This window comes from Capra hircus, chromosome 5 (genome assembly GCF_001704415.2).
Source record: "Capra hircus breed San Clemente chromosome 5, ASM170441v1, whole genome shotgun sequence".
Taxonomy (NCBI): Eukaryota; Metazoa; Chordata; class Mammalia; order Artiodactyla; family Bovidae; genus Capra; species Capra hircus.
Window position 1 is genome coordinate 68,133,390 of NC_030812.1, and position 144,179 is coordinate 68,277,568.

The following is a 144,179-nucleotide window of genomic DNA, read 5'->3' on the forward strand; positions in this document are numbered from 1 at the left end:
TGGAGGTAATTAAGGCAAATGAGGTTATAAGGTGGGTCCCTGATCCAGTGGGGTTAGTGTCCTTATAAGAAAAGATAGCTACCAGACAGTTCTCCAGGTGAGGACACAGGGAAAGGGCCCTTTTAAATGTCTTTTGTTTAAGCCACTCCAAGCACTATCTAGGGACTGCCAGTCTTCCCAATCCCATCTCCAGCTACGGGGGTGGGCCAGCAATCCAAGATAGCCAACCAGAACACTTTATCTCTGCAGCCACAGGAACTGGACAAGAAGTGGACACGTGACCTGAGTCAGGTTAATCAGTCTTCACTGAGACTTTTCTGTTAAAGCTATCTGGGAGGACAACTTCCTGTTACGGGGGTTCTTGGGAGGATGGGTAGTTACAGCTTGCAGGTAATCTTCCTCTATCACAGGGAGTTAACCTGTCTATAGGAGGAGAAAATAAGGTCAATGCAGAGAAGGAAAAAGAGCAAAGAGATGAAGAAAAATAGAGCACTCTGAAACTGAGTGAGGCTTTGATCCAACTATGCCTGAAACCTACCTTGGACTTGCCAGTTACATTTTATATTTTCCTTAAGCCAATTTGGCTTGGGTGGTTGTGGATTGTTGTTGTTGTTGTTGTAACTTTTGTCAAAGAGAGTCCTAATACACTTCATAAGATACACAACCTGACCAAATATTTTTGGCTTCATTCGGTCAGATGGGTCACCGTTGGGCAGCATTCTCCCACATTACTCCATACTCAAAAGTTGCCATTCTTCCTTGTCATCCAGTCCTTAGCCACCAAGTGGCATCGGTGGTATCATGCCTACAGGCCTCTGCAAAGCACATGACCCACACCACAGCATTTAAAGCGGGAAAAACCAAGTCAGGGCTGCTCTGCTTAAGTCTATCCCAGGCACCTTTAAAACTTGCAAAGGCACTTACCTGAGGGAAAGTTGGTGGAGTCTGCCAGCCCAACAGGTTCAGCCTGAGGGAGGGGTCAAAGTTTTTTCTATGGCTCCCACAGCTGGCTTCCAAAGCTGCGACCACAGGTCCAACGTCTGCTCCGGAGAGAGATGCAGTTTGTCTGTCTCGGCTCCTCTGCGCTGAGGAGGAGCCAGCACTTCTATCCACAGGACACAGAGAAGTGAAGCCAGCTTGATCTGAAGAGTGGCCAAACCACCTGACGCGGGGCTGGGGGGCACCAGCTCCTGGGAAAAGCACATCCCGCGTGTTTGGTTGACAGCCCAGTGCAAGCGAAACAGAGCCATTGCTGGGCTGCCACGTCACCGCCCCAGACTCGCTGGTGACAACACATCTGGGAAACAAGAAATCAGAGCTTCATAGCATTTCTTCCCCTTTAACCTGTGAGAGGCTTTCACAGACGGCAGCTCCATTCGAGTCTCCCCCAAGCCCAAGGATGGGAGGAGGGGACCAGGCAGAAGGGACTCTCTTCCATGTACTACGTAGGGACACTGAGGTTAAAAGAGACTAAATTGGTTTTTCAAAGCCACACTGCCATTTCCGTGCCTCAATTTCCCTGCCTCAGCCCTTTCCAAGTGTGCCTTATCTTGGCCCCCTGACCCATCGGTCCCCAAAACCCGGAAGTGATCCCTGCAGTGTCCTGTCTGAGCATCTTGGAATGAGGCAGAAATTTCTTCAATACACAGACAAACAGTTCCACACAAGCACATCTTCTTACACAGGTACACACACACGCGTACTTACACTCATTCATATGTTCACAGGCATGTCATGCCCCCAGGCTTATCACGAACACATACACAAATACCTATGCAGGATACACAACAAAAAGACACATTCACCTCTGGTAGAGTTTAGCACCTGGCACCCCTTTAGGCAGGGGTTTCTCCGGTAGTTCTGTCAGTAAAGAATCTACCTGTAATGCAGGAAACTCAGGTTCAATTCCCAGGTCAGGAAGATCCCCTGGAGAAGGAAATAGCAACCCACTCCAGCATTCTCGCCTGGAGAATTCCATGGACAGAGGAGCCTGGCAGGCGACAGTCCATGGGGTTGGAAAGGGTCGGACTTGACTTAGTGACTAAACCACTACTACCCCTCAGGCAGCTTCACAGCACAGACCCTTAGAACTGATGCCTGCTTTCCTCTGTTGAACTGAGTCTTCCAGCCTGTGACCCCCTCCCTTACACACCCAGAGCCTAGTGATTTCATCCAGAACCAAGACCTGAGTTTTTCTTTATTCAAAACTTCTTACTGATGCTCCAGGAATATAGGTCTGTCACAATAGCTGGAACAAAATGTGTCACTAACATATGTAGAAATGCAATGAAGAAGAGGTGTGATCCAGTGGAAAAACCAGCAGTGGTTCACTTGTGCCAAAACTAAACATGGAGAAAATGCAAATAAAAAATCATAGTCCATATTCACTAAAATAGATGATAAATTCCAAATAAATATTAACATCAGATTTAGCACTGTAATAAAAGAAACACAGTCATGGAAAGAGTCATGAAGTAAGACATCTATGATTGTAACGTATTACATTAACTCATTCAAAAATACTTATCGTGTTGTTTGAACACTTACTCTCTGCCAATGTAGGACTGGCTCAAGTACAGAGCAATAGAACAAAATAGATGGATGACCATGATTAAGGCTAAATATATAACTGGAACAGGAGATCCCAGAGACAGACTGATATCTAGAGACATACCATACTTTTTCGAAAAGGGTGGCAATATAACTCAGAAAGGAAAAAGACTATTCAATACATGATATTGACACAATAGCTCAATTACAAAGGGAAAAAATCAAATTAGATCCTACTCAATGCTATTCAAAATAATATATCCCAGATGCTTTAGATTTCAATATAAAACCCCAAACTACAGAGTATGTCCCATAACAAATGAATTCAGATAAAGCACCAGTGATTGGCAATTAATTCTCATCTTCAGGGCCTGAACACCAGCCCCACCTCTTAAGTGACAATATTTTGGGCCCCGCTTCTAGGAACATGACGGGGTTTTAGTATACCTAAAGAGAGCATGGGAGAATATTTTTACAATCTTGATCTGGGGAGAAGTCCATTGTAACTAAGACACAAATTCAGAATCTGTAAAGAAAAGATTGACAGATACAACTACACTACAGTTGGAAGTCCGACAGGGCCTCCCTGGTGGCTCAGTGGTAAAGAATCTGCCTGTCAATGCAGGGGATGCAAGTTCCATCCTGGATCAGGGAAGATCCTTCATGCAGCAGAGCAGCTAAGCCTTGTGCCATGCCTGCTGAGCCTGTGCTCTAGAACCTATGTGCCGCAACTACTGAAGCCTGCATGTCCAGAACCTGTGTTCTGCAACAAGAGAAGCCACTGCAATGAGAAGCCTGCACACCACAACTAGAAAGTAGCCCCCACTCTCAGCCAGTAGAGAAATCCCACACAGCAACAAGGACCCAGCACAGCCAAAAATAAATAAATAATGTTTTACAGATAAATGAAAAACTGAAAAAATATTTTTTTTAAAGAGAAGGCCCTGCTACATTAACAGCAAGTGAAGTTCCAAGGCGAAGCACTAAAGTAACCACTAATAAATGTAATAACATAATTTACCATCCAGTCTTTTGATGCAATCTTAGTTCAGTTCAGATCAGTTCAGTCACTCAGTTGTGTCTGACTCTTTGCAACCCCATGGACCAAAGCCTTACGTATGGAATCTTATACGGAATCTTAGTACTGGTTACCAAAAGTAATGCAAAGTTATATGTATACAGGTGGAGAAAATTTCCTAAGACATAGAGCTGTGTCAAAAACGAGTCACAGAACTAATGGGATAGATGTGAGATGATAAATCTCACTCACATTTAAGGAGCAGCGTGAAAATTATCAGTGAACTCCATAGAAAATGAGTAACACTCATCCATGATGAAACATTAATAAGAGCTATCGCTGAAAGTAGGCCAATAGGTAAGGGGAAATTTTCACTTTTCACTCTATATGCCTCTGAATTTTTGAATTTTTACAGAAAGAGTGCAGTTGTATATTCCATGTAAGAGACAAAGAAAATAACATGTGAAATCAGTCAAGCTGTCATCCTAGCTCCAACTTAGATCATCTTTCTGAGCTCTGGCAATTGACTCTGTCAAAATGAAGCAATAACACCCTCCTCATAATAATGTCCTGAGCACTGCATATATTATAACTACTGTTTATTGAGTACATACCTCATACCTTACATGCACTATGTGCTAAATCACTTCTGTCGTGTCCAACTCTCTACATCTCTATGGGCTGTAATCCACCAGGTTCCTCTGTCCATGGGATTCTTCAGGCAAGAATACTGGAGTGGGTTGCCATGGCCTTCTCCAGGGGATCTTCCCAACCCAGGGATTAAAACCGTGTCTCCTACATATCCTGCATTGGCAGGCAGGTTCTTTACCACTAGCAGCACCACATTACCTTTTAAACTATTATCATGCTGAACTGTACTAGCAGCCTTGTCACTATTGTGTTTTGCTTGTAAGGAAACTGAGACCCAGAGGGGTGAAGTGATTTGCCCAGGATCACAGAGCTGGTAAAGAGCAGAGCTGCAGAAAAACGTGGATCTTTTTTTTTTTTTTTTTTTTTGCCTTTTTTTTTTAATTTAGTTTTTTATTTTTTTAATTTTAAAATCTTTAATTATTACATGCGTTCCCAAACATGAACCCCCCTCCTACCTCCCTCCCCATAACATCTCTCTGGGTCATCCCCATGCACCAGCCCCAAGCATGCTGTATCCTGCATCAGACATAGACTGGCGATTCAATTCTTACATGATAGTATACATGTTAGAATGCCATTCTCCCAAGTCATCCCACCCTCTCCCTCTCCCTCTGAGTCCAAAAGTCCGTTATACACATCTGTGTCTTTTTTCCTGTCTTGCATACAGGGTCGTCATTGCCATCTTCCTAAATTCCATATATATGTGTTAGTATACTGTATTGGTGTTTTTCTTTCTGGCTTACTTCACTCTGTATAATCGGCTCCAGTTTCATCCATCTCATCAGAACTGATTCAAATGAATTCTTTTTAACAGCTGAGTAATACTCCATTGTGTATATGTACCACAGCTTTCTTATCCATTCATCTGCTGACGGACATCTAGGTTGTTTCCATGTCCTGGCTATTATAAACAGTGCTGCGATGAACATTGGGGTACATGTGTCTCTTTCAATTCTGGTTTCCTCAGTGTGTATGCCCAGCAGTGGGATTGCTGGGTCATAAGGTAGTTCTATTTGCAATTTTTTAAGGAATCTCCACACTGTTCTCCATAGTGGCTGTACTAGTTTACATTCCCACCAACAGTATAGGAGGGTTCCCTTTTCTCCACACCCTCTCCAGCATTTATTGCTTGCAGATTTTTGGATCACAGACATTCTGACTGGTGTGAAGTGGTACCTCATTGTGGTTTTGATTTGCATTTCTCTAATAGTGAGTGATGTTGAGCATCTTTTCATGTGTAAAAACGTGGATCTTTTTGACTCCAAGATCCTCTCAGGGTCCTTTCATCTTCTCTCAGAGGGGTGATGCTTGCCCTGGGCTGAAGCAACAGTCCAGAATAAATCTTCGATCAGCTCCAGGACAGCCCCCAGCCTAGACCCTGCAGAAAGGGGACCAGGAATTCCTGACTCACAGCCGCAGCCGATTGCTCACAGACAGTGTCTGGAGGCGCCTATCTCCCACTTCCTCTGAAAGAGATAACAATGGCTATTTTAGCCTGAAATGCCCCTGGTGTAGACACACAAAGAGCGATAAATCTCGGTCTGAAAAAAACACTCTTTGTAAGATAGTTAAGGATAGGGAAGCCTGGCGTGCTGCAGTCCACAGGTTTGCAGAGTCAGACATGACTTAGCCACTGCACAATAACAGTAACAAAGTGACAGTCAGGGACTTGCAATTTAAATCCTCTCACCCTGCTACAGCCTGTCGAAACTCCCACTCTGGGGACTTCCTGCCAAAGAAAGGAGAGAAAGACCAGGGGACCGACAAAACAGTAGCAGGCTAATTAGAACTTTTAGTGGCAGAAGCTGAACAGATGTAATTAGCCAAGAATGGCTAATCGGCTATTGAATTTTTTATGACAGGGTACAGATTTCCCTTGGTGAATCCGAAATGTTCAATATACCTACAAATATTAGCCAACCCCTTTTAAAACTTTTTATGTACCAGGAAGTGTCCTAGGAATTTTCACAAATTGACCCACTTAATCTCCACAGACGAGGAAACAGAGGCATAGAGAAAGTAGGTAAATTGTCCAAGGTCCCAAAGCTTGTGACAGGCCCAGGAAGTCTGACTTCAGGATCCCTGCCCTTCACTGCCACGCCACACTGCCTCTCAAACCTTTGAGGGAGAGGGGGTGCTTTGCATTGAAATCAAAGTAGGAGCTGAAAGTTAGGTTTGGGTTGATGTAGCTCAGAGAGGTTCATCTCAAGGCCAAAAATGGCCTAGAGAAAGTCAGGAATATTCAGAATTCTGGAGAAGAGAGTTGGACTACCTAGAGAATGGGATTAGTTTTCAAACCAATCTTATCTGGATCTCAAGGGTTCCAGAAACCCAGCTGTTGTCTGAGTTATGTTTCTGAAAGACTTGACCACTTTTTCTGCCCCAGATCTCTTGGGAGGTCAAGAATTCCTAATGTGTGTTGGTCCTTGGCAGCTGGGTCTCTCCCTTCTAGTCCCCCTCTCATTCCTCAGTCCAGTTTCTGGACTGTTTTACCCTTGTCCTTGCTTGGCTGAGTTGGGATTTGAAGGGATCCATTCTCCTCTGCCATGAAGCCAGGCTTCAACAGTATGTGAACTGTGAAATTCCAGATGTTTAAGCTGGATTCAGAAAAGGCAGAGGAACCAGAGATCAAACTGCCAACATCCACTGGATCATCGAAAAAGCAAGAGAGTTCCAGAAAAACATCTATTTCTGCTTTATTGACTATACCAAAGCCTTTGACTGTGGATCACAACAAACTATGGAAAATTCTGAAAAAGATGGGGATACCAGACCACCTGACCTGCCTCCTGAAAAATCTGTATGCAGGTCAAGAAGCAAGAGTCAGAACTGCACATGGAACAACAGACTGGTACCAAATTGGGAAAGGAGTACATGAAGGCTGTATATTGTCACCCTGCTTATTTAACTTTATGCATAGTACATCACGTGAAATGCTGGACTGGATGAAGCACAAGCTGGAATCAAGATTTCCAGGAGAAATATCGATAACCTCAGATATGCAGAAGACACCACCCTTATGGCAGAAAGTGAAGAAGAACTAAAAGCCTCTTGATGACAGTGAAAGAGGAGAGTGAAAAAAACTGGCTTAAAACTCAACATTCAGAAAACTAAGATCATGGCATCTGATCCCATGACTTCATAGCATAAGGAAACAATGGAAGCCGTGCGAGACTTTATTTGTGGGGGCTTCAAAATCACTGCAGATAGTGACTGCAGCCTTGAAATTAAAAGATGTTCACTCCTTGGAAGAAAAGTTATGACCAATCTAGACAGTATATTAAAAGCAGAGACGTTACTTCACCAACAACAGTCCGTCTAGTCAAAGCTATGGTTTTTCCAGTGGTCATGTATGGATGTTTAAGAGTTGGACTATAAAGAAAACTGCGCACCAAAGAATTGATGCTTTTGAGGTGTGGTTGGAGAGGACTCTTGAGAGTCCCTTGGACTGCAAGGAGATCCACTTAGTCTATCCTAAAGGAAATCAGTCCTGAATATTCATTGAAAGAACTGATGCTGAAGCTAAAACTCCAATACTTTGGCCACCTGATGTGAAGAATTGACTCATTTGAAAAGACCCTGATTCTGAGAAAGATTGAGGGCAGGAGGAGAAGGGGGTGACAGAAGATGAGATGGTTGGATAGCATCACTGACTTTATGAACTTGAGTTTGAGTAAGCTCCAGGAGTTGATGATGGACAGGGAAGCCTGGCGTGCTGCAGTCCATGGGGTCGCAAAGAGTTGGACCCGACTGAGTGACAGAACCAATTTGCCTCTGCTCCCTGCCCCCAGGGCAAAATACCTCTAGCACTATAAACACAGAAGTCAGGTGGAGGGTAAAGTGCTTATTTTGTATTGTCTGGCTGGAGAACACAGCTAATAGCTCCTGGCTAATGGGGTTCTTATGACTTTCCCCAAATGTCCAGCCCAGTGCCATCCAATCGAACTTTCTATGATGATGAATATGTCCTGTACCTGCACTGTCCAATAGGTAGTCATAAGCCATGTAAGGCTCTTGAGCAGTTGAAATGTGACTAGTACAATAGAGGAAGTGAATTTTAAATTTGTATTTAATTTTAATATCTACATATGGCTAGTTACTGGGTTTCCTTGGTGGCTCAATTCCTGAAAAATCTGCCTGCAATGCAGAAGACCCAAGTTCAATCCCTGGGTCAGGAAGATCCCCTGGAAAAGGAAATGACAACCTACTCCAGTAATCTTGCCTGGGAAATCCCATGGACAGAGAAGCTTGGTGGGTTACAGTCCATGTGGTCTTAGGAGTCGAACACAACTTAGTGACTAAATCACCACCAATGGCTAGTGGCTACTGATGTGAACAACACAGCTCTAGACCTTGGAACACAGCCCATGAAGATGAGCCAGACACCACACAGCAAGAAGGGGAATTGCTGCCTAATAGCAATTGAGTCTGTATTAGTATCTTACTGCTGCTGTAACAAATTACCCAAACTTCATGGCTAAAAGCAACACAAACTTATTATCTTATAGTCCTGAATGTCACAAACACATGTATTAATTTCACTGGGCTAAAACCCTATTGTCAATGGGCTGTGTTCCTTTCTGGTGGCTCTAGGGGAGAATCTTTCCTGCATTCCTTGGCTCACAGCCCCATCCTCAATCTTCAGAGACACCAGCACAGCATCTTCAAGACTCTTTCTTTATCACATCACCTTCTGTCTATAATGACTCTGTGATTTAACTGGACCCACCCAGATAAATCAGAATAAGCATCTCAAGAAGACTCTTGAGAGTACCTTGGACAGCAAGGAGAACAGACCAGTAAAATCCTAAAGGATATCATTCCTGAATATTCATTTGAAGGACTGATGCTGAAGCTGAAGCTCCAATACTTTGGCCCTGTAATGTGAAGAGCTGATTCATTGGAAAAGACCCTGATGCTGGAAAAGATTGAAGGCAGGAGTAGAAGTGGATGACAGAGGATGAGCTGGTTGGATGGCATCACCAACTCATGGACATGAGTTTGAGAAAGCTCCAGGATATGGTGAAGGACAGGGAAGCCTGATGTGCTGCAGTCCATGGGATCACAAAGAGTTGGACATGATTTACCCACTGAGCAACTCAAGATCCTTAACCTAATCACATCTGCAAAGTTCCTTTTGCCACGTAAGGTAACATATTTGGAGGTTTGGGGGTTTAGGATGTGGATATCTTTGGGAGTGAGATGGCACTATTTTGACCACAAACAGCCTAAATGAGGAGAGCAAGAGATGCACTTGCAGACCTGCCTCTAAAAACTCTCTAAGCCCTGATCCAGAGGTGTTTTCCACTGGAGGCTGGAGTTGGAGAAGAATGAAGGGCTAGCACCCTGCTCAACTCTAGGGAGTGCCATTGTCCCTTTATGCAGAGGACTGCGAGGTGTTTTGCAGTGCACAACATGAGCAGCTATATGTGGGATCCCTGGGAGAAAGGTTTCGCCCTACAGACAGGTCATAATGAAGGAAGAAAGAGAGAAAGAGGTGGGCATATATGTTCATTCTTTCTCCAGGTTTGGCCAATCAGATTAGATCCTCTTCATCCCTTAAGGGAAGATTCAGTGAGCAAAGGTGGAAAATGCATTATTTCCAAATACTTTCACCTCCTGGAAACATGAGGAAAGAGGGAAAATTTCTCCTGAAGGGCTTCTTGGTTCAAAGCATCCAGCTACTAGTTAGCCAGAGTAAAGATTCCTCCCCACATCGCAACACAACCCAAAACCTCCCCACCTCAAATGCTCCATGGACTGACGCAGCTGGAAGGCCAATAAACCCCAAAGTCCCTCACAACCGAGATCACTAGATACAACTGGCCCACAAAAATGTCCTGTGGGGTTGACTTTTTCCCACTGCAGAGGACCAAGTGAAATCAGCATTCCTTACCCCGCTCTCAGTCTCAGTCCCATTCACCATACCCCACCTCCCTTCAAGAAGAGGATTTGTCATTTAGCCACAGTTTTCCCCTCTACTCAGTACCAGTAACAAACAGAATTTCTCTGGCTCCAACCCCACACATCTCTCAGGGGAGATCCAACAACCATCAGATTCCCCACAGTGAGCTGTGTGGGCCCCAGGTGGGGCTCAAGTGTGCTCACCAATGTCCCCTCCCAGAGAACAAAGGCCACTCTTCCATCCTGCTCCCACAATGACATGTCTTGGCCCCTGATGTCTGGGCCATCACGTCCTCTCTCTTCTCTGACTGCACTATAGGCTGGGATAGGTCATAGCCTGACTTGCTCTCTGTTTCACAAAGGCTACAGTGCTGAGCCTGGAGACAGCAGGGACTAGCCATCAGGAGACTGGACACTTGGGATAGTCTGCCCACTAAGAAAGATGATTTGAGCAGAGTTTCTCAATGTCCACCTCAATGTCCCTCTAGAAGTGGCCAGATAGCATTCTGGCTGCAAAAAAAAAAAAAAGAAAGAAACCCACAGATGCAGTAATAAATGAAATGCTCACTCACTTCATTAACAGTAGCTCCTCAGTCAGTCAGCAAACGAACTACATCCGAAATATTAAATCGGTCACACCTTAAGTTGGCTGCTCTTATGCTAACACTGAAAATCTTCTAATGGTCTCTTATGCACTTTAAAAAAAATCATCCTTATCCAGATGTTAAGGCAGCACTAGCAGCTGTATCAAGGCCAAATCTCAGTGGCCAAACCCAATAGAAATTTAATTCTTACATCTGTGTTGTGGACTGAATGTTTGTGTCCACCCCCTCTCCAGCCCTGACCCACCCAAATTCATATGTTGAAACCCTAATCATCAATGTCATGGTATTTGGGGATGGGGCCTTTGGGAGGTAATTAGCTATAGATGAGATCATGATGGTAGAGCCCCCAGGATGGAATTGCTGTCCTCTTAAGAAGAGGAAGAGACTACAGCCATCTCTCTCTCCCTCCCTCTGTGTGTGTGTGTTTGAGCCATGAGCATACAGGAAGAAGGCAACCATCTGCAAGAGAGACACCTGATCCTGGACTTTGCAGCCTGCAGAACTGTGAGAAATAAGCGTCTGTTGTTAAAGCCACCCGGTCTGTGCTGTTCTGTTATGGCAGCCAAAGCTGGCCATGACATGGATAAAGTCCAGACAGGTGCTCCTGAATGAAGAGTACCTGGCCTCTAAATAATGACTCAGGATTCAGGCTCTTTCCATCTTATGGTTCCACCATCTTAAAATGTGGTTTCTAATGTTATCATATTGAAGAAAGAGCATCAAGTACGGGGCTAATGGAGGTGCCATTGCCTAGAACTCAGTCATGTGACCACACCTAACTTCAAGGAAGGCTGGAAATGGTAGTCTGTGTGCCCAGGAGGATGAGGAGGACATCTAATAGGCTTGCCCTCCAGGTTTACAATGTTCCTCACAATCTGGCTTTTGTCTACATCTCCAACTTTCTCCCAGGATCCTCCTGTTACCTGCTATCCTCAGTCTTCTTTCCATTTTTGAATACCAAACCCCAAACCTCCCAAGCTTTTCCTGCTATGAAACTAGCTGTTCATCTGCCCAGAAACTGTTCATCTTCACCTGATCCCTCATTGACTAAATTCTTCTCATCAGGCTCATCTTTATTCAAAGGACATCTTTGACTTAGAAATTCCACTGTAAGTGACTTTCACATATATTATCTAATTTTCAAGTCCTCAATGGATGTCATATTTTTTTTTGCACAGCAGGCTACAACAGCAAAACTTCCAGGAAGATATGTACGGACAACTGTCCTTATGGTGGTGATTGGGAACTGGTAGGGGTTGAATTGTGTCCTCTCCCCAAAATTATGAAACATGTGAAAACCCCAGAACCTCAGAATGTTATATTATTTGGAGACAGAGTGTGAACTGAACAACAATACACACACATATACAAACACACACGTATATTTGTTGTTGTTTAATCCTAAGTGATATCAGTCCTGAGTGTTCGTTGGAAGGACTGATGTTGAAGCTGAAACTCCAATACTTTGGCCACCTGATGTGAAGAACTGACTCATTGGAAAAGACCCTGATGCTGGGAAAAATTGAGGGGAGGAGAAGAAGGGGATGGCAGAGGATGAGATGGTTGGATGGCATCACCGACTCAATGGACATGAGTTTGGGTGGACTCTGGGAGTTGGTGATGGACAGAGAGGCCTGGCGTGCTGCAGTCTATGGGGTCACAAAGAGTTGGACATGACTGAGGGACTGAACTGAATTGAATCACTAAGTCATGTCTGACTCTTTTGCGACCCTATGGATTATAGCCTGTAGGTTCCTTTGTCAATGGAATTTCCCATGCAGAAATACTGGAGTGGGTTGCCATTTCCTTCTCCATACACACACACACACACACACACACACACACACACACACGTAAAATTTACAGGTGTATTTATAGGTATTTATTTATTTACTGATTTATTCATTTATCTATAAATATTTTTAAATCCTTGATAAATAGCAGTAATTAGTTCTGGATGGTAGGCTTATGGGTGATTTCTGGGTGTTTTTCCCTTTATTAAGTATTCTATAAGAGACATGTGTTACTTACATAACATGTTTTGAAGTTTTTTTATTATTTTAAGAGTCTTTGAGATTCTGAAAATTATATTGGAACACAGTGATATACAAGTTGATCAACAGCCCGTTAACAAAAGATATTTTCATCCCTGAGACCTGGGCTTGGGTTGTTAGTGTCAGGGAGAAAAAGACCTGCAAATTTGCCATTGGCAGGATTAAGCTCTTCTTCCTGTTCCTGGATTGGTCAGCATGGGGAGGAAGAATGTGGGTACAAAGAAGGGCCCACAGGACACAGTCCAGGAACAGAGGGTAAAGCTAAACCTTGCAGGCAGGGGATCTGGCTTTTGATGATCACTCCCTCCAATCATGATGTGTGTCTATACCATAAAGGTCTCAATTATTTATTAACTTACGTTCATTCCATTTATTGCATTCAAGAAACATTTACTAACTACCTACTACACATCAGATCTTGTATTGAGAATAAAAAGATGATTCAGATGTAGTTCCTACCTTCAAAAAGCTCACATTGTCCTTGACATTTTCTTCTTTTATATTTACACAACCAGCTGAAAAGATGAAGTCAGACATCTGAGAAAGAAAAGTATTCCAGTCCCATAAAATGCAAGCATTCCAATTTTTGACACAGGAAACCCCTGCCAGGTTAATAATAGGCAATAAAACATGTGTACAAAGCTCTCTGCAAATCTGATAATAAGGCATTGTAAAAGATCCTGGACAATGTGAAGAGATATATAGATGATAACAACAACAAGCAGTAATAAGGGGATGAGATGGTCAGATGGCATCATCGACTTGATAGACATAAGTCTGATCAAACTCCAAGAGATAGTGAAGGACAGGGAAGAGTGTGCTGTAGTTCGTGGGGTTGCAAAGAGTCAGACAACTTAGTGACTGAGCAGCAAAAATATCTGGATAGCATTCTGTAAACTCTCTCCAGAATCTCAAGTCTCAGACCAAGAGAACCCAACTGCTTCATTTCATTATCTCCCAAAGGCTGAGTTGCCTCCTTCTGAACTGTTACCCCTTGGGTTGTGTGTTTTTCTACCTACACTGCCTGTTATCCTTAAGACTCCTGCAAGACACAGAGAGAGGCTCTGAAACTGAGGGAGGTCAGAAAAGAATAGAATTTGTGAAGCCTGGGAAGGAGGAGATTAGCAAGCCCTCATCACCTCCATCATCACCGTCATCATTCTCTCCTCCAGGAGATTTTATTGAGCACAAGCTATGTGTTCAACACAACTGCGGCTACAGCATGAGCAACACAGAGGAGACTTCTGCCCTCATGGAGCTCCCGTCCTCATCAAAGAGTGACAATGAGACAATTTCAGAAAACACCAGATAATGATAAATGTTTTGAAAGAGATAAGACAGGGTGACGTGGTAGGGAGAAGCTTGGGTGCTCAAGCGGGGAGAAAGTTTAGATAAGGAGATGGGAGGAAGCATCCTTGGAGGTAAGAATCTAGGGATAAGAAGGAGCCATGAAGCTGAAAGTTTGCGAGGACCATTCTCCGTGCATGCACCTTCCCTGGAGACCCAAGTTCGATTCCTAGGTTGGTAAGATCCCCTGGAGAAGGAAATGGCAACCCACTCCAGTTTTCTTGCCTGGGAAATCTTATGGACAGAGGAGGCTGGCAGGCTACAGTCCATGGGGTCGCAAGAGTAGGACTTGACTTGGCAACTAAACCACCACCGCCGTTCTCCATGCAGAGGGAATAGCACAGGCAAAGGCTCTGAGCTGGGAACAGGCTTGGCATGTTGGAAAAGGCAGAGGAAGAGTGGTGTTTGCAACAGTGTGTAATCAACAGCAGGGAGGGGACAGGATACAGGGTGGGAGAGATATGAGGGACCAGAGCATGTGGGGCTTGTAGACCATGTCAGGGAGGTTGAATTGTGTTCATAGTTTTACTGACCGTCTATTACCTTCCAGGCATTTTACAGATACTCTCTCTTTAAATCTCAGAGTAACCACCTAAAGTTGATGCCATGATTGCCATGTTATAGATGATGACGATACAATGCAGGGAGTTTACAGGATGTGCCCTATGTCCCACAGTAAAGGGCAGAGCTGGAATAAATCCACATTGTTGGGCTGCACACCCTGTGCAGCTAACCACTGCACCACGCTGGGTAAAAGGATAGGATTTTAGTGGTTACAGTACCACTGTGTTTTCCCCCTCCTCCCTCCTCATCAGCACCCCGCCCCCCGCCCCCGCCAACTCTTTCCCTCAAATATCTGTGGTATGTGAACAATTTGAGGGCCAGTGCAAGACAGCCTCCCTAGAACCTTCCACAAATCTCAGAGCCCAGGACTCTGTATCAGTAAGCACTTCTCACCGTTGAAAGGGAAACTTTCTTTCCCTCCCCTGGAGTAACATTTCTAGCTTCTCTGATTAATACGCACTTAAAAGACTGGGGCTCAAATCCTGGCTCTTACTGGTGAACTTTATGACAAGCCCCCACCCACTATCTAGGCCTCACTGCCGTATCTGTAAAATGAGTAAATTTAAAAAGTAAAAACTCTATGCCCTGTTGGTGGAAAGGTAAATGATTATAGACATTTCCAAAAGCAATCTATCAGCCCTGAGTTAAATTAAATGCAACTATGTCCTCCTGGGTACATATATCCCAGAGAAATTCTGGTTCACAGTAAGGGTTTATGGTAATAGATGTTGCCAGGGGAAATAAAGTTAAATGTAATGAAAGTGGTCCATGGAACATAGTGTTACAAGGAGGTGACAAATTACACATCCCTAGAGCAGAGTGGTGGAGAAGGCAATGGCACCCCACTCCAGTACTCTTGCCTAGAAAATCCCATGGATGGAGGAGCCTGGTAGGCTGCAGTCCATGGGGTCGCGAAGAGTCGGACATGACTGAGCGACTTCACTTTGACTTTTCACTTTCATGCATTGGAGAAGGAAATGGCAACCCACTCCAGTGTTCTTGCCTAGAGAATCCCAGGGATGGGGGAGCCTGGTGAGCTGCCATCTATGGGGTCGCACAGAGTCGGACACGACTGAAGCGACTTAGCAGCAGCAGCAGCAGAGCAGAGTGGATAGATTTCAAAGGGATGGTATTAATATGCAAAATAAGCAAGCAGCCAGAAACACATGAAAAGACCTACAACCTTTACTCATAATAACAAAAAAATGCCAATTAAATCCATGGTAAGATACCCTTCTCCCCTATTGTGTTGTTTAGTCGCTAAGTCATGTCTGCCTCTTTTGCAACCCCATGGACTGTAGCCCGCCAGGCTCCTCTGTCCATGGGTTTTCCAGAGCAAGAGTACTGGAGTGGGTTGCCATTTTCATCTCCAAGATACCACTTTTCACCAATCAGATTACTCCAAATAGACGGGTGTGACTTCACTCTATTGGTCACTAGGAACAGGGCATCTGTCTTCCTGTTCCACTGACCTCATCTGATGGCTTTGGCCTCAAGGTCATTTCATGATCCAATACGAATGCCAGAATGCCACAGATGCATTTACATTACAGGCCAGATAAAGGCGAAGTGTGAAAGACCAAAGGGAAGAAAAAGCACTTTGTCCCCTCCCTTTTAAACTTTCCAGAAGCACCAAAAAACAGTATACTGTGACTACATTTCATTTGATATAACTTAGACACTTGGGCACACCTAGATATTAGGGCCCAGTAAGGGAACCCAGGAAATACCATCCTTCATTCTGGAGGATGCACCCAACTGGAAATGATGGTTTGTTAGCGAAGAGAGAGAGTCAACAGGAGTTTGGGTAGGCAATAGCAGCGTCTGCCAAAGGAGAAGGGAAATGGGCTTTTTGAGCACAGATTATGTGCTAGGTATTTTAGCAGACTTAGCACACCTATTCATAGGTTGACCAAAAATCTTTGTTTGAATTTTTCCATAAGATCATATGGAAATTTTTGGCCAACCCAATATATGACCATAGAGCATGGGATACACTTATACTAAAAATTTATTTGCGGCTAAGCTGAAATTTGAATTGAATTGTGCATGCTATATTTTTGTTAGTGAAAACTGGCACTCTTACACCCTCAGGTGATAAAGGCTAGCAATTAGCCAGGAAACTGTATGGTCTAGCAGCAAAGCAAGCCAACTCCAGGGTCTGAGTACAAAGGTTCAAATCCCCACAGGTGATGGGACCTTGAATAATTACTTGGTGTTTTTAGTCTCTTCCTATGCTTCACATTCTTTGATTGTAAAATGAAGATAATAATAGGCTCTATTTCTTAGGGATAGTCGTTAGGACTGGATGAGCTATGTGAACAAAGCACTTGGACAGGGTGTGTCTAAATACATATAGGAAGTCAGTTTTGGATAAAGGACCCAGTCCACTATCTTGTCCTTGCTGTCTTGTCCTCCTGTCAGCCTAACAGGCTGCGGTCCAGAGAGCATGTAAAACCATTGACTTTCTATATTTCATAGTCAGTACTATTGCTAATTAAATGATTGATCATAATAGCAGGAATTCTAATCATCTATCCTCTGTGCTTTATGAGGTATGAAAACAATCTCCCTCATACTAACTCATGCTCTCAGCCTCCATTTCCTCATCTGTAAAATAGCAGTGATGAGACCACCTCTGGGGCTGCAGTAACTAGTGAGTGAGGTCATGTGTGTTGCATGCTTGGCACATAGTAGGTGTTCAACAATCATGTGCTTCATTCCTGTGCTCTACTGTGTAACCCTATTTTGTGTGCACCAAATAGCAAGTGTTTATATATTGAACATTTGTTTCATGTATATTTGAATATTGAATGTGTATTTATATCTTTATTGAATATATAGGTTGCTATTGTTCAGTCACTAAGTTGTGTCCAACTCTTTGAGACCCCACAGACTGCAGGACTCTAGGCTCCTCTGTCCTTCACAGTCTTCCAGAGTTTGCTCAAATTCATGTCCATTGAGTCAGTGATGCTATCTAACCATCTCATCCTCTGCCGCGCCTTCTTCTTTTGCCTTCAATCTTTCCCAGAATCAAGGTCTTTCCCAAAGCATTGGCTCTTCGCATCAGGTGGCCAAAGTATTAGAGCTTCAGCTTCAGCATCAGTCCTTTCAATGAATATGCAGGGTTGATTTCCTTTAGGATAGACTGGTTTGAATATATAGGTATATATTGATTATTTATCATAAATAAATGCCTCCATGAACCAATTCTTGTCAGTGCCACTAGTCATCCTCAAAGATAACTTATTGGGGAGTCACCCGAGGCAGCTTTGAATTGGGGTTTCCCCCTCTGGGGGTCTGAGCTTAGCTGTTTCCATTTAGCTCGGCCTTCACACCAGCATAGTGACTTAAACCTCATAATCACTGGCCAGTGCCTCTTCTGCTCCAAAAATCTTGAGTAGAAAATGGGCTCCAAACGACAGTGGGTTTTGCTGTTGTTCTTTCTGGTGCTGGCCTGGCTCAGAGCTAAGAGGATATATGGTAGAAGAAGAAAGGATGCCGTAAGGATGCTAGGTAGTACCTGCAGTGCTGAAAGCACCAGGTAGGTCCCAAGACCCAAGGAATGCTGTGACTGCTGGCTATTCCTGGGTGAGTGGGATTCTGAGGACTCCATCCCATTTCCTGGCAATGCCAGGTGGAGAAAGACAGCCAGGGGGACAGGAGAGCTGGTATCTGGTGTGAGTAGATAGGAGAGACAGAAGGGTGAGGCTTCCTCATGCAGGGGGAGTCTCACCAGGAGGGCTCAGACATCCCTTGTCTGAGTCTAACATAATCACATCTATGAAGTCCCTTTGCCATTAAGACTGAAGTCTTATAGGGGTTGTAATTCTGCCCACCACACCTTTCTCTCCTAACCTACTCTGCCAAGCCTTAAATTTTTCTCCTTGCTCATTGATCAGCTTAAACCAGGTTCTGAAAGAAAGAAAAAAGTGGAAGCAAGTGAAGTCATTCAGTCGTGTCTGACTCTTTGCGACCCCATGAACTGTAGCCTGCCAGTCTCCTCTGTCCATGGAATTTTCCAGGCAAGAATACTGGAGTGGGTTGCCATTTCCTTCTCCAGGGGATCTTCCTGACCCCGGAACTGAACTCGGGTCTCCCACATTACAGGCAGACTACTTACCATGTAAGCCACCAGGGAAGAGGTTTGCCTCCCTTAAACAGATGGATTGAGTTATTTCACAGACAGCACTGCATCTGTTCAAGTTGGGACTCCAAGTCTCCAGGATGACCCGGAACCCAGAACCTTCAGTCTACAGAGCTCAAAGAATAGAAATGCTGCCACCAGAGCCCTTTACAAAGCGAGGAGTGCTGCAGTAAGGAAAATCTGGTCTCCAGCAGCCCGAGTAGCTAATACGGACTGATTGGAGACTAGCCAATCAGCTTCCAAGTTTTAAATTCCCTGAACCCTTTAAATTTCACCCTAGATTCTGGATCAGGGAAACAGGCTTGTGAGCTTGGCCTCCTGTCTCCTTGCCAATCGACCTCCCAATACAGCTCTTCTTTTCTCAAAAGCCAGTGCCGTAATATTGGCTTCTTTGTGCGTCACATAGTGAGCCCCTGCTCAGTAACACTAAGACTGTGGATCTGTCCTAGAAAATGTTTTACAAGCGCGATCCAATCTGTGTTTTAGAGAGACACCTGTGGTGGCAGTGTGCAGGAGGGAATGAGGAAAGAAGAAGGCAGTATGCAGAAGGGAGTGGGGAAGGAAGGAAGAAAGATGAGCTGGTGTGGGAGAGGATAAGGGTGAAAACCAGGACGCTGGAGGTGGGAGCAGACATGGCATGGAGGGTGATGGAGAAACCGACTGGAGACGGAGGTGGAGAGCCAGCTTTTCCTAGGTTCCGTCCTCATCTGATGCCTTCGAGCAAAGCGGGAAACTAGAGGAAGAAAAGCAGGTTTGCTGGGTGGGGAAAAAGTGGCTTTTATTCTAATGCGTTGCATGGGAGAGGCCTGAAAAATATCACAGTGAGCATGTATCCCCAGGTCCCAGGAGAAGGCAGAGGGACTTGAGAAAACAAAAGTTATAGCCAAAAACAGCGAAAGGAAAGGGAGGGAGGAGGGAGTGGGAGGGAGAATTCAAGAGCGTCTCAGACACGTGAGAGTGCTGTGGAGGACTCAGATCCTGCCGGCTGGGCTCTGTCCGACATGTGACTTCAAGTTCCCATCTGCTGCCTAATCATCCACGCCAGCCACTGCTCCCAAAGCACAAGGCTCTTAGGCTTCCCAGCAAAGCTGCAGCTTGGCACCGGCCGGCTGGCCTGATTTTGCAGAGATAAAGGCTGCTTGCGGGGACTTCATGGAACTCCAGATGGCACTCTGGGACGCCTGCCTGCACGCCTTATGCTTCCCAGTTCAGTTCATTTGCTCAGTCGTGTCCAAGTCTTTGCGACCCCATGGACTGCAGCACACCATTCCTCCCTGTCCGTCACCAATTCCTGAAGCTTGCTCAAACTCATGTCCACCGAGTCAGTGATGCCATCCAAGCATCTCATCCTATGTCGTCCCCTTCGCCTCCTGCCTTCAGTCTTTCCCAGCAACAGGGTCTTTTCCAATGAGTCAGTTCTGGGAAGTCAGTTATACTTCCCAGGCCCCTGAATTCTCCTCTTTTCCTGCTTCCCATCCCCAAACGGCCTACGCAGCAGCCCCTTATCTGTCTCCTTCCTCCTGCCTCTGCCCCGTGAAGCAGTGGAAAGATCATGGACTCAGGAACCCAACAGACTTAGGTTAGTACCTTCACCAGCTGTACAGTCTCAAGCAAGCTTCTTAACCTCTCTGAGGCTCAGATTCTTCACACAGAGAAAGAAATCAGCAATACCGGTGTCAACAGGCCTGTTGAGAGTAAATTGTCTAATACAGTGCAAAGTAGAAACCCAATCAGGGTCAGTCCCCATGTCCTGCCTGACACACAGCCTGTGGCTCTCTTTTCAGAAGCAGTAAAGCTACAACCACAAGCTCCAGGGCCAGAGTGACAGCGATGAGCACAAGCTTTACAGTGAGAAGGAAGGAATATGTAATTGTGGGCTCATCGTCTATCTAACCTCTCTGAGCTTTGTCTTCCTCGTCCAGGAAATAGAGGCAGTAATAGCTCATGCCTATGCTGAGGATCTACCATGTGTCCCTCCAGAAGTACTCCCCACCTTTTGCCATGTGCTCTGAGCCCTTAGAAGGTGTCGATCACATCAGAAGATGTCCCTGCCCTGTGGGTACCATTGAAGTTCAGCTGAGGGCGGGGTCGGGGGGAGGGGTAGCTACTGGCAGATCAGGGGAAGGGAGAAGAGTGCTGGCTCGGTCAGTGCCAAGCTCCCTCCCTTCAGGGTCACTGTGGAGCAGTATGGTGCCCAGGTCGCCAGTCCCAGGGGAAGATTCTAGATACTTCTACCCCCTCTGCATCTTGTTACCAGTCTTCGAGAACACAGTGCTGTCAAATACGGGATGGAGCAAAGCTTTACTTTCACAGAGAAGAGATGGGACAAGGTCAGCTTCCAACAGTGGGTGTGGGTCCCCCCTGGCCATCAGGTCTCTCTCGGTGGTGGATACAGGGCAACTGGCCTATGTGGACTCCTCTGTGCTACCGTGGGAGGAACCTGTTCCCTCCCCGAGGACAGGTCCAACAGTGCTGCTGGCCAGGTGCCATGTGACACACACGCTTTAGAAAAAGCACCCATCGCACCTGAAGCAGGGAAAGATAATCCCACACAGAGTGGGAGGCCCAGCGCAGGTGGGGTGGGCCCTTTCTCATGAAGGAAGCCATCATTAGGCAGCTGAGCGGAGGTTGAAAGACGGCCGGCCGGAGACCAACTTTCCCAACAGTCCCCCCAGCTGCTGCTTCCCTTGATGACAGCTCCTGTCCTTCCAGAGTTCAGCATCTGCCCCCTTCATCACACCGACCTCACTACCCTTGGGGGCTTCGGAAATTGTCCTTTAATTAAAATATCATCCTGTTTCATGCCAGGACCCTGCCTAAAGCTGATAAGGGATGAATTGATTAAAAGATGCCAAGGGCTTAAAAAATTTTCTGGTATAAACACTAAATGTCAGCTCTTAGGTTACTTCATAGGGATTTTGTGAAAATTTAATGAGATTATTTTTGTAAAGTGCTTGGTAATGTGTTTGACACAGAGGAAGTCCCCAGCTAATGGCAGTACTAGGAAAGTATTTATTCTTCCTGCTTTGACAAAAGGGAGGGAACTACTTTCCTACTTAACAGAGGGAATAGCAGGAATGTTTTATCCTTCTCTTCACCCCTCTTTCCTATGGGACAGAGTGATCAGCTAGTGAGAACAGAAGAAGGGCACAGAGCAAGGTCATCTAAGGACACTTTGGGTCACTCTCTTGCTCAGCATCCACCCACAGAAGCCTCGGGTTCTTCCCTTGGTCCCAGGTGAGGCATCCTGTGTGGAGGAAGCTATGTTCAGCAGTTTCTCTGCCTCTCACTGCTTCACGTTCACCTGAAGAGAAGATGCAAAAAGGCTCCATATGGTCTAAGGGCTAAGCTGTAGTCTCTAATTTTGCTTGATCATCAATATAGCTAATGATAAAGCTAATACCTGGGGCAGTTTTCAGAAAAAATGAAATTGTTACCCTATCTTAAACTAGAAGTTGATTTGGTATCATCATCACCATCATCATTATTATTGTTGTTATTCTACTAAAAAATAACTTGCAAACAAAAGAGAAGCAGCATCCATTGCTTGGCTTTTTGAGGAAATATGCCATATGAACCTATTTTGCAAAACTTGTCAAATCTTAGTCTTCCTCTAAAGTATACACCAAGTTCTGAGGGCCAAAGATGCTATAAGTTCAAACTTAACCTTCCCTAACATGGTAAACACTGTGGATATTTGTCATCCACCTAGCTGCCTAATATCTCTGGACTCTCACCCTTTGTCCAAAGAAGTTCTCATCTTACGAGGCTTAGTGCAAGGTAAAGGTTATTATAGAAACCAGATAGTCACATCCCTTGCTGCTAGGGTACAGGCATGTGACCCAGTTCCCATGAGTTAGACAAACCCATGCCCAGTTTTGACCCACAGGCAGACCCCACATGGAGTCTATATTCTGGAAATGGAGGTGGCTGCTACCTCCAATTTTCAGTGGCATCTGTGACAAATATTGTATCATTAGTGTCCTGTCCCCAGCATCACCTTGTCAGATGTCGGCAGAGCAAGGGGCAATGTCTGGAACTGGCTGGGGAATCTCTACCTAATAAAATCTACAGCAGAACTATTTCTATACCTGCAGTCTTAACGTCTGGCCGTCCCAAAGTTTCTATGTTTACAAAATAGCCTTTAATAATTTCCATTTCTACATAAAAGACCCAGAATTTGATTCTAATGTTTGAAGCTAAGAACTCTGACTGATACAGCCATTGAAATGACAGCCTCTTGGACCATGAACAACGTGAGGGCAGAGGCCAAGTCTGTCTTGATCACCACTGTACCACTAAGAGTTCTCGTCGGCTTTTTCTTCCAGATTATGCTCAGAAACTGTATCAGGCAAGAATTCTCTGGTCACAAGTGACAGAAATCCAAATCAAATTAATTAAGCCTGCCCCCAAAGAGACTAACTCTTATAACTGAAGCCTTGAGTTACTGTCCAACTCTTTGTGACCCCATGGACTGCAGCCCGCCAGGTTCTTCTTTCCATGGAATTTTTCAGGCAAGATACTGGAGTGGGTTACCGTTTCCTCCTCCAGGGGATCTTCCTGACCCAGGGATTCAACCCAAGTCTCCCGTGTCTCCTGCATCGGCAGGTGGATTCTTTACAACTAGCACCACCTGCTAAGCCCACTGTTTGCTTTAGGGACAGCCGAACCCAGAAGTTCAAACAATGCTGCAGCACACATTTCATTCACTTTCTTGGTTCTTTTTTTATCTCACTTGCCTTCATTCTCAGGTCATCTTTCTTATCACTTGGTTATAAAACTGCCACCCTACTTATCTCTAGGTTTACCTCATTCTTACCATAATTCCAGAAAGAAAAGGAAAAAACACAAACCCTTTCTCCCAATGTTCACACCTGATTACCCAAATGACACTGACTCACCTTGTTTGGGTTTTGGAGTAAATCTGGGACCCATCATTGGGTCCAGGAGAAGGAGAATTCCAACTCATTAGAGTGGGTAAAGCACTCACTTGTGCAGTGTAGAAGGTAATTACAGCTGGTGGTGCCTCACAGGAGTCACGTTGCTTTAGGAGGGACTATTCCCCAAAGGAAAGTGACAGAGAACATGAAGAAATGACAAAAGGGGCAGATTTCCACTTGGAAACCATAAGTGGCACAGAGTTGATAGTCAATAAAAGCCAGTAGAAAGGAAACAAAAAGTCTTCTCCTAAAACCAGTAAATTTTTCTCTCTCTCCTATCTCACTGGCCCATACATTCGCATACAAGGAAGTGGATTCAAACAGTCCTGGGATCCTTGGAAAGTGGAGGAAGATCACCCCACTATTACTTAGGCAACAAAGCTGAAGTCTCTTGTTACATCAGGTGGAAAAGACAAACCATGAACTGAAGCATAAACTTCCTAATTGTGAGGCCCATACTGGCAGACAGTGAATACCTCATCATTCTCAAATAGATCATAAGCTTCAGGAAGCCTTCAGTATATATTCTTTTATGTTGACATGAATAAAGTTGATAAGGTGTGGGCTATGTTTGAGGTAGTAGAGACTGAAAAGAGAAAAGAAAAAAGTCTGGGTTTCTAATATCCCTTTGCATCTCACTCATTTCCAGATACTGACATTGAACCACCACAACGAGCCAAGTATCATATTCCCAAAATATCTGCCAGACATTCTTGCCATTTCAGCCTTATTGAATTACAATGTGGTGCAGCCTTAGAAATATAAATCATGGAGAAGCAGGAAATGCATTTATTTCATTAACCCATGTAGCCTTCATTTAAGGCCTGCTTAAGCCTCTGTTAGGAACAGCTCTGCAACCTCACCCTGCAAATACATTACATTTTGCTTTCCAGCTGTGGCAGACCTAGTGATAGACCATCATTTAAGTCCTGCCTCTCCTCAAAAGTCCTTTCTTTCCAATGCAGTTGCCCAGATGGAGTGCAGAGCTTTAAGATGAGAACATCTTTGTATGTTTTTGTTTGTCATTTCTTGGTCTCCTGGGCAGTTGTTGGCCAGACTTGCTTTTCGCTTCCATTCCAATCAACCAGCCACATAGGGGAAGAACTCATTCCTAAGTTTGGCAACAAACATCTGGATGACATGCAAGAGCCCTGATGACCTTTGGCACAGAGCTTGGTGCTCTGCGGAGGGGCTGCATAAGCAAGATGCTCAATTGATTGCACGAGTAATGAAGATGGATGATTCGGTTACAGCAAGCCACTTTGCATGCTTAGATGACAGAGCAGATTTTAGGATTGGAGTCTCTGGAGTTACATGGCCTGAGTTCAGATTCAGGCCTTGCACTTACCAGCTGAATGACTTGAGTCCATGACTTCCCTTCTCCAAGCATCCATTTTCTCAGTGGGATTAATGCTTACCTCCAGGGCCTGTTGAGAGGCAGCTTCAAGGAAAAAGATAGTACGGAGGGAACCTGGAACCCAGGGGTCTCCAACCTCTAAGATCTAATGCCTGATCCTCTAAGGTAGAGCCGATGTAATGATAACAGAAATAAAGTGCACAATAAACGAAATGTGTTTGAATCATCCTGAAACCATCCCCCACTCCTTCCAATCCATGGGAAAATTATCTTCTATGAAACTAGTCCCTGGTACCAAAATGTTGGGTACTGTTGCTGTAACCTATAGTTACTTGCTTTGTTATTGTGACACCCAGACCAAAAAAGGCAAGAAACATATGCTTGCCTCAAGGGGCTCAGCTTGAGGCAAATTTCAGAGTGTATCCTTGCCACCTTTCCTGTGAGAATTTCTTTGTTTTTTCATCCAGTCCCATTTCCCAAGGAGTCATGTTGGTCTGCATTCTTATTCTCAGTTAGCCCTTAATACATTTCTCCTAAAGCACTGATGGCTGGCTCGTGTTCAGTGGCTTGATATGTGATTCCTCCTGGGGGTTATGGTGCTTAATCAGAAGGAGACCCTAACTCCTCTCCTAACCACTAGAGACCTCACCAGAGTCCAGGGAGACATTCTGAAAATGTCACCATCTGGGTGTTTCCCACATGATCACATTAAGGTTTTGGGAGAATGAATAAGGAGAGGAAGAAGAAAGCAAAAGAGAACCTGACGGGAGTTACTTCTTGTCCCCCAGCATGAAGAAAAGCCCAGTGTCTGGACTGTGGTAGTTATTCCATAATCTTGAATGGATAAATAATGATAGAGTGAATGAATGAGCAAATTAAGCGAAGAGCCACCCCGCATATTCTCCAGTCACAAGTGAAAATAATAAATGAAAGCTCACTTTGGCAGGGCACCTATGAGAAGTAGCCAACTACAACGGCAAGCTCCTGGACTAATCCTCTCTACTGGAATTACCAGGAAGCAGAATAATCAACGTGCCCTTCACGGACAGGATTTTTACCTGCCTGCTTTCTGGAGTGTGTTTGTAAAAAGAGGATGGGGATGGTGAAGAGGAACATGATCTTAGTAACAGTGAAAGCCACAGGCTCTAAGTTTTGTCATATCTGAGTCTAAGATCCAGTTCTGCCATGAATTATTTCTATGTTTGGACAAATGACTAAACTTCAACTTCTATCTGTGAAGGAGAAACTCCTGTGGGATACACCTTGCCCCACTCTTTTTTGTTTTGTTTACATTTTTTTCTTTTACAAAAAAAAAACCCTGCAAGACAGAGCAAATATATTAAACAGTTGTTTGCAGACATTAGACGATAAGCAACCTAGGACTATAACCGCCAATAGCAAGGAAAAAATGAGGTAAGAATTTAACCAGAGGGCAATCACCAGGAGAGGAACACCTGGTGAGAATCACCAGGAAGGGGAACCCAAACAGAGAAAGTGACGGTACTCAGGAAGACCAGGAAGACTAAGGCAACTAGATCTGGGGACGCAGAGTGCTGGACAGGAGGGCACTATGCAAAGAAAGAGCTTCAGAAATCTGCACAGGGACACTTTGAGTCTTTAAATACTAATCTGCTAATGTGTAGGGGGAAAGTGAGCAAAGAAAAATAACATGAAAAAGAACTTTCTCGGGAGCAGCAAACCAAACAACTTCTGAGCTCACCCGGGCTGGAAATAACTCAAATTCCCACCAGCCAGAGTACAGAGACATTGATGAATTCATGTAAGTAGCCAAAAGTACTTTTAGAGATGAAAGTAACAATATCTGAAAATCACACATCTGAAAATTTCACTAGATGAAATTGACAGCAGATTAAATGCTGTCAAAGAAAAGTGAACTTGAAGACATACTCCCCCTCCACCTGAAAAAAAAAAAAAAATCCAAAACAAAGCACAGAAAAACTAAAAAATAGGCCAAAAACACCTCATTGTTTGAAAGAATAAAATGTGTGAACAATATCAAGCCGTATAACATATGTAACTGGAGTTCTGGAAAGAGAATAAATATAAAGAGTATCTGAATATATAATGGCAATTTTAAAATTTAAATTTTAGCAAAAACAATAAACTTATAAGTGTAAGTAGCTCAATGAACCCAAAGGATAAACACAAAGAAAAGCATACCAAGAGAAATCACAATCAAATTGCTTAAGAAAAAGTGATAACTAGAAAATACGAACTGTTGTTCAGAAAAAAAAGACATGCTAGACACAGAGAACAAAAAGGAAAATGTTCACAGACTTCTCATCAGAAACTATGGACACCAAAAGACAGAGGCATATCTTTAAAGAACAAAAAATAAAAACTGTCACCTAAAATGTTATAACTGGAGAATATCTTTCCAAACTAAAGTTGACGTTTTTTTTTTTTTTTCAGACAGAAGCTCAGAGAAGTTGTTACCAGCTAATCATTACTAGAAGAAATATTAATGAAAGTTTCTCATAAAGAAGGAAAATGATACCAGAAAGAGAAACTTAGCTCACAACAAAGGAGTAAAAAACACAGCAAACATGAAATCAGGAGTAAACGTAAATTATATGGTCTGATTCTTTAATTAAGATAATTCTATTTTAAACATAATATTAAGATAATTTAAAACAAACAGTAATGTACTGTGAGGTTTCATACATGTGAAAGTAAAATGTGTAAAAACAGTAGGGGAAGTGAAAGTTTTTACATTATCAAGTGGCATAATATTATTTGAAGGTAGACTGTGATTAAAGTTGGATGCAGTAAATTGTAGAGCCATCAGTTTACCAAAAAAAGATCTGTCCTCACTCTGATACGTAGTTGCGAAGATCTGGGGGATTTCTAGCCATCCTTGGGCCATCTCTTTGCAAGTTTCAGGAAAATAATCTCTCCATATATTCCATGTGGGCTTCTGTGGCTTGGGATGACACAGCCGTCTACCTCCTTGGTATCATCTCCAGTCATTTTCCTAATACTTCCTCTGCTCCAGTTACCCTGGTCCTTCTTTTTTCTTGAGTTCCTCAAATGTACTCCTTACTCAAGGCCTTTGCACTTGATGCTTCCTCTGGCTGAATACTTTCTCAGGACACAGCTGCAGGGCTTACTGCGTAACTGTCACCTAATCAATAAAGCTTTCTCTGACAACTATACCAAAAATACTGTTCCTCATCCCATCCCCATCTCCTTGTTCTGCTTTATTTCTTCCATTGACTCATCATCATCTGTCATATTGTGCGTTTGTTTGTTTGTTGCCTGTCTCCTCCGACCCACCACGATTCTGGATCCCAAAAGGACTGGGCATGTGATTATGAGTTGTTTCTCTCAAAGGGGAAGCATTTTCCCCAAGTGTCTTAGTTCATTATCATGATGCCCCATATGGTGTTTATGAGAAGTCAGCCTAAAGCAGCACCCACTACCTGGGACCATCTGTACTTCATAGGGATTAAAGCCACAGCCATGGCCTCTTTGGAGCTAACCAGCAGGCTTGGTTCAGAGGTCCACATCTGGCTTTCTGCTTTGCATGCATCTTTTGTCTGGTCTCCAAAGTCTGATGGCTGATGCTTCTGGAATGCCCTAGGCACTGCTGAATCAGATGTTTTTTAGCTTCAATGAGTCACAAATTCCAATTTGCAGGACTTTCTCAGGGTGGCCATTTTGGGGAGCTTCTTTTCTCCATTGCCTCTTAAATGAATTGTTTCCACCCTGAGTTTCACCTAACCGCAAGGAGTTCCTCTGGATGTCCAACTGGAACCATGCCTGTACAATGGCCCTGCTCTAGGCTTTGAAGACATGGTGATGCTCTGCGTCTTGTGTGATTGAAGTTGCTGTTGCCGTGCATGACCCCAAGCACATCCATGCAGCCCAGACTGACATCCTGTGTTTCCATATGTTTCCAAGAAGTTGCTTTGTGCTCTCAGTTCTCTAGGAGCAGGGTTGTGTTAGGCACACTAGCACAAGAAAGAATGTGTGGAGCTCTCTTTGGGGGCATATGTAATTTCATAGCTTTGGACAGAAGGGACCTGGCCACTGAAGGCCTATGTCCTGTCTACTGAGTTCTAAGGCCCAGCAGGTTCTCAGGATGGGAAAGACTCACTGTTTATCCCGTGCCACTCTAGCATAAACAACTCTGAGTCAACTACATTAACTCCATCTACTGATATCAGGTCTTCTAGAATCTGATACCAATGGGGTGTTGGGGGACTATTGCTCTCCTATCTGTGTTTGTTGGGAGAATGCACAGACTTGGGCCAGCATCTTCATTTCTGATGGTATCTACTTAGCTTCTGCAGGAAAATGCCATTTCCATGAACAGGAGCGGTGACAGGATGGGGCATGTGATCAAGGAGCCTGACTTGAAGGATCATCCCAGGTGCACAACAGAGCAATTAAAGTCTTGGACTCAGAAGCTGGTCAGTCTGGTTTGTATTTGAACCCAGCTCCACATTTAACCACTGGATGACCTGGACAAGCTACTGTATGTTTCCAAGACTGCTTCCCTATCGTTGAAGTGTTAGTTGTTCAGTTATGTCCAACTCTCTGAGATCCCATGAACTGTAGCCCACCAGGCTCCTCTGTCGATGGAATTCTCCAGGCAAGAATACTGGAGTGGGTAAGACATTCACTTCTCCAGGGCATCTTTCTGGTCCAGGGATCAAACCCGGGTCTCCTGCATTGCAAGCAGATTCTTTACTCTCAGCCACCAAGGAAGCCCTTCATCTTTAAAAACCAGAGATAAGGAAACACAAGGAACATTAAAGGTGAAGCATTAAAGGGAAGACTCAATGCCTGCAGCTCAGTAGGTACCTGGTTGCTATTAACAATACTGATTTTTGTTTATGCTGCCCGCTCACCCATGGTAAACAGGTGGAAGTTATGACAGAGCCACTGTTATGGGTCCATCTGATTTTATTTTACTTTTCACTTTAAGTACTATAAACTTGAAGACTGTGTAGGAAGTTAGCTTGGGGTCAGGTGACTGATCTCTAATGATGAACACCACATCCAGTCCTGATCATTAAGAAGTCCTGACTTGTGCTCTCTCTTGCCCTCATTGGAATAGATTGAAAAGGACCCCAAGATGACAGAACCACAGGATGAAAGAAGCTCAGATCCTGGAGTGCCCACGTGGAGATGGCATGCTAGGAAGAGCTGCCCAAGTTATATTGCACTTGGTGAGACTAAGGGTCACTGAGTTACCCACATTTCAGGGTTGGTTACTTTAATATAACATAGCCCATCCAGACTTATTAAAAAATGAAAACTAGCACAGGGCGTGGACAGAGGAGCCAGTTGGTCAAGATAGAGTTGCTATTCCCAGTCAGGTAGGGACAGGAAGTGTAATTTTTTAATCACTAAGAAAATAACTGTCAGTTTTAAAGGAAAATGGATTGCTAATTTTCTACAATTCCTTACTGGAACTACACAGTTGTGATAGAATGGGGCATGTTTTATGATATGAAAACTTTAGTCTGCATTTTTCTGGTCTTTATAGAACATCACTGCTCCGCTTCCATGCCCCAAACTTCACATGGTTCTGTGGATTAAAAAAAACCCTCTCCATAAATGTCAATACACTGGCAGCGAATTTCTGCAGTGGAAACATATTCTCCTTGAAAATTGCATGTCCTGGCATATGTCTCGTCTGGGGACCACCTGTCAGAGGAAGCAGCCATTTGTAATTAAGGATACACAGAATCATAAATGATCACAGCCAGTTCACATTAGAACGTGGCCACATATGTTTAGCAAAACACCAGACTTCCTGGATCATGATTGTGCTATACAAATGGACCTGAATTTAACCCTATAAAGCTCTGTTTAAAGACACCAAGGCCTTTGCATACATTGTTCCCTCTGCCTGGAATGATCACTCTTCGTATAGTTAGTTCTTCATCTTCAGACCTCTCCCCAAGAGTCATCTCTTCAGGGATGCTCTCCCTGCCTACTCTTTCTACAAGAGGTAGCCCTCCCTTAATTCTCTGATTCTGGGCCCTGTCCATTTAATTTATAGCTCTTATTACAATCTAATTTGGGGTGGTGTTTGTGTGTGTGGGGGTGTTTGTTTACTATCCATTTTTGGTGTTTGTTATTTACTATCCATTTTTCCCACTAGACCTAAGTAACCATGATATCCACCCTATCTAAAATTCCAAATATATGAACTACTAAAGCCCCTGTAGTATTTAAACCAGTTTCAACTGAATTTTCTGATGTTATACCTGATTTTACAGCTAAAAATCTTCCTAAAAATATATATATCTCCTTTCTATATTATTACCTTTCCTGATTTCGTTTATAAATTAAAAATCTTCTGTGTCAGATTCTGTATTAAGTGATTTATTTCATTTAATCTTTACAATAACTCTGAAAGTTAGGATCGTTTAATGCTATTTTATAGATGAGGAAATTAATGTCCAAAAGTTGCAACTAATACTGGTCACTTTTTGTCAGGTTTACATCCCTTCTTTTCGGACAGTGGCCCTCCCCAGCTCTGTGATTCTGAAGGAGCTGTCACTCAAGTATACCACAAAGGTGGACACATGATCCAGGCTAGAGCAGTCAGAGCATCTCTCCACGCGGACTCTGTGATTGGGTCAGAGTGAGACACCTGACCCCAGAAAGCCAATCACGGTCCTTTCTTGGCACATAAAAGCTAGTATATTAAACATCTCTCTTGACTCTAGGATCAAACACTAAGAGGACTACATAACTCTGTGACTACCTGGAGCTCTCTTGCTGCCATGCAGAAAGAACCTGCCCCAAAATAAAGCTTACATCCGGCAACAGTGAGTAAAAAAGAGACCGAGGAATCACTTGAACTCCTGGATCAGCTGTGCCTGAGACATACATCTTGGACCTCTCAGTTGCGTGAAGCAGTAAATATGTCTTGTTAGGTAACAGGGTCTGCATGTGTGCATGCCAAGTCGCTTCAATTGTGTCTGACTCTTCCCAACCCTATGGACTGTAGCCCACCAGGCTCGTTCTATCCATGGGAGTCTCCAGGCAGGAATACTGGAGTGGGTTGCCATATCCTCCTCGAGGGGATCTTCCTGACTCTGGAATCGAACGAAAGTCGCTTATGACTCCTGTATTGCAGGCAGATTCTCCACTGCTGAGCTACCTGGGAAGCCCTGACATGGTCTAAATTGGGTTTATACCACTTGCCACTGAATGGGATGAAGCAAGCACCCATGTAGAAGCTCAATAAATAGTAATTATCTTGATTTTCCTGAAAGTTACCACTTTACATTAACCTCACATAACCTCAATGACATAGCTGACAATGTTAGCTGTGGCAATCCAGCCAGTTCTGTTTTCTGGCTACCCCTTACATGTCACATTTGATTCAGCCTCTACAACAGGTTTCCCAGGTGGCACAGTGGTAAAGAATCCACCTGCCAATGCAGAAGACACAAATTCAACCCCTGGGTCAGGAAGATCCTCTGAAGAAGGAAATGGTAACCCAGTCCAGTATTCTTGCTTGGGAAATTCCATGGACAGAAGGAGCCTGGTGGTCTACAGTACACAGGGTCACAAAAGAGTCCAACACTTCTTTGTAACTAGACAACACCTGCCCAGATGAAGAGAACCCTGGCAGGGGGCAGGCAGGGGAGGCTGACATGGGAAGCAAGTGTGGCTGAGTTAACCTTTGATGCTATCTCTAGTACAGGTTGCAGGAACCTGGTCAACTCTTTGGAAACTAGAACTGAGAACATGTGAATTTGTAAGCTATCAGGTAAGCCAAGGTGGGTCATTAAAACCTGGGAGGAGAAAGTAAGGCTATAGAAACAGAATAATAAAATCGGACTGTGAGAAGGAGCAGAAAAGAGGGCCTGGATCCTACTTTTTCAATTCCTGGTTCCAACTGCACTGCCAGCTACATTTCCTTTTCTGAGAACTTTGACCCTTTTGTGCTTAAGCTAATGGGTGGGTTTCTGTTACTTAATACCCAATCTATCTCTTAACTAAGAGAAAAACAACCAAATAAAGATGCAAGTTTCCAGTTCAGTTCATGGCAATTTATTTAATTTAAAAATAAAAACAAACAAAAACAAAATCAGTTTCCAATGAAAATACAAACACTTTGGGTGGTTATCCAGCTTTTTTTTTAATCCCCTATAGGTTGCCCTGGGCTCAAACCAATCAAATGAATGAAAACCAATTTTGACTGGAGCCATAAAGCATGTTGCACCAATTAAATTACACCAATATATTATTATAATACCTTTGAAATGCCTTTCAGACCAATAAATAAAAAAAGACAAATTCAAATAAAAAAGTCAACTTTTTATTACCAAAAAAAAAATAGAAATTAAATAAAAGTCACAACATGGATTAAAAAAAAATGTGCAGTCAAGTTTCTCTTTTTTTTTTTTTCTTCTAGGAATGATACCATGCCAGTAAATCCCTACAGAACATTTCCAGTTTGGCAATAAGCAGTCAGTCAGTCATTCACATTTGTACTCAAGACAACAGGCTTGGCCAACACTCACCTGAGTTTCACCCCAAAAGGTACTATTTGCCATCTGCAGAAGCAGCACCTTATAACAGGGATGGAAATTCAGAGAGCACTTGGCATTTTCATTTCACCTGGGGTCTTGAAGCACTTCCTGAAAACTGATCATGCCTTGAAATTTACCTGTAAAAAGAAGTATTAACTCTACTCCTTTGGCAGATGTGTAAACTAAGACACTGAAAGGCCCACAGAGACAAGGAAAGGACCAGGAGAGCTGACTTCGAACCTCCTGCTTGGTCCACCAGGTCATCAAAGTGTCTCTCACTTGTAATTCCATGGAAATAAATCAAGCATGATTTCCTTGGCTGGAAGGGATGAGAGGACTTACTTAAGAAGGAAGGGAGCTGCTTTGTGGTCTTTTCCCTCTATTCCAAGTTTTTTCTTTCTTTTTTGAAAGGACAGAGTCAACATCATATCCAGAATCAGAGGATGTTAGCAGATTGTCAGAACTAGGCAGGGACTTGAGAGACCAGCTAATCCAGTCCTCGCTGAAGAGAAAACTCAGCCCCTGAAATACTGCAGGTGCCTAAGATCACCAGCAGACTAGGACTCAATGCAGTCTCTGCCTCTGAATGGAGAACTGTCTTTGCCACAATCCACTGTCTGGGTCTACTGAGAAAGAGAAAATAAATGTTTTCTCTTTTGGAGGCTAGGGATAGAATGACTTTCCTTAATAGTGTCACTTTTACTTAGAGATTATAAGGATGGAAAATACCGAACAGACACAATCACTTGGGCAAAAGGAAACTACATCAACCAGTAGGTAGATGTTATACCTAAGTCACACTGACAGCTACCAACTAGACAGGCTGCCATGCATGAGGGACCAGCAATGTGGCAGTATAGGCTGTCCAGAAAAGGTTGCATAAAGTGATACAAGGAAGAAGGAGCTTTAGAGGTTGGAGAATGCCAACCGCGCACCCACATACCCCACATACAATTTGCTAGCTATAGGCTTTTTTCCCTTTGAACCTATATTGGAGTTCAGGAAGAAGGTGGAATTGAATGAAAGGAAACCCACAAAGCTTCCCATATTACACTACTCAGCTCAACCCGAAGGGATGCACAAGCTAAAACCCCAGAGCTGGTGACAAGGAGAGAACTGGAGCCATCTCCTTTGGCAAAGGGCAGTTTCATTCTAATCAATGTTCTTAGTGTCTGAAGGTAAATTCCTTCTCATCTCCCATGTTGGTTCTCCCCCAAACACCCCCCAAGACTAGTTCTCCTTAAATATCCAGGTGGCTTTCAGAAGTTGCCATCTTGAAACAAGAGTTTCAATTAGCTGGGGCCAGTAGAATCTGAGGTCCTCCCAAACTCCCAAATATGACCATCAATCCCAAACTCAGTATCTGAAGATGTCCCATTGTGGGAGTGATGTCTTCTCACCTGCAATCTGGGTGTCCAGAAGTTACATAAGTGAGTTATGTGACTTTTCAAGATAAGAGTCCTGTCACACCTCTCGTCTGCCTCCTCCAGAACCATCAGGAAGACATCCAGGGAAATGTTCCCTCTTCCACTTTCTTCCTCCCAACCCCCTCTGCTCTTTCAGCAGCTTATTCACTTGAGTGGCTGGAACCTTTCCCTCAAAGTCTAGGAGTTCAAACCCATGACACAGAATACCTAGATTTGAGGGGGAAAACACCTTCTGCCTGACTTGACTTTCCTCCTTCAAATATCCCACCTACACACTAACTCCCAGAAGCAAACTCGCCTACCTCTGAGGATTCTCCACTGAGTGGATGAGGAAACTGTTTACTGTGAGTAAATAGGGTAAATAGTTGACTCAGTTACTCCTTTGGAGACCGTAGCCAGTATCACATCCAATTCAAAACATTCACGCAGGTGAGAATCCAGAAGGCAGCATTCCAGTTAATATTGAGACATTAAAGAAATTGACAAGTTGCCCCCTTGCTGGTATGGATCAATTTCCATTCATTTAGAAAGATCACAGAGGGTCTCAAGCACTGTCCTACACCATAGTTTTGACCTCTGACACCACCAGCTTTCCCCCTGTCCACCCTTGGGAGGGTGTGCTGAAGAGCCAGGCAGACACTAGGAAAGAAGAGGCAGACCACAAGGAGCCAAACAATCACCATGGGCTGACTCTAAGTCCTTAGCAGTGTCCAGAGCATTCCTTCTCAGACCAAGGCCCTGTCTTCCATTCAAGGTAGAGTAGCAAATTAACAAATGCCCCACGGTGGCATAAAAGAGACGACATAGATCCCATGGGATCTACACTAACACTCCCAGGGCTTAGCCAGGTCAAGGATGACAACGACAAGGCATGAGTGCTACTGCACCCCTTCCCATCCCCATGACAGCCATTACTAATCAATCACAGCATTCCTTCCCACGGGGCTACTCAAACCAACGCACCCAGCAGCCCTTATCAATCAATCACTGATTCAAGCTCAGATAACTAAAATCGACATGTGCACCCTATGCAGTCAGACCAAGCCTGCTAATAACATGAGAAAGAGCAAGCTCTGAGTGATTTTACAACAGATGGCTATAGTCTGTTCTACCCTCCTCCAGAAGCATGTGGATGACTTCTAGAGAAATGCTTCCCTCTCCCATATGCTCCCTCCCTATCCTGGAAGTGCTGGCCAACACCACCTCCCCGGACAGCTGGTCCCCTAGGAGATGCCATAAAGCAAAATGCCAATTAGGATCCCAATTCTAACTGGCAGTCAGCAGGACTGGCCAACTGCCCACCTCTCCCACATAGGCACTGACTCAGCTTTCAAATTTGGCCAAAGCCAAACAGCACCAATCCCTTTGTCAGTCTATTGTCATGGCCAGCAAAGAGGTAACCAGCTCCAGAGCCCAATCATCATTCCTACTCCTCTCCCTCGTACCCACCCCACCCCACCCCTGCACCCCGGGAGCTAGTTGAGCTTGTTGCAGATCTCCAGAGCCTTCTTGTAGACCTGAGTGACGTCATCCATGTCCGTGAGGAGGGAGAAGCTGCTGTCTGCCAGCCGGTTCCGGTACCGCTTCAGGTACTGGGGCCGGGGCCGGTTCTGGAGCCCCTCAAAGTCCTGGATCTGGAGGAAATTCTCAGCAGAGACACAGCTGCGGATGCGCTGGCGGGTGGGGCGGTTCTCCTGCAAGTCGAGCAAGTCGAAGGAGTCGCTGGACAGGACGCTGTCATCGCTGATGACGCTGGAAGGCCGGCTGTAGCTCCGGGAGAGGCCCTCGGTGGGGACGCCTGGCTCTAGCAAGGATTCCAGTGTGGGCATTTCGGGGCTGGCCAGGGCCGGGTCCGTGGTGCCCGCTGAGTACTTGCTGCTGTGCTTCAAGATGCCCTTTCTGCGACAGGAGAGGCTGTGGGATGGCACCCTGGCCGGGTCCGGGGGGCTGGGGGAGGGGATGCTGCTGCCCAGCCCATCATTACTGTCCAGCAGCTCTGAAGACTCGCTGCGCTCTGGGGATGAATAGTAACCCGATTCTCTCTGTTGGGTCTTTTTCAGGATGCCTTTCTTGGGCATCGTGACCGACTGTTTGGGGCTGAGTTTACCTGGCACTTCGGCCTCAGGGGGGCTTGGCAGGGGCACGGCAGTCCGGCACAAGTCCTGTTCCAGCTTGAAAGTGGGTGGTAAGGCCGGGCTGACGACGCCCTCGATGAAGCCAGTGCTGTGAGAGCGATGCTCGCTGTTGCTCCGCTTCTTCAGGATCCCTTTGGGCCGCTTGGAGCTCAGCTTGGATGGGCTCTCGGGCACCGAGTCCTGGCCAGACTGAGGGAAGTCGTTCTCTTTCTTGGACTTCTTCAGCGACCGCTGACGCTCCAGCACGACCTCGGGGGCCCCAGGTTTGGCCAAGCCTTTTATTTTGGCTTCGGCTTCAGCCTGCAGCCCCGTGGAACGGTGGTGCCAGTCAATAATGCGGGCCAAGAGTGGGGACTCAGAGCTGTGAAGGGCATCACAGTCACAGACACTGCTCTTGTAGCCCCAGTTCACCCACCAGTGGTTGGCGATGTCCTCGATAGTGGCCCGGCGGTCGGGATTCACCATCAGCATCCACCGAATGAGGCCTCGAGCATCTACGGGACAAGAAGCAAAAGGAACAATACATTTTTTTGTTTATTTTTGGCCGTGCCCTGCATGGCATGCGGGACCTTAGTTACTGGATCAGGGATCAAACCCATGCCCCTTGCCATGGAAGTGCAGAGCCCTAAACACTGGATCACCAGAGAATTCTAGGAGCAATACATTTATGGCGGCTTTGGGCTTTGCCACAGGGCTGACACTCCAGGAGACACTCATTTGAGGAAAATCCAGAGGAAGCCCCAGTTCAGCCACACTGTGGAGCGGGAAGCTGCAGCCTTCCAGACTGGACAGCAGAAAGCACCAGCCAGACTCAGAGCCACAGGCCAGGGGGCTGTCACAGCCTGGCATGCTTCTTCACACAGGTAACTCAATGTTGAATTGCTGAGCTTTCCATCAACTCAGATCTTTATAAAATGGGGAAGACCAGGTAACCAGGAAAGAATCCAGGCCCAAGTCCAAGCAGGGCCCCACCATTCTTTTGGTGGGTATCATCTTACCAAAAGGGAAAACAGGTGTAGATTACCATGACTTTCTTTAGTTCTCCAAAGGTAGACTTATATAAATACACACTGCTTGGGTCATTGGGAAAGTATGTCAGCACAGAGAGGAAATTTTAGGGCTAAAATGGCAAAAAAAAAAAAAAAAAGAGCCTTCTTATCAGAGAGGGAGAGGCAGAGAAGGATGGAGAGGTGCTCATAGCTGGCACACCTGGGCACTGAAAGGTACTGTGCTCAAGGCTGGCCTGAACCCCAGGGCCTCAGCCAGGCTGAGACCCACACCCAGCGCTCACCTCCTGTCCCTCTCTGATATAATCCACAGCCTACCCAGCTGTCGGATCAGAGAGCTGATCTCTATCTTCTATCCATTTATGGCCCGTCTGAAAAATTCCATTTGCAAATTTCTGCTGCCAAAGAATTAAGGGAAAGCCCCAAAGGGATGTTGAGGAGGCCACAGGAACCAACTGACTCTCGCAGCTTATAAATCACCTTTTAAGATCAAACTGTGCTTCCCCAGTGGGAGTTGAATTATATCCCAGGAAGGCGCCACCTCCCCTCTGCTACTTATGCAGCTAATGAGTAGCTGGCAGGGGCCTGGCAATGGAGCTGGGGGTGAGACACACCTCTGTATAGCAACAGGATGTTCATTCATTCGGTCAAGAAATAGTCTCTGGACCCCTGTAATGTGCCAGAAACTGTTGGCACCATTTGGCTACTGAGCCAAAAAGGCTACCATAGAGGTCACCCTGAATTTTCTCCAACAAACCCCACAGGTTGGCTCATTGAAAAATATATACAGGTATATATGTGTGTATATCTATATCTATTTATAGAAAATAAGTCAATGTTCATTATTCAGATTCTGTATTTATAAACTTGCCCACTCACTAAGCTGTATTGTAACCCCCAAATCAATACTCAGGGTGCTTTCCACAGAGGAGCAAAAAATGAGTTGCCCCCACTGTGCATGTGTGTTCCCAGCTGAGCCAGAACCAGGCAACAAGGCACTGTCTTGTTTCTGCTCCTGTGCTGGAAGTATCCTTTTCATAACCCATTTAGTCCATGCTTTTCACACTGCTGCCCTTTTTGTTGGTGATCTCACTGTTGGAACGGCCCCCAAATGTGGTGCTGAAGTGCTGTCTGGTGATTGTAAGGGCAAGAAGACGGTGAGGCGCCGTGCAGAGAGAATGTCAGGCAGGTATCAGACAAGTGTCAGACAAGCTGCTCCCAGGCATGAACTAAAGCGCTGTTGGCTGTGAGTTTGATGTTCATGAATCAATAGTATAGTTTAAAAGAGGCACCTTTAAACAGAAATGTCCATAAGACAAGGATATGGAGTGATCCGTTGACAAAAACGTTGTGACCAGAGGCTCACAGGAGTCGAGCCCTGTATCTCCCTAGGAGCAGTGGTTCAGTATTCATGAATTCAGCATTCACAGCAACTTTCCTGAATTGCCGCAAATAATGAGAATCAACTTTGTGTGTGTGTGTGTGTACACACATGTGGGATGTGTGTATATGAAAGGTCTGTTAATTACATTCTAAAATCGACTACCTGTACACACCCCTTCTATACCCACATGATGCTCTCCTGTCAAGAGATGGAGCTTATGGCCTTGGTCACTTTGACTGATAAAACATGGCAGAAGTGACCTTATCTGGCTTCCAAGGAGACATTAAGACCTGGCAGCTACTTCTTCCTCCATCTTTGAGCCCTGAGCTGCTATGTAACAAGCCCAGGCTACCCCCTGGAGGGACAGGCCTGAGGAGGCTGCTCATAGAGACAGCCCACACAGAGGGACCCCAAGATGCCCCCACAATTGGCCCCAACCTCAGCTACCATCTGACTGCAACTGCAGGAGAAACCCCAGCCAGGCCAGAGGAGCTCTCTCCAATCCAGGGAACCAAGAGACATGGCTCATCGAAGTCATTTAAACCACTGAGTTTGCTAGGAGGTGGGGGCAATGGGACAAAGTTGTTCTCAGCCATGGTAACGAAACAACACTCATGTACCACACCCGCAGCGGGGCAAGGTGTGAAAAAGAGTAGTTGCCACCCTCATGCACTCAGAGTCTACCAAGGGAGTTTATGTCTACAGACTGGAGGGGATTTCATGTAATACCTTTTCCAAATTGTGCACCAATAGCGGAAAACAGAATCTAAACATGGTAAGAGCCTTGCCCAAGTTTGCACAGCAAGCAAACAGGACTCTTAGCCTGCTCTGTAGAACAACTGATCTGCAGGTACCACCGTGGAAAGGTTTGGGGAAAGCGGACTAACAAGTCAGCTCAGCAAAGATCTGAGGAGAAGAGGAATAGCAGGTGTCTTCCTTACAGACATCGACACAAAAGTGGGATATGTGAGCTGGCCTTGCCCGGCCCAGCCGCTAGCCGTCCACAGGCGCGCACCTGAGGGCTGCGTGGGTTCCCGATATTCACCACTGCTGATCTGCCGGATGAGGTTCTTGTGATCGAAACCATCAAAGGGCATCGTTCCGTAAACAAGAGTGTAAAGCAGTACGCCCAGGGCCCAGCTGTCCACCTGAAGCAGAGAGAGACAAGTAGATTCCCTTCCCAAACATCAGCATCACAGACCATGAGCAGCCACCCACAACGACCCCAGGAAGGGAGTTTAGCACCTGGCAGCCAGATTCCCACCATGGCCTGACACCTGATAGGCAGTGCACCTGGGGCCTGCTTCAGAGCCTGACCTTTTCGTTTCAAACAGTCCTAATTCATAGAACTTTCTTCAATAGATGATCTTTGATCCTCACTATAATTTGGGGAAACAGGTAGGGCCCTGCATTATTTTCAGCTCCATTTGACAGATGAGGCCCAAGGGAGTTAAGTGGTTTCTCCAGAGACGCCCCATCCCAGTGATGGAGGTCAGACGGGAACACGGGCCTCTGGACTCCTTACTCAGGAATCCTGCAGCTTCTTCCAATGGCTCAGAAGCTACAGACCCAAATGGCTACAAGAGCCAAGCAGGCAACAAAATGAACAAGGCAAGAGACAAGGTGGGGCTGAAGAGACAAGTGCTGGTTTGAAGGCAAACTGTGGAGGGCAGTCCCCCACCTTAAGCAGGCAGCCTCCGCTGGCCAGTAGGGGCCACTTACTCAAACAGGCCCAGCACTATTAGAGCCTCTGGCTTTTCAAGAGAAGTCAGAAAACAGACTTTTATGTGAAATAGCCCACTGATTAATTGTTTGTTCACTTTTTTAGAAAGACTAACGTGGCCAAATAAAGTATGCTTGCTGGCCAGATCACAGGCTGCCAGCTTGTAACCTCGGAAACAGACCATCAGCGATCACAGGAGCATTCGTTATCTATGATAAATTTAGTGTCGAGTTTCTGCTGTTTTGTAAATTGGATCCTAGGCTCCTCTCTTACATTCTTATTTTAGAAAGACTTTATTGCAGTTGATGGAGGCTCTTGGCATCCATCTCTCTACCCTCTTGCCCTGCCCCTAAACACTCTCAAACAGATAAATATTTGGAAGAAAACATTTTAATCCACTGAATGGCTGCTATTTAAAGGATCCTAAGTAGATGACTCTTTCTGCAAATAGAACTATCATTCTAAAAATGAGTAATCAGTCACAACTCACCCATTTTCAAAAGGACATTCTCACATACACGTCTTTTATTGGCCGTGATAAGTTTAGGCATATAGAGAGATGCATTTCTCATGAGTCAGAAGATGCAATTAAAATGTGTTTCCTTAATTAAAAATACATGCTGTCCAAAATGCATGCAAAAAGATTCACTGCAGAGTGAGAGTTTGCTTTCTGTTTTGCCTGTTTTGTTATAATAGGGAAAAACTAAAAACAATCTGTCTAAATCTAGGTAAGTGATTAAATAAATTATGGTATATGCATAAAATAAGTGTGTCATCACTAAAAACCATGTTTTTAATAACAAATTTAGAAAATATGACAATTTTAAGTTAATAAAAGGTGAGATATACATGTATATAGTGATCTCAATTATTTGAAATATGAGATCTACACTGGGGGGGGGAAACTTTTTAAAAACCACATAAATATTAAGTGGTTATCTCTCATGGGGAAACTGGAGGCAACTTTACTTTCTCTTTTAGGCTTTTCTGGATTTTTCTTCCAGATATATATACACACATATATATTATGGCTTTTATAATCATATAAGGTTTTGCTTGCTTGCTTTTATGGGTTTTTTTTTTTAAGTATTCCTAGGTTAAGTTCCTTCCTTCCCTCAAGCCCCCCACCTTACACACCAGGCAAGCTTCTTACCTCTGGCCCTCGGTAAGGTCTCCCATTGACAATTTCAGGAGAGGCGTAGAGTGGGCTCCCACAGAACGTTTGCAAGAACTTGTCCTTCTGGTACAGGTTGGAAAGCCCAAAGTCCGCAATCTACAAAGAGAAGTGAGACCCAGAGAGCCTGTTAGCACTGCAGTCACTGTCTGCACTAGCTCCGCTCACACCTCCCAGACTAGAGCATCCGAGGTGCCCCTGGCTGGCTCTGCCAGCTGGGTTGGGTCGTCCTCTGCTCTCCAGCCCTGAGCTTTCACAGAAGGACCAGTTCATACAACTGGGCCTGTGACTCCCGACTGCAGTGCTTGGCACCCACTGCATGGTCTATTACTTAAAAATCACTCTGTGCAAGGACTCTCTTCTCACTTCAGTAAAGACGTGCCCTGAGAAATACCCACAGAATCACATGCTTGGTGTTTCTGATGAACACTAAAGTGTATAGTTACTCCTCTGAGAACTGTCTGCAGCCTACCGAAAATCTCGCGGCATCCATCCATGTGGTATATGCGCCTACCTGTGCACCGGACATCACCTACACACTGATCAGAACTGTGTGGTGCACACCTTGGAACCCTAGATGAAATGGACCCAGAGCAGCGGGCTCTGTGTCACCATAGTGCAGCCCACACTCCACCACCAGCCATCTGTGTGCCATGGAGCAGGGTCACTTAGCCACTCTGAGCCTCAGTCTACCTACAAGAAAATGCAAACCCATGATCCCTATCGTGTTCTAGATTGCAGGACTATTGTGAGAACGGTAAGAAAATTAACAAACACATGAAAAGATGCTCAACATCACTCATTATTAGAGAAATGCAAATCAAAACCACAATAAGGTACCACTTCACACCAGTCAGAATGGCTGAGATCCAGAAATCTGCAAGCAATAAATGCTGGAGAGGGTGTGGAGAAAAGGGAACCCTCCTACACTGTTGGTGGGAATGCAAACTAGTACAGCCACTATGGAGAACAGTGTGGAGATTCCTTAAAAAATTGCAAATAGAACTACCTTATGACCCAGCAATCCCACCGCTGGGCATACACACCGAGGAAACCAGAATTGAAAGAGACACATGTACCCCAATGTTCATCGCAGCACTGTTTATAATAGCCAGGACATGGAAACAACCTAGATGTCCATCAGCAGATGAATGGATAAGAAAGCTGTGGTACATATACACAATGGAGTATTACTCAGCCGTTAAAAAGAATTCATTTGAATCAGTTCTGATGAGATGGATGAAACTGGAGCCGACTATACAGAGTGAAGTAAGCCAGAAAGAAAAACACCAATACAGTATACTAACACGTATATATGGAATTTAGGAAGATGGCAATGACGACCCTGTATGCAAGACAGGAAAAAAGACACAGATGTGTATAACGGACTTTTGGACTCAGAGGGAGAGGGAGAGGGTGGGATGATTTGGGAGAATGGCATTCTAACATGTATACTATCATGTAAGAATTGAATCGCCAGTCTATGTCTGATGCAGGATACAGCATGCTTGGGGCTGGTGCATGGGGATGACCCAGAGAGATGTTATGGGGAGGGAGGTGGGAGGGGGGTTCATGTTTGGGAACACATGTAATAATTAAAGATTTTAAAATTTAAAAAATAAAAAAACTGAAAAAAAAAAAGAAAAAAAGAAAAAAATTAATCAAGGTGAGATTGTGAAGGCCAAGGTGCTTTGTAACTTTCAAGTCTTTAGAGTCCAGCCGAATGTTTTTCTTAACCTTGCTTCTCTTGTATCACACACCCCTTGGAATCACTCTCTTCTCCTTTGGTTTCTTGAAGTGTTTTATTATCCTTCATGGCAGTGCTCTTCTGTGTGTTTGTGTGTGCACCTATTCACATATACATATAAGGTATATATGTTACATGTATACACATATTGTCACATACATATGTATATTATGCATGTATGAATTATCACATATATTCGTATATACTACATATGTACATATAAATTTGTATACACTTATATCCTGACATATACATAAGTATGTAGTATATATAAAGTCATATATACTATATACTACTTATGTGTGTATGTATATGTCAGGAAACATATATATACAAATATACATATACATATATATATAAATTCACCTTGCATACTAGGCTGAGTCCCCCGAGTCAGGTGGCAGGTTCCACATCCACCCCTCATCTTTGTATCATCCACTGCTTAGCCCCTGTCCTCACCCAAGAAACACCTATCACCAGAATAGGCCTTATATTTTGAAAAGTACAAGATAATTAGTAGATAATACAAAATAATAATAATAAACTTAGTTACCACTTATTGAACAACCTCCAGTTATCAGGCTCTGTTCTAAGCACCTTAGTACCTTACACTCTCCAATCTAATCCTATGTAAAATCCCATTTACACAACAATGTGAATGTATTTCATGCCACTGAATGGTACATCTAAAAATATCAAAAATGGAAGATTTGACATTATGGATGTTTTATCACAATTTTTTAAAAACCCACTGAACAGATGAGGAAACTGAGGTTTAAGAAAATTAGGTTATTCATCTCAGGAGAGCTAACTAGCAAGTGACAATTGTAAACCAGGTGTCTCTAAAGGTTCAAATCACTGCCTTTTGTGCTACCCATGGGCAATCTGCAAATTCAGCCAGTCTAAGACTGCCTTCCACGCTGAGCCTCTGAGGACTTCTGCCCTACCCTACACACATTTCCACTGGAGGCTTATAAACAGGATGAGTGATTTTATCCATCCAGCTGAGGCTCTGAATGCAGCGCCAAGAAGCCAGTTTTGTAAAGTTGCCCCAAATAATGGAATGGCACAGAAAGCAGTTGGCACAAAACCGCACTCAGAAAATGCATCTCAGGACTCAGATTGCACTTAATTGCCTTGAATTTCACTTTCTTATCAAGGCCCCTCCCTGCCTGGCTTGCAGGAAGATGGTTAGAAGCTTTATGAAGTATGCCCTGTCAATCAGGACACGAAGGGACCAGCTGCAGCCCTGGAACATTCCAAGAAGTTGGCTAAGGCAGGAGCCGACACAGCGCTGTGAATGCTGGTGGCATCTGGGGCACTGCGTGAGCTTCCAAACACACACACACACACACACACACACACACACACACACACACACACATGAGACATCCACCACCACTACGTGCAAATCCCCACATGCACACCTGAGCGCTCCAAGTCTAGGCATCCTTGCTTTCCTTGTAGCCCTTCTGAGAAGCGTGTTTATGTTATGTCCCACTCCCATCCTTACAGACTGATGTCTATCGGCCTCTCCCAGTAAAACTGTCATTGCTACTGACATAAAATTAATAGAAATCTAGATTAGTCCAAGTTCCTGGCACTTCAACGGAAAAGCAATATTAATCAACACATACACTTTTCCATCTTTGAGCCAATGAAACTTGGGCTGCAGCTCTAAAATTCCACACTGCATGGAGCGTATAACAACAATAAGACAGGGAATGGCCACCGGTTACAAAACTTCTCAAAGTCTCCATTTCTCATGTGTAAAATGGAGGTAGGAATAGTATCCAACCCCACGATGTCCTGGTGAAAATTAAATGACATAATGTATGTCCCAATTACCATTTTAAGCATTTTGACAAAGTTGGAGCTCAAATACATGTCCCCCCTTTAAATCCACATAGGTAACTTGATTAGCTTCATTATACTCAAAGCAATACTGGTTTTCCCTTGGAAGTAATTATGTAAGGTTTCTTTTTCAAATACATAGGATTTTTTAAGTGAATTGAACTCAAAAAAATATGAAAGTGAAATAGCACAGAAGATACTAGAAAAAGGCAAAATCCATAAAGAGAATGAAATAAAAGATATTTGGGGATTTGGGGAAATGATTGTTTTAAACATAATAAAACAAAAAAGAATCCCAGAAATGGCTCCAACCTGAAAAAGTCATAATGGAGCTAGTCCTGCCCCCTGCTCTGGAAGTGAAGCACATGGTTAGAGGACTTAAGAAGATAATGTATAAAATAGTGAGAACCACTGTACAGCCCAGGGAACTCCACTCAGTACACTGTGGTGACCTGAATGCAAAGTCCAAAAGGGAGGGGGTGTATGGCTGATTCATTTTGCTGGACAGTAGAAACTAACACAAGCTTCTAAACCAACTATACTCGGGTAAAAATCAATTTAGAAAAGAAGAATCTCTGCTGAAGATCAGAGACAGAAGACCCATGTGAACACTGGGTTCTGAAAGACTCTCTGTAGCAGAACATCAGTTGTGTATTGAGACTGACTCTCCACCAAGGAGGCATCTGGTTTTGCTTTCAAAGTTGTATTTTGCTGACACACTGGTAAGCTTTGGAGGAAGGTAACCACTTTGCATTTGTACTGCTAATGGACTGCTGCTCTGCCCTGTTCAGAACCACCTCTGTTCAATTCAGCCTGAACTCTGAAAAAGACGTCAACGCTCATGTCCTTAATTTCTGGAGTTTTGTTGTTTTCTAAAGGTGTGCCCTGCTGGATCAAAATCAGAGATACAAACTGGAAAATGATTATACACATTTCAAAAGAATTAGCCTTGCTACAATATGGATGAACTTTGAAAAGACTATTTGCCTAAGTGAAACAAACCAGACACAAATGGATAAATATTACATGATTCCACTTATGTGAGGTACTTAAGAGGAGTCAAGTTCATCAAGAAGCGGGGATGCCAGGATCGGGGTGGGGGACGGAAGTGCAGGGTCAGGGGTGCGGGAATGGGGAGTTCCTGTTGAATGGGAACAGAGTTTCACTTTGGGAAGATGTAAAAGTTCTGGAGGTGGATGGAAGTGGTGGTTGCAAAGCAATGTGAATGTACTTAACGTTACTGAACTGAAAACCTACAAATGCTAAACTTTATGTTACATACATTTTACCACCATTGTTTTAAAGATTATTGTGAGTAATCCCTGGGAGTTCACCCAATGAAAAAGGAAGTACTGGCTTGCTGATGGTTAACCTCTGGGAAAGAAAGTTGATGTTGATAACATAAGCTATGGTCAGACAGTAACTGCAGTGACTAAGAGGCCGTGCACTGGACAGATCAGAGATTGTGGAGCCAGAAGAACCTGGAGCTAGCCTTAGACTTGGCACGGCCAGGTGATGTGGGAACTGCCACCAATTTCCTCATCAGCAAAACAGGAATAATAGTAGAACCCACCTCTAAAGCTGTTGTGAGGATTAAAGACATGTATGTAAAGCCCTGCAATAGCCCTAGTACTGGCCAACTCTATAAACTACAGCCATTAGGATAATGCCAATAGTTTGGTTTACTTAACAACTGTTTGCTCAGAGTCCACCAAAGAGCCAAGAGAAATGATTAACATCCATTTCCAAAATTAGCATGTCCAGCCTTACAGAGGCTGCATCACAGGATGGGAAAAGCAAGGGATGCTGGGTTTGAGTGTTTGAGCTCGAATCCTGGCCTCGCCACCTACCAGCTGGGAACCCATTGGAAACCGAGGCTCCCAGGCCCCACCCAGAGCCTACAGTGTCAGCGTCTGCACTGTCACAAGATCCTCAGGGGACTTGCTGGACATCAGCCACTCTGACCCTGGGTTCCTTCAACGTAAGTTAGAGGATGATGGTTACGATGTAACCTACCTCACAGGGCTGATATCAAGTCAAATGAATTGGTAGATGGTAAGTGCCTTAAACCATGCCTTATACATAGCAGGCCTTCAGTCAATGTTAGCGATGACTACTTCCAACTGAGTCTGTTTCCTTTGCTGGAAAAGGGAATGGCAACAGCCCCAACCACATGCTGCTGTGAAAAGCAAAATCAGACTAAATGAGAAAATCATATAACGGCAGCATTGCTACACAACAGTTGCCATTGTGTGAGTGGTATGTATACTAAATTCTCATACCAACCCTAGGTGCTAGGTACCACTGTTATCCCCATTTTGCAGATGAGGAAGCTGAGGCCAAGGGAAGGAACGTGGCTAGACTGAGATGTGGGTGAAGAGCTGCGCTGGCTGTAAAGCTCCACATAAGAGGGAGTTATGGCTCTCGGGGGGTAAAGAGGTCATGGGCTCTCTGTGTCACTCTTCAGGAAGACACACTCCATAGCTCTCTTGGAACCTGGAGTTCACTACTGTGGCTCTTCCCATGACAGCCTTGCTCAAGTTGTCCCAGAGTGAAGGTAGGGAGTGAACCAGTGAGCAGGAGTAAGTGGGCTTGGCTTCTATCTTAAGATCTAAGATCACACCTCCTCCCGAGAGAGACAGGAAATGACGCACCCCAAGCCATCTGGGGAAGGCTCCATGAAGCAGCCTCTCAGGGAGGCACATTCAACCATGGTTTCCCCATACAGCTGCTCTGGCCACAGCCACCATCGGCACTTGGAGGGTTTCCCCCTGGGCCTGCTGTCTGCAGGCCACCTACACACAACGTCAGGCAGCTGAAGCAAGAACGCTTGTAAGTGTGAGGATGCACTGGGATTTAGAGCAAATTTGGGTGGGAGAGTTAGAGAATTTATCAGGCGCCTGGTCTTCACAGTCAAACAGCCCTTAGGATGGTAGCCAGCCCCACTGCTTATCAGCTATGGGAGCCTCATCTGTCAAATGGTGGTAATCAGACCCACCTTACTGGAGGCATTCTCAGAACTAAATGAAATAAGGCATGTGGAAGCTCTGCCACAGGGTTCTGGCCTCTAGCTGGGGCTCAGAAAAAGTTACTTCCCTAGTCTAGCCTCCATGACGTGCCCTATTCCTGTGTTTACTGCTTCTTCCCCTTGGAAGGTCATCATCACATTGGGCTTCCCTGGTGGCTCAGCTGGTAAAGAATCCACCTGCAGTGCAGGAGACCTGGATTCAATCTCTGGGTTGGGAGGATCCCCTGGAGAAAAGAACAGCTTACCCACTCCAGTATTCTGGCCTGGAGAATTGCATGGACTGTAAAGAGTCACAAAGAGTCAGACACAACTGAGAGATTTACACTTTTTGTTTCACCCCTTGGAAGGCTGTCATCATATTCCTTTCTATTGAACTCCTACTTATCCATCAAAACCCAATTCAGTCACCACAACCAGAGCAATGGCTTTCTGATCCTCCCATAGTTCAGACCCACTGCTTCCTTTTAACAGGAAGGTCACAACGGGGCTATAATGCACACAGCAGAGCCATCTGGGCCTGCTAAGAGATAAGATAAGGACCAAAGAAGGCTTTCTGGAAGAAGAGGACTTGAAGGTGAGACTCTAAGCATGGGTAGGTAAAGATCAATAGGAATAGCATTCCAGGTGGAGGGAACTGTGTGTACGAAGGCCAAAAAGCCTAGTGAATTTGAGTTGAGTCCTCTGCAAGGGGCCGTCTTTGACTGCCCCCACCCCCACTGGCCCCTAGCTAAAATAACACCCTCATCCTCCAGCCTCACTCTGCATGGATTTTCATTACCACCAGAGAATTACATGATGTGTTTGTTTATTGTTTGTGACCCCAACTGGAATTCTAAATCCATTAGGGCAGGTACCTTACCTTCCTCATTCACCTCCGTAACCTTCTCATGCCTCATTATTACTACAGCTAGTTTAACAACTGCTAGAGCCTGAGCTCCGAGAAGAGAAGAACCTGGCCATCTGGTTCACTATTAAATTCCCAGCATCTAGCACCACGTCAGGTACACGGTAGCAACTTAGTAAATACTTGTGGTCGAATAAGTAGTGCTCATGGGAGATGTTCAATCTGCTGAATGGATAAGTGCAAGGATGGAGGAGTGAATACAGGCATTCATGGGTATATATGTACCCACACACACACACAAGTGGACAAATGAAGAAGCAAATGAATGGATGTGTGAATGCATGAACGCAGCATCCTCACATTCATATAATCAAAGCCCAGAGGCCTATACCCTGAGCTGCCCATCCTGGTCTTGTTAAGCCTCGGGCCTTCCATTTCAACTCAGCCCTGGCCATTCAGAGCCGCTCTTATCCGCAAGCAGCGGGTGTTTCCATTGTCATCAGGGGCAACGGGCCATTTCCCCTGCGTCCTTCTTCTCTGAGCTCTGGGAGCTCACCAAATTCCCAGCCCTCTTTCCTGGGGGTCGGTTGACCCTGGTGCTGGGCCCTCTTCTCATTGTCAGGCACTTTAACAGGAGCCATCTATGGGAATTGTCGGCATTCCATTCTCCCAGAGAGTGGGATGCGAATCTGGCCCGTTTTTATTAATTGCAAATTAATGCTATGCTGGGTGTCTATTTTGGTAGACATGCTTCTCCACAGAGGATGGAATGCAACCCAGAGAAGCACATTGCTCTCATTCTTTCTGCCGACTGACTGTGTGAATATTTTTAGAAGCCGCACCCTTGCGCAGTGGCCAGATAAATAATTCCCAACGCCAGATGTGCTCTTTGCAAGTCAACATCAGGCAGGGAAGGGAAGAGGAACAAAACAAGAGCTACGGCTCACACCAAAATTGCAACAACACATGACAAGTTTCCACCAGTAATATTTTTATAGGCTTCTTGGGCAAAGGCCCTTTACCCTTGAAATACAGAAGATGGACCCACCTTTTGAGAGGCACCTGCTGCTCATACTCTGCTGGCTGGTAATAGACCTTCAAGGTCAATGCCCACCTCCACCCTTTCCACCCCCCGCCCCCGCCCCATCCAGACACTGATGACATGGGATCTCTTGAACTCAGAGGCCAGCTTGCAGCCATGTGTCTGTCTGTCTTTGCTACAAGTGCCCTTTCTAAATATATTTCCAGCAAAATGCTGAGTCAGGAAGAGCTGAGCACATGCAGCCAGAAGAGAGATCAACAGCAGCTGAAACACATTTTCAAAAACCTTGGAAGTGGGTGTGCGATGATGAGAATCTTCCTGGAAGTCAAACATGTGAATTCTAATCCTGGCTGTCATCCCTTCGCTGCAAAATCCAACAGTTCAGAGTACCTACTGTGTGACAAGCTCTGTGCCACTTTCCAGGGAAACAAAGACACAGTGATGTACTAAGGCAATCAGACTTTGTAGGCCTTTGGTTAAAACAGTGGTCAGAAAATGACCTAAAGACTCTTTCAAGCTCTAGGTTTCTCAGATCCTTTTAGGAGTCCTTGAACAAGCAGAAGGAAGGGTTAGCATCAGAGAAAGGGAAGGTTATAGCTTCCCAGGTGATGCAGTGGTCAAGAATCTGCCTGCCAATGCAGGAGGCTCAAGAGAAGTGGGTTCAATCCTGAGTCAGGAACATCCCCTAGAGGAGGAAATGGCAACCCACTCCAGTATTCTTGCCTGGGAAATTCTATGGACAGAGGAGCCTGGTGGGCTACAATCCATGGGGTCACAAACAGTTGGACACTGAGCGCACACACACTCTTCTCACTCTCAACATAGGCATTTTAGCTTGGTGAATGCCAGGAGTAGAAATTCTTAAAGACTCCTAAGGCAAAAGGACCAAAACCTCAATTTTCATAATATTTAATGTATCTGCTTTTTCCCTACATAATGGTCAGGGACCCTGGATGGAAGACTTGGTCCTGGGAGCTGAGAGGCCCTATATCACTGCCCTTTTGCTTTATGTAAATGAGCCATTCTCTCAGGCCTCCTGCCCATTGTTCCCAGCACAATTGCTTTCTAAATGCTAACAATTCTTCTCCTCCATTGGGGAATTCTATGACTCCATAGGAAGCTATGCACCTTATCATTTCTGTGACTACATCATGGGACCAGGAGGTCAAGCTGTACCACAGAACCCAATCCCTGAATGACAGGCTTGCATTCCAGGCCTTGTAAAGACTACGTCTTGTTTCGAGAGCTCTGGGAGCAGGTGGCAGGAAGAACCTGCAGAGAAAGTTGCCGGAGTGGAAGACACAAACCCTTAGAATGTGTCCCTTGGAGCAGAACCCAGTTCTCTAGCTGTGGTCTGACCACCAAGCCCCAGGCACCGTCAGTGCAGCTGACTTCCTGTTCAACTTCCTCCTGGACAGCCAGCCTTATCAGCAGGTACCTTGGATATGAAGAGTCAAGTGCTAAGAGCTTTGACTGTCTAAATTCCTCACATTTGTCGTGGATTGTCCAGGACTAGGCACAGGGCCTGACACATGGTAATGAAAAGATAACCAACAATCCCCAAAGAAATGGGCTGGCATCTCTACTGGACAGATGAGGAAACTGAGGTTTAGATAAATGAACAATTCCTCTAAAACACTGCTGTCAGCAAGGGGCAAAGCTGCATTACAAAACCAGGCCATCCAACCCCAAAGCTGCTTTTCTTAACTTTGACTCACTGAACAGTGCTCAGATAAAGCTAAACAGAGTATCTTGTTCAGTCCTCAAGACAAGCCTGTGGGCATTACCACCTCCCTGCTTTATGGCTGAGGAAACAAGGTTAAGTGGCTCCCCTAAGGTCAAGCAGCTAGTAAACCACACAAGATGGAACTCTTTTTAACCCTGCAGCCACTGCTCCTTCGAGAATCATCCAACCACTTTGCCAGAAATGGAGAAACCTTGAGATTTCACTTCCTGTTCCTAGAAAGACTAATTTGACCAACTGTTTCCTTCTTACATTATGGACTACAGAGAAATATGTGATCACAGCCAACCACTCACAAAAAAAAAAAAAGAGAGAGAGAGAGATCACCCTGACGTGTCTTCCAGGGGCCTCTCATAGGACTAGGGTGACTAATGGTTGCCGCCATGATCCACGAACAGAATCCAAACAGCAAGGCAACTCCATCCTCCCCGGCAAGGAAATAGTCTCCCGGTGATGCACTCCCCCAACTGAGAGCAACAACCCAAGGAGGGGATGATGCAAGGTCATTCCCATGCCTGGTTTGGGGACCAGGGATGAGGCACTAACGTCACCAGCAGCCAATGAGAGGGACCCCTGGTGCCGGGAGTACCAAGGCCATTTCATAATGAAACCCATGCGGCGAGCTCCCGTTTATTTTGAAACTGCATTTGCTTATTTTGTAGCCATGATCAAAAGACCATTTGGAGTGCTCTGCGGGAGGCACTGGAACCCTGTTGGCCAGGAGAGCTTTCTCCAGCTCCAGCAGCAGCCAGCAATAATATTCTCCGAAAAGTCAACCCCATCACTTGCTGGTATGTTCTTTTCCCAACGGCATTTCAGTTTCCCAGTTCCACAGCTGTGGGGGCGGGGTGGGGGGGGGTGGGTGCGGGTGAAGGGAGAAGTAGGAGACAGGGGATGGGAGTGACAGAGGAGTGACCGGGATAGATAATAAAAGTGGGGGCCTGCAGGCAAACCCAGCAGAATGGTTCAAACTTGGGCTCAGTGGATCAGAGAGACGTGGGTTCAGACCCCCAACTCCTCTGCTTACCACTGTGTCATTTCAGGCCAGTTATTTAACATCTCTGTGCCTAAGTTTCCCTATCTGTTAAATGATATAAATAACAATCTCTATCTCACACAGCTGTTGTGAAGATTCTATTCAAGTGATATCCGGCAAATATGATATGACATACAAATGCACTGGGCTATTGTAAGTATTCTGACAGTGATCATTACAGACTATGAGCTTCCCAAGGGCAGGGACGGTATTTTAAGTCAGCTCCTAGGACAATGTCTCGCATGGAGTTGGAGACCGATAAATGCTCATTGCATGAATTCAACCGAACTGAGGGCTCAAGCCTCGTGATGCTCCCCACCCCACCAGCCAGGGAAGGAAGTGGCTGTCTTATTTGTAGGCTGCAGCCTGGAGCAGTGTTTAACCACCACCCCTCTGCCCCTCGACCGGCTACAATCCCCAGGTCTGGCACATCCATCAGCGAGGCAAGTGCTTTACCTTAATATTACAGTTGTCATCGAGCAGTATATTTTCCAGCTTCAAGTCCCGGTGGACCACACCATTCTGAAATGAGAAGACATGGAGAGAACTGAATGGGAGCAGCTGGGATGAAGGAGAAATGTGGGGAGTGGGGAGGAAGGGGAAGGAAGGTGAGCAAAGGGAAAAATCTCTGACAGATTAAAGTGCACCAGCGCCGGTGGTCTTCGCCCCCATCCTTCGGGGGCCTCTCTCACTGTCATGAAGTGCCCTGCCAGCAACCAGCACCAGCGACAGGAGAGCATTAGTCACTTGCTGCGTGGTTAAGGGAAAAATGACTGGAATCCATTCTCCCCCAGAGCCTGTAAAACAGCAGGGGGATTCTCTGTGGGAATGTCATTCCACCGTGTGAAAGCAGTATCGTCCCAGGCAGGGGCAGACACCGCCTGTCTGTGATGGCGATTCCCAAGGAAGAGGCAGATCTCCCTGCTGGCGGCTCAGAATGCAGGGCTCATAGACCTGGCTTGTCTGTCTACCTGTTTCCCCAACACTGGGTTCAACCTTTTCGGACCCAGAAAACCATGCACAACTGTCCTGAGGTTAACAGAAGCCCTTCCAAGGGTTATTTCCTAAGCAGCTGGGAGGAAGGTTCTGGAAATCCCTCTCTGCTGGACAAAACTCAATGTGAGGTGAAGAGTGAAAGGCGGAGAGGCCAAGGAGACCAAAGCAGGCCGCTGCCATAATGCAGGACCTTTCCATTCAAGCAAACACTGGCAAGGCTGGCTGCTGAGCCCAGTGACAAGCAGCCAGACAGTTGAACAGTGAAAAGAAATCCTTAACCAATAGGCCGCTGGTCTATACAGCAGTAACAACTGTCCAGTTCAATTCTTTTTAAAACCCAACGATCTTTTAAGGGGGTGGGTGGGCAGGGAAAGAGAAGAGGAACTGAGAGAACCAGCTACTCAGACAGGGAGATGTTTTTAACATCATTCAGCATAAAAGACCTTTGCAATTGAAGCTGCCCTTTTAGGCAAACCAACTGGCTAGGAATTCTCTTTCATTCAGGATTCCTTTAGTTCAGAATCTTCATGTCCACAGCTGGTACTTTATTGCTTAAGTTTCCTTTCCATTTGACAATTCTTAGTTTCTCCAAAAACACTGACCGAAGAGGCTGAAAACATGTATTTCTACCACTCTTTCTAATTCAAACCTTCAGGGATGTGTTCTGAAATCAGAAATGCACAAAGCAGGGCTCCTGGACAAAAGATACAGATCACAAGATGGCTGATTTTGTGTAAGCACTGGCAGTAGTTTGGTTTACACGGCTGCATTCCTAGTTTTCATAAGATGGAAACCCCATTCATACACAATCCAAGTTTCACACTCTTAAATAATGAAAATAGTATCTATGATGCTTTATGATAATGCATGATGATAAGATACAAAACACTGTACAATCTGAATCATAAGTGCCTTTTGAGTCAGCTAAGAAGTCAAATAATGTTCATGGGTTAAGGATTTTAGGTTGTAAATCATTAGAACATGGTCATCCCAGAGTTACTCTCAATTAACTGGAATATTGAACAAACCAGAAGGCCCTGTGTTGCAATCACTTCAATGAAGAAACTGACTCTAGTTTGGAGGCTATGCTGGATTCAAGTCACTACAGTCCTCAAAGTGAGGGACTGTTCCAGGTGTGACAGTTCTGTGGAAAAGTATGAATGGGATGAAAATCAGGGCTAAAGTGATAAATAATAATTGGGTGAAGTACAGCTTGGAGTTATCTGTGTACTTCACTCCCTTCTGCAGAGGACAAGGGTAGCTAAACTGGGGGGATTTAAGAGTGCATTCCATTAGTTGTGCTGCAATAAACTGTACATGTGTGTACATGACCTGGCTTCCCAGGTGGCGCTAGTGGTAAAGAACCCACCTGCCAATGCAGGAGACTTAAGGGACTTGGGTTCAATCCCCTGGAGGAAGGAATGGCAACCCACTCCAGTATTCTTGCCTGGAGAATCCCATGGACAGAGGAGGCTGGCGGGCTATGGTCCATAGGGTCACAAAGGGTCAGACACAACTGAAGTGACTTCCCACACTCGTACATAACCTATGTGGATGTAACCTATGCAAGGGAAAGAAACCAGGACATAGAAAGGTTCAGAACCTATGGTCTACTAATTCCAGTTCTGGAATTTCTCTTAAGTCAATTATTCAAATGATAGAAAAAAGGTTAATGTAGAAAGACATCAATCATTATTTATAATAACCAAAACTTAGAACATCTAAACATCCAATAATCACAATAATGATAGAGAATATTTAGTAACATAGGAACCTGTTTAAATTAAAATCCTAAGTGAAAAAAGTAGCAAGACAGAAATGTAAAAATGCATACCAAGTGGTGTCTGGATTGGATCCTGGAATGGAAAAAGGTGACTGGTAGGAAAACTGGTGAAACCCAAGTAAAATCGAGAGAGTTTTGTTAATCACTGTATATGAATGTGGGTGTCTCAGTTTTAATGAGTGTACAACAATCCTGTAACATGTTAGCATCAGGGTAAACTGAGTGTGGTGCATGGGGACTCTGTACTCTCATGGAAGCTCTCCTATAAACCTAAAATTACTAAATAAGCTTTTAATAAATGTGAGGAGTAGAGGGAAGAAGATTGGAAAGAAACAAACAAGCATGTCAATAGTGGGTGATTCCTGGATTGTGGGATTCAAGGTGATGGTGATTTCCTTCTTTCTAGTTTATAAATTCTCTGTATATACTACAGTGACTACAATGGCATCACCGACTAGAGGGACAGGAGTTTGAGCAAACTCCAGGAGTTGGTGATGGACAGGGAGGCCTGGCGTGCTGCAGTCCATGGAGTTGCAAAGAGTTGGACACGACTGAGCAACTGAACTGAACTGACACTACAAAAAACAGAGGTCACCTTCATAACATGAACAGAATCACGTGGCGCCATGGAAACCACCTGCGGCCATACCTTGTGACAGTAGTGCACGGCGGAGACGATCTGCCGGAAGAAGTGCCTGGTCTCCCGCTCGCTGAGGCGCCGCCGCTCGCTGATGTAGTCGTACAGCTCCCCTTTGCTGGCATACTCCATGATGATCACAATCTTATCTTTGTTCTCGAACACTGCGGGGGGAACAGCGACACACAAACAGCCTGTTTAACCGCCAAGCTCACTTAGAACTGCAGACAGCGCAGTGGAGAGAGGCGACGATGGAGATGTCACTGCACAGAGGGCAGACCAGTCAGGCCATCAATGTGACGAGGAGACGGGCAAGTTGCCCAGCCAGGTGGACAGTGACATCATCGCTGCTGTGACTGGACTTGCCTTGCTAATGCTGCAGGATAAGTGCCTCTCTTCTGAGGACCCCACCCCCCTCACCAGGTTCGTTTCTCACAAGCCCCTCCCACTTCTGCATCTCCCTTGTTGATGGGACGATGGGGAATAACAAACACAACGACCATTTATTAATCACTGGATATGGACCAGCTACCTGGATCCCCAAATGGGTGGCTGAACTTGTCACTTCTTTACTCAAAACCTTCCAGACTCTCCATCTTACTCAAAACAAAACCCAAGCTTCCAAATGTGGCCCCCAGGTCCGACAGGTCCTATGAGCCCTTCTTATCCCTGTTACACATCTGTGCATTTATTCTGTCTGTCCCATTAGAATGTTAAGGAGGCTGAGCTGTTTTATCCACTGAGGTATCTCAAGCATTCACCGCCTTTTGGCAAGGGGGTTAAAATTAAATGAGGGGACTCAAAACTTCATAAATGCATTCTGGACCATTACAGTAAAACACTGCATGGCACTAAATGCTTCTCTCTGCTCAACCCTGATATTGTCTATCAATGATGCTCAAACTCTGCTAGACTGACCTAGGAGTCCCAGGCAGTCAGATGCCCATGGGGGCACGTCAGAGGAGGCCATGAAAGATGGGCTCCAGGTCCTCAGCTCCACCTCAGCCAAAGCCACTCCACTGCTGCTTTATAAGCAGAAAGCTTGGGGCTTTCACATATGATGTCTTTTGAGCAAGAACAAAATAATCATTGTGTTAAAATCCATCACTCCCAAAGGATATAGTATAAAAATGTTTGTAGGGATACCCAAGACCCTCCTTCCCAGGTAGACACCTGCCTACCTCCCTCCAACTCATCAGCTTCTGCCACTCCCTGTCCGGCCCCCTATGCCCACTGATGCCAGCCTGTTCACTGTTTCTCACTATCTCACACACACACACACACACACACACACACACACACACACACACACACACACACACTGCTGTTTCCTATCCCCATGCTCTTCCTTCTTTCTTTACTCCCACCTGTCTGACCTACCAGGGCCCCTCCAACTCACCAGGAAAAAATAAACTCAAATATGGCATCCAGGTTGCCTCCTTTCTACCTCTTACTGTACTTTCAAACTTCGTGGATATATTTGCTGACTTACATATTTATTTCCTCTGTCTAGACTGTGAGCCTAGACTTACAGAGGTAAAAACTAGTTTTGGAACCAGACACTCCTAAGTAGATTTCTGGATCTGCCTCTTACTTGCTGTCTGACTCTGGGAGAGTTGCTTGCCCTCTCTGTGCCTCGTTTTAGTAAAGGGTAAAATGTGAATATATCAGTACGTACTTCTAGAATTGTTGGGAGGATTTATTGATATCAGGTATTTTAAATGCTTATAACAAGGCCTGCCTTTTCACTCAGTAATGTTAGTTATTCTTGTTGGTATCAATACTATTGGACCCCAGGACCTAGCACTAAGCCAGACACACAGACACACTCAGTGAACCGGAACGTGCCCGGCCTGGGTCCCCTGTCCTCCCACACCTTGTCACTGGCTGTAGAAGCTCAGGCCCCTCCAGTTCCTTTTCGGCTCCTTCAAGTCCAGCCAAACCTCTCTGATAAAAAAAAAAGAAGGGAGAAGCAGGAGGGCAGGGAGGAGGAGGAGAGAGAACAGCCAGATAAAACTGGCTGCTCCCAAGTCTCCCGGCCTCGCTGCACCCTGCGGTCTTGGCTCCTGCTGGGGATTTCAGCCTGTTGTGCACTTTTCATTAACAATAAACTCTGGAAACTGGAAAACCTGCCTCAAGATGCATGGCTCAGCCTCAAAAAATGACAGAGTGACAGGCCAGCGGAGAGGGCAGCGGGTTTTCTAATTTTAAAAGTTGGGGTGGCAGAGCAGGTTTGGGGGGAGGTAATAAAGGGGGAGAGAGGGAAAGTACTTTGACAGGGAAACTAACACGGAGCCTCACACTTCCAACAAGCCTGATACGTGCTTAAAGGACGCCAAAGCCACTGGTCCCTTCAGTGACCAGCAGAAGGTGCGATCACTGCCTGCATGCATACAAAAGGCCTGTGACAGTGACCAGACATGTCCCTTTCCAACTGGCTAACTTGGTGTCAAGGAGGTATAAACACAGTTCTGTTTGACATAGTTCAACGTGCCAAACATTTTACTAAACAGCGTCCAACAGTCAGTCCTGCTGCTCCTACCTCTAAAATAGACCCTGGTTCTGTCTCACGTTCCCAGGCATCCCTTTCCTAATAATCTCCCCCAATCCTTTCACTCTTGTTCCTTTGCTGACTGTGTTTCGAGGGGCTGGGGAACAGTTCCAAATACATGTTTCATGGAGCACTAGTCCCGCAAGACATCCAGAGGAATAAAGGGTTCCACGGTCAAACATCGGTAAAATATTTGGAAAATGCTGATACTTGATCACCCCTGGAGAACCTGGCTTCTTTAACCCTGAGTTTTGCAGGGTGATTTGGCCATTTCAATATTCCTACTGAACTAACTAGGAGCCAGTTTGGGAAATGCTGAATGAATGAGGCAAGAGCCCCACGGTTGCCGGCAGGGCTGGTGGGCAGCTGGGTTAAGAGAACTGTCCACGTGACCAGGCCTGGCTCTGGAACCCCACTCTTCAGTCCTCCAGCAGGAAGCAGCTGGAGTCTCGGGGTCAAGGCCATAACTGCAACCCTGGATAAGGTAACTGCAAACATTTCTAGACTCAGAGCATCAGTGATTCATCAAGGAGGCCATAAAGTGTTATATATGAAGCTTTCTGAGCCCTTCCTAATAATAGCAGCATTTATGGAAGGCCTACTATGCGCAGGCACTGTGCCAACATTGCATGAATTATATCACATGGCTTTGGCCCTATGACTATCCCTGTTCTACAGATGAGAAAGCCCAGGTACAGTGAGGTTCGTGACTGCCATGGCCACAGAGCAGATACAAGGCCTGAGCCCTCGAATGACTGCACACTCCATGCTCTTAGCCCCTATCCTACTATCCACATGCATCAACCTCTCTGAACCTCAGTCTCTTCATCAGTAAATAAGGCCAGGAACCTCTTCACACAGTAAGGGGGGATTCAGTGAGCTTACAGGCCCTAGCCCCCTGAGCACGGTGCCCAAGCCACTGCTCCGTCACCGTGAGCTATTCTTGTAATTACTCCGTCTGCTTCTTAGGCAGCTCTGGCAAAACAAAACCCTAAGACTTTCCTCTCCCCACTGGCATCACTCTTTAAAACATGCGGTGGCTGCTTCAGAATCACAGGATTTTTGAGCAGGAAGAACCTTAGAGATCAGCTATTATTTTTCCAGAGTAGCCCAAGATTTATCACACATAAGAGCAAGGCCTTGGGAATTCGTGCTGAAGAATGACCGGTTTCCGCACCCCCAGCCCACGGCTCGGGCTTGTCCACTGTAAGGTCTCTACCAGCCAGGTGATAGGAACACTCTCAGCCATTCTTCGGGCGAAAAAGGGCCGCTTCCCTTGGGCACTTTTACAACTGGTTATTTATAAGCCCAGAAATCTCGTCTGTGTTTATGTTATTAGTCACTAAGCAAAAGCTTATTTTCCACCAGTTGGGAAGGGTTTCCTTTCTGAAAAATGAAAGCCTGTGTCTCTTGGCCAGACAGTTTTACCCAGAAGCCTGGTGGCTCCAGAATGGTAAGGAAAACTATGGCCCTTGACAAGCCAGGCCTACCAGGAAAATTAAACCCCTGAATAGAAACTGAGCTCAGCCTGAGTCAGCCTGCAGTGTGGGGCCTGAGTCCATGTGGTGCAGACCCAGGTTTTTAAGAGAGCAACAGAGCTTTACAAAGCACCCACGGGGGATAGTGGAAGAAGTCTTTACCAGGGTAAGAAGGGGAGGAGACACCAGCCGTCAGAAGGAGCAGCGTGAGTGAGGGGGAACCAGGAGCGTGTTAAGCAGGATCACCAGAGTGGACAGTGCTAGAGACTAAGACAAGAGGAAGAAGGAGCAGACTGTGAACAGAACACAGAGCCCTTGAGTGCCCACAAGGCGCTCAGCAGACATGTGGCTGAGCACTGCCAAGAAAAAGAAACAGACGGAACAAGGGACAGCGTGGCATCTAGGATCCTGGACCCACGAAACAGTGCAGGCTTTCATCACATCACCCCGAGAACTTCTCCAGACAGCGATCCCTCCTCCCCAAGAAGGCTGATCCATAATCACTGTGCACTGTTAGTCGCTCAGTCGTGTCTGACTCTTTGCAACCCCATGGATGGCAGCCCACCAGGCTCCTCTGTCCATGGGATTCTCCAGGCAAGAATCCTGGAGTGGGTTGCCATTGCCTTCTCTAGGGCATCTTCCAGACCCAGGGATTGAACCCAGGTCTCCAGTATCACAAGCGGATTCTTTATGGTCTGAGCCATCAGGGAAGTTCATCATAATCACTGTAGTGAACATTTATTGAGCAATTACTACACGCCATGGATTGTCACATCCAGTCCTAACAATCCTATGAGATTAACATTATCCCTACTTCATAAATAGGGGACCAGCGCTCAGATCAAGAAACAATGCGGCTAGCACCCTGCAAGCACTCCCCATGTCTTCTTCGGTCACTAACCATCTCCCCAGGGGTATGCATACAGGCCACTATCACAGATTAGTTTGGGATTTTGAGTTTTCTAAAAGTAGAATCACAGTATGTAGTATATTCTTTTGTGAACGGCTTCATTCGTTCAACATTATATTTGTAAGATTAATCCATGCTGCTCTATGGAGTCAAGGACTGTCCATCCTCACTGCGGTAGAGTACTCCAATTTGTGAACATATCCATTCTGCTGGTGAGAGACATTTGGGTTGTTTCCAGGTGAGGGTCACTACGAACCAAGTCGCTATGAACATTCTTGTGTATGTCTTTGGATGCTGCTCTGTATGCATTTCTGTGGGGAGGATAACCAGTCAGGATTTCATCCCAAATGTGTGTGACTCAAAAGCGTATGTTCTCGTCATGACTCCCCACCACCTTCCTCCATCATAGGTTTACCCTTCTTGCCTAATACTCAATAAAGATTCTTCTTCATTAACCAACATCACTTCCTTTTCTGAAAATGCTTGTTTATCAGCTTATCTGAAGCATTTATCTGAGCATCTCACTACATGATAAAGGGGATACAAGCATAGCATAAGACACTGTTTTTTGGAGGAGTTACTATCTAGTTGAATAAAACTGCATGCATGCATGCATGCTAAGTTGCTTCAGTCGTGTCCGACTCTTTGCAACCCTATGGATTGTAGCCCAACAAGGCAAGAATATTGGAGTGGATTGCCTTTCCCTTCCAGTACTTACAAGTCAAGGGCCAACCTGTGAGATACAGATTTTAAGTACCTAGATGATCAGAGAGGAAGATGGGAAAGGCAGTCTGAAAGGGCCTGCAGAGATTACTAGAGAAAACAAGGGTGGAACTGAACCATCAAAAACGCCCTGCACTGTGTTTGCACGAACTGGTTTTACCATTGTCTCAGCAAATCCTAAAATATCCAGACTCTCTCCTTTTTCTCCTACTGTTCCACAGAAGGGCCTTCTTTCCAGACACTCACTTGAAGTATTTGTCCTGTTTTCTGTTTATTTTCCATTTCAAGGGAGAGTGGGAATTGGTTACTATGGTAACAGCTACTTCTCCCAATTAATTCTGAATTTCATCAGATGTTGGGTTTGACAGTCCAGTTCTGCCTTCTGATTGCCTGGCTTTCACAATCTCCCTAATTACCCGACTCCTAACCATTCCCTCCTGCTGCCCTCAGGGTTAATAACACAACTCGTAGAACTTGAGAAAATGCATATGATAAAAACAATGCCCTGGCCTGGGAGAAATGCTGATGAGTGAGGAGATCGTGGGATTTCAACCATCCACTGGCTGCTTTAGAGCCAAAAAGAGGCCATTTAGGAAGAAAATGGGCTTGGGAAGGGAGAGGGTAGGAATCATTTAATGTTCCAAGAGAAGCAGGTTATAAAAATTAGAAGCTATCATTCTGCTTTACATGTAACCTCAAGAGAGGCAGGCAGGAATTCCATGGTGGCCCAGTGGTTAAAAATCAGCCTTGTAATGCAGGGGATCTGTGTTCGATTCCTGGTCAGGGAACTAAGATCCCACCTGCTTCAAGGCATAAGCCCACATGCCACAACTAAGACTCAACGTAGCCAAATAAATAAATTAAAAAAAAAAAAAAAAGGAAGGCTCATTTGTTAGTTTTAAGCAAAAAGCCAAGGGCCTAAAATGGATCAGTCAGAATTCTTTTCACGCCTTTGCCTTCCATTAGCTCCATTTTCTAAATCAGTTCCAGGATGCTGCCCTTCCCTCCGTGGTGGGGCCTCCTCACATTGCCAGCGTTTTTATTACTTTCCTAAAACCTCAGACCATTCCACTCCTCAGGGATGCTCTTTTATTAAAGTTGAGAAGGACCCTCGCAGAAAGCCTCTTTCTTTTTCATTTCAGAAATAGAGTGATCTTTCCTTTGCAAGAATTGTCTGCAGCCTAATTAGGTCATTTAGTCAATACAAGATTCATTCTCCAAGAGTTCCCTCCCAGGAACTAAATTCCAAACACCTCATGGGCTGATGGATTCATAAAACAGTCCTCTAATCCCTTACATCAGAAAGCCTAAGGCAGTGAGAGTGAGAAAAATAACCTAAACTGGCAGCTCTCCATTGTCCGTGAGTTGGTCAGAGTTAACTCAAATGTGTTTCCTGGTTTGGACAATGAAAGCTCTTTAATTCACTCATTGTCTTTTCTTAAACCAAAACTCTGGATGTTGGTTGGCATGCCCAAGGAGAACCAGAGCCAATCAGGCCACCCACAGCCAGCAGTGGACTCCACAGAAGGCAAACAAAATGAAAGAAAGTGTATAAACTACCTAAGGAAGAGTGGATGCAAAAGCCTGGCCAAGAACTATTTATCAGTGTTATCTGAAGGGACCAATGGCAAATACTGGGATGGCAGGAAAACAGCCAGCAAAGAGGGGTTGTGTGGGAGAAGGACACCAGTCAGGGAACCATGTTGGACCAACTATTGGACTCCACCCTCCTCCAGTGAACTTCTAGGAAAAAGCATGCTTCTCTGTGAAAACAACCTTCATCTCGCTCCCCTGAAAATCACCGTAGGACTTCTCTATATGGTTTCATTCCACCTTTTTTTTTTTTTTTTTCCACTTTCTATCTTGTATTGGATTCTTTCAGGATCTAACTTGCAGAGTCTGAGATTTCTTTGATTTTGGAATACGTGCTCTGTCCCCTCCTATAATTCCTGACAGTGGGTTCATCTGGTACGTGCGGCTCCGAGATTGCTTGGGAACTCCACTGGAAACTGAAGAATGGACTCTAGTTAAGACAGCCAGTCCATCCTAAAGGAAATCAACCCTGAACATTCATTGTCAGGACTGATACTGAAGCTCAAGCTTCAATACTTTGACCACCTGATGCAAAGAGCCAACTCACTGGAAAAGACACTGATACTGGGAAAGATAGAAGGCAGGAGAAGGGGACGACAGAGGATGAGATGGTTGGATGGCATCACCAACTCAATGGACATGAGTTTGAGCAAGCTCCGGGAGATGGTGAAAGACAGGGAAGCCTGACATGCTGCAATCCATGGGGTCGCAGAGAGCTGGACACGACTGAGTGACTAACAACAATTTTGTGTTGGAGTATAGCCCTTGAACTGCATGGAGATCCAACCAGTCCATCCTAAAGGAAATCAGTCCTGAATATTCATTGGAAGGACTGATGGTAAAGCTAAAACTCCAATACTTTGGCCGCCTGCTGTGAAGAACTGACTCATTTGAAAAGATCCTGATGCTGGGAAAGATTGAGGGCAGGAGGAGAAGGGGACAACAGAGGATGAGATGGTTGGATGGCATCACCAACTCAATGGACATGAATCTGAGTAAACTCCAGGAGTTGGTGATGGACAGGGAGGCCTGGCGTGCTGCAGTCCATGGGGTCACAAAGAGTTGGACACGACTGAGGGACTGAACTGAACTGATAGCCAATCAACAGTGTTATGATAGTTTTCAGGTTCATCCCACCCTTATCACTTAGGGTGGAAAAGTCAGATTTGTGATTATCACACTTTTGGTTCTAGTCACTGCTTGACCCTCCAGGAGTGCCTCATGACTTTCCTTTCAACCATAAATCCTAGTCTGCTTCATTAGACAATAGAATGCAGAGTTTAAGAGCCCGACTCCCAGAGCCAGGCCACCTGGGTTCAAATCCAGGTCTGCCATTTACCCAGCTGAGTGACCTCGGCAAGTTACTTAACCTTTCTGTTCCCTCAGATTCTTCATCTGTTAAATGGAAGCTTGTAACCTCATCATAAGGATTACCCCAGCACACAACAGTAAGCAGACATGTAAGCGTGAGCTGTTATTATTAGGCAGCGGGTCTTAGTTTAAAAATGAAGAACAAATGAAGACATGCATGGATCAAATCCAGGATTATTATGAATCTGTGTTGGCAGAATCCACTCCTGAGATTGCTTTTGTGCCCTTGGATGAGAGGGGTTCGAGAACAGAGGAGATGGTGAACTAACACTTAAAGGTATCAAAGAACTCGGCAAGCCTGGCTCTCTTAACTAGGGTCCATTCTTCAGTTCCCAGTGGTGTCCCAAAGCACCAATGTTGATCTTGGAGTCACACCTACCAGATGAACCCACTCTGTATTGGAGTGGGCAGAGCACAAATTCCCAAATCAAAGAAATCGCAGACTCTGAAAGTCATAAATTACAGTTCCTCAAGTCCAATCCCCCTTTCAAGATCCAAATGCCCCTGGAGGGTATGGCCACTGTAAAGACAAGTCTCCTACACTCCATGAGCCTTCCTAATAGTTGCAGCCTTGGCAGATTTACAGAGACATCCCAGTTCATTTCAAAAGACCTTATGTTACATGGCAATACAGTTCCTTTTTTTTTTTCTTTAAAAATTAGCTTCAAGTACAAGTGGTATTATTTGAGGCACTAGAAAATATTGAATTCCAGGAAACCCAAGAGGGCGAGGCTGGACAGCCAGGGAGTAGCATTCGTGTTTGGTTGTTTTATGTCTAATCTCCTGCCTCTAGAAAAATGACTTGGGTGTAATCAAATGAAAACAATGAAAATAATACACTTGAAGGTCAAACAGCTAACTTCATAGGAAACTCATTAAAAACGTGACTGGACAGATTCATAGCCCAAGAGCTTGTTCATCTGATTCTAAGTGAAGAAAACTCTCTGGGGGCGGTGCGATTGATGGGGGGTGGGTCCTCCATTTGGATCCAGTCTGATGAGAGAGACTTCATGTGGAACTTGTGAATCTGGCAGCAGAGGGAGTGTGTTAAAATACTCAGCAATTCGCCATGGGTTCAGAAGAGTAAACACAAGCATAACACACCACTTTGCCAAGTTCAACAAACTGTTTCATGGGGCTCTGAGTCCCTGATGAGGGCAGCAACCAAATGGCTGAGGAAGGAAACCCAGGCCCAGAGGTATCGCCCACGGCTCAGTGGTGACGACTGCCAGACGCATGTTCTGCTCTGGAATCCACTGATGACAAATGATCGGACCAAGACAACCGTTTCCCCCTAGTTGGAGGATCAAGCCAATCTTTCTCAGCCCGGCCAATTAAACTGAAATCTCTAGGGGTGGCATCAGCATTCCTTCTTACAAACACCTCATGAGATTCTAATGTGCATCCAGAGCTCAGAATCACTGACTTGGGCAATCTGGCCTCAACCCCACCACCACCCAACGAAAGTTTCTACTCCAGCCAGCAATGACCTCTCAGATCTCTAACATCACATCAAGAATAACTAGTATGGCTTTATTGAACATGGACCTCAGACCATGCTTAGCAATTTTATTCATTATCTTTTTTTCAAGATTTTTTGTTAAATGTGGACCATTTTTAAAATCTTTATTGAATTTGTTACCTTACTGCTTCTGGGGTTTTTCTAATGTTTTGATTTTTTGGCCATAAGGCATGTGAGATCTTAGCACCCCGAGCAGAGACTGAATCTGCATTCCCTGCATTGGAAGGTGAGGTCTTAACAACAAGACTGCCAGGGAAGTCCCTACCCATTAGCTTAATCCTCACAATCTTATAGAGTAGCTAGCTATTGACCTCATTTTATAGCTAAGAAACCAAGCCTCAGAAAAGGTTAAGTCACTATCCCAAAATCACACAGTAGTAATTTGCAAGGCAATTGATTCATTCAAATCTAAGCCCATTTGGACAAGAAATACATACTCACACTACTAGACCAGTACCTGGAACATAGGTGCTTAATACATTTTTGTAAAATGAATGAATGAATGACTACGGAAATGAAGAAGAACATGGGGTACTATTAGTGACCCACAGATCTTGTTAGATCAATTCAGCTGTCCCCTGCCTTCAAAAGGGCCAAAGTCCAGATCTGCTTACTGCCTGAAAACCCTGCTGCTGCTGCTGCTGCTGCTGCTGCTGCTGCTGCTGCTGCTGCTGCTGCTGCTGCTGCTGCTGCTGCTGCTAAGTCGCTTCAGTCGTGTCCGACTCTGTATGACCCCATAGACGACAGCCCACCAAGGCTCCCCCCTCCCTGGGATTCTCCAGTCAAGAACACTGGAGTGGGTTGCCATTTCCTTCTCCAATGCATGAAAGTGAAAAAGGAAAGTGAAGTTGCTCAGTCGTATCTTAGGTCGTACTCTTAGCGACCCCACAGACTGCAGCCTACCAGGCTCCTCTGTCCATGGGATTTTCCAGGCAAGAGTACTGGAGTGGGGTGTCATTGCCTTCTCTGCCTGAAAACTCTAGATTAAGGTTTTTTCTGCTAGAGGAGAAAAGTGTTAATTGCTTCTACTAAAGGTGTTTCCAAACCACTGATGCTCACAGCGCAGCCCTGCTTTGGTTTCTAATCTAACCTACTGAGCAATGGTTATTCTAACATGGTGCTTCTCAAACTCGAGAGTGCTTTAGAGTCACCTAGGGGACTGGCTATTACACAGCACATCCAGGCCCACCTGCAGGGTTCTGATTCCATAGGTCTAGGGCGGGGCCCAGGAGACACTGATGCTACTGGTTCTGAGTCTCTGTCAGAGAACCATGCTCAGATGTATTATTCGGCAGTTTACTGGGATCCTGTCACCCTCAAGGGGTTCTTTTCCAGGGCAGCAACAGTTTCTGACTCCAGGACCTTTGCTGGGTTTGCGGAAACACGTTTTACTGGCCCAACTGTCTCTGGCCACAAGTTGTGAGGGAGGAGAAGGCAGGAACATCCTTCATTGGAGCTGGATTTTTAAAGCAGTGATTCTTCACTAAGAGACAAGCAAACTCTTTACCTGCTGAGCCATGGGAGAAGCCCATATCCCCTTCCAGAAAGATCTAATGGAATCTCAGAAGGCACAGTTTGCTTGAGAAAGCATATTATGTTTCGAAGAAGCTGGAAGGAACTTTTAACTGATGTAAACTCACGCAAGACATCTCTATGGTAGGAGTTCTGAGAATTGAGTAGAATACAGTCTCTTTCACATCTTTTCATGGGCAGCAGGTTTAAGGCAGATGGAGCCAGGCCATGAAAGTCGCATGATTATCAAGAGACACATTTGCTTGCGATTTTGTTTCTGAAGTTTGAGAGACTCTCCCAAAGGCAGCTGACAAATGCCAAACATCCATCCTACTTTGTCCCAGAAAGCCAGGCTCCCTCTTACCTAAGACAAGGGATGTGATGAAAAGGCTAGCCAGTTCCGGAATATCACACCGCAAAGGGCCAAGAGAGAGACGTAATCTTTCAGGGCCAAGAAGAGAGATTTACAGGAATGAAAATACCCAAGGGCATCAAAGTGAAAGCAGCAACCCAATCTCCCCCACTCCCCACCTTTTTGCTTTTAGGTGCGTGACTGTTACCAGATGGGGTGCTGTTTCCCTGAAGTGTTATGCAGCAAGACACTGCTTCATGCATGGTTTTGCAGATTTGAATCTCCGGGGCTTTCAAAGGGGAAATGGGGGTGAGACAATGTGCCTTTGATGTTTGAACTTGGGTCCTGAAATCAGAACCCCAGGCAAAAACCGTTTTTATCTCTTCCATCCTAGGCAACCAAGTTGAGTGCTCAGGCGGGCACTTCCTTTTCAGCTGTTCTTTCCTTATTGTCAATTACCTCCCTGCTGAGAGAATGGAATCCCTTTGACTGAAAACAGGGGTCCATCTTGAGAGAGGACTAGTGATTTCTTTCTTCCTTTTCTCTCTTGATTAGGTTACCCTTAGCATCACACGCTAGAAGGTAGATGTCTATCCCCTTTTATTTACTTAGCATTAGGAGCCAGTGATAGTTTGTGTTTACACAGAGTTGACAAATTTGAGGGTCAATCACGTTCACCTACAAGTCAACACGAGAGTAACCCTGCGGTCTGGTTTAAGAAAAAAACATTTGAAAGGAATTATTTGGGGGAATTGGTGACCAGCAGCACTGATTCAGTGAAGTTGCAGATTTTCTGAGCCTGCAGATATTGTGTGGTGGTGGTTTAGTCGCTAAGTCATGTCTGACTCTTTGCGACCCCATGGACTACAGCCTGCCAGGCTGCAAGTACTGTGAATAGTATACAAATAACTTACATTCCCATGAACTAAAGCTCAGAAAACACTTGACCAGTGAGTTCACCAGGCTGGGGACCCAAGCTTCTTCTTGAGCTATATGCAGAATTATTTCTAAGGTACACACCATGCTGAGATTGAATGCTCTCACATATTTAGGACAGTAACCACTATGAAGGCCAGGAATTTTGTCATGACTGCTATTATTGTTTCTGCTACTGCTGCTGTTGCTAGGCTATGTCTGGTGTGTATGTTTGTGTATGTGTGTGTGTTTTTAATCACAAAGGTCTTTGTTTAAGAAGAAATTGTAAAGTTCACTTGGCTAATGTCCCAACAGCCACTTAGATGCTTGGGCACTGATTTTTCACCCCCCAAATTAATGCACCTCAGCACTGAGCTAAAGCTTCTGATTGGCTCATCAAACAATCAGCTGTCAAGAAGAAGGTTCCCCTTTCATTCTGTGAGCTGCAGAGAGACCAGTGTATTAACTGATAAACTCGGGTTTCATCACCACTGCTGTCACCACATTGCCCCTGCCATGCTCCAAGGTTCAAAAGAGGGGGGAAAAGGCCAGGCTGAGGGGGATGCCTGGAGCACAGTGGTGGGCTGCAGAACCAGCAAAATATGACATGAGGCCAGAGGTCCAGGGCTGAGGACTGGCAGAGGAAAAAAACAGATGCAGTAAGAAGAACTTTGTGCTAGGGCCATCAACTACTCAGCACACTCAATATTACAAGCTGAATGTGCTGTGCTTACCTGTTCAGTCATGTCCAACTCTTTGCAACCCCATGGACTATAGCCCACAAAGCTCTTCTGTCCATGGGGAGTCTCCAGGAAAGAATACTGGAGTGGGTTGCAATGCCCTCTTCCAGGTATAAGCTGAATATCCCCCCCGAAAAAGTTCATATGTCAAAGTCTAGTTCTTCAGAATACAACCCTATTTGGAGTCTTTAAAGAAGTGATTAAGTTAAAATGAGGTCATTACGGTGGACCCTGATCCAAAATGGGCTTCCTTGGTGACTCAGTGGTAAAGAATCAGTCTGCCAGTGCAGGATATGAGTTCAATCCCTGGGGGAAGGTCCCCTGGAGGAGTCAATGGCACCCCACTCCAGTATTCTTGCCTGGGAAATCCCATGGACAGAGGAGCCTGGCAGGCTACAATCAGTGGGGTTGCCAAAATGACTAGTGACCTTCCAAGAAGGAGAAATTTGGATACAGATACATACAGATGTGAAGATACACAGAGAAGACAGCCATCTACAAGCCAAGGAGACAGGCCTTAGAAGAACCCAACTCTACCCACACCCTGGTCTTGGACTTTCAGCCTCCAAATCCATAATAAATTTCTATTGTTTAAGCCAGCCAGTCTGTGGTAGCAGCCCTGGCAAGCCAACACACCCAGCAAGTCATGAACCTGCCTCAGGTTCTACAACCACAAAATGGGAACACCTGGGCTGATTACCTCCTGGGTAGGCTGCAGGGATCAAACGAGAGTAGGTATAGGAGAGCTCTGTGCACAAGGCAGAATTCTACAGATAACATCAGGATGTCCTCACTCTGGGCGCTGCGTTCTCAGGTCCTGGACAGGGGACAGATAAAGTCGCAAGACCTGGAGACTCTGGGGTCACAGGTGGAGGGTCACAGCTGGAATCACACTTTGGGGATCACCTGTTCCTAACCCCTTGGGAAGGGAGGGGAGCTGACCTCCTCCACAGTTATTTAGTGTGGATGTGGGAGAAAAAGAACTTGCGTGGGAGAAAGGAAAGAGAACAGAACAGAAACTGGAGATCTCCAAGAAATTAAAAGGAAAAAAAAAGGCATATTTAAATTCCTGGGAGTTCTCTGGATTGAAACAATACCTTTTATTTGTAAGGTACACGGCCGGTCACAAAACACTTAAAGGCAATATAGTTCTTTTTAATCTATTTGAGGTCAGGAAGGGCTTCCCTGGTGGCTCAGACAGTATAGCATCCGCCTGCAATGTGGGAGACCTGGGTTCAATGCCTGGGTTGGGAAGATCTGGAGAAAGGAACGGTGACCCACTCCAGTATTCTGGCCTGGAGAATTCCATGGACTGTACAGTTCATCCTTCTGAGAGTCTGATGAAAGCTATGCATTCACCCCCTACCTAGAGAAAAATAACTCATGAACTTAACACATAAAACATTATATACCAACATGGTCCCATCCTGCAATAATGAAAATGCTCTTTATCTATGCTGTCCAGTATGGCAGCCACGAACCACTAGTGGCTGCTGAGCCACTTAAAATGTGGCTAATGTGACAGAGCAACAGTATTTTTTATTTATTCCAATTAATTTTAATTTAAATATCCATCTATGACTAGTGACTTCTGTTTTAGACAATATATTTATATACTATTCCAGAGGATTTACAGACCCCTGCTGCTCACTCCTGAAACACCCTTGTCAATAGACCACACATTAAGAACCACTTGGGATGAAGTTGACATAGACTTCACATCAATGACCTTTTGGAACCTACCTGTATATGTATCATCTCATTTAATCCTGCTGCCAAACCCTAGGAGAGGAGTAGAATGGCTATCCCCATTTTATGAGGCACTGCAAAGCCAACCATCCTGCCCAGAGTCTCACGTCTAGTGTACTTCAAGCTCTTCCTTGACTCCCTAGACCAGTTCAAAGGGTTTTAGAAACTGAAGCCCAAGCTCTCGCCTGAGGCCTTGGTAGAAATTCTTTCTAGTCACCCAAGGAACTTTAATTCATGCAGATACCCATTTTTAAAGTTACAAGCAAAGGCTTCTCTTCTGGAAGCCACCAGCAAGGGCTGAACTAAGGCCATTTTGACCTTGATAATAGTATATTATTCCATTGAGGTTCATCTCTGGCCTTCCTTTAGGAAGTAGATAGACTCCTGTTTCCCATTCAGCCTGAAGAATTCCCAAGGCCAAGGAGGCCATGATGCTAATGAAGAAGCAGGCTTCTTGATGCCAGATTTCTGTGACCGCAAACTGTCTTCCAAATAAAGAACTGGAAACTTCATGCTGAATTAAAACTCTCTCTGCCTTTCCGGCAAAGAAGCCTTCAAGCTCTAAGCCAAAAAATCTCAAACACGGAAGTGCGCCCAGAGCACGTGACCCACACTGGTCCATGCCATGCACAGTGGCCTTCAGGTTCCCATGTTCCCATGGCAGTTGGGCCACACTGGGCAAAAACACTCCACATTTAATAAAATTCACTTTCACCCTGCATTTTGTATCTCGACTCACGTCTCACTTCTGGAAATTCCACTCAATTACCAGACATATTCAGGTTTGTTTCTCTCAGCCTGGAATTCTCCTTTTGTCAGCTCTTCCTCGGGCTTCCCTGGTGGCACAGTGATAAAGAATCTGCCTGCTAATGCAGGAGACACAGAGATGTGGATTTGATCCCTGGGTCGGGAAGATCCCCTGGAGGAGGAAACGGGAACCCACTCCAGTTCTTGCCTGGAGAATGCCATGGACAAAGGAGCCTGGTGGGCTACAGTCCATGGGGTCGCAAAGAGTGGGACACGACTGAGCACACACACAGGCTCACAACTCTTCCTCAAGAAAAAACTCCCTTCAAGGCCCAGCCTGGCTGCCATATGTTTCCATGAAAACTTCTAAGCTTAGGTCTCCATGGTCCCAGAATATGTTATTTACATATCTGCAGCAGGCCCTAGGACTCTTACATTTCTAACAAACCCAATTTATGCTGCTGCTACTGGTCCAGGGGCTGAAATCAGAGACTCACTGCAAGAGATGTTTGTGGAATGAATAAATGACTGAATAAATTTAAATTTCCCCTAAAACCCTATCCCCAAGGGCCCCAAAAAGTGAGCTTTAGAAAAATCAAGATAAAAGATATTACCAGCACTTACTTCTAGATGAGGAGCAAAAACAGAAATACCAGGATGGGGGTAGTGGGGTGGTGGGGAACAATAGCAAAAATCAACAGGGAACCAGAAGAAGGAAAATTTGAAATATCAGAAAAACTTTAGGGTTACCATCTGGTTTACTCTTAGCCCTTACTGTATAAATTATGATGAACAGACCAGAAACTAAAAATAGGTTTATTTTTCTGAATCATATATTAAAAATATTCTGTAGAACTGTTTTGACTCAGTAAGTCCAGGACTAGGACTATTTCATAAGAAAATAATCAGAAATGAATGTAAAAAGTGATCTGCAAGGAAAGTCATTAAAAGCCCTGTTTATTATAACCAGAAATGTGAAACAATTTATATATTTGACAAAAGGAGATAGAGCCAATAAATTATGGTATGCCCATAAATGGAATACTACAAAGCCTTTCAAAAATGTCCTTATAGGGGGATATTTATCCACATAGGAACAGATATATGATATAAAAGATGAAAAACAATAAAGCTAAAACCCAGTATAAACAGTATGATTTAATTTTGGATAAAAAAACACATACATGTATAGAGAAGTAGATAAAAATCTAAATATGGATACAGAGCTATTTATCAAACTAATAATTATGTTAATTTTAACAGTTACATTTTGATCATTTTTGCAATAAACACACGTTGCTTTTATAATTTTTAAAGGCTATTTTTTCTAATGTGAGACGTTTATTTCTTCCTGTGAAGGGCCACAGAAGTGAAGCACGAGCACATACATAAGCTTTTTCCCTCCCCATGTTTCACCAAACACCAGCAACGTACGTTCTGTTTGTAAAATATCTGACACACCAACTGATCCCTCTTCTTTGTTGGTATTTCTTGGACCGGTTGGAAATTCCTAACTCAAAAAGGCTAACTTTCGATAACTAATGACACCACCCCTGAAGCGTCAGCTTTGGGGGATGACATTTATAACACATCCACCGTTACTTGGCCACCCAGAAAACTGCCATTTTTCCAGAAACCATGGGTGTCTCACATACTGGCTTTCAATAAGGTGGGTTGCTTAGCAACTGCCAAGAAACCGGGAAGATGGAAGAAGGCACCAGCCAGAGCTATTTTATGACCAAAGTACACTGTGCTACGTGTGTCTGGTTGCATTCAAGGTAACCAAATAAGAGATAACACCCAGCTATTTTTGCATCATGAGGAAAAATACTTGGCTCCTGCCCAGAAGGGCAATTACCTAAAAATCTTGGCAGGCCCCATGGTATGAGAAATGGTCACTGATACGGGGGTGAAAAAAAAATCACTGACCTTCATAAATACTGATGATATGAGGATGGCTGAGGGATGACATGATCTCAATCTCTCGTCTGATGTGAACCATGTCTTGTTCATCCTTAATTTTGTCCTTACGAATGGATTTTATAGCCACCTATAAAGTCAGGAAATGAAATGTTACTCAGAGACCTAAACAGATGCAAATCAGCCATTGGGAGAGTTTAGAAAATAAATACAGATGTTACTTGTTGGCAGAACTGACAATAACCAAAACAAAACTTTGAAATACCCCTATCATGTCTTTCATTTATAGCAAAAACACCCTCCTCCAGACAACAGAAAACATCAGGTTTTAACAGCCTCGGTTTGGGATGGTGTTTTCCCCCCACAAAGCAAAAGCCTCCTTCAACAGGGCCAGATCCATTTACTCTAGGAATCCTGATCCTTTTTGAAAAAAAAAGAAAAAAGGAGAGCTTGGTGTACAGGAGGTGGGTGACTAACACCAAGAGATGAAATTAGCATCAGTCGGCCCCACCGTGCAGCTGCCACAGTGATGGACAGAAAAGGCTTTATTGCATGGCCTGTCTGGAGGCCAGTTCTGATTAAAGCTTGGATTTTAAGACTTTAGCCTTTGCTGTGCTAATGCAATTGCTAAGAAGCCAAATCCTCTCTACATCCTTCCTCTCACTAAGGCACCTTTGATAGCATGTGATATGACCAAAAGGCTCTGCTAAAGAAAAAAATCAGAGTAAATCCAAGAAAACAAAGCTAGACTCCCTGCCTGGCCCCGGTTGATCCCAAAGCTCCGTGCCAATGTTGTCTGCAAATCCAAACTGTAGAGAATTCCCAGGGCCATGACACAGAGCACTTACTCAAAAGAATCACAGAAATAAAAAAAAAATTTTTTTTAATTTTTTTTAATTAAATGACAATGCGAATCTTATAGGGAAAAACTATGTTTGCCAATGGATTCTCTGCTCATAAACAAGTTGGTTGATAACTTCATCTGCCCCGGCTCTAAAGGGGGCAAAAACTACTTTGTTTGGGGTGGGGAAGGTGGGTTAGGTAAGAGGGAAAGCTCGCCAAGGGTTTTGCTGCCAGCTCTGAAAGCCTGCTTGGTTCCCTCCAAACTGGTCCTCTTGTGACCTCAACCCTCAACTTAGCACTCTTTCTTGGAGGAAAGGAAGTAAAACCACCCCTCGGATTGCAAAGGCACAAAGCACTCTGGAGAAAAAGTCCTTGTTAGCAGCCACCCAGGGTCACACCTCGCCTATCTCAGAGTCAAGCAGGGGCGGTCTCCGCAGGAATGCACTCATCTCTGAACATTTGCAACTTCCGACTTGCAGCAGATACACATGCAGCCCTAGACTTGGAGATGCTTCCATAAAATACAACCAGTCCAAGAGAACTAGGAAACTCTCATTATTCTTGATTTTGCTGTGTGTTGGTTAAATCAACCAGCAGGTCCCCGGATTTCTCTTTTGCAGAACTTTCCCCAGTTGTTGTTAAATCCATATTGGTGTCATTACTACACTAGTGGGGATCTTATTCACTGCTTTAGCTCCAGAGCTTAGCAACAGGCCGGGTGCATGGTAGGCCTGCGAAAACACTGAGCATGGGCAGGCAGGGAGAGGGAAGGAAAGGGAGAAGGAGAGAAGGAGAGTGGACAACGGGGAGGGGCTGATGCTCCTGGATGGCTGAGAAGCCAGACCAGGGAAGTGACAGCTGCATTGAAGCACAGAAGGAGGGACCATTCCAGTCGAACGTCACCACCAAGACAGGAACGTTAGGTTGATGGCTTAGGATTTCTTTGCATCCTACCTACGTGGGCAATCGAGGAATGGGGAAAGCAGAGCAGAAATACATGATGCCCGGCTGTAAACCCAGGGGCAGGCAGCACTGTGGCTGGACCACACGGCTGGAGACAAAGAGGCTGCACAGAGATGAATGAGCTTCCAGCTTCAAGGCCCCCTTTCACCAGGGTGTCAGCCCCCCGAGCTCACCCGGGCCCTCACCTCAGCCCCATTCAGGACACAGAAAGAAAAGCCTGCCTTTGCTTACGTCAAATGTAAAGACATGACTGGAAGGCTTTACTTTATCTGAGCGGGGCCTGCAACCCTGGGAGCCTGCTCTGAAGGAAGCCGACAGTGAACACACACAGGCCAGGGAGGATGTGGGTGGCTCTTGGACCAACTCCTGCATTCCTCTATGAACTAAAGATGGGCTGAGGGGAGAAACCACCCCTGTGATTATGGAGCACGCTGAACTTGGCCTTGAGGAGGCCCTATTGTCAAACGACAATAGGAATAAATTCTTTCACCATTCAGGGTCAGGCAAGGGTAGTGACATTCTCGGGGGTAAGAAAATAATCCCATCTGTCAATCTCCCCAACAGTCCAGTGAGAGGCCAACGGTCCCACGGCATATCTGCCAGGCGTATGCTTCCAGCCCAGTGTGGAAAGGAAAGTGCCCACATTCTAAGTAAACCCCACTCCAGCACTGAGAAAACTAAAAGGGCTCCATATATGTTAGCAGCCATTGGCTGTCCCTCTGCAAAAGCTTCCCTTATCTGACAATGAGTCTTCTATTGAAAGTGTAAAAGAGGGCTCATTCTGCCCCTATGTCAAAGGCATAGTGGGAGACAAATGCTAGAAATCACTTAGAACCATGCAACTGTCAAGGACAGAGGGAAGACATTCAGTTCAACTCCCAAGAGCGGTGTGATGCACCCAAGGTCACAGATCCAATTACTGGCCAACCATGAGAGCAATAAGGATAAGAATAATAGCAGGCATTCAAGAGGCACTTAATATATGGTACAGACATCAGACCGTGGTTCTTTACATCCTTAACGTTCAGGCTTCAGCTCCATGGTCCCTTAGGGAGACCTTCCCTGACCCTCCAGCTGCTTAGGCCACTCCTCCCCTACCCTCTCACTCCCTTCCCGCACAATCTGAAATTAGCCTGCTGCATATTCAGCCAGAAGCCAAATCTAGCTACCAAGATGCTTCCAGAGGAAACCCAGAGAGCTCAGAACAGTTGTCACGTTTTTGCAGAGTTGTTGAAAGAGGAGAATGAGCTCATAAATGCTGCTCCTATAACGTAACATGGTGCCTCCTTTGTGGAGTGGAAGGGTATAAACGGAGGGCAGCACACGGTGAAGCAGTATGGCAGGATGGGCTATGAACATGGCTTTGAGTCTGGGCTGAAACCACGTGCCAGCTGTGTGACCTGTAGCAGGTGGCAAAACCTCTCTGTGCACTTGTTTCTTCATCTGTCAGGCAAGAAAATACAGCACCTGTCTCACAGGTCCTTATGAAGATTAAATAAATGGCTCAGAACATACCTGGCCCAGGATAAGTGCTCAACGTATGTTTAAGGCAGAGAGAACGCCCCATAAATAGAGCCTTCCTTCCTTACCCTCCACGCTTGGAACAAACTTAATTCCTCCTGCTTCCTCATGGGGCAGCAGGAGAAGGGAATGGGGACCCCACTTGTTCTCACAGTGCATTAAGTGAACGAGAATTTCTCTCCTGGGTCTTTAAATTGTACCCTCAGTGGAAACTTCCAGAAACTCAGAGCAGCTGGGTGCATGGGAGCATCATGGCTCCTGAGTCTGAGACCAGACAGGAGGAGGAACAACTGGAATCCAAAACACAGCCTCAGGGCCATTTTCCCCCTTCTTCTTTCAGTGGCTGCCAGGTGAACATGGGAATCGAATGTTCCCACTTAGAGACAGAAGTCTGACTCATGGCATCCACTTGAGCCTTTCTGGATTTTGACTGTTCGTGGACTTAATCCTTTTGAGTGCCCACCTGTGACCGAGCACAGTGCTGAGATGTCATGATGCAAAGTGATTCTGCCCCAGCCCTTGGGGAGTGGGGGATGAGAGGACAAAGGCAATAAGCAAAAATCACACAAGTAATTACATGATTACCCTCATGGCCAAAGGCTACCAAAGAGACCCGCAGATACACGATGTTATGGAGCAAACCTCCTCTCCAGTTTTCCTCAACCCTCACCCATATCTCCCAGGTGGCTCAAACAGTGAAGAATCTGCCCGCAATGTGGGAGATGCGGGTTTGATCCCCAGGTCAGGAAGATCCCTGAGAGTAGGAAATGGCATCTCACTGCAGTATTCTTGCCTGGAGAACCCCATGGACAGAGAGGGGAGCCTGAAGGACTACAGTCCATGGGGTCGCAAACAGTCAGACACAACTGAGCAACTAACACACACACCCATATCTACAAAGAAACAGAAGGAAAGGGCCCAGCAGGAAAAGACTACCAAACATCTGAAATCATAAACCCTCCAAAAAAAAAGGTTCAGTTTGTTCCTGCAGGAGTTGGAGAGATTTCACTGAAGCTGGGAACCCAGGTGTTTAAGCCCAACACACAGCCCAGCCCCTTTCCTAAGTGTTCCCAAGTCTAGACAGCATCGTGTGCCTTATAAAATGGTCTGCTTTTAAATAAGGCCACCTTATCGTTTAATGATTAAACCTGGCTGTGGACCTGCAAATTCTGCCCCGTGGTACCTGCCTATTTAAGAGGCAAATAGCCCAGCCAACTCTGATCCCTTGTTTAATGTAACAGCCTTCTCCTCTGCAGCGTTTATTTCTTCTTTTTTGAATAATCACCCAAAACCACCCCACTTTTCCACAGTGGCTATTGTGAATGTTAAGAGCTCAGGGATGTAGGAAGGGCTATGCAGAGCAAAGCAGTATGATGAAAGCTCAGGCTTTTGCTGACTGGGTGACCTCAGGTGAAACCATATCTCATAGGTCTCAGTTTCCTCATCTGTAAAATGGAGTCAGCAAGTCCTAACTCTTGGGGCTGTTATAAGCAGGGGAAATAATGTAAGTAAAGTGACTAGTACTCAGGTATTCACTGAATGGCAGTGACAAGGTCTGACAAGCTCCTGACAGGACAATACAGTGATACAGGGTCCTGGGCCACATTAAAGGCGTGACAAGCGTACAGTATATATATCATCATATAGACTTTCCCCCTGCCGATTCCTCCCACACACATCCTCCCCTTCCCCATATTTGTACTGAGGCAAGAATAGGTGAAAATTTACATCCAGCCTGCCTGCCTACAAAAGAGCAGGGCAGCCAGCCATCCTCCTGGCCTGCTTTGAAGAGCGGGGGAAATCCCAGGCAGACTGCATATTTGAGCCTCTAACCAAGAGAATCACTACCCTCCACCCTCCACAGCCTCCTCCCATGATGCTCACTGACTGACACATATCAGTCTGAAGAGAGGGTTCTAGAACAGTATCTGTCAAAGGGGTCCTGGGTTTCGCGTCAAAAGTGACGATTTTGAATCCAAAGGTCTAAGATGGAGCCGGGGATTCTGGATTTCTAGCAAGCTCCCAGTTAATGAGCCAGTGATGTCAGCCCAGGGACCACACTTTGAGGAGCAAGATCTTAACACTTTGTCTTGAGCCTTAACGTTACCAACATTCTTAAAACAGTTGCAATATTCCTAATAACAACAACAGCAAATATTTATAATGTGTTAACCAGATGCCAATGGACCGTATCTCATTTAATCCTAACTACAATCCTAATCCCCAACTGTACAAAGCCACCAAGTCGCCAAGAACATAAATACTGCCTTAAATCCCACAGCCTATAAAAGACAGAGCGAAGATTTGAACCCAGGCTTCTGGCTGAGCCCAGAAGCTGCTGATTCTTGAGGTTATGGATAAAGTTGGGGTGGACAGCAAACATGGCAGGTGAGAGAATTTCTCCGAAGATCCCAGAGACTCTCCAAAGCCCAGTGTGAAGAGCATCCTCCAAGCGGATGAAGTTTTTGTATGGGGTCCCATGTGAGGTCCCGGGGAGGCAGGACTAGGGGACCAAGCAGCAGGGAAGAAATGGGGCCATAAAATGGCATTAGTCTCACTTAGTGAGAACAAGTTTGAGTTCTGTTCCAGCAACGGGAGCTGGCCACTTCCCTGCCATTCATAGGTATGATCTCACACCTGGCCACATTCCACAGGAGCTGCAGGGCACACTGCATCAGAGGTAGCTTGGGGGATCTTTTCTTACCAAGGGGCCCAGAGGCCACTAGCAGCGGGAATGGTTAGCCAAGTCAAGCTGGAGGCCAGCAGAGGTAGGGGTTCCTGCCCTCGTCTGGCTGATGGTCAGAGTTCAAGGCCAGGCACAGCTCCTCGTGGGACCCATGGGTCCAAAGTTCCCCAGGATCACCAAAGAACTCCCATTCAGAAAGGCTATGCCCAGCCGTGACCATGGTGATGCCAGCCAGGAGACCACCTTCTAGCCAAAGCCCCTGATTCATTAAATGACCCCCAGCATTTTGTGAGGAGCCCGGCCAACTCAAGACAACACTCACTCCTGCAAGTTGCCGTGATGCAACCAACCCCACAGGGACGCGAGCCAGCTCCGCCGCAGGGCCTGTGGGCCTCTTCCTCTCTGGCCTGTTGATTCATGTCGATACACGGATGTTTTTTCAGACAGAAGCAAGTTGGAAGCCAAGAGTTGTATCAACAGGCTCCGAGAAGAGGCATCCTGATGCCAGGGAGCACGGCATGTGTAAGAAAGAGCTTTTTCTTCAAAGAAAAGCGTCTTACCATTTGCTGCCACCAGCCTTTTAATTGTGCAAGAGGTTATGAAAATATAATGCTAAGTAAATCAGCTCTCAATCTTCTATTTATCAAAATTCCCCATAAAAGATGCTGTTTCCTTAGATGACACTAATTTTTTTTTCTCCTGCCATGAAAAATGTGTTCTATCTCCAGAACTAAAATGGCAAACCAGACTTTGATTTGACCAGGCCAGGGCCCGCCTAGGAGAACTCAGAGGGCCCGGGGACATTTCTATCTACTTGTATAGCCATCCCTGGTTCCGCGCCCGCCCCTTCAAGGGTTGAGTGGAACATGTCATCATTACACGTGGCGATGCTGCAAGGGAAGTGGAATTAATGACTAAGAAACTAAGGGCAGATTTACACTCCCTATATGGCACTGAGGTTTGTAAACAGGAGACAGTGGCCAGGGCTGACCAGGTAGAAACCAAAAGAGCCACCGATGGAAAGTTAGCACCAGCAGCAATGCCAAAGTGAGCCACGAGCCTGCCCCCAGTGCACAGTTAGATTCCAGGGGACTGCACTTTGCCAAAGGTTGGTCGGCATACCACCTGCATCAGATCCCCTGGTGGGGAGGAAGGGGGACACTGATTGTTCAAATGCGAACTCCAGGGCCCGCCCCAGACCTACTGAATTCAAGTGTGAGGGTAAGCTGTAGGCACCCAGGTGATCCTACAACAGTGATGTCTGAGACCCACCACCTTAAACCGCAACCAATGTGGCTAGAAGGGCACTCATTCCGTAATTTAAACCATGCAGGGGACTTCTCTGGTAGTCCAGTGGTTAAGACTTCACCCTCCCAAAGCAGGGAGCATGGGTTTGATCCCTGGTCAGGGAACTATAGGGCTTCCCAGGTGGCGCAGTGGTAAAGAATCTAGCTGCAATCAGGAGATAGAAGAGACATAGGTTTGATCCCTGGGTCAGGAAGATCCCCTGGAATAGGAAATGGCAACCCGCTCCAGTATTCTTGCCTGGATAATCCCATGGACAGAGGAGCCTGGCGGGCTATGGTCTACAGGGTCACAAAGAGTTGGACACAACCAACCACATACACACAGAGAACTAAAATAAAAACAGTACACCCAAAAATAAAAAATAAATACATAAAAATGAATTAGATAGAGCTTGAGTCAAAACAAAAGAAAAAAGAAAATACCTTGCAGCCAAAAAACTAGATAATTTTAAAAAGCTAGGTAATTCAGGGAAATTCATGAACTGCCTATCTATAAAGAAAGGAATTTAAAGCAAGTTACTTCCTTGAGGAGACTCAGTGACCTGAATGAATTTGCCCCTGGGAAAAGGAAGGTTTGTTCCCAGAGGACATCTGGGTCATCTGGACTTCTGGGGCCTGTCCTAACGCAAGGCAGGCCTGTGGATGCCCGGAGACCACAGACACTGGCTGCTCATGGGTTACTTACTGCTTTGCAGGCCACCTGGAGCTCCTGCACCGGGTCAAAGTAAATGTGTCCGGAGGAAGAAAGAGCAAATGAGCTCTGGAGCTCCGCCCCCAGTCCTGCCTGCCCTGTGAGAGAGGGTCTGGCTGGGGCTGTGAGGAACCCCCTCTTACTGGGATCTGCTGGAAATCTCTAAGAAACAACCCCAGGGCTCCTTGCAGGAAAGGGCTTCTGGTAGCAGAAGAGATGCCACGAAGGTAACACCAGAGTCACAAAAAGACTGAAAATGTGAGGCTGGGACCACAGGGTTTATCTGGGGACTCACACTGAAAGTGAGATGCCACAGCAACTCAGAAATAAAATACAACAGCAACTTGGAAATCTAAAGGGCAGCAGCTCTTGCTCCAGGTTTCAATCGTTCTGGGCAAAGGACAGACCAGACCAGAGGGCTGAGGTTACTTCTAAGTAGGACAGCCTCAAGCAGTAGCATCTGATCACTCTGACACTGTTTACACCACAGCTTGAATAAGCTTAGGGTTGTGCAACTCTGATTCATCCAGCTCCAAGCCCAGCAGAGCCCCAGCCAGAAGCCCTGCTAAGAAAGCGAGCCTCAGCCCCTCAGCCCTGTCATCAGTCACAGGAACATGGCCCAGGAGCCCCCCCTTCACAGGGAGGTCCTCGGGCCACCATGTCACAGCCTCAGTTACCTCGTCTGTAAGGGACGTGACAGAGCACCAACCCCACAAGGTGGCTGTAGGGATCAGATCAGATCACATCTTGCAGATACTGGCACAGCCAGTATCATTACTGCCAGCAGATGTCTGAGCTGCAAGGACCCCAGAATGTTCTATGCCAACCCTCTTGTTTTACAGCTGAGGAAACTGAGTCCCAGGGAGGTTAAAGTACAGACCCAAGTTCACGAAGTTAACAGCAGCTGGAACGGCAACAAGGGTCCTCAGTTCCTCTCTAGTCTGGGATATAACACACCTAGGGTGAGGATTCCTAACAAATTCCAAACCACAGCTAGCTTCAGAAATGAAACTGCCACCCCCAAAATACCACATATTAATGCACATACATGGCATCTAGAAAAAAATATACTGATGAACCCATTTGCAGGGCAGGAATACAGACGCATAGAGAACAGACTTGTGGGCACAGCGGGGAAACGAGAGTGTGGGACTAATTGAGAGAGTAGCATTGAAACATATGTATTACCATATGTAAGACAGATAGCTAGTGGGAAGTTGCTGGATAACCTAGGGAGCTCAATACAGTGCTCTGAGACAACCTAGAGGGGCAGGGTGGGGTAGGATGGGAAGGAGGTGTAAGAAGGAGGGGACCTATGTATAAATATGGCTGATTCATGTTGTATGGCAGAAACCAACACAACGTTGTAAATCAATTATTCTCCAATTAAAAATAAAAAATTTTTAAGGGGTTTAAATTAACATTTACATGTAAAGCAGGCCCCAGCACAACGAAGTTCCTTTTATTAATAAATTGAGATGGGGGTGGGCAGCGACAGCCATTCGTAAATGTGCTGGCAAATTAGGACCCGTTTCACAGCACAACACATGATTTCATTCCATTTGATGCCAGGGAGCTGTCCTCACACAGACATGCTAAGGACGCTGTTTGCAATCCAACCCAGTCCAAACCTTGCTCCAATTCCTGAAGCCTGATTTGATATCACACATGAGAAGACATATCTGGGAGGTTCTTATCCCATTTTTTCTTAATTCACTGAAAACACTTCTTTTAAATATTAACTTCAGACTCCCACTGGATCACTGACCTCGGGAACCAATGAAAAAGGGACACAAAAGACCTAAAAAACAACATTAGTTTTCCAAAGGGAGAGGAAATTAGCTAAGTGAGTTTGGCTTATCCAGGTGAACAGAAGAAAGAAAAGAAAGTCTTAATGTCTTAAGATGGTAGGGTACACATAACACACATACACACAAATGAAAGGGCAAGGCTTTAGCTTTTACATTTTTTCCATGGGTGATTTCACAGACAAGTGGAAGAAGGGAGTCTTCAGAAGTTATTTTTATCCTGACTCAATCCCCCTTGTCTGAAAAGGGATGTATAGCAATTAGGGTGCACAGGCAGAGCAGACAGGAAGGAGCAAGAGGATGGGCTGCCGTCGGTCCCCCCAGAGGCCTCACTCATCATCTCCTCAGAAGCAGCAGCTTCTTTCTGACGAAGCTCTCAGCGGCTCTCCGTGTCCATTTGCCAGAGAGTTCACAGGCTGGTCCCTGCTCCACAGCCCCCCACAAACACCCCCACAGTCCATCTGGATGCTGTCAGCTCCCTAATTACCGCCCTACCATCCTTCCAGGGATGCTGTCACAGCGGGACCTCCAGCTACAAACACACAGACCCCACCCAGCACTGACAGCCCGACTCTCAAGGAGCAAGCTCAGTACCCTTGTGTCTGCCACCACATCAGGCCGGTTGCCTCCGTGACCCTCACCCAACAGCCATCACTCAGCTCCCACCCGTGGGGACACTGGGGCAGGGTCTGTTGGTCTCCGCAGGGACTCAGGGAGCAGCCTGTGTGTCCATGGCCCTGGACATTTGTGCTTGTCATTTCCTCTGCCCAGATCCCTCCAGGCCCTACTGCCTGCAACTAACTTCTCCAGCTGACCACCTCCTCCACATCCAGGGGCCTCATCACAGGGATGCGCCCCCACGACACTCGCACAGGCCCCCTTTCATGACCTGAGTCACCATTACTTGCAGCTTTCACTCACACACAGACCGTTTCTCTTTTATTCACTGCAAAGTCTCCAGTGCCTAGAAGGTGGCTGGTGTTTTGTATAAGCCAAAAGGCTGTGTCTGAAATGACCCCCCCCCCCCCGCACATCAGAAAGACCTTTATAAAACCCTAAAACAATAACAGGGCATCTTATTCCACCCAACCTAGCCCCCAGCTTCTTGTCACTGACTCCTCTCTGAACTTGCTGAACTCTCAAGTGTTAAATCCCTACTTATCCCCAAATTATTGAGCCTGAAATTCCTCGTCTTTAAAATGGAGTGGTAATAGTGCCCACTCCAGAAGGGCTGGAAGAGAATTCACAACAACAGCTAATGGTAATCATAATAATCACCAGTTATCAAGCCCTTATTGTGTGCCAGGCACTGGGTACCACTCTGTTAAACCTCTCCACCGCTCGCTCACTCATTAAAGTCTTGCTAAAACATTATTTCTGCTTGCTTGATGAATTTAAACTGAGTCTGAGGGAGGTGAATAACTTGCCCTAGGGCACACGACTAATGAATAGGAGAGCTGGGCCTCACCAAACCCAAAGACCACATTCCGAAATTCAGTACCAGCACTGACAAAGCAAGGAGCACAGGGCCTGGCATTCAGTGCATGTTTAGAGAAAAAAAAGAAAGAGCTGAATCAGAGTCCCTGGAGATACAGGTCCCACCAAAGCCACACTGCACTGCTTTGTCCCCACCCTGTCTTTTTTTTTTTTTTTCATTTAAATCATTTCATCTTCAAAAACACAACCACTGCTGTTCCTTGCTGCTCTCTGTGGAATCAGCCAACACAGCTGAACAAAGGGCAGAATCAGACAGGAAGGTCTGGGAAGTGCATCCCTACAATGATGCAACAACGAGTCAATTCTCCAGCAAGCAATTCTGGGAAATCTGCTCTGGATAAGGCACTGATCAAGGTCTAGCAGACCACGAACCTACCCTTCCGGTTGCTTGTAATTCCCTGGGGAGGGCAAAGAACAGGTGGGCTCCATCCTGCCCTGCACCTGTTCATCCTTCCACCAGTAGGAGCACCCTGACTTTGCACTGGGGATCACCCCTACCCCACTGGATACAGTTTTATAGAGACTACCAGACGAGATGCTTCACATTCCCTGTGCCAATGAGTAGACACGTGACCCAGGGTTTGACCAAGGAGATGCTCTCTCTAGGACTCTGAGTCCCTGCCAAAGGGTTCTTTTGTGAGATAACAGGCAGAAACTGATGTCTGTGTGCAGAGGCAGGGCCTCGTGAGAAGTCCTTCCCTGCCTCACTCCCCATCTCCACCCCTGAGTCTCACTCTTGCTCCTAAACATGGAAATGAGTCCCACTATGCTCAGAGTATGAATTTTCCCATCCCCAACAAAGAGACCCTCCCCTGTCCCCTTACACACACTCTTGTCGTGAGCCTTACTCTCTATCACCTCCAGTATAAGTTGGACCTCTGACTACTCCACTTGACTGGTACTAGTCAAAATACCATCACGAGGACCCAGGAAGGTTAATTTTTGCAACAATTTCCTCTCACACCCCAATAAAGCCAGAGTAAATTATTATGGAGTTCTGCCCTTTTTTTTCTGGCTGACAGGGGGGTCCAGTCAGGTCATTTTGATCTATCTTGCAAAAGAGGTACAGGAAATCCAACTATATTCTCTGCCAAATGATGTTCACCCCGATAAAATATGTGTGTGTATGTGCTCAGTCGTGTCCAGCTCTTTGCCACCCCATGGACTGTAGCCCACCAGGCTCCTCTGTCCATGGAATTTTTCAAGCAAGAATACTGGAGCGGGTTGCCATTTCCTACTCTAGGGGATGTTCCCAATCTAGGGATCAAACCCGAGTCTCCTGCATTGGCAGGGGATTCCTTACCATTGCGCCACCTGGGAAGCCTCTATAAAATATTTACCAGTTGTTATAAACTGAATTGTGCTCCCTTCCCCCCAGCGTTCTTGCCAGGATAACCCAATGGACGGAGGAGGCTGGAGGGCTACACAATCCATGGGGTCACAAAAAGTCGGACGTGACTTAGCGACTAAACGACAACTGCCATGTATACAATGTCATCCACTACATTTTGCACTCTCTACAACCCGTAAGGCAGGCTACTTATTTTGCAGAAGAAGGAAACTAAGAAATACTGGGGAAAGGAGTGCCCCGAGTCCCTGCAGGTCATCAATGCAACATCCCAAGTTCAACCGAGGTACCTGAATTGTGCATCCAATACTACTTGGGACATACCTGTTTCCAAGTGTCACCAAATGGAACCACAGGGAAAAGAAGAAACACCCCCAAGTCCTGGCACTGCGATGCTTCCTTTTTCTGTCATTTAAACTTTGGGGGAAAACTAGCTCAGATATAGGACTATTCCCCATGGGCAATCTGGCGGGAGAGCTAATCAGAGCAATTTGAGTGCACAGCTAAACGAGGACACCCCTTCCTGGACCAAGCCTTGCCTTTATGGCAACACTTCATAAGAACCATTCCCTTACAACAAAACTGTCAAATCCAGCAACCACAGGCCAGAAACATCCCAGCTGAAGCCCGCCAAGCTGCTTTCTGATGTACTGTACACACAAATACCAATATTCCCCAGATGTTCTCCATGTAAAACATTTGGTTTGAGACACAGCCCTCCCTGCCCCAAAACTCTTACATTTGTTTAATGGACTCATACAGTTCAGCTAAAATATCCTGGAGCCGACATCTGAGGCCAGCCGGGCTCTGATGCAAGCACCCCATCTGCAGAAAACACGAACAAGTAAATAAGACCGTCCTCCCCGAGATTTATGCGCCCTGCATCTCTAAGCAGGTCATAAAATGTAAGCTATGTACGGAGACTGGTGCAAGTTGCTTTCAAGTGTGTTTCTGCGTCCATCTCGGTATTAATCTAAGACTGATGTTCAAAAAGACAGTAGGTCTGGCATGCTGAAGAGGAGGCTGCATCCTGCTTCTCTTTTTTTAACTGATTTTATTTCTTTATTTATGTATTTATTTTTGGCTGTGCTGGGTCTTCGTGGCTGTGCAGGCTTTCGTTGCAGCAAGCCCAGGCTACTCTCTAGTTGCAGTATGCGGGTTTCTCTTGCAGTGGCTTCCCTTTTGCCAGAGCACGGGTTCTAGGGCATGCAAGCTTCAGCAATTGTGGTTCCCCGGCTCTACAGCACAGGCTCAATAGCTGTGGCATGCGCGCTTAGTTGCTCCACAGCATGTGGGATACTCCCAGGCCAGGAATCGAATCTGTCTCCTGCATTGGCAAGCGGATTATTTATCACTGAGCCACCAGGAAAGCCCTGCATCCTGCTTCCTACTCCTTCAGAAGTTAAAAAATCTGTCACTTGAGCAACCTAGGTGAATGAGGTGAAGGTAGGTTTTCTCCTGGTTTTAGTTTCCCAGATATTCCAAAGTCATTTATCCCTTAACCCACAATCTGGAACACAGGCAAAATGTGAACAAAATGGAAAATGCAGTGGACCCTGAATCAAGAGAACCAGCTTACCCACATACTAAACTGAGTGAGTCTGGCTGGCCCAACTCCCCGCAAAATGGCTCATTCCATTACTCGAGAAAACAGTACTTTTCTAGATTCACTGTCATGATTCTAGACTCTAGGTTCATTTCTAGATTCATTTCCAGATTCGTGGCCCATTCATCTCTGAAGATTGTATGAGGAAGGGAAATAAACTCTTAGAAAAGCCACCCCAAGAAATGGCCTAGAATCTATCCACTGAGCCCCTGAATATGGTCGCCCAGTGTCTTCCTGCCAACACAGTTCTAACAAGCTTGTCATGGCAAATCTGTAGGGAAGTGGGAACATGAAACTAGGAAGCCACTACAGACAGCCTCACTGATGGATCAAGGCAGGACAACTAGCTTTACCTTTCGTCTTTAACTTTTCTGTGCCTTGTGAGTTTTCAGTTACCAAGCGTGCATTACGTTTGCTAGAGGTGAAAGAAAGACATTATCATGTAAAAGGGTCACAAAAAGTCATGGAAGCTGATGTAGGAGCAGATTGAGAAACTATGAATAGCAGGCATCTTGACTGGAAGACGTCAAGAAAATGTTTAACTACCTTCAAGGTACTTTGTTTTAAGAAGGAAGGAAGTGCACATCTTGAGAAATCTTGAGAAAGATTTCCTTAAGAAATGGCCACAATTTTTTTTTTTTTTGAAAGACTGGCTTGTACATGACGAGTTTCAATTACCTGAAAAAATATATTTGGAGCCCTCTATTATAACTTTTTAGTATTTCCACTTGACCAATGTATCAGACTAATGAGAATTCTCCACTTTCTTGATTGGGACTCATGGCAGGTTGAATCCTAGGGACTGCTGGGCTGCTTTCTGCTTTTCCTGCTCTCCTCCGTTCAATCAGCCAATGGCCGATCACCATCCCAGCCAAGCCAACTGCCCCAATATGGCAGCTTCTATAGTCCATGGGACACCTCATCCTCCCAGTGTGTGCAAGTGAAGAATAAAAGTCACTCAGTCGTGTCCAACTCTTTGTGACCCCATGGACTGCAGCCTGCCAGGCTCCTCTGTCCATGGGATTCTCCAGGTAAAAATACTGGAGCGGGTAGCCATTCCCTTCTCCAGGGGGTCTTCCCAACTTAGGGACTGAACCCAGGCCTCCTGCCCTGCAGGCAGATTCTTTACCATTTGAACCACCAGGGATGCCCAAGAATACTGGAGTGGGAAGCCTAACCCTTCTCTAGCAGATCTTCCCAACCTAGGAATCGAACTGGGGTCTCCTACATTGCAGGTTGATTCTTTACCAACTGAGCTACCAGGGAAGCCCCTCTCCTCATCCTCCAAAAAACACCAGCAAGCCAGGCTACAACTGTAACTTCCTCCACTCAAGGATAAAGATCCCCAGATTTCAGAAGTGTTTACACTCATTATTGCCAAGAAAAGGCAAAATGCAATGAGACAATGTATAAAAAATGCCCAATACTGTCCAACATACAGTACATGCTATGAAACTGCTTTTTAAATTATTATTATTAACAAATAGGCCATATGCAGAAATATGTGTAAGTAAAAATCTTGCAGCAAAACCTTCCAAATACGAGGTTAAGAGGACGGTGTCAGAGGGCAAAGGGAGATGGGGGTTGGGAGACGAGGAACAGCTGTAGCCTCTTTTGAAAGGGGACAATTCGGGTCACCCCAGTAAAAGAAGTCCCTCCAAATGTACTTCTGTAGCACTCAGGGAATTGATTTTGCAGGATGGAATTATTTCCCTGAAATAAACAGACGCACAAAGGTCGCTACAATTGAAGCCTAAAAAGAAAACAAGCCAGCTGCCGATTTACGGGCAGCCTCTGATGCAACAGAGCAAAAGGTCCCCGGCTCAGGTCCAGTGGGATGGCTTAGGCCAAGCAGCCCTCCCTGGAGGAAGGGGGCCACACAGGGGAGGGGCCTTGCCTTGCTGCGGGCAAGGTCCTAGGGTGACCAGGCACAGAGGGGACACCTTCAGGAGTGCAGACCCTAGGGCCCCTGTCGTCAACAGGCTCCACCATGGACTCAGCTATGCACTGAGGCATCTCTTCAAAAATGGTGCTGCCTGGGCCCCATCCTCAAGGGTTTCTAAAAGGGCCCTAGGCTATTCTAATGCTCAGTGGGATGGAGAACCCACAGTGTAGGGGGAAGAGCCCACAGTGGGGTCAGATGTGCCTGAGTCTTTAACTCAGGTGCTACCCTGCTTCCTTGAGCAGATGAATTACCCTTTCTGAGGATCAACTTCTCTAAGCGCAAAGTAAGGAAAATGGTCACTTCACGACAGAGTCGCTGTGAAATGGAATGATGGAGGGTGATTATCCTACCAAGCTCACTTTATTCTCCTTCTTTCAAGGTTCTCCCAAGAGGGTCAGGAGTTCTGGCATCTCTCAACTCTAAGGGGTTGCCTGCCTTGCTAGGTGGAGGGAAAGGGCACACCGTTCCTTATGCTGAATCCCCCCTCCCCATCACACACACAAAATACTCACACTCAGAACCCCTACTGGGTGATATAGGCTTGTGTGCTAAGTCACTCCAGTCATGTCTGACTCTTTTCAACCCTATGAACTGTAGCCTGCTAGGCTCCTCTGTCCAGGGGATTCTCCAGGCAAAAAATACTAGAGTGGGTTGCCATGTCCTCCTCTAGGGAATCTTCCCCACCCAGGGATCAAACCCATGTCTCCTGTGGGCTCCTGCATTGCAGGCGAATTCTTCACTGCTGAGCCACTGGGGAAGCCCCAAAATAGGCATATTCTACAGCAAAACTATGTAAAGAATGGAGTCACAAGCAGCAAAATGAGGGAACACCTAGTTGTTGAGATTTGCTTTGCTCTTCCTGTCCAGAGGACAACCTAGCCTGGGGGCAACACTTTCTTGGGAGGTCCCTGCCCCTGCCTCTGTCTCCTCTATGAGCTGCAAGCCTCTTTCACCTTCCAGCACCACACAGGGCAGGGTCATCTTAAGCCCAAGGGAATGTCTGAACGAATTATGCTCCTTGAAGCCAGGGATGGCACTTGAGGACCCACAGAGCTCCTAAGGCCCACATGTGTTAAGTCCCTAGACAGGCATTTCATAGATATGCCTGCGCTTTGATTCTGAGTAACTGGCAGAAGAGGATGCAGAGGCACATTTGACTTTCAGGGAGCAGCAGCTCAAGGCCCAGTGACTGACAGCAGAAGCTTTGCAGCACTTCAGGGTTGCAATTCCACCTACAAGTAGTGTAAACATGGGCCAGTGACTTGATTTTCTGTGCCTCAGTTTATCCACTGTAAAATGGGGATGATAATGCTGGGCATCTCCTAGGGGGACCATGAATTAAGTCAGTGATTCAACAAGCTTAGACTACTGCCTGACCCAATTCCTGCTATGTAATTGTTTGCTATTATTATTATTCCTCCATGGTATAATAACAGACAAAGAGATCTCAAACTATGGCTCCAATATAAAGGTCTGGGGATTTAGGGGGGCTCTTATCACAAAAGGCGTGGAGTGAAGAAAGTGGGGTCATATATCCTCAGATGAATGCAGAGAGCTTCCCACTGCTGTGTTTCCCAAGGCCACACCATGGACCAACCCCATCACGCTTCCTTGTGGTATTTGGTTAAACTGCCAAAGACTCCCAGGTCTCCATAAGCTCCCCCTACCCCGCTGGACCAAGCTCTCTGGGGTGGGTGTGAAGGATGGTGCATTTTAACAGGCACACCCAGAGACTCCCATGTCCCTGCAAATCTAAGAGCCCTTAGACTGGCTAAGTTCCTTAACTAGAGAGTCATGTCCATTTGCTCACCATCACAGCCTTTGAGCCTTGCACATAGTATGCTTGACATACAGTACATGCTGGACAGGTATCAGGTGAATCCACTCAAGGGTTACAACTCTGTAAGTATTCAGTCAGTTGTTTTGAAGGTCTGCTACATGGCAGCTACATGCAAAGTGATGCTAAATTAGACAGACAACTTCATTCATTTACTCAAAATCTTCACCATGCTTACTATATACTAGGTAACTGTGCTAGACCCTGGAAATGCAGAAAAGATGATGAATCAGGTTGCTTAGAGGTAATTACAGATGGTGGCAAGAGCTATGAATGGAGCTAATAAACGAGGTAGCTGATGGAGCATGCTGTCATTAAACTCAGCCTCTAGAGCAACACCATCCTTTAGAACTTTCTGTGATGATGGAAATTATCTTCCCCACACTGTCCAATGGTTGCCACTAGCCCCATAGGGTTATCCAGCACTTACCATGTGGCTTAAGGAACTTAAGGTTTTAATTTTATTTCATTGTAATGAATGTTAATTTTAATAGGCACATGTGTCCACAAGAGACAGTGCAGGTCTGGAGGAGGAAAGAGATTAGAAAATGGGAAATTATAACACAAGGCACTCAGTGCTATGGGGTCGGCGGGGGGAGGTCAAGCACCATGTGTTATCAAATGCCTCTCACCCAATTACCAGATGCTCTAACATTCTCTGGCTCCGGGAATAGAAAGAACAAGGTCAGGTACAAGGCATTGTACTTGGGCTGGAATTTTTATAGGCCATGATCAGTTGGAAGCGGTATGCAGCCCGGCCAAGCCCCAGAGACCGTGGTTCAAGATCATACCATCATCCAGCAAAGCCTGCCCACAGCTGCCAAAGAGATCTCTCTCATTCCGTCATTCCGCTGACGGTCATTTTGTCCTTGGCTACAACGTCCCACTGGGCCTTGCATGGATTTTACGAGATTTCTCCGCTTCAAGCATAAGTACGAATACAAGCCTCCTAAATTCCACCGGAAAATTGGTGGCTAATCCAAACATTTCATAAAATTAGAACTCATTGTAGGACTGAAAGGAATTCAGACTGTGCCGCCACCAGAGAAATGCAAAATATTTGTTATAATTTCTTCCTTCATGAGCTGTTTCAAGCAGTAAGGGCTCTTTTTGGCTTGAAGTTAAAGGAGGCAGTGGGGTGGGGAGGGGAGGGGTGGGAGAGTTTTTGTTTTTGTTTTGTTTTCTTTGTGGTTTGCAAAAAGCATCACCAGATGATGAAAAATCGAGGAATCCTGCCTGCCTCCCTAATCCCTTGGCTAGCAGGGATAATAAACTGTCCCCATCTCGGCTGTATCTTGGCTTTATAAAGAGGGTGTTTTTCCTGGAAAATGGTACTTTGGCTCCGTAATTTTCTTCTTGGGCTTGAGCGACAGAATTTTTGATATCCTGAGATTTCATCAGCAAGAGAGATACCTGCAATCATTCATTCAGGCATGCACGCAGGCAGATCAACAATACTGATTTGCCAGGCACTGTGTGAGGCACTTGGGCTATACCAGGAAACAAAATTAGTGAAAATCCAAGCCCTGGGAGAGCCCGCCTTCCAGGGAAGGAGGACCAACAACGGAGGATTCAGTGACTCCCACTTTGAAGCAATTTGGAGACCAGACCTGAAGACTCACCAATTGCAGAATCTGGACAGGGCTGGAGTGGAAGTCCAAATCAATCCTAGAACTCTCATCTCACAGAGAAAGTAGCTGAAGAAGTACAGAAAAAGGGACATAACTCTCCCGTGGTCAAGCAGCTCACGTGGTGGCAATGAAGGAACCAGCCCCCAAGCTTCCTGACCACATCCCCAGACTCCTAACACTCCACAGCCATTCAACAGACATGGACCGCCTTCTTCTTGTGCACCAGACACAGAACCAGGCACCAGGAGTAAGACATGGAACAACTGGCTTCACAGAAACAAGTTCTTCCAGTTGCTATGTTCACAAGCCTGGAGACAACAGTGAGTCTGGCTGGGTTCAGTGGGACTCTACCCCCGGCCCCCAAGTGTGTGTGAAGAACCAAAGCAGGAAGCTGCAGAAGATTCGAAGGATCCACACCCGTGAGAGGCCATGGAGCCCAGCGATTACCACCTTGAGCCTGAAGGCAGACAGCCCAGCCCTAGAGCCCAGCTCCATGACCCTGCAAAAGTCATGTGACTTCTCTAAGACTTTCCTTCCCGGTATGCAAAACGAACGTACTAATAATGCAGGTTCAAAGGAGAGAAGGCCCCTAAAGTGGTTAGAACAGTGCCTGGCACACATGCACCATTCAATGCATGTTTTCTGCTATTATGATCATTAGGGGAAGCATCGTCCTTCCACTCAGGACCTTCCTACACATTCAAGAAGGTGGCTACGAATCAGTGGAAATTTCCACTTCATCCCTCCCGTCTCTAGGATTGATACCACCGGCTGCCAGCATGCCCACTCACACACTGGTTCCCTCCCAGAGCATTCCATTTGATTCTCCCTGGGAAACAGAGATCAACTAACTGTGAGGAAGACACAAAATAAGGTTCTCCTGAGTGGGTGCATCACAGTCCTGCCTTTCCATTCAAACACATCCACGTGCTGGGCTCTGAGCTCACCAGGTCAACCCAAGGCTCAGTCTCTTCCCTCCCACAGCTTCTGCTAGTTGCAGAAAGATTCACTTTCTAATCTACCCAGAGCTAGACAAGCTGGAATGTTACACCAAGGACCACTGAGAGCTTCTCAAAGTTTGCTGGCATCTCTTCTAATTGATAACAAGAAAGTCAAGGCTGTATAATGAAAGTATCTGATACAAAGAGATGAAATTCTAAAAGGGGAGAGAAAGGGGAAAAATAACACACAACAGGGAATGGGTCTCCTTCAATAGATGGGCAGGAGGGCTAAGAGTACACCACAAAGGCTGGGAGGCTGGAGATGTAGAAATGACAAAGGGTAGCTGTATGTTCTAAAACCCAGAGCTGGCTGAGTTTCTCTGGGGCAGAGGCTGTACTCTGTCCCCTTGCCCCGGCCTCCCCAGTGCCTACACAGTGCCTGGAACAGAACAAGAGCTCAGCCAAAACGTGCACAAATATGTTTAAACGTGCCACCTGGGATAGGCGGAAGGAAAATTGACAACTGTTTCTACTTCTTGGAAGCCATCTAGGGTCATAGCCAAGAGCTCAGACAGACGTGAGTTTCATTCCAGCCATCATCCCCAGGTCGTTACAGACAGCGCATCCCTGGGGGCTTCAGTTCCCTTTGCAGTAAAACGGGGGCTGTGATAGCATCTTTCTTGTGGGAGGAGGGAGGGTCTAAGAATGACCAGGAATTCAGTGAGACGATGCAGGCAACACACTTACCCCAAGGCCTGGCGGATATAAAGTGCTCCACAGAGGTGAGTCTGATGGCGTGATTTCATCTTTAAGGATGAGAGAGTAGTAACCATGAGCGTCTATTCTGCCTTTTAAATGAGGCTGCCAAAAACATGCCTTTCCGTGGGGAGAGGGCCTCCTCCTTGAAGTCTTGCCTCCACCCACCTGTCCCCCAGATGAAGGAGTTCCCTGGATGCCGAATGCCCCCATCACTGCTAAAAGCACGGGGACACCCAAATGCACAACAGAGAGCAGAGGTAGCCACAGGCCTGCAGCCTCCAAGGCAAAGCCCCTAAACTCAAAGTACCCAAGGAATGAGTGAAGATCCCGTCAAGCAACCCAGCAGAACATGAGGCTGCCTTCCTCTGAATCCCGAATAATAACAGCCTATAATTATTGACAACCAGCTACATGTCAGGTACTGTTCTTGGCACAGTCCCTGACAACCTGGGAAGTAGGTTTTACTATCATGCCATTTTATAGATGAGAAAACTGATAGCTTCTTTGAAAGTATTTTCTAACTCACATGGGTTGTCCAGAACCCACTTCATAAACAAGCTTAAAAAGCAATGCCTGCCTCGAGCTGAAAGGAAATGCAGGCTCTCTCTACACTTGACAAAGCCTGCACCAAACAATCTTAAAAGGGTTTGGAGAGCCGAAGATACTTCCCTTTCCCGCAACAAAGAGACCTCCTGCCAAAAACCAGGCAAGAGGAAATGAAGTCTGTTTCATCAGTTCCATTCAGCAAATCCCAGGATTCTCTTCCTATGAGCTGGCAGGAACCTTGCTGAGCATTTTGTCTTGGTCTCTCGATTTATAGGTAAAGAAAAGGGACTCAGCACTGTGTGCTGTCCCGTGCCCAGGCTGCTGGAGGTACAAAGACGGCTGAGCCCCTGTCCTGCCTTTCCCAAGAAGAGGGCTCCTTCAAGGATAACATTTCTCTATGGGCCAAACACTTTTCTAAGAACTCATCAGACAATTCGTTGATCCTCACAACCACTCCCCATTTCACAGATGAAGAAACTGAGTCTCAAATTTACACAGGAGGTTCGAGCAGGGTCTCAAACCCCAGTGCCTGGCTCCAGAGGCAGACTCAGAACCACTCCTTTTGTGCACTTTCCTTCCACCTTCCTGTAGGATTTTGGGGGTATGAGTGTCCTTGGCAGCTGGGGTGAATCATGCATGAACTGAGCCCAATCACAATGAAATGGCAACAGCCAGCAAGGATTCCCTCCAACCTGCACGTATCAGTTGCCTTTGTGGCTTTAGAGTCAGAAGAACTAGCGATACAGGAAGCGTGACACCAGCGGGAGAGGATGGGGCCGTAAGGAAACACTGACAAAGCAGCAGCTCCCTTTTCTTACAGTGGGGAATTGCCCCTTAGGCCACAGAGATGCAAGCTGCACTCTGAGCCGTCTGGACACCGCCCTTCCCCTCCCTTCCAGGGAAACAGGGAACCAACCATGGCGGCCTCTTAGCACCCTCCCACTAAACACCTCGGGCTGCCTCTCAATACCGCTAATGAAAGTAAACCAAGTGGAATTCTTTTCTCGAGTTTTAAAAGCAAATCATGACGGTGTTTCTATCCAGACATACATTAACTCTGCACTCCAGCTGGTTTACAATTCTTTAAGTACTTGATTTACAACCCAGGGAGAAAATGTTTTGAAAATCTTGCAAATGCATTTTGCATCTCAAGCTTGCCTACTCGCAGAGCTGATCACCGGGGATTCTCAGACAGGGTGGGGGATGCAATGAGGGGGCGGCGGTTGCTGGTGGCTCCCGGAAGTGTGGGAGTGACCAGGGAGGCCTGAGAGTAGCAAAGAACTGCGGGAAGCAGCCGCCAAGGGTGGGAATCAGCTCCCTTCCTCCTCCGTGCAGCCTCAGCGCAGAGCTACGATGGAGAGGCACCTGGCCATGCTGGGCTGACACCCTCCGCAGCTGTCCAAAGGGTGGTAAGGAGAGGGGTGACCCGGAAAAGGGGGAGGATGGGGGCCCAAGGGGTCTTCCCTGCTGCCTCTCACCTCCACAGACCCCTCCCCGCTCAGGACTGCTGGTGCACTCTTCATGCAGCTGTTTCTTCATTCATTCATTCATTCATTCATTCACACTGAGCATCTACTACACCGCCTGGCTACAGGCCAGGCTGCAGTGGTAAGACAGTGACCCTGCCTCCCTCCTAATGGGGGAGGAAGGGAAGAGTGTGGACAAATCATCAAAGCCACAAGCTCTGGAGGAAACCGATACAGGCCCAAGGCAAGAGGATATGGAAGCAAGAGTTGGACAGGCAGGACTTGAAGGATGTGGCAAATTCAGTTTAAGTCCTCAGCCACCCATGCGAGAGTTTAAAGCAGGGACAGCCACAACCAGGAAGAAGAAGGCCACCAAGGTGCTCGTTGCTTGCACTTCTCACTAGCTCTGGTTTCCATGAGCCTCGTATGCACAAGCTCTGCATCAGAAGGCTCCCAGTCCTACTTCTCATGGCAATCCCACTTGGTTGGATGTTGGCAGCCGCATTTTCTAGAAGAGAAAACAGAAGCTCAGAGGATATGTGACTTTGCCCAGGATCATCCAGGTGCTGAGCTACAGGGGAGACTAGGAACCCAAGTCTGTCTGATTCTACAGCCATTTCTTCCTCCTCATTCATACCCTTGTGCTGTGCTCAGTTATTCCAGATGTGTTCATGACACGCCCCAACTAAGTCCCCAGTACCACCATGGCAAGAAAGACTTGCCATATTCTATTCTGAAACTTCCCACTGTCCTGGGCACTTTAGGAAGCCCTCGGGAAATATACCTTGCCAGAGGGAAAGGGAAAGACGGGCCGACCCTAGTCGAGGCTGTGTCTTCATGACAGGGAATCTTTAGCCCAGCCCCGGGTTGAACATGCAGTTAAAAGTTTACAGAAGAGCCTCACTGTGAAGTCAACATCTGGCTGCCTCTGGACTATTTCCAGAGAATTTTATCAATACAGCCAGACTCTACTCACGGGTGGGTCATCTGGCCCGGCCTCTCCTGGGCCCTGGGCCTGGGATCTTCTCATTCCTGCACTGCACAGTGTCGTCTGGGCCGGCGGGATGATAAATGCATTCTGCTTTAAAGCAGATACTTCGCAAATCATAACTTACAGATGCTCCAGGACTTTCATGTGGGAAAGACAAATGAGACTTAGGCTGTCTGACTCCGGAGCCACTGAGGACAGGAAGCCACAGCCAGGACGGCTCTCTCCTCTCCACGAGCACAAGACCGAATGGGAATTCGAGCAGGGAAGGGTCTGCCTGACTTTGCAGACGCTGCTATGTTACCCGCCATTCATTTCCAGCCATTGTGTTTTCAAGCCCACAAATCAGAAAGCTCTTTGAGGTCAGGGGTGATGACCTACAGCTCCCATACCTCCTGAAATAGTTATTCACTATTGTAATCCCTTTTGTGCCATCCCACAAGCCTTTTGCCTGGGACCTCCTATGTGCCCGGCACTCTGCTAGAAATGGACAGCAGGTCCAAGATGGCTGGCTGGGGCTTGTCAGCAGACGAGACACCTTGACTCAATCCTTATCTCCTGCAGCTTCCTGGGAGGAAGTGAGATCAGACATCCCAGAGTGGTGAGGGAGCACTTCTGTCGCTGGAAAGTGAACCAGCTGATCTCCAGAGGGCCCCAAGGGATTCCAGAACCTGAGGCTGCTGAAGGCACAAAGAACTCAGTGTGTGCCCAGGAGAAGCGCTCCTGGACCTGCTTCATTGAAACAGACTCGTGGCCCAACAAGCAGACCTCTCTCCCCCCTCACCCCTGACACCATTCCGATCTTTATCTTCTCATAGCTCAACTCTTGCGAAAACCTCCAGGTTGGCTCCCTGCTCCAAGCCAGCACTGCAGACCCCTGGGCTGGGAGCCCCGCTGTGATCAGAGCCCAGCTCAGCCCACTTAGGGGAAGGGAGCTGGCCACGGTCTTCACATTTACGCTGCCTGAGTCCAGACCCCGGCTCTGCTGCAGCGTGTGACCTCAGCAGGCTAGCAAACCTCTCTGTGACTCAGCCTCTTCATCTGGAAGATGAGACGATTACAGGATTGTTATGAGAATTAAATTAGTTAAATGGACCTGGCACGTTATAATCACTCAAGAAGAATTAGCTGCTATTATTTATTGTTATTAAATGTTATTATTATCCTCCCTATTCCTATCTTACCTGCCTTGCCTCCTACTGCGTCCCAGCATAAAGCTCACATTCCAAGAGATCTGGTCTGCTCACCCCGGAATCTGCCTGAAAGCTTCCATATTTTGGTCTTTGGAAATACAAATCAAGGGTCATCTTCAACAGCCCTTGCCCTCCCTAATCCTACCATATTCCCTGGCCCTCTCCCAATCCCCTTCCTGAACAATGAGAAACCTCTCAGGAGAAGCATCTCCCCATGGCTAGTTCTCTGGAACGTGAGCAAAACACCACATCCAAATCCGGCGGTCACCCACCGTGCAACAAAGATAAAAGGTTCTCCATGTCTCCAGCAGCAGTGGGTCTCAGAATAGACTTGTTTGATGCTTCCTTGCTACTTAACCCTGGGCAAGTTACTTAAACTCCTCAAGTATTGTTTTCCCATCTGTTAAATGGGTCTAAGGTGAGTGCGTGCCTCTTAGGGTCATGGTGACAATCAGACATGAAAAAATATCTGTAAAGCACTTAGCACAGCCTGACATACCCCAAACTCTCAAAAATATCAGCTGGTAGTAATAAGAGCAGTTGTGGCATTTGAGGGAATGGGTGCATGGCACTCAAGTTAATTAACTGATCTTCAATGAGCTATGTTTCAACTTTAAAATCTCCAGAAGTAATCAATTCCTGTACAGAAGAGGTACCCATAGCCTAGCAACTGCTCACTCTTGTCTCTTCCACCAGACTATATGTTCCTTAGGTCTTATCCATGTGTATGCCCCAGAATTTAACATGGTAAGAAGCATATGGCAGACGGTAATAAATCTTTGTTGAACTGAACAGAATTAGTTCAATATTTGTAAGTACATTTCATCATTGCTACTAGATTATAAACTCTTTAAGGATCATGTCTTGTTCTAGTAAAGATGTATTAAATGAGTTATGGAGAAAAACCAAACAAAGAATCGGGTTTTTTAAACTCAGCCTACTCAGTTACTAGCTATGCAACCTCAGAGAAGTCACTTGACAATTCTGTGCCTTATTTTTCTCACCTCAAGGATGGATGAAAAGTTTGGACTACACATCTGTCGAGGTCCCTTATACCTTAAAACTGGGTTTGGGCCTTAGCTGCAATATGGTGCCCCAGCCACCCTGCATATGACAGTCATACACCCTTGGTTCAGCAGGCCAGCTTACTAATTTGCACCCCTGAGCTGCAGTTTTCCAGCATCAAGCTATGAATAACTTTGGGCCAGTGCTTAAAACACCCACTTTTAGTCCAATCAGCTCCTTTGCTGGGTGAGGATGCTCTATCACCCATCCCAGGGCATCATAGCTATCTGGGGGCACAACTGACTCACCAGCCCTGCCATTCCCATGTCAGACCCTCCCAGAGACCTCCTTCCTGCTCACACCACACCTCATACTATTCACAAGAGATAACCTGGAGCAGAGAGAGACTTGAACTTAGCTGATGGTGAGCTGATCGCATAACACATCTCCCCAAAACGTTGTTTATTTTTGCTCTTGGATTTTTTGGCAGTTCTCGGTGCAGCCTGAGGGTCCAGGGAGCTTGGCTCAAAGAAAATGCCATGTTATAACACAGGGGGTTGCTCTGCAGCCCTGCCCGAAACTGTATCAAAACGAAAGTTGTGCAATAAACAAAGCCCAAATTCAAGGCCTTAGAAATGTGTTCAGATCCTATCAGAATCTGGCTGACAGTCTTGGCTTCCTATGGGTGCACTTCCCTAATTAATCTGAAAAGTTGATTATTTCTCCTACCTCTCTCTGAGTGAGTTAATTGTCCAATGCATCATGCCTCTCTGATGGTCTTAAAACCTAAATGAAAGTCCAACTGAAATGAAGGGGGAAAAAATCTGCTAAAAAAAGAAACTGAATTTGCTAATTTCCCCTTTTGAGGCTTTCTAAGGGCTTCCCTGGTGGCTCAGCTGGTAAAGAATCCACCTGCAATGCGGGAGACCTGGGTTCGATCTCTGGGATGGGAAGATCCCCTGGAGAAGGGAACAGCTATCCACTCCAGTATTCTGGCCTGGAGAATTTCGTGGACTGTATAGTCCATGGGGTCGAAAAGAGTCAGACACGACTGAGCAACTTTCACTTTGACATAGGTTATTTTATTCAATTCTCACAACTAGTTCATGAAGTAGTACTATATTAGCCCATTTTACAGATGAGGAAATAGAGGCTTCTGAAAGTTACATAGCTTCCCCAAAGTCACAAAGCTAGTCAGGAATCAGTCAGGATTTGAATATAAGCCAGGGCTCTTAGTCCTTCTGCCAGAGTGCCTCACTTGTGCAGCTTATGAACTCTGGAAGAAGCCACTTTGAGTCCTTTCTCATAGACATGCTCAGACAGTAGCAGCAAGACTACATTTGGGATGAAAAGGATGCCTGGAGAATGCCTAGACCACTTAGAGGGCTGGACCAGCTGACTCCAAGTTCCTAATTCTGCAACCTCTCTCTTCCGAACTGCCTTTCACAGAATGCTGATGCTCCATGGTGTGCTGTTTGACTCAGAAGGCCCTTCCAGACGTGCAATTGAAAGCCACAAGATTCTTCAACAATTCTCTGTCTCAAGGGTGCTGATTTCATAGCATCTGAGGCAGCCTAACGCCCAGCACTCTACTTGGGCCACTTGCGTTGGCAAAGCAGCTGAAAGGCACTGCGCCTCTTGGAAAGTGCTCGGAAAGGCTTCGGTACAAGTGAAAATAAAGCATCACTTCGCAATTCTACCCAAAGACCTAAAAGGCAGAATTGAGACAACATGCTCTGAATTTGGAATTGCACCTCAAAAGCAAGTGGATATTCAGTGTATCCTTGGAACCACAAGAAAACTCCAAAGTCACACTTCAGATGAAAATTTCTTGCTGCTCTTGACAGATTCTGAGTCACCAAGCACTGTACAGGCAAGAACAACTTGCTGACCAATTTTTTTTTTTTTTTATGTGTGTTTTATTTTTTGTCCAGTCAGGCATAGGGAATTTTCCACCTGACAATTTCTGTTTCTCACTTAAGTTCTGACACCATCTGTGAGCAGTGTGCTCCGCGAGGGGGGCGAGGAGGGACGGACTTGAAGTCAAGGAAGCCTTCCCTTCACCCAATCTCAATGTTCTCATCTGCTTACTGCCTCTACTTAGATGATTTTGCTAACATCCTAAGCTTATCTATCAGGTAGAAAGCAGTCTAGGGATTGCCAGTTTCTGGATGTGGATCTGCTACCTGATTGAGAATCTTTACATAATCTTTGAGTAAAACAAGAGATTGAGCTGTAATGAGTAGCACAATGGGAAACTGAACGGAGAGCTGGACAACAGAGCAGGACTCAACAGCTTGCTGCTGTGAAATGAGCCTCTTCCGTTCTCAGGGCGCCCCCTAGTGGCCATTCGATTAAATTCCGAAGGAATGTTCAGAGTTTCTGCAAATAAAGGGAGAAAGACACCCACCACAAGAGAAAGGCAGGCTCGCGCCTACTGATGCAATCAATCCCTTTCGCTCTATCCTAGTCCGTGGATCAGACAGCTATCAGAGGGAATACCTGAGGCCCCAGTGAAGCTCAGAAAGATGTCTGCCATAAGACAAGTTTTCACTCTTGCAGTTGGCGGCAAGCTACTCAGCCTTCCGGAGTCTGTGCCCCTCACAGATCCCAGACACACCCTTACCACTCAGCCCCTCACAAGCTCACATCCTCAACCTGCAGCTCCAACCGCGTCTGGTTTTCATTACTCCGCTTTCGAACTTCCCAGCGTGATTCTTCAACAGCTATTAAGACAACATGAGCAAGGAGCTAGGCTTAGGTTTTGCTTATTCAACATCCAGCCTGGGGAATATCACCTCAGACAAAAAGCATGAATGAAGCGCACGTTTCTCAGCCTCCTCTTCCACAGACCTTCAAGTGTGCTCCTCAAAGGACATTTTTGCATCCCCTCTCGAAAATTTTCAATCTACAAAAATGGCACCGGCCCTGTCAACTACTTGCTATAGATTTTGCTGATAGGAGACAGCTTTAAAATACTATGTACATTCTCTCAAATTTCCAGTTAATCGATAATGGACTTTAATTTTTAGGATTTGGGATAAAGCTGTATCAACCCAAAGAGTGAAGCCTAGAATGAAGGAATCATCCAGATAAACCAACATTTGAGAACTGAGCTGGCTGAACTTTCTGATTGGTGCCAGGTTTTGTCCACAGAACTGTCACTGCACAGGTGCAAAAGAAAAACACTGACATCAACCCACCACTTACTTATTCAGCAGCCCATTTTGCTTTTCCCCTGTGATCATTTGTTAAGTTTATAAGCAACCCTGGGCCCCCAAACACCCCTCAAAAGTGTCCACAAGGAGTTCCATAATTACTTCCTGACTTTGGCCCTCAATCGATTAAAATCATCGGATATGCTGAAAATCAAAGAACCATGTTAATTTTCTGCCACACACCACACAAAATCTTTCTGCAATAGTCAGTCACTTTCAACCCAACCCTCTAGCCACAAGCAGCGTGGATTGCAAGGGCCTGTTCTGCAGAAAGGAAAATGACAACAAGCCAAGGTCGGGACAATGCAAAGACTCCAAAGCACTCAAGATGTTACTTGGGGCTGAATAAACGGCCTTAGGACCCTGGAAGGGTTACAGCTGTCACAGAGTGGGGCGGCTAGGTCAGACCCCTTACACAATACAGCAGTCTTGCAGCCAGGGCCTGAAAGGCAATTGAATCTGCAACTCAGGGTGGCTAATCATGCCCTAGGCATTTCAGTCCTCCCAGAAACCAGCAGCAAACTGTCACAACCCTCAGGCATGAGGGTTGAACCTTCACTTCTATTCCCTAACCTTCTCTCTTCAAAACAGGCAGGAGTCCGTCCTCCCTTGCAGCGACCTCAGCACCGCGGCGACGGGGACTGGAAGGATGCGGGGCGGGGCGGGGGGGGGGGTGTCTCATTCATCTATAGGATACGGGACGAGGCGAACCAGCTCCGAACTGCGGATGCAGCTCTGTGTGGAGCTACAGCAATAAGGCATTCCAAGGCATGAATGCGTGCCCGAGAGGGAGACCCCAACGGTCCCGATGGTGCAAAGTGTTTGCAAATCATAAACACTACTTTGCTGCTGGGATCAAAACCCCCAAAATATGCGCAGACAGGATGTAACAAGTGTTTCGGGAGAAAGACACGCCTGAGCCACGGGGGGCTGGAGCCGGGGGTGGGGGGCGGTGGTGAGAGTGAGGAATCTGTCTAGGGGTTCCGGAGAAGCCCCCTCTCGGACCAGAGACCCCCCTCTGCGCCCCAAACCCAGCCGCGTGAGCGCTGCGTCCCCAGCCGCGTCTAGACCGAGCCCGCCGGGTTCCCCCCAACTTACCACTCGGCCCGAAAACCTCTCGGTGGCCCGCTTGACTTTGCCGTAGGTGCCTTTGCCCAGGGTCTCCTGCAGCTCGTAGCGGTGCTTCAAGTTGTGTTTGTGGTGATGCCGCTTCACACCGTGCGGCTTCCTGGGTTCCGGGCCCGCCGCCGAGGGGGCTGCGATCGCACCCGCCTCCGGCGGAGAGCCCGGCGCCCCCGGCCCCAAGTCCGGGCCGGCCGCGGGCGCAGCGGCCCCCTCCATGTCCGAATGCGGGGCGAGCAGGGCCGGAGAGGGCAGGACCGAGCGCGGCGCTCGCGGTGTCGGGGTCCCAGCCGAGAGAAAGCTGGGCGCGCTCAAGGTCGCCCCCACAGCATCGGGAAGGCGGCCGGCTCCCGCCGGGGCTGCGGCTGGGTCACTGGCGGCGGCGGGGACTGCACATCTGGCGCCCCGGGCGCGCACGATCCGCGCACCGCCCACCGGCCGCGGCGAGCTGCGGCGCGTCGGGCGAGGTGGCGGCGGTGGCAGGGGAGGCGGTGGTGTTCGCAGGAGGGAGGGGAGAGGGGTGGCCCCGAGCGCAGGAGGGGGAGTGTTATGTGGGGCGCCGCGCCCCCAGACCCCTCCCCGGGAGGACGCGCAGACTGGGCGGGCGCGGGGGCGGGGGCGGCGCGCGGGCCGGCCCCGGGGGAGGGGGGCGAGGGGCGGCGCGGCCGGGGCTCCCCCCCAACTCCCGCCCGCCTCCCGGGCCTGGGGCCACCCCGAACTGGGAGGGGGATGGAAGCGTGTCGCGACTCGCCCTTTGTGCAGCGCCGGCTAGGCCGCGCCGGCGGCCAGGGGGCTTTGTCCTCGCTCGGCTGGGAAAGAGACGGGGGGGTTCCCAGCCCGGGCGCCCCCTCCCCCGGCTCGCCCGCCGCCGCCGCCGCCGCCGCCGCTACCGCGGGCTCTCCGCCGCCGCCGCCGCCGCCTCGGACTTCGGCTCCGGCCGCTCGGCCTCCCTTCCTGCTTGCGCCCTGGCTGCGGCGACGGCGGCGGCTCGCCGAGCCCCGGCGCCGGGTAGACGAGAGCGCTCGGAGCCGGGGGCCCCCGGGGCCCGCTGGCGATCCGGCCGGGGGCGCTGCGGGCTCGGGCGCCCCTTCATTTTCTTTTAGGTGTCGCCGCGGCCGCCAGGCCGGAGACGGGGAGAGGCTGGGGGAGGGGAGGCGCGCGGGTGTTGGGTTACAGGCGGTGAGTCACGGCTCGCCCTCCCCCGCCGCGGTGCGCACCCCCTCGCGCTCAGCCCAGGCTGCCACCCCCGCCTCGAAGACCCCCATCCTGGCTGGCGAAGGGCTGCTTTCCCGGGCCGGGGTCGGGGCAGCTGCGCGCCCCTGAAAACCCCAAGAGAGGCGCGTTGACCTCGGCCCCGCGCCCTCGCCCTCGCCCTCGCCCTCGCCGGAGAAAGGCGAAGGCGGGGAGGAAGGGAGGCTCCGAGGCTGAATCTGCGGCCGGTCGCCGCACTGCCGCCCTCCGACACTACCCAGGACTCCCGCCTGGGAGAGGAGGAGAGTTGGGTCGCTAGAGGTGCCTGGATGCAGCTGGGCGCCTACCCTGCCCGCCAAGGCTGTGTTTGGAGATGGGCAAACCAGGGACCTCGGATGGAGCAGGGCCTGAGACTGGCTAAGCCAGGAGCGACAGGCAGGCCGCTTGGCCCGTTGGGCGTTTGTATTTCTCCTTTAACTGAGATGGCCAGATCCTGGAGATGGTACCCAGTACCCCACCCCCACAAGCGAGGGTCAGTCAGGAAGGCCTACGACGGTGGCAAGGCTGCCACCTTCTAAGAAGCAGCAAAGGAAAATAAGGAAGAAGGCAAGAGAAAAAGGCAGCTTCGGGAGTTTTTTCAATAGTGTGGTATCCCAGACTGGGATGGGAAGAGTGAGGGGTGAGGAATGTCTGGTGCGTTCTGCAGATGGCCTGGTGGTTCGTTTTTTCACCAGTGAGCCGGACTTGCCCTTACTCCGCAGCTCTCAGGTTCAGCCCTCTGCATTCCTGCTGTCTTCAGGCCTGTCTATGCCTTATCACCTTACCCTGGATCCCGCAACAGCACGTCCTCCCTGCAAGTCCCCTCCGCAGTGTCAGAATAATAGCCTGTAACACTAGTCACCGTACGTGTCCTCCACCCTTGCAGGGTCTCCCTGCCTGCCTCCTGCAACTATTCTGCTTTTATACAAAATCTGTAGACTTTGCATATGCAGATTAGAGAGTCAGTATAAGTAACAGGCAGGTTGAGCCTGACTTCCCAGTGGCTAGGCTGTGTGACATTTGTCAAATGACAGAGCTTCGGTGTTTTCTTGAAGTGTAGATTCCTGGATCTGTTTTACATGTAAACGGATCATGTCTACAGTGGTAATTAAAACTGTTAACCTGGGTCTTTCCCTTCCCAGGGACGTGGTGTGCTGTGCTTAGTCACTCAGTCATATCCAGCTTTTTGTGACCCTCTGGGCATGGGATTCTCCAGGCAAGAATACTGGAGTGGGTTGCCATGCCCTCCTCCAGGGGATCTTCCCAACCCAGGGATAGAACTGAGGTCTCCAGCATTGCAGGCAGATTCTTTACCATCTGAGCCACCAGGGAAGCCCATGAACATGGTAGGAATCCACTACCCCATCTCTTGAAATTAAATGTGGCCACGTTACTTAGACCAATGGAATGAGAGCAATGATGTGCATTGCTTTTAGGTGGAAACTTTGAAGGACCAATGGGCAAATGCCCATGTCTTGACAATCCTGAAAATGCAATGTTGGCAATCACAACAACCATAAAGTACAGAGACAGAGCCTCCCTCATCCAGCCTGGGCCTCTGTAATGATGGCAGAACTGGCCCAAGTAACCTGCACTGTAAAAGTACTGTGAGCAAATATTAAACGTGTTAAACCAGGGAGATTTAGCGGCTGTTTGTTACAGCAGCATAACCTAACTTATTCTGGCTGATGGTGATCCTCCCCAGTGCCTAGGACTTAATCAGTATCGAATAAATAGCACCTTCCATGTGCTGATCCTATTTTATGACAGTAAACCCTGTTTTCAGTTGAGAAAACCATATCAGAAAGGGTAAGTAATTGGCCTGAGATTACACAGGTTGTAAACAGCCACGCCAGGAATTAAGCCCTACCTGTCCAGCTCCCAAGCATGTGTTCTTCCACATATGCAGTTCTACCTCTCCTTAATTGGGAAGAATGGAAACAGTACAATGCCTGGCACAAAGTCATGCCCAAGAACAGGGAGTTCCTCTCCAGACTGAATTCCTATCGCATTTATAGTTGGAACCACACTTTACACAGTGTTACCGTGCATTGTGCTCAAGTGTTTTCACATAGATAAAGCATTTCCTCCAACAAGCCCCCAGGCTCCTTGGTTAAGAGCTTGAGTTCTAGAGTCAGACTGCCTGGGTTCAAATCCCTGTTACACCACTCATAATTGAGCATTTTGGACAATTGTTTTCCCTCTCTACCCTTCTGTTCTCTCATCTGCAAAGTGGAGATGGTAATAACATAGGTGGTATTGGCAGTGGTAACAGTATGTCTCAGAGGGTTGGTGTGAGGATTAAGAAATATATATACTCAGTAAATCATGGCTATTAAGATTATATTCATTTTTCACCTTCTTATGACTCTTACTAGAATTCAGGCAATCACAAGCAGGTTAGTCATACTGCCTGATTAGACTCTGATTTCTGGCTTCATTATGGATATGGGACCAATCTTGTCACATTAGCAGTTGGAAGCATAACATCCACACTGTCCTACAACGTATATTTTCATAAGGCACACGATTTGTTTTTTATTACACTTTCCATTGTCAAGGCAATTTAAAAGAAAAGAAAGTAATATTTGCTCTCTTAAGAAATAGCTGTTTAGAAGACCTCATAATGCTAGTTATGGTTTATCTGCTATCTACAGTCTACCAGGACCTTTATATATATTGGGGGCTTCCCTTGTGGCTCAGATGGTAAAGAATCCGCCCGCAATGTGGGAGACCTGGGTTTGATTCCTGGGTTGGGAAGATCCCCTGGAGAAGGGAAAGGCTACCCACTCCAGTATTCTGGCCTGGAGAGTCACAAAGAGTTGGATACGACTGAGTGACTTTCACTTTCACTAAGATGTATTACCTCTAATCATCATGAAACTGCAAGATGAGTATTAATGATTGCCACTTAGCTGTTTGCACTGAGGACTTCCCTGGTGGCTCAGACGGTAAAGCATCTGTCTATAATGCAGGAGACCTGGGTTCAGTCCCTGGGCTGGGAAGATCCCTTGGAGAAGGAAATGGCAATCCACTCCAGTACTCTTGCTTGGAAAATCCCATGGACAGAGGAGCCTGGTAGGCTACAGTCCATGGGGTCACAAAGAGTCAGACACGACTGAGTGACTTCACTTCACTTCTTCTAATCATCATGAAACTGCAGGATGAGTATTAATGATTGCCACTTAGCTGTTCACACTGAGCCTCAAAAAGGTTAAGCTGTCTGTGATCAAGCTTTCCTCTGATCCCTGTTCCAAGCTGCCTGACATCCCAGCTCATATCCATGAATGCATATGCTTTGGTTAACTGAAGTCTTGCATTTTTCTAGATGAGGTTTTGGAAAGTTACCAAAGGTTGTAATATTTCTAACTTAAGTATGTTGTTTGGTAGACACCTTATGATAAAAAGCAACCCAGGGAAGTGTTTATTCTTCACAGTGGCAGATTTCTAGTTGTTGTTCAGTTGCAAAGTCGTGTTCGACTCTTTGTGACCTCCCCAGGCTCCTCTGTCCTTGGGATTTCCCAGGCAAGAATACCGCAGTGGGTTGCCAGCATTCCCTTCTCCAGGGGATCTTCCTGGACCAGGGATTGAACCTGTATCTCCTGCATTGGCAGGTGGATTTTTTGCCACTGAGTCACCTGGAAAGCCTATATTTCTAGTTGCCCACCAAATATTCATGCTTCTCAAGCAGGTGAGCTCACAGACAGCTGCTCTGCTAGGAATGTGTGTCCCCCACTTCTCTTGCATCCCAGTGTGGCCATATGACTGGTTATCTCTAATGGTATATGAACAGAAGTGATGTGCATTACTTCTAGAGCAGAGTGTTGAAAAATGGATATGCATTCCCCTCTTGACCTAGCTGTAAGCAGAAGGCTCCAAAGCCCCAGAAGATGGTGAGGTCACCAAATAAAAGAAGCCTGTGTCCCTGCATCACCTTAAGAATAAAGCCAACCTCTGGCCAGGACACTGGACCGGTACATGAGTGAGAAGTAAGCTGCTACTGTGTTAAGCCCCTGAGATTACAAAGTTTCTTTGTTACAGCAGTTAGTACTATCCTAACAAATATATACAGTTTATACTGTGTGTGTGTTCAGTCACTCAGTCATGTCCAACTCTTTGTGAACCTGTGGACCATAGCTCGCCAGGTTCCTCTGTCCATGGGATTTTCCCAGCAAGAATACTGGAGTGGATTGCCATTTTTCTCCTCCAGGGGATCCTTCCAACCCAGGGGTGGAACCTTCATCTCCTCACTGCCAGCAGATTGTTTACCACTATACCACCATATTTACATATAAAAAGCACAATGGGAGATTATAACAACAATCTCAATAGTTGGAACCCAAAATGCCACTTTTATGTTCTCTGTCCACTTACTTATTTAAGGAGAAAGCTTATTATTTAGAACTGGAAGTTTTTCCTCTAATTTTCCTTGTATTACCTGTATCTAAGATTCAAACGAGAATAGTATTCAGTAGTCATAAAATGATTTAATAAGAAACAAGTTTAGTCATTCAACAATATTTCTTGTTTTTCCCGCTTCATACCAGACATCTGGGGCTGAGAATGCACTGTAACAGGACAGGCCTGGTCTCATCTTCAGGAAGCTGAACATCTTACTCACCCAGTCTGTGGGTAATAAATACAATTTACAGTTTTCAACTGACCTCTAGCCACCAAACTTCTTGGGAGATCCCAGGCTATTTAAAAGTGGAAGATATGCTTAAAAACTAAAATTTCCTTGTACATCAAAACAGAATCCTATGCTTCTTCCCCTGCCAAGTGGCCAGAAAAACAGTAAGAATGGTGGTTAAGAGCATACGCTTCAGAATCAGAACTGGCTGAGTTCAAGTCCTGGCTCTACCATTTTCAAACTGTGTGGTCTTGGGCAGCTTCTTTGTTTCTCAGTTTCCCCATCTTTAAAATGGGGATGCAATACCTAGCACAAGGGGTGTCTGTTGAGGATTGACTGTGTTAATGCAAAAAATAAAAAGCACTAAGAACAACATGAAATGACACGAGATAGCACTCAATAAATTGGCTGTTACTATCTTTGGCCACCTTCCCACTGGAATGACACTTTGTGTATACAAGTATTTAGTGGACAGCCATTTCAGGGGGCTGACATGACACCAGGGAAAAGAATTATCAATAGAATCAGTGGATATTACAAGTATTCAACTGAAATAACCCAGGTTGAGATCCTACTTTCCATTCTTGTCATCTACTTGCTGATTGAGGGGCCAGAAGAATCCTGTCGGGAACAGCATCCCTTTGGGTAATCCCTGGAGAATGGGACAACCTGTGGGACAAGAGACAGGGCTCCTGACCCATACTCTCCATACCCATACGCATGTCTCTCCTGTCCCATACCCCGGTACTTTGGCCAGGTACCTCCACCTCTCTGTGGAATCCTGTCATCAGGTGAGATGCTCCTAAGGGCTGACAATTCCCTACCCCTTTTGGAGATTTCAGTTTTACATCCCCAGCACGTTCCTTCTTTTCCTCCCTGCTTCATGCACGTGTGAAGTGAATGGGGCAAGTGGACGACTGGCAGCAGCTCCATTTGCTTTGTTTTCTCTGTCCTAAACTTTATACTGAAAAATAAGATAGCAGCTTCCTATGGGAACACAACAGCAGGGATTCGTTGGAAGGTTCTGTTACTGAGAAAAGAAACTGAAATGTGATAAATTCCCCATCAACAGAGAAAGCACTGGCAGGCCTCCAGCAGGAGCAAACAATACCATACCACCCTGGAAAGAGTGGCTGCCAAAAAGTCGAGAGAGTACACGTGTCACATGCAGAGACGCACTGGGGTCACATGGGAATAACTCTAATTGGCTACAATGAAAGAGCCTTTGGGTTTCAAGGAAGTTGAATGGAGATTTCTGGGCAGGTTCGGGAGATATAATGAATTCTTGATGGGGAGGAGGGGGTAGTTAGGGAGTTAGGGGTTGACATGTAAACACTGCTATATTTAAAAGTGTAACAAATAAGGATCTACTGTATAGTAGACCTACAAAGAACTCTTTATGATGTTATATGGATGGTCTGGGTTTGGCGGGGAGGGTGAAGTGAAGTGAAATTTGCTCAGTTGTGTCCAACTCTTTGTCACGTCATGGACTATAGAGTCCATGGAATTTTCCAGGCCAGAATACTGCAGTAGGTAGCCCTTCCCTTCTCCAGGGGATCTTCCCAGCCCAGGGATCGAACCCAGGTCTTCCGCGGATTCTTTACCAGCTGAGCCACCAGGGGGTGATGGATACATATATATGTATGGCTGAGCCTCTTTGCTGTCCACCTGAAACTATTGCAACATTGTTACTCTGCAGTACTCCATTGTGAAATAAAAAGTTAAAAACTGAAAGTCAAGATATTAGAGATAGGGTTTCCCTGGTGGTCTAGTGATTAAGAATCCACCTGTCAACACAGGGGACGTGGGTTTGATCCCTGGTCCAGGATGATCCCACACAATGAAGAGCAACTGAGCCAACGCACCACAATGACTGAGCGCACCTGCAGCAGCTACTGAAGACCCTGCACCTTACAGCCCATGTTCCGAAACAAGAGAAGCCACCACAATCAAAAGCCCCTGTTTGCTGCAACTAGAAAAAGCCCATGTGCAGCAATGAAGACCCAGCACTGCCATAAACAAACAAATAAATAAATCTTTTTTGGAAAAAGATATTAGAGGCAGCCCTGCAAAAATAATAAATAAATAAAAATAAAAGAGTTTTCCTTCGTTACGCTTTATAAGTGTATTCCTTATACACTCCCTGTACAGGCGAGTGCACTCAGTCACATTAGCTACATGCTCACCATAGGCTCATCGTGATTCTAGGTACTGCAGATACAGAAGTGAACAAAAACTAAGTCCCTGCCTTAATTCAGTTTTGTTGTTGCTGTTCAGTCACTATGTCCCACTGGTTGCAACCCCATGAACTGCAGCATGCCAGGCTTCTCTGTCAGTCATTATCTCCCTGAGTTTCCTCAAAGTCATGTCCATTGAGTCAATGATATCATCCAACCATCTCATCCTCTGTTGTCCCCTTCTCCTCTTGCCTTCAGTTTTTCCCAGCATCAGGGTCTTTTCCCATGAGTCTGCTCTTCACATCAGGTGGCCAAAGGATTGGAGCTTCAGCATCAGTCCTTCCAATGAATATTCAGGGTTGATTTCCTGTAGGACTGACTGGTTTGATCTTCTTGCTGTCCAAGGAACTCTCAAGAGTTTTCTCCAGCACCACGGGCTGATAGCGTCAATTCTTTGGTGCTCAGCCTATCAGTTTACAGATAGACAAATAAATGTATTATATGTCCTATAACCGCTAAGGGTTAGCGGGAAGAATAAAACCAGGTAAAGAGGTACAGAATGATGAGGATGGTAAGAAAAAGAGTTTCTGATAAGGTGACATTTGAGCAAAGCCTCCAGGGAAGCAAGAGAATAGACCACGTGGGCCTCTAGGAACAATATGGATATCCAGGGAAGGACCTTCTCAGGTAATAGGGTCTAGAAAATGCAAATGCCACAAGGCAGGACTATCCTTGGCCTATTAATGAAACAGTGAGTAGAGCAGAATATTCCACTGTGAGTAGAGTGAAATAGGAAGACAGGAGTAGGAGTTGAAGTCAGAGAGTTAACCAAAGGACCCAATCCTATAGGGCTTTGTGGAGTTCTGGGTTTTATTCTAAGGCAGGCAGGAAGCCATTGGCCAATTCTGATTAGAGCAGTGACATAATCAGACGTGGGTTTGAAAAGTCTCTTTGTAACCACTGTACTGAACATAGGCTTGAGGAGGGAGGGAAGGCATCTGGGGAGGTACCTCTGATGATGGCCAAGGAGAGGCACCTACAGGAACTCCAAAGCAAGGACTATGGCTCTTTAGTTGATCTCCTCTCTGCCATCCTTCCTCCACATGGTCACCATATGTCTTTCCTAAAGCACACGTCTATCTGACCCTCTATCTCCCTCCTCTGCTACCTCCTGTGGCCTTCAGGACAAAGTTCAAACTCCTTAGCCTCACATACAGGGCAGCTGGACAGGGTAATAAGAATATCGGCATTAGCATCAGAAAGACCCGGGTCCGAATCCTGGCCCTGCCTATCAACAGCTGTGTGATTTTACCCAAGTCACTCAGCTTCTCTGACCTTGGTTTCTTCTCTTTCCTCCTTGTCCTGGATATTATTATCTGCATGTTCTTGAGAGCAGGAACTTCGTCTTGTTCCCTCTGTATATTCAGCATGTAGAATGATGCCTAGCATATAGTAGGTACTCAACACATTTGTGTGGACTCAACCAATGAGCTACTATAGAAGAAAGTGTCTGTTAGGGTTGCTGGCTCACAGGCACCCAGCCGTGCATTTTTCTTTGACTGAGTAATGCCTGCTTCCCTTGCCCTGATGGTCTGACCCTAAAAGCCCTCTCCTGATTCGTATCCACACCACCTCCTCCCACTTAACGTCCATTGTTTCTGGGGTACCTCACTCCGTTTTATATCTCTCCACCTTTTTACATGCTGTACCCAGTGGCTAGAACACCCCCTTTCCTGCCCTCCAGGTGACAAACTCCAGCTCCCCTCGGACACTGAGCCTAAGATGTCACTCTGCCTCTGATCCTGCGCTAGATAGAACAGAAGGCTCTGTCCCTAGAGCACTCAGTCCCTGGGTCTATTATAGCACTTACATCATGGTACTGTAGTTACTCAATTGTGTGCCCAGGTCTGCTCAGTTTCCTGAAAGCTCCAGGGCATTCAGGTCTAGAACAGCACCATCCAACAGAAATATAATGTGAGCCACAGATAGCATTTATTTTTTCTAATTCATCCTTTTTTCTTTTTCTTTTTTTTTTTTTTAAAGTATTTCTTTTTCTTTACTTATTTGGCTGCTCCAGGTCTTAGTTGCAGCATGTGGGATCTAGTTCCCTGACCAAGGATCAAACCCGGGCCCCCTGCGTTTGGACCACAGAGTCTTAGACACTGGACCACCAGGGAAGTCCCTTTATAGCCTTTAAACTTTTCTAACAGCCACAGCACCGAAGAATTGATGCTTTTGAACTGTGGTGTTGGAGAAGACTCTTGAGAGTCCCTTGGACTGCAAGGAGATCCAACCAGTCCATTCTGAAGGAGATCAGCCCTGGGATTTCTTTGGAAGGAATGATGCTAAAGCTGAAACTCCAGTACTTTGGCCACCTCATGCGAAGAGTTGACTCATTGGAAAAGACTCTGATGCTGGGAGGGATTGGGGGCAGGAGGAGAACGGGACAACAGAGGATGAGATGGCTGGATGGCATCACTGACTCGATGGACATGAGTCTGAGTGAACTCCAGGAGTTGGTGATGGACAGGGAGGCCTGGTGTGCTGTGATTCATGGGGCTGCAAAGAGTCGGACACGACTGAGCAACTGAACTGAACTGAACAGCCACATTAAAAATGAGTTTAAAAACTGAGAAATTAATCTTAATCCTATATTTTATTTAACCTATTCTGTTCAAAATGTGATTTTAATGTGCAATCAAGATGTAATCATGACTGTAATATTAAAAAACTCATTGATGAGATATTTGACAAGCTTCTTTTTGTGCTGTCAAAAATCCCTTGCATAATTTACTCTTACTGTAAATCTCAATTCAGAGCTTTGTTTCCAATGGTTAAACTGAAATGTAATCCAGCAAAACAATTAAGTTGTATTTAACAGAAAAAGATTTTCCATTGTTCCAAGGTTTTCTGCTTTGAATTTTAATTAATTGCATGAAATTAATAATTTAGTTTCCCAGTCACATAGCCACATTTCAAGCACTCACTAGCTACATGTAGCTAATGTCTATTGTATCCAACAGTACAGAGCTAGATCTTATCTTCATCCTAATAGAAATATAGATCTGACTTATAACGAATGCCATACAAACATTGGAAAGATGATGGATGGATGGATGGATGAATGTGACTACCTTTACTTTCTTTCTACTTTACCTTCCTATTTCTTACTCTGGAAATGCATAGCCCCAGAAAGAAAGAAGGAACTTAAGAAAAAGGTGAATCCATAGAAATCGTCCTTGAACTCCAATTTTTCAGGCTGCCCAATGGGCAAAGTTCAAAGGCATTAAAATTCTACTCTCTGACCCACTTCCACATAACTCAACAACCCAGCTCAACTCTTTGCTCAGATGTGACCTTATCAATGGGCTCTTTCCTGATCATCTTCCTTAAAACTACAGCCCACCCTCTCCTCCCCGACTCCCTCAGTGATGCTCCTTACCCCCTTTATTCTTCACTATTGCATTTACCAGTGTACAATATTATGCATGCCTGCTAAGTCCCTTCAGTCGTGTCTGACTCTCTGCAACCCTGTGAACTGTAGCCCACCAGGCTCCTCTGTCCATGGGGATTTTCCAGGCAAGAATACTGGAGTGGATTGCTGTGCCCTCTCCAGGGGATCTTCCCCACCCAGGGATCGAACCCACATTGCTTGCCTCTCCTGCACTGGCAGGTGAGTCCTTTAACACTAGTGCCACCTGGGAAGCATATAATATTATACAATTCACTTATTTGTTGTGTTTGTCTGGACAAAGCTGAGATTTTTATCTATATTACTTGCTCATGAATCCCCAGGACCTGGTATATAATAAATGCTCAATAATTCCTTGTGAAATGAATGAATGGATGGATAAATAATTTGAGTTCCAGCTCTTTCATCTGCTAGCTCTATGAACCCAGTAAGTAAGTAAAGATTAAACCTCAGTTCCCTCATCTGTAAAATGGATATCATTATAACACTTTATAGTATTGTACAATGTGATCCTATGGAGTTAATACTTATGCTATAGGACTAAATAAGATGATGTCTATGAAGTGTTTAGCAGGGTACCTATATGTGATAAGCATTGACAAAAAGGGAGCTGCTATCTGACTGTTTAATTAATCATTTTATTCCGTTTATTCCATCAGCTATAACAACCTTGTAAAGCAATTACAATTTCCCAAGTAATTGTGTCCCAAACAAACAAACGAAAGAAAACCTAGGTCAGGGAAAAACAGCCTTGGGATCTAGATAGCCTACATAATTGCCTGTATTTACCTGTCTTGTTTTTATTTGTATTTCTAACCCTGGGATACGGGTCCCTCAGCCCTGCCCTGCCAAGACCCAGGGCAGCTCAGCGTCAGGCCCCGTGTCAGTTATGTTTACGGTCACCAGGGACTTAGGCACTGAATGCAGGCTGGAGAAGGGCATTCCGGGCGTGGCACCAGCAGGCCTGTGACGGCAGAAGTTCCTGGCCCACCTGCTCTAGAGCAGTCCCCTGGGCCTCAGATGGCCTGTGGCCTGGCGCCAAGCTGCCCAGGCAGCCGGCTGGTGAGCGATGTGTTAGCCGCCTCCCCAGCACCTGCAGCACGTGCCCCAACTTCCTCTCGAGGATCTGCCACTTCAGCTCCCTCTGCAGCCTCATCTCTTGAAACCCTTATTTACCAGGCACATTGCCAGTCTCCCCTTCCCTTCACGATCTCTGCATCTCCGTGTTTTTCCGTTCGTTCATGCAACACATGTTCCTTGAGCGCCTATAAGAGGCAGTCTTTGAGGCAGGACTGGGGATCAAGAGTCATCTAATAGAGTCCTCTGCCCTCAGAAAGTTTCTAATATCTCCCATGGGCTTGCTTGACAGTCTACCAAACGCCTTCACACGACTGGCTTCTTTTCATTCTCATAATGATATTTTACTTTGGATTAGATATTTTGATTTTTCCGACATTTCACTGGATGTGTTAAGAGACTGGGTGCCTTATCTAAGTTCTCACAGCTCATAAATGGGGAGCCAGGGGCTCAAACTCAGGTATTTTGGCCCCACCGCAGCTAGTATCCAAGCAACATCACATCTCACAAACAGCAGTTCTATAAAAGTCACAAAAAGTCAGCTCGCTGAAAGATAAGGACCATTTGAATGGCTCCAAAGAGAACTGCATGTTTTGTTTGGGGAGGAGAGACTGATTCCCTCCCTAAACAAGACAGAAGTGGGGGTGGGGCAGGGATCTGGGAACCAACCAGGAATCCAGATGAATTGGGAGTCTCCCCAGATGTCTTCCCCTGGTCCCTCCAATGCATATATCTGACTTGGGATTCCTGAAACCTCAGAATCCAGAGCCCTGAATACCCAAATTAACAGAATGTGGACAAAAGCAGAAAACACATGCCCAGGTATGAACCACATCTCTTTCCCTGCCTCCCCCCAAGAAATGCCAATTCTGATGTCCCTACCTTGAAACTTAAGTTCTCTGTCAGGAACTTCCAGGTGGCATTACGAGTAGAAACATTTTCCCACAGCACCACCAAGTGGCCGAGTCTCTGCCCACGAAAATCTCTATGAAACAGGCAGGAGAAATCTAGTTCACTTCAGGGCGATCCAAGGCACAGACTAATGACCAGGACTGAGAGGAAAAAAAAAAAAAAAAAAACTTGGCTAAAACGGAAGCAGAGCGGAGAGTTTCAGGGGCGATCCAGGAGACGTGGATGTCCTCAGGCCCAGGAGAAGGCAGGAAGTCAGAGCTTTTTCTCAAGAATTTGGCAGGAATTTGCAGACTGCCAGGCCTGGAAGTGGCCAGCTCTTCACTCTTTGTGTTCAGTCGCTCAGTCATGTCCGACTCTTTGCGACCCCATGGACTGTAGCCTGCCAAGCTCCTCTATCCATGGGGATTCTCCAGGCAAAAATACTGGAGTGGGTTGCCATGCCCCCCTCCAAGGATCTTCCCAACCCAGGGATTGAACCCAGGTCTCCTGCATTGCAGGCGATCTGAGCCACCAAGGAACAGAAGCCCAGGGAGGCCTATGCTCTGACAGTGGGACAGAAGAGCAACGATGTCCTCTGCGAAAGTGTATCCCCTGTCTGGTCCAATTTAATCCACAAAAATCTAAGAGAGAGGTATGCACACTCCCCAGTTTTACAAGTAAGATAGAGCTGGGGCCCGCACCACCTTTTTTTGTGACCCACACAAGCTGAGACTGATCTTCACATTATTACATGGTTGGAAAAATCAAATAAGAACAATACTTTATGATATCTGCAAATTATATGAAATTCAAATTTCAATGCTACACATAAAGATTTCTTGGAGCACGGCCATGCCCATTTATTTACGTACATCTATGGCTGCTTTTGAGCTATAAAAACAGAACTGAGTAGTTTCAACAGAGACCAGATGATCATCAAAGCCTAAAATATACATTGCCTGGCAGAGAAAAATACATTGACCAGCTCCTAGGACAGGGACTCAAAGAACTTGAGGAATCCAGGGAGAAGTGATGTGATGGAAAGAGTAGAAGATGGAGTTAGAGGACCAGGTCTGCCACTAAACATGTGACCTATAAAATGGGAGATAATATTCCATCACAGGGACATTGTCAAAGCGAAAAAAGAGGGGGCATGTTTGTGAAAGTCACTTGTGAAACACTTTCTATGTGGTTCATTACAGGGTCTCGATGTCCTTTTTCTAAAGAAATGGACTGTATGTAGCTATTGGTCTCCAGATTAGAGTACAGTAAGCCACAAAAAGGGCAGGACGAAGAACCTGGCCTGGCTTCAGCTTGACCTCCTGCTCTTTCAAACATCAAGCTACCTCGACGTTCTCTGAAAAGGACGCAGACCAGACCCTCCACACCTTCGTTAAGCTGGAAGGGCTTTTAGGGGAAGTATTTTCACCCAGGGGACTCGCACTCTGGTTCTCACCCCTGGCTTTCATGTGTTTCCAACAGGCTTTCTCGTCAGCAGCACGACCATATTGAACTGTGTTTTCCATCTGGTGCATAACAAGGGCTTGATTAAAGGGCGATGTTATTTTCGACTGTTGCAGCAGCTGTTACTCCTCATGCATCTTGGTAACCCTCTGCCCCTCAGATCAGAACTGCCGAGAACCACCTGCTAAATGTGAATGAAGCACCAACAAGCAGGGGCTTCCCTGGTGGCTCAGTGATAAAGAACCTGCCTGCCACAGCAGGAGGCGTTGGTTTGATCCCAGATTCGCAAAGATCACACAGGCTGAGGGGCAACTCCTCATGCATCCCAACTATTGAGCCTGTGCTCTAGAACTGGGAACTGCAACTATTTTTAGCCCACATGCCACAACTGCGGAAGCCTGAGCTCCCTGGAGCCATGTGCTGCAATGAGAGAAGCCATCGCGATAAGTCCCCATACTGCAACTAGACAAAAGCCTGCGCGATAACGACAAAGACCCAATCAGCCAAAAATGAATAAATAAAAATATTTTTTAAGAAAAGAACTAACAAGCAAAAGAGGAGCATGCTTCATTTGGTCCTCCTGATGACATCCACGAGAGCTGTGCTATTGCATTATTTTTTTTAACTAATGATAACCCTTCCTTTATTTTCTTTAATTTACTTTTGGCCTCATGGCGTAGCATGTGTGATCTTCATCCCCTGATCAGGGATTGAACCCAGGCCCCCTGCAATGGAAGCACTGTCTTAATAACTGGACTGCCAGGGAAGTCTCAGCTACTGTGTTATGGTGTCCGATCTTCACATGAGCAATGTAAGACCCAAGAGCCCCCATCCCCCATAGAAATTTGAAATTCAAGCTAAGGGTTTAGATTTCGGCTTCTGTTTGGGCCTCTGTTTCCTCATCAATTAAACAAGTATAGTCATCAAACGTCATACTGGGCTGCTCAGGAGCATCCAGTGAGAGGCAGGAATATGAGAACATCACTTTTGTGACTCGTACATGTAACAGTTCACTCTCCAACAAATGTGCTTAACAAAGCACAGATTGCCTGTTTGACTTTAGCCAAAAGGATGAAACTCTAATTACTGAATTTCAAGCATACCCAGATGAGCTTAAGAAGTGTCAGTGAGAGTGAAAGAGAACTTGCCATCACTTTTGCAAATAAGTCCCATGTGACAGTGTTGGCCAGAGGTGAGCTTGTCCTCTAAGGTTCCTGGATTTGTAAAGAGTACAACCTTGATTATGATCCTGGCCTCTTGAGTGAAGCCTATTGACAACAGAGTTGCAGAGACAGTGGATCCTGCAAACTCCATCCATGATATTCTAGGAGTACCTGACATAGTCCCTGTTTACAAGTACCCTGTCAGAGCTACAGGGGTTTCAGGCTACAGCAAGCTGGGCTTTGTTCACTGCACTGGCTCTGCCATATGTAAAAGCCCGTCTGAGGACACCTTTCAGATTACACACACAAAGAGGATTATTTAACACTAAAAAGTCTCCCAATAGAAAATTACCTAAACTGTCTAGACTAAACCTTCACATTAATGCAAACTCATCTACTCCTTTGAGATAAAAGGTTTTATCAGTACCCATCTGCTGGATCATGGAAAAAGCAAGAGAGTTGCAGAAAAACATCTATTTCTGCTTTATTGACTATGCCAAAGCCTTTGACTGTGTGGATCACAATAAACTGCGGAAAGTTCTGAGAGAGATGGGAATACCAGACCACCTAACCTGCCTCTCAAGAAATCTGTATGCAGGTCAGGAAGCAACAGTTAAAACTGGACATGGAACAACCGACTGGTTCCAAATAGGAAAAGGAGTACATTGAGGCTGTATATTGTCACCCTGCTTATTTAACTTCTATGCAGAGTACATCATGAGAAACGCTGGACTGGAAGAAACACAAGCTGGAATCAAGATTGCCGGGAGAAATATCAATAACCTCAGATATGCAGATGACTCCACCCTTATGGCAGAAAGTGAAGAGGAACTCAAAAGCCTGTTGATGAAAGTGAAAGAGGAGAGTGAAAAAGCTGGCTTAAAGCTCAACATTCAGAAAATGAAGATCATGGCATCTGGTCCCATCACTTCATGGGAAATAGGTGGGGAAACAGTAGAAACAGTGTCAGACTTTATTTTTTTGGGCTCCAAAATCACTGCAGATGGTGACTGCAGCCATGAAATTAAAAGATGCTTACTCCTTGGAAGAAAAGTGATGACCAACCTAGATAGTATATTCAAAAGCAGAGATATTACTTTGCCGACTAAGGTCCGTCTAGTCAAGGCTATGGTTTTTCCTGTGGTCATGTATGGATGTGAGAGTTGGACTGTGAAGAAGGCTGAGTGCCGAAGAATTGATGTGTTTGAACTGTGGTGTTGGAGAAGACTCTTGAGAGTCCCTTGGACTGCAAGGAGATCCAACCAGTCCACTCTGAAGGAGATCAACCCTGGGATTTCTTTGGAAGGAATGATGCTAAAGCTGAAGCTCCAGTACTTTGGCCACCTCATGTGATGAGTTGACTCATTGGAAAAGACTCTGATGCTGGGAGGGATTGGGGGCAGGAGGAGAAGGGGACGACCCAGGATGAGATGGCTGGATGGCATCATGGACTCGATGGACCTGAGTCTGAGTGAACTCCGGGAGATGGTGATGGACAGGGAGGCCTGGCGTGCTGCGATTCATGGGGTTGCAGAGAGTCGGATACGACTGAGCGACTGAACTGAACTGAACTGAATGTTCAGGAAGGTACCTGCAGGAATCACTCACCTGTAGAAATGAGTGTTCTCTCTCTTGCCTCAGCTATTGTCTCAGCCATCACTGTGGTTATATCCAGTTCCAAAGTTCTCATCAGAGCATGATCCAGTTCAGTTCAGTTCAGTTCAGTCGCTCTATCGTGTCCGACTCTTTGCAACCCCATGAATCACAAGCACACCAGGCCTCCCTGTCCATCATCAACTCTCGGTGTTCACTCAAACTCACGCCCATCGAGTTGGTGATGCCATCCAGCCATCTCATCCTCTGTCATCCCCTTCTCCTCCTGCCCCCAATCCCTCCCAGCATCAGGGTCTTTTCCAATGAGTCAACTCTTTGAATGAGGGGCCAAAGTATTGGAGTTTCAGCTTCAGCATCAGTCTTTTCAAAGAACACCCAGGACTGATCTCCTTTAGGATGGACTGGTTGGATCTCCTTGCAGTCCATGGGACTCTCAAGAGTCTTCTCCAACACCACAGTTCAAAAGCATCAATTCTTTGGTGCTTAGCTTTCTTCACAGTCCAACTCTCACAGCCATACATGACCACTGGAAAAACCATAGCCTTGACTAGACAGACCTTTATTGGCAAAGTAATATCTCTGCTTTTCAATATACTATCTAGGTTGGTCATAATTTTCCTTCCAAAGAGTAAGTGTCTTTTAATTTCATGGCTGCAATCACCATCTGCAGTGATTTTGGAGCCCAAAAAATAAAGTCTGACACTGTTTCCACTGCTTCCCCATCTATTTCCCATGAAGTGATGGGACCAGATGCCATGATCTTAGTTTTCTGAGTATTGAGCTTTAAGTCAAATTTTTCACTGTCCTCTTTCACTTTCATTAAGAGAGCCTCTGGCAGAAGACTTTCAAGGGTTACTTAGGCCAGTGAGAGAGGGACATGTAGAGGTATACAGTGTGGGCCGTACAGTGTCAACAGATGCCACCCAGCTCTGAAAGCTCATAGTTCCTGGCTCCTTTTCTGTGATTGGTTTCACTGGAGTGTTGCTGTTCACTGGAGTGTTGCTGTTGCTCTGATTGGCTATATGCAAATAAGCAACCCCTAATACGGTGATCCTAGGTATGTTATTAGTGCCCAGGCTGGCTATGCTACCCTCTCATCTCTCTGTCATTTATGGAGTGTAAATTAATCTAGCTTACTATGATGATGCCGAAAAGATGAGGAAGGAAGGGAGTTCTCATAAGCTGATGTAGGTTTCCAGAACTAGGAATTCAAGATACAAGTCATATATTCATATACTCTGTATACTCTCTGGTGAATCAGATGGTAAAGAATCTTCCTGCTATGCAGGAGACCCAGGTTCAATTCCCAGGTCAGGAAGATCCCCTGGGGAAGGGAATGGCTACCCACTCCAGTATTCTTGCCTGGAGAATTCCATGGACAGAGGAGCCTGGCAGGCTCCAGTCCATGGGGTTGCAAGGAGTCTGACACGAATGAGGAACTAACACTCTCACTTTTTAAATTTTTCATACACCCCATAGTAAGTGTTCAATAAATACTCTCTTTCCTGATTTGATTCACTACCTCCATCATCTTCCCCAACCATGTGGTTGGTTCCCCTCCTTTGAACCTTCATATCATCATTGAAATTTCCTTTTTTTGAAACTGCTTATCTGTTTGTTCTCCCCTCTAGACTGGGCAGAGTCTGGGTCTCTTTTTCTTTGGGTATCACCAGTGCTATTACTGTGCTTGGTACAATTGGCGCTAAGTAAATATTGAACTAAGCTGAGCTAAAGCCCACGTGGGTAACTATAAAGAAATGAGACTGGTTTTAAAAATACATTGAGACACACAAATCCAAAATAAATGGTGTCCATTTCAGAGTACTCACCATGGGGTGGGGGAAGAACACTTGCTGGACATTTTTGGGGGAGAGCATTTTAGTGTGTAGCACATTCTTTTGAACAGCCTTAGTGAGAATGTACCTTTCTCCTGTCGTGAGAGGATTTATATAAAAATGCTTTTAACAGCAACGAACAAAACCACTAAGTAAAAGTGACAAACGATGAAGACATATTATTATCTCACACGACAAAAAGCCTGGAGGTGCATTCTTCCAGAGATGGCTCAGCAGTTCAAAAAGACCTCAAGGACACAGACTCTTTCTGTTCTTCTGAACCGTTCTTAGTTTATTGGCTTTTTTGTAACTTCGGGTTATTGCCTCATGGTCACAGATGGCTGCTATAGCTCCAGACATCACATTCTCATACTATTGCTTTCAAAGTAAGAAAGGTTGAGGTCAGGTGAGCCCTTCATGTGTCTTTCTCTCCTTTTATGAAAGATGAAAATACTTCCCAGCCTACTCCCTCCACCAGAACTTGGTCACATAGTTACATACATGTACAAAGCAGGCTGAAAGTAATCGCCAGGCACATTTAGGTTCTGTAGAGGGAGGCAGGGAAGGAGAAAGGAAGCTGGGGGGCAAGTAAGAATAGTTCTCAGAAATTTGATCTCCATTAGATTCAAAATTCAGTTAGAGCCGAAAGAATCCAGTAGTTACCTTCAAGGTTTGGAATCACAAATAATAACCTGCTGAACACTAACTGTATGCCAGTTTTGTAGTAAGGAGAAGGAAGATGACATCATCCTCAAAGCCAAGCTGAGATCGCTAGTCCACCTTTAGCAGTATACAACTGATCCTTTCCTCTGCCTGATCCCTGTTCTTTTCTCAGTTGGTTTACATCTAGAGGGGAGGAGAATGCAATAGGGTTATACCAAACTCCTACCATCTAGAATGCTCTGACCTCTCCCAAGTTCTCCTATGGCTAACACCTGCTCATTATTAAAAAAAAAAAAAATTGATAACAATAGCTAACACTCACATAATACTTATTATATAGTCACTGTTATAAGTACTTTTCAAATATTCATTTAATACTCATGCAAACACTATGAGGTAAGCACTGCTTTTAACATCTGCATGTTAAAGATGAGGGAACAGAGGTATAGAGAGGTCAAGTGACTTGCCCAAGATCACACCCCGATTCAGAGCTGGGTTTCACTTTGGACAAAATGGCTGGAAACCATGGCCTTAACCACTATACTTACTGCCTCTGACTTCTGTACATCCCACCCCTACTCCCAGGCTGGATGAGGAGAGCCCATCTCTTATTGATGTCTGCAATTATCCATCCACACTGCTAAAGGCCACCCTGACCACGCTGTATCAGAATGATCTGTTTATGCATCTGTCTTCCTTCTTGGCTCTGAGATTCTTGAGGACAAGGACAGCATCTTATTCTTACTTTTATCTTTTCTGCCTAATAAATTGCTTCTATTTATTTATCCAACATTTCATGAGCATGACTAATGGCAAGCGCTGTGTTAAGTGCTGTTTCATTATTTCTCCCATTCACATGATGTCCCAGATGATAGCAAACTTGTAAAGTTAGAATGATGGATTGTTTGCAAAACCAGCCTGCCATCATTCCACTCCTTGAATCAATTTGCCCATTCCTTGGATCTGGGCTGACTTTGTGACTCACTCTGACCAATAAAATGCAGTGGAAGTGACATTCGGTCAGTTCCAAGCCTGAACCTCAAGGGATCTTGTCCACTTCTACACTCTCTCTTGAGGTCTTGGACAACTGCCACTGGAACAAGCCTGGACTGGGTCACCCTGTTGGAGGATGGGAGGCCACATGAAGCAGAGATGAGCCAGCACAGCCGAGGCCACCCAAGACCAGCCAGCCCCCAAGCCATCCTGCAGCTGACCACAGATGCATGAACCTAGCGTTGTAAGTCACATCTGGCCCAGATAAGAGAAGCAGGGAGTCACACCTAGTCTCATGAGCTAAATAAATGGCTGTTGTTTTAAGCTACTAAGTTTTAGAGTCTTTTGTTACACAGCACACGCTAACTAATATAACTGGTAACTCTGGTGTGCACAGAATGGTAGTGAAAGTTGCAGTAACCATGTCCAGACTCTCTTAAGGACAAAGAGGCAACAAGCAATCATCTGCTTCCCTTGTCAACTGGGTTGGACACCCCAGTTCTGCCTCTTCCTTTTTTCGTCTCACTCCAAAGACCAATCACATGGCCTGTGAGATGAGAAAGGATCACAGTGGTTCCAAATACTCTGTGAAAATAAGTCAGACAATCAAACAGGGCTTTCATTCCAGTCTCCAAGGGTTTTCATCTACTGGTTCTCAAACCCTGAGATGAATCTTGCTCTACCAAGGAATGGCTACTGTGTATCCCCCAAATTAAAACATTTCAAAGGAATGTTCAATGAATAAAACAAAGTGCCAGGAAAGCATCTTATTCCTCTTGAGGGAATGAAGCCAGTTCCTTTGGAAGTGAACTTGAATCCTGGAAAGGATTGAAAACATGTCTGTTTTTCTGGTTAGTGATTAAGGACTCAGCATTTCTGGAAAGGGATGAAATCTTGCTGTTCTTTCACCAAGTCTTGGCTCCTCTGCCCCCAAAGCTTTCACTTTTCACCTATCTGGTTCTATCACAATCAACTGAGATAGCTCTGATCCCTCCATTAGCTTTTTGTGGAGTGGAGGTGCCTCCTCACTGCACGGTATATGGTACCTTAGTTCCCCAACTGGAGATCGAACCTGCACCCCCTGCACTGGAAACACCAAGTCTTAACCGCTGGACCACCAGAGAAGTCCCTTTATTAGCTTCTTAGCTGTTCTGCTGACTTTATACAACCCATGTCAGGAGCCTCAAGTTGCATTTCTAGGAGTATAAGTGGAAGAGCAGAGACAAGTTTCCTAGGAATAGTCTTTATCATGTTTTCACTGAAGAAAATTCTAGTAAGCAGGCACTGAGCTAGGTTCTGGAAATAAAATGGGGTTAAGACCCAGGACCTGACTTCCCAAAGAAGGAAATGGGGAAAGAAGACCAAAAGTAGAAGATGATCTTATAACTACCAGTGGTTTTTGTTCCTTTAGTTAATGTTCCAAGGTTTGTTTTGCTTGAAGCTTTCCTATTGTAGAGCCTGGAACTGCGCTGGGCTAGGAAAGACAAGAGTTAAGAAAGTAAACAGGATCCACTTTCAGAAATATAATGGTAATTGTTATTAATAATAACATTGCTAGTATATATATATATATATATACTATACTACTATATATATATGTAGCATATATGTATATATGTATGTATGTGTGTATATATATATATATATATATAAATATATATATATATATAACTTCCTTGGTTTGGTTTTGTCTTGCTACTTTTTGTGGAAAAATACGCATAGCATCAAAGCTACCATTTTCATCACTTCTAAGCGTACAGTTCAGTGGTATTAAGTACATTCACACTGTTGTCCAGCCATTGCCACCATCTGTCTCTGCATCTTCATCTTCCCAGCCTGAAACTCTGCACCCATTAAATACTGATTCCCCTTCCACACTCCCTCCAGCCATCACCATTCTACTCCTTGTCTCTGTGGTTTTGACTACTCAAGACACCTCATAAAAGTGGAATCAAACAATATTTGTCCTTTTGTGACCGGCTCTTTTACTTAGCATAATGCCTACAAGGTGCATCTGTATTATAGCTTTCATCAGAATTTCTTTTTTTTTTTCGATGCTGAACAATGTTCTATCCTATATCTCTACCACATTTTGTTTATCCCTTCATCCATCCACGGACACTTGGCTGCTTCTACCTTTCAGCTTTTTTGAACAAGGCTACTGTGAGCATGCATATCCAAGTATCTCTTCATGTCCCTGCTTTCATTTCTTTGGGGTGTGTACCCAGAGAAGGAATTGCTGAGTCAAATGGCTATTCTGTAGTTAACTTTTTGAGGTTCCACCATACTGTTTTCCACAATGGCCGCACCATCTTACGTTCCCACCATCAGGGCACAAGGATTCTATTTTCTCCATATCCTCACCAATGTTCATTATTTTCAAGTCTTTTTTTAAAAAAATAATATGCATCCTAGGGAATTTTCTGGTGGTCCAGTGTTTAGGACTCTACACTCTCACTCCAGAGAGCACAGGCTCAATCCCTGTCAGGGAACTAGGATCCCACAAGCCACACAGTGCAGTCACAAATAACAATAATGGCCATTCTGATGGATATGAGATGTTGTTTCATTGTGATTTTTATTTGCATTTACCTAATGATTAATGATGTTGAGCATCTTCTCATGTGTTGATTACCCTAATTACCCATCCATATGTCTTCTTTGGGCTTCCCAGGTGGCGCTAGTGGTAAAGAACCCACCTGCCAATGCAGGAGACACAAGAGGCGCAGGTTCAAGCCCTGGGTTTGAAGATCCCCTGGAGAAGGGCATGGCAACCCACTCCAGTATTCTTGCCTGGAAAATCCCATGGACAGAGGAGCCTGGTGGGCTACAGTCCGTAGCATCACAAAGAGTCAGACACCACTGAAGCGACTTAGCAAACAAGTACACACATGTCTTCTTTGGAGAGATGTCTATTAAGGTCCTTTGGTTTTCTTTTCCACGAGCACATGCTGTCGTCATGTTTTGTGCCAGGCATTCTAGCAAGCTCCACAGATACATTATAACATTGCACTTAACCTCACAACAAGCAAATGAAGGGTTATTGTTCCTATATTGCAAGTGAGGAAACTGAGGCTCCTTTCATTATTTGCTACCTAAGAAGGGGCAGAGAGGGCTTCCAAGGCCCTGCCTCATCTCAGGCAGGGGAGACCTGTGGGACAGCAGCCAGGTCAGGGGCTGGGGGGACCCAGTGCAGTCTGGTCCAGAAGGGCTGGTCTTGCCATCTCCTGTGTCCCTTCCTGCCTTTTGCTGCACCTTGTGCCTCTTTTTTCTCTTCCCCTTCCTCTTTCCCTCCTTTCCTCTCTGAGCCACTGAATGTCTCCTCCCTTCCTGCCCAGATCTGATAAACTCTTAGCACCTCAGTGAAAATAGCTCCTTCCCCCAGAGGATTTTCATTTTCAAAGGCTTGAACTGGAATAGAAGTACGCAGAAAGACACTCTAGAGGCCCTGACTGTGAAAGCTGAATCTCACATGGACTGAGACTACTGGAAAAAGGGCAAGCCAACCCCAGCCCCACCCCACCCTGATGATCTGATGGCTGGTTCTTTTTTATTTCTTTGCATGAGGAAGTGTTGTCCAGCTATTCACTAGTTCAGAATACAATGGGTTATTGGCATAGCTACAAACTGGTAACTACTCTGTGCCAGGTAGTACTCTAAGCACTTCACACATATTCACTCATCCTCCCAACCTGGTCCCATTGAGAGATGCAGAGACTGAGCCTCAGAACATGGAGATAACCAGTTCAAACTCTGACTGCTTATAAATGGTCCAGCCAGCACTCCAACCCAAGTCATGCAGTTTCAAAGCCTGAACTTAGCTCATAATTCATCATTTCAGTTCAGTTCAGTCACTCAGTCATGTCCGACTCTTTGCAACCCCATGAATCGCAGTACGCCAGGCCTCCCTGTCCATCACCATCTCCGGAGTTCACTCAGACTCACGTCCATCGAGTCCATGATGCCATCCAGCCATCTCATTCTTGGTCGTCCCCTTCTCCTCCTGCCCCCAATCCCTCCCAGCATCAGAGTCTTTTCCAATGAGTCAACTCATTGGTCACATGAGGTGGCCAAAGTACTGAAGTTTCAGCTTCAGCATCATTCCTTCCAAAGAAATCCCAGGGTTGATCTCCTTCAGAATGGACTGGTTGGATCTTGCAGTCCAAGGGACTCTCAAGAGTCTTCTCCAACACCACAGTTCAAAAGCATCAATTCTTCGGCACTCAGCCTTCTTCACAGCCCAACTCTCACATCCATACACGACCACAGGAAAAACTATAGCCTTGACTAGACGGACCTTAGTCGGCAAAGTAATATCTCTGCTTTTGAATATACTATCTAGGTTGGTCATCACTTTTCTTCCAAGGAGTAAGCATCTTTTAATTTCATGGCTGCAGTCACCATCTGCAGTGATTTTGGAGCCCAAAAAAATAAAGTCTGACACTGTCTCCACTGTTTCCCCATCTATTTCCCATGAAGTGATGGGACCAGATGCCATGATCTTCGTTTTCTGAATGTTGAGCTTTAAGCCAGCTTTTTCACTCTCCTCTTTCACTTTCATCAACAGGCTTTTGAGTTCCTCTTCACTTTCTGCCATAAGGGTGGAGTCATCTGCATATCTGAGGTTATTGATATTTCTCCCGGCAATCTTGATTCCAGCTTGTGTTTCTTCCAGTCCAGCGTTTCTCATGATGTACTCTGCATAGAAGTTAAATAAGCAGGGTGACAATATACAGCCTCGATGTACTCCTTTTCCTGTTTGGAACCAGTCGGTTGTTCCATGTCCAGTTTTAACTGTTGCTTCCTGACCTGCATACAGATTTCTCAAGAGGCAGGTCAGGTGGTCTGGTATTCCCATCTCTTTCAGAATTTTCCACAGTTTATTGTGATCCACACAGTCAAAGGCTTTGGCATAGTCAATAAAGCAGAAATAGATGTTTTTCTGGAACTCTCTTGCTTTTTCCATGATCCCATACCACCTACAATTTTCTCCTAGAAGATTTTAGAGACACATATACCTGATGGTTGGGTTTTCTTGGTAGCTCAATGGTAAAGAATCCACCCGTCAATGCAGGAGATGCAGGTTCAATCCCTGGGATGGAAAGATCCCTTGGAGAAGGAAACAGCAGCTCACTTCAGTATCCTTGCCTGGGAAATCCCATGGACAAAAGAGCCTGGTGGGCTACAGTCTGTTCTCTATAGGCAACAGGATTATAGATGTTTTTGTTTTTTCTTTATGCATTTCTAGATTTTCTATGATATTCATGACAAATTTCCTAATGGTCTTTCTGTTTTGAAAGAAATGCTGATCCATTGGTGAGTAAGCAGAGCCAGTGAGGGCAGGGGGCAGGGTGAGGGGGCTCAAGGATATATTTGGGCACCTGACTTCTTCTGATTTTCCCTGAAATCACATTAGGAAGAGAGATACCTCCTCTGCCTTTGCAAAGACCCACCCCCACCCTCCCACTCCAAGCCCTCTCATGACCATCACAGAGCTCTGAGCTCAACCCATTAAGAGCCCTTCTTTTCCCCCAAAGTCGCCTGAGGTATCAGCTGGCCCTCTTGCTGGGCCTTTGTCCCCCTGTAGTCCCCACATGAGGTGTGGAGCCCACCCCCAAAATCCCTTGCTCCCTGTCTGTGAGGAGAGTCAAAGGTGGGCTCATTTGTGAGGACACCCCAGGCTTCCCAGACAGTCTAGGAGTCAGGTCAAGATCCCTGGGCAAGAAGGGCCAATGCCCCTCACCCAGGCAGAGGCTGGGCTCCCAGAGCCCACCAGCCCTCACCAGAGCTGTGCAGTAAAAGAAGGGAGTTTCCCACACCTCGTCGTCACTTCCATCTTCTCCTCACCCCCACCCCCTCACAGCGCCCAGTTCAATTCTCTTTCAGGACCTGCTGGAGATCAGAGCGGCTCTGGCTCTGCCAACAAAAGCAGGTCAGATGGAAAAATGCTGCTGCTCCCAGGGTTATTTACATTTTAAATAGAGGAATCTTAGCAAGGTAGCCCCCAAGGAGGGCCTTTAAGGGAGCAGTTTCAGGCAGTGGTGGGTCTCTTGAGAAAATGAAGGTGTCACAGTGCCCTTGTTCCAGACCATAATCAACTTTCTACTGCATTTCAAAGTAGGGCCGCCTGCCGGGTCACTGCCCATGGCTGCTTCTGAGAAACTAATCTAACAAGGATCTAGCAACACCAAAGGGAGGAACCAGCTATTGAGATAGGAAAGCAGGTCCAAGCAAAAGAGTCTAGGCTCCACCCCACTCCCCAGCTCTGTGGAGGCTTCCAGGAAGTAGCAGTCAACAGTCTCTGTGGGTGGCAAACAGCCCCAGGCCAAGAAGTTGAAAATCCAGTGTTCTGCACCCAGCTATCTCCAAACTTGTTATGTGACCTTGACAAGATAAACCTCTCTGAACCTTGTGTCAGGACTGGTAACAGGGAGAGGGTGGACTACAGGGCCTTAAGGTCCTCGGCAGCCTCCGGGTGCGAAGATCTTCCTCTTCTTTCCCTCCCTCCCCCTCCTGCCTCCCTACATCTGGAGCCCAAGAGCCACAGCTACTGAGCCAGCATGCTGAAATCTGCATGCCCAGAGCCCTTGCTTCGCAAATAGAAGCCAGCACAATGAGAAGCCCATGCACCACAATGAAGAGTCGCCCCCCCCACCTCAACTTGATAAAGCATGCTTGCAGCAACAAAGACCCAGTACAGCCATAAATAAATATACAGACTTTTTAAAAGAACTGAGAAATAAAATATCTAAAAAAAAAAATAATGAAGAAGCCCATATAGACATATACATATATATATATATATATATATATATGGGCCTCCATGGTGGCTCGGTCAGTAAAGAATCCCCCTGCAGTGCACGAGACCTGGGTTTGATCCCTGGGTGGGGAAGATCCCCTGTAGAAGGAAATGGCAACCCACTCCAGTATTCTTGCCTGGGAGATCCCTTGGACAGGGGAGCCTGGCAGGCTACCGTCCATGGGATGGCATAGAATCGGACACAATTTAGCAACTAAACCACCACCACCACCACCACCACCACCACCACCACCACCACCACCACCACACACACACACATATACATATATAACTGAATCACCACATGTACACCTAACCACATGTAACTAACACCACATGTAAACTAACTCAATATTATAAATCAACTAGACTTCAATGTAAAAAACAAAAAAATGAAGACAAAGGCAGAAAGTCTGGCTCAACTCAGTCCAGAGACGTCTGGAAACTGCAATTTTCACATTTGACCAACTGTGGCAAGCTGGATTAGGGACCAAAAGAGCATCTCTTCCCATGTTCCACAAAGGTCCAGGCCTAGATAAAGGGCCTGCCCCAAACTCAGCTAGTTGAGTTGTTCAGCCCACGTTCAGGATCAACCAAGGCTCCTCACTGGCTCTCTGGTTTCAAAACAAAACTTTTGAAGGAGAACTGCATTCCGTGGAAAATCTTCCAGTAACAAGACTCCTGGGAGCACTAGGGGAACAGCATCTGTCAAGCACTGGTTTGCACAACCTGTGACCAAAAACAGCCTTTTAATGTCAATACCAATCACAATCATTGCACCTTGTGTACTTAGACAGCGCTACTGACCTTTCAAAGCCCTTCATCTGGGCTTAATTTGGCCTTGTGCAACTTTCTAAAGTAGGCAGAGCAAAGGACTTGCAAATAACTCAGTCCTGTGTCAGAGATGGAGAAACTGAAGCCCGGAAAAATAACAGAGCTGGAAAGAGAGATACTCAGTTTGAACCAAATCCCCTAAGTAAAACTCAGTGAGTTCCCCCACACCAGTGCAGCCCAAATGCCATCTTCAGTATCACAGCCATCCAGACCCCACCACAGACATTAGAAGTCTTCGATGTCACCTCCAAACAAGCAGCTTTTTTAGTTTCCATCATGATGCACAAATCTGAAGACCAATGTCCACTATACTGTGTTCACAGAATCTGGGGTTCCTAGAAATTCTAGGCTACAGAGATCATCAGACCTCATTAAATACAATCACCTGCTCTGCGCAAACCACCCCCTACGCCTCAACAAGTGCTGGACACAGGTTCTGCTCTAGATCATGCACGCATGCTCAGTCACTCGGTTGTGTCCTACTCTTTGTGACCCCATGGACTATAGCCCGTGAGGTTCCTCTGTTTATGGGATTCTCCAGGCCAGAATACTGGAGCGGGCAGCCTTTCCCTTCTCCAGGGCATCTTCCCGACCCAGGGAGTGAACCCACGTCTCCTGCATCTCTTGCATGGGCAGTTGGGTTCTTTACCACTGAGCTGCCTGGGAAGCCCCCAGTGCAGTGTTGTTGCTGTTGTTCAGTCACCAAGTCATGTCCAGCTCTTCACGACCCCATGAACTGCAGCACACCAGGCTTCCCCGTCCCTCACCATCTCCTGGAGTTTGCCCAAGTTCATTTCCATTGAATCGGTGATGCCATCCACCCTTCTCATCCTCTGTCACCCTCTTCTCCTTCTGCCTTCAGTCTTTCCCAGCATCAGGGTCTTTTCCAATGAGTTAGCTACTCACTGCAGTGTAAGATGCAGCAAATAGTACAGGCTTAAATGTAGAGGTAGTTTCTCTTTTTCTATATTTTATTTTTCTATATATATTCTTTCAGTCTATATTTTTATATTTATATCACAGTAAACAGTAGAGGCTGATTAGGGCAACTCCCTGGGGGTCAGACACAGGATCTTCTCTGCTTTGGATCCTTTAGGGTTTGTTGCTGTTTGAGCTCCCCAGGAAACAGACTCGGGATTGGAGACCAGCATACACGGTGGACATCTATGGAGAAGTATACAGACTGGATTGAGCAGAGGGAAGCGTGGGCTCTGATAGAGTCACAGCCTTAGCCAGCCCCTTGGGGTGCCCTGCGACTGCAATGCCTTTTCAGCGTTGTCCAACTTGAGGTCCTGAGACCAGGACTTTATACCACACACAAAGACTGGTCACTGGATCCTGTCTGCCCCCAGGAAAGACATGTGACCTTGGAGCAGAAAACAGGGTTCAGCTGAGGGCACCTCTCAGCAAGGGTTGAGAGCTGGGGGCTGGCAGCTGTCGGTATAAACCCTTCAGTCCCAAAAGGTAATCACAGCACAGCATCCGCTATGAAGTGATTATGGGTTGAATTGTGTCCCCTCTAAGATTTATACATGGAAGTCCTCACCCCTCAGTGCCTCAGAATACGACTTTATTTGGAAAACTAGGGTCATTGCAAATGTAGTTCATTAAGCTTGGATGAGCTCATCCCAGAGTAGGGTGGCCCCTAATCCAATATGACTGGTGTCCTTATAAAAAGGAAAGATTTTGACACATAAATGCACACAGGGAAAATGCCACAAAGGCAAAGACTGGGGTGATGCGTCTCCAAGCCAAGGGAAATTCAAACATTGCCAGCAAATCATCAGAAGCTGGGCCACAAGCACAAAACCAACCCTCTCTCACCTTGACTTTGTACTTCTAGCCTCCAGAACAAGGCCAGAAAACAATAAATTTCTGTTTTTTAAGCTGCTTAGTTTGTCATACTTTGTTACAGCAGCTCCAGAAAACTAATATGGAGATGTTGCCTTTATCTACATGGTCCAAAATGGTTTACCACCATGTCTGCCTTCCAGCCAGTAGAAAGGATAAAAGCAGAAGGCAAGGAGACCTCCTCTCTCACTTCCTGTCATATCCCATTGGTCATAACCTGATCACATGGTCATATCTGTTGCAAGGAATGCTGGGAAATGAAGCTTTATTCTGGGCAGCCATGTGCCCAGGTAAAAATCAATTATAAACAGTGAGACTAGTCCTCCGCAGGGGCTCAGTGGTAAAGAATCTGCCTGCAGTGCAAGGGATGCAGAGATGTGGGTTCAGTCCTTGGGTCAGGAAGATTCCCTGGAGGAGGAAATGGCAACCCACTCCAGTAATCGTGCCCAGAAAATTCCATGGACAGAGGAGCCTGTCAGGCTGAGTCCCCGGGGCCACAAAAGAGTCTGAGCAACTAACCAACAACAACAATGAGACTACAAATAAAGTTAGGTTAGGATTCTCCCATTGACCCCACCTTTTGCTTAGACTACTTGATGAGCCTGATCTAAGACATCTTTTTCCAAGTCTTTCCTTAGCTCACTGATTCTTCTCCCATGCTTCTGGTTATGGGCATCTTCGTTCTTCCTTCTACAGTTAAAGACATGAAGTTTAGAGCACACATCTGATAAGCATCAGAGTCAAGATTCAAACCCCATTGCTCTGTCTCTCTGTGGAGTGAGCATAGTTCCTGGAGTCCGGAGGCCTTGGGTGAAGGAGTAGTCCTGTCCCTCACCAACCACATGACCTAATCTAGCCACTTAACCTCTGAGCATCCCATCTGACCCTTCTGTAAAATGGGAATAACATCTTCTCCCCTACCCTCCAGGATTATGGATGAAATAATATATGTGACATGCTTTTCTAATTGCAAAATACTAGCCATTTATTCATTCATCTGTTTTTCTATATCTTTCCCTATTTTATGAGATTGTTAAATTGAAGATGCCACATAGACTTGAACGTCCCCCAAGAGCACCTGGAAGTCTGTTGGTCCTCGGAAAATGTGAAAAAACTCCAGGTTGAGAAATCCCAAACACATTTGTCTTCCTAAAGTAGAGGATATAGATTTCATAAGGAAAGTAAATATGTTAAGAAATTACTCAATTTCTTAACTCGCGTTCCCAGCTGTTCTTTGGAAATGCTGTGGATGGCATTTGGCGTGATTAACAAAGAAGAAATAATTTATGTGAATGTCTGCATGTTGTTTCTCGAAGTAGCTATTAACAACACAACCAAATAGCATGTGTTTTTCCATTCTCTGGAAAGCAAGAAATATAGAGCTGTTTTTACCCCAGTTTTTCCAAAACAAATCACCTTTTTGTGATGGAAAATGTTGCCCTAAAGAGAGAAAGTTTCAGAAAAATTCTGAGTGAGTGAAAGAAAACAGAGCACCCAGTGGAAGTTCTATTTAATGAGAACAAGAACCTTAGCCATTAAACCTGAATCTGTTCACAGCCCATTTCACTCAGTTGGCATCTACAGGCAGGCATGCTGACGTCAGACAGAACTAGGTTCAAATCCAGCTGTGATTGTTAGTGCAGTGGCCTGGGCTATCTTATCATTTCCATAAGCCTCAGTTTCCTCTCTACAATGGGGATGAAATACTCTCCTCATAGGCTTTTGGAAAGGTTGAATGTGGTTACATATTTAAAGTACCCACAATGTATTAAACTGAACATCATGTCCTTTCTCTGGCTGCACTGGGCACATTTAATCCCATTGAACATATCACACTGCCCTAAACAGCATCTCCTAGGACCACACTCTTCCTAGTGATGCCGACTAAAATATTCTAGTTTCTAAAACTGAAGTTAGCCTCTCAAGCGGGCATGCGTGCTAAGTCACTTCAGCCGTGTCTGACTCTTTGCGACCCTGTGGACCTGTCCATGGGACTCTCAGGCAAGAATCCACTGGAGTGGGTTGCCACACACTCCTCCAGCCTCTTCTCGACCCCGCAGTGGACTGAATCCGCATCTCTCACATCTTCTGCATTGGCATTGGTTCTTTACCACCAGCGCCACCTGGGAAGCCCATGCCTCTCTCTCATCCTGGTACCCGAAAGAACAGGGGCTGGGTAAAGAATGGGAAAGTGGAACGGGGTGCGGCATCCCACGCCACTGTTCTTGCCTGGAGAATCCCGTGGACAGAAAAGCCTGGCAGTCTACAACCCATATGGCCACAAAGAACCAGACACAATGAAGCAACTTAGCGCACATGCACACAAAGAAAGGGAAAATGATATTGTTCTCTTACTTGTATTTATTATTCTAAACAACATTGCTAAGTACAAAAGACCCACCGAACAAGAGGTGTCAATGCCTGTGGTGTGTGAGAAGGAGAGGAAGGAGGCTTAGGAAGTGGACCAAGAAAGAAGGGGAAAGAGAATTTCCACTTTAATTTTAAAATTTCATTCATATAAAAATATTTGAGGGAAAGAAGATAAAATATCAACAAAAATTCAAGGTGGCAGCTACATAGATAGCTAGTAATAATATTCTTTGTACCTTTCTTCATGTTTCACTATCAAAATTATTTCCAACTAAACAAATTTTTTGTTGAAACCATAATACATTTTTTAATGGCAAGAACTTCACTACTATCCTGGCTACCCTAACAATTGATATCATTTGTATCCTGTTTCTTTTTCTCTTTGCACCTGAGTGTAGCTGTTTTATACAGAGCATGATATATAATCTCTCTGCACATAGGGATGTGCCAGGATATAAGAGTAGTGGGCCCAGGTGTTTTGTGGGGCAGTTTGCCCAGGGCTTCCCTAGTGGCTCAGACAATAAAGAATCTGACTGCAATGCAAGAGACACAGGTTCTATCCCTGAGTTGGGAAGATCCCCTGGAGAAGGGAACAACTACCCACTCCAGTATTCTTACCTGGAGAATCCCATGGACAGAGGAGCCTGGTGGGCTACAGCCCATGGGGTCACAAAGAGCCAGGCGTGACTGAGCAATTAACACTTGCTTAACCCATGTAATAGGACAGAAAGTAGATGGTTCGTGTTACAAACAGCCAGGCGCCTGTGGTCTTAAGCACAGCCAGCTTCAAGGATATTTTTTCCTTGCCTGGTCCTTGAGTTGGCAAGCTCTGAATCATAACAAAACACCTGCCTGCTTTAGCTCTTCATCGATCATTGATTCATCAATTCATTCTAAAAAGTCTGTCGAGTGTCTCTGTGCGGGGCCTGAGGGAAGTGAGTCAAGCCAGGTGGTCACCCTTAAATAACTCAGGGTCAAATCTGGACAAGTATTCATCCCACGAGAGATTACACAAAGTGATAAGACCCGATGATGATGGAGAGAAGCAGAAGGCATGGGGGGCGCTCAGAGGAGACAGGGGAGATGAACGACTACCCAGAAGACGTGATCACTGGAATGGGTCTTGAAGGAAAATTAAGAGGTTGCTAACATTTTAAACTTGGGAAATTATTTTGTGCTTTTAAATCCAGATGTTTGAGCTTATCTTTAAAACAAACAAACAAACAAACAGGAGATCTGACCATGCTGGGGAAGAGTTCTACAGGGTGAGAGTACACTGGACCTGAGTAGGGGGCGAGTGCCTGAGCAGGTGAAGGGATTCCACTGCCAAATCCCATCACGTTCAACTAACCCCATATGGGCTGGTGGTGTAGAGTGCTTTGCACACCCTCTTGGGTTTCTCTCAACTTTGTGGGGGGCGGGGAGGAAGGACACATTGGCTCCCACAGGCAGAGGAGCCTGGATTCAGAGAGGTTCCCTTCTGGAATCTTCCAGGGTGGAGACACACTGCACCTGCTAGTAGTAAGTCTGGATCTCTTGCTTCTGGGCAGCCAGAGAAGTCCCCATCGTGATGAAGGTGTTGGGCACCAAGGGAGGCCAGCCGAGGATTTGGTGTAGGGGGCATGGAGAATTCACTTCTCTGTAGATTATACCTCAAGGCCCACTTCCTTCCCTATGGGCTCACAGGGAGGTGTTCCTAGGTAAATGAAGCTGAGATGATCCCAGGCCCAGAGGTAACTGGAATGAGATGAGAGCTGGGAAGAGTAGGCAAAGGCTGCATTGACCTACTATCAATAAAAAGCCTATGTGCTAAGTCGTTCAGTCATGTCTGACTCTTTGCAATCTATGGACTGTGGCCCAGCAGGTTCCTCTGTCTGTGGGATTCTCCAGGCAAGAATTCTGGAGTGGGTTGCCATGCCCTTCACCAGGGGATTTCCCCAACCCATGGATCGAACCCACGTCTCATGCATTGCAGGCAGATTCTTTACAACGAGCCACCAGGGAAGCCCCTATGAGTCTGTAAGTTGTATTATTTCAGTTTCATGTGTTCAGAAAATAACTGATTGGAAACCATTTTACAGGTGAAAAACGCTACAAGAGTTGATTGGCACCAGGTATTTCCAGGCCGATCTATGTATCCCAAACTCTGGGATATTTTTAAAAATTGTGGTGATGTCATTTGGATTTGGCCAGATCACTCAGCTAATAAAGCGGCCAGGCTGAGATTCAAACATTGTAACCACTATGCCACATGGTCTTTGCAAGGTGTGGCATATCATCCAGAGTTGAGGGAGCACCTCTAATCCTCTGAGGTTGATGTCATGAAGGAAACCTTGCCTCCCCAAAGACCCAAACCCCCAGCACCCCACCTCTCCAGACCCAGCACACCAAGCCTGATCTTACCAGCAGTCCTGAGCTTGTACTGTGTATTTACCCATCCCATGCCCACACAGTAAGTTGTGAAATATTAGAGTAGATGACCTGGTTCAACCCTCTCTTTGACAAATGAGAAAATGGACACCCAGAGAAGTAAAAGGACTTTCTTAGGGTCACACAGCTAAGTGGTGCCTCTAGTCCTCACTCTGACTTACTTCATGGACTGTAGCCCACCAGGCTTCTCTGTCCATGGCAATTCTCCAGGCAAGAATACTGGAGTGGGTTGTCATGCCCTCCTCCAGGGGATCTTCCCAACCCAGGGACTGAACCCAGGTCTCCTGCACTGCAGGCAGATTCTTCACCATCTGAGCCACAGGGAAGCCCATTTCTGCTAGAACTGTACCCCAAATGCTTTGGCTTCTAGCCCACTTTCCATTTTTCCTCTCTAGGCTTAATTCTCCCAAGTCCCATTTCATTCTTCTGAGAAGAAGAATCATTAGTCCAAAATGGGAAAGAAGGCAAGCTTTTCTGCCCCCTAAAGATCTTGTTTCCAATATTCAAGTGATTATTGCAAGTGACAATAAGTAATATTAAGTTATTGAAGCAACCCCATGTAAAATGAAAACATCGTCTCTCAGAAACTGGCTCCAAGACCATCTTTCAGAAATTATAGGGGAAAAAAGAGTCTAGAATAGGGCAGGAAAATCACCATCAATCCAAACTGAACACATGAAAGGTCCAAGGCTCAGCCCAAGGCGACAAAAATAGCCAATTTCTTTCAATTACCCCCATTTTCCATCCCCTAAACTAGATGAGGACTGTCATCTTATTGGCTTGTCAACCTTCAGGAAACTTGACCCCACTCTTTATTTACTCAATTATCTCCCCAGCCCCAGCATTCAGCAGAGAAAATCGTGCGACCCAGCGAACTCACTCCCGCTCTGGGGCTTCTCTACCCTTCCTTGACCAAGAAGCTTCTCATTTCTCTGTTTGGTTACTTTTAATTTCCTGACATCCCTAAAGTTTGCGCTTATACCACCACTCCAGGCATGCAGACTCTGGAATCAGCCTGAAGTATAGCTGTATAAACTATACAGATTGCCTTGAATATTGGAGCTCTCTGAGTCTGTTTCCCAGTCTATAAAATGGGGATAATAAAATGACTCAGGCCTTTTGTGAAACATACATAAGATTATGTATATCAAGTAACCAACACATAGTAAGCCCTCACTCATAAAGGCTGGTTTTGTCCCCCAAGACACCTGGCATGACACATATATCAGTAGACCTTACTAATTAACCCTCAGAGTATCACAAAACATTTAAGGTACTTTAAGATGTAGAGGGCCCAAAGGGGAAATAGTCATCAAAAATAAACAGATGGAATGCATTTGACTCAGTTCTATGAGGTGGATGAACACAGAGCCTGTTACACAGAGCGAAGTATGTCAGAAGGAGAAATAGAAATTTCATATATTAACACATACATACAGAATTTAGAAAAATGATACTGATGAACCTATTTGCAGGGCAGGAATAGAGATGCAGGCATAGAGAACAGACTTTGGACACAACAGGGGAAGGAGAGAGTGGGACGAACTGAGAGTGTAGCATTGATATATATACACTGCTGCTGCTAAGTCGCTTCAGTCGTGTCCGACTCTGTGCGACCCCATAGACGGCAGCCCACCAGGCTCCCCCATCCCTGGGATTCTCCAGGCAAGAACACTGGAGTGGGTTGCCATTTCCTTCTCTAATGCATGAAAGTGAAAGTGAAGTCGCTCAGTCGTGTCTGACTCTTCGCAACCCCATGGACTGCAGCCTACCAGGCTCCTCCATCCATGGGATTTTCCAGGCAAGAGTACTGGAGTGGGATGCCATTGCCTTCTCCTATATATACACTACCTTGTGTAAAATAGATAGCTGCTGTATGGGTACCTGGAGCTCTGTGATAACCTGGAGGGGTGGGATGGGGTGGGGGTTGGAAGGGGTTCAGGCGGAAGGGGACATATGGGTACTTATGGCTAACTCACGATGATGTATGGCAGGAGCCAAAACAATGGGTAAGGCAATTATCCTCCAATTAAAACTCAAGAAAAATATTCCACAAAGGTGAACAAAATTAAATTCTTCCTAAAAGTTATTAAAAAATAAATGAATAGGAAAGCCATGTCTCTTTTTTCAAAAATCAGAATTGAGAACCCTAAGAAATAAGACTAGAGACAGAGTTGGAGAAGAATTCAACTAAAGGCATTGAGAAGTTCTATAGAAAGAAATCTGCATATCTTGTACTGTCTAACTTATTTGGCTATAGAAACTTTTGTCAAGTAATACCTCTTAATTCGCAAAAAAAAAAACACAACCCTGTACTTTAGGAACTGTTAGGAATAGTACACTTTAGGAACTGTTGGTTAACTATCTTAAGAGTATTAATAGCTATACCTGGTCAAGGTGACTGTTACGTGTTAAGCATTTCAATGACTCCGTCTGGGCTCACACAGACCTGAGAG

The 144,179-nt window shown here is 46.0% G+C and overlaps 1 protein-coding gene across 1 annotated transcript; it reads right to left on the reverse strand.

Annotated features, from left to right (window-relative positions):
• NUAK1 (NUAK family kinase 1) lies at window positions 33,168-106,820 on the reverse strand. The gene is made up of 7 exons (XM_005680647.3): window positions 106,207-106,820; window positions 75,319-75,439; window positions 57,239-57,390; window positions 54,267-54,332; window positions 42,495-42,614; window positions 40,634-40,766; window positions 33,168-37,721 (listed from the first exon to the last, which is right to left on the reverse strand). Exons 1-7 carry the CDS (start codon window positions 106,447-106,449, stop codon window positions 36,568-36,570), a joined length of 1,989 nt encoding a protein of 662 aa, XP_005680704.3. The 5' UTR covers window positions 106,450-106,820; the 3' UTR covers window positions 33,168-36,567.

Excerpts from the sequence above, each read along its gene's own strand:
- NUAK1 (XM_005680647.3), bottom strand. The coding sequence starts at position 106,449 with ATGGAGGGGGCCGCTGCGCCCGCGGCCGGCCCGGACTTGGGGCCGGGG. Across the intron at positions 57,391-75,318 it reads TATCATCAGTATTTATGAAG|TGTTCGAGAACAAAGATAAG; the intron begins GTCAGTGATTTT and ends TTCCCCCCGCAG. Across the intron at positions 54,333-57,238 it reads CCGTGCACTACTGTCACAAG|AATGGTGTGGTCCACCGGGA; the intron begins GTATGGCCGCAG and ends TTCTCATTTCAG.